The following is a 144,179-nucleotide window of genomic DNA, read 5'->3' on the forward strand; positions in this document are numbered from 1 at the left end:
CCCTCCTCCTGCCCTCCTGTCCTTCACCCTTCTCTCCCAAAGCCTTCTCTCATAAAATCTAGAAAGCTCTCTCTCTCTCTCTCTCTCTCTCTCTCTCTCTCTCTCTCTCTCTCCCTCTCTCCTACCCTCCCTGCTATTCCCTTCCTGTCCCCTTACCCTCCCTTCCCCCCTCCCTTAAAAACCCTCATTCCAGACAGGACCTGCCTTAGGTCCAGAAGGAAAGAAGGCTATACAAAGAGGCCAAGAAGAATCTGACCAGACAGGGCTTGCTAGGACCCTGGCAGGCTTTTACCATTAGCTCACACCCCCTTTCCAGTCATTTCTACGTGGCCATTCATTCTTCATGGAACATAAACATAGAAACAGGAGTTTTCCCTGGATCTGTAGGTCTTTATTTCTGAAGGCTTTTAGGTCAAATAAAGTTCTATTAAATAAATGTTATGATTTTTAAAATGTAAAGATATATACTAGTTCATAAATTAGAAGAAGCAATTTATAAAGATAGACTCTTTCTGAAACTGATCTGAATTTTTATTGCAGTTCCTGGACCTTTTATACAGCTATAGAATTAAGATACTGAATTAGTGATAAGAGGATAAACAGTCCGGTAAGACAGAAAACTCAGAAAGTGATTGCCACATGATTTATGATTGAGGTGGGACTGCAGATCAGTGGTGGAAAATGTCAGTCTTTTTAATGAGTAGTGCTGAGACAATTGAGTATTTATGTGAAATTGAATGAAATTAAAGCTCCTACTATGCACCATAGACAATAATTCTGTGTGACATATAGAATTAAGTGTGAATGGCAAAACAATAAAATACTTTCGAGATAATACCTTTATGATTTTGGAGTGGGATAAGTTTTCTTAAATATAACATAGAAAGCACTGATTGTGAAGGAAGATATTAAGAAATTTGATATTACTAGTCATAAGTATTTATCATAATCAGAAGACACCATGGCAGACAAAAGTCATTCTTAACATTCAAAACTAATACTTGGTGTTAGAAGTTAGCAACGGTTGCTATCTTTTGAAAGAGTGAATTGAATAGGGTGTGGGGAAGGACACTCCCAGGAGGCTGATCATATCTTTCTTAGATCTGATGCTAGTTATACAGGTGTATTCACTTTGTGAAAGTTCAGCAAACTGTGCTAACAATTTGTACATTTTAAAATGTATATGCTCTACTTCAACAAAAAGTCTTTATAAAAGAAAACTACTAAGAAGCTATTTGTAAAACATTTGTCCAGCAAAATAATAGAGACCTCCTACAGCTCAATAAGATAGACATCTCAATAAAAAATCGAGCAAAATATTTTAACACACTTCAGAAAAGAGGAAATCATTTATTTGATTTATTCGAAAAGGTGCTCAACCTTATTAATCTTCAGAGGAATGCTAATTAAAATGATTGATCTCTTGATACCAAAATTGGCTAACATGAAGAATCTGAGAAAACAGTACCTAGTGAGTATGTGGAGCAATGGGAACACTACTGCACTTGGGCTAGGAATAAAAATTGGCACAACCACCTTGGGAAATGGATTGTCGTTACATAGTAGGTATGGAGGTAACATGCCAGGTGACTTAGTGATTTCTCTGTTTCAGAAATGGGTGCTTATGGGCACCAGAAAATGTTCAGAAGAGTATTTATAATAGCCTTGTTAACTATATCCAAACACTTGAAGTAATTCAAATATCTATCAACACAAGAATTTGTACATAAACTGTAGCATATTTATACAGCCATGTACTACATAATAGAATGAACTTTTCTGCAGAAAAATTCATATATGATATACATACATGTGAATATGTATGTATATAAATATAAATGTATACATATTCACATTTTTCATAAAATTTTAGAGGTGTTTCTTAGCTCTCTGAAGTTCATCCCAGATGTCCAGGTACAAGCCCCTCTTCTAAAAGTATCCTCATTTGTCAATCAAAGAAGATGCATAAAATGTATTATGTATATATTTAATGATATCAGCCTGAGCCCATTTAGGTTTGTTAATGCAACAGTGGAATGCAGCCTCCAGGTCTTCCCATTCTTGCATTTGTCTGTATTGTCTTCATATTTGTTTAAATTAGAAAGTAATACATTTTTAACAGCATTGTTGAGGTATAATTTGTATATCATAACATTTCCCTCTGTAAGAATAAAATTCATTGATTTTTGACACCTGTATAGAGTTTTGCATCTGTCATTACTATACAAGTTCAGAACATTCCCATCACCTCCCAAAATTTCCTCAAGCCACATTTGCCATCAATCAAATGTGTATTTTCAAATATAATGTGTTAATTGCTTCATGTATTTCAAATAACTCATCATTAAAAGTAGCATAACACATTGATAAATAGAAACTTGAAAAACATCAACCAAAATCTTTTGTTAATGTATTTTGAGGTTCTGTATACATACTTGATTAAAATCAGCTTATTTGCATCTGTTCTCTATTGGTAGTTTCAAAAAAGGGAACATACTGAACAGTTGATTTCTTCCTTCATATGTTCTTGGTGGGTGAATGTTGTCATGTTGTTCTGCTTGGGTTTTTAGTTTTAAAATTTTTTAATTGGTTTTGGGGAAAATGTTCAGTTATACAAATGGCCCTTTTATATGGCAGTCTGTATAGTACTAATTTATGAGAATAAATCATACAAAATAGAATGAAGAATAGAAGTTAGACTATAAAGTTAAATTAAAACATAAATATCAAATTGTAAATTATTCTTTATTAGGAATAACTAAAAGAAAGAATGTATTGATCAACTCTGATATTAAATGTCTCAGACTTTAGAACAGAATAACAAGTATTTTAAAAGCTTTTCTTGTCTTTGTTCTACCACTTCATATTAAGATGCTGAGAATAATATAGAAGTACATATGGAATATAAATATTATGTGAGCGTATTATACTATTATGTATAATTTGGCTTCCTCAAGTGATGTTTTTAACAAACTTTTATTATACATACTATACACTATTATTATAGAAATTATTATTTCTGCTTAAAGGTGATTGTATGGTTGGGAAATGCAGATATATTATGTGTAAAATTAAATATTTTTCTAAAAAAGTATAAATCAGATGTTCATGAATTTTGGAAATAAAAATACATAATGCCTAGCTAGTTCTTAAGAGGTAGGCTATATCTTCTGTTTGTCAAAGTATTTACTCTGAATTATTGGTGAAGCTAACTTTTATTGAGGTTTCTCTGTTGCTAGGTACTTTATTACCAAGGTTGCCATCAGAACCGGGAATGACATTACTCACTATCAGGATTGAGAAAATTGGTCTGAAAGACGCTGGACAGTGCATCGATCCCTATATTACAGTTAGTGTAAAGGGTAAATAACTGGCAAATTGCATTATGTTTTTTCTCATATGGGACAAAGTTTTTGACAGGAGATGGTCTTGTGACAACTTACTTTAATGCATTCTATAATGAGGCAAAATCCTAGAAGAGATCATAACAGAACATAGTTCTGAAAGACTTACAAAATATATTTCCTACTTGCTTTTGATTTTGTATAGATTTTTGCTCTTCAGATTCCAGCTAACGTGCGGACTAAACATACACATTGTCCTTAACAGCAGCTACAGCCTTCAGGATGTAGATTAACAATAGCACTCCTCACCTTCCATGGGTGTGTAGTTTTCTACACAAAGCCCCATTTCCTGTTTTCCCATCTCTCCTGCTTCAGCCCCTCTTCTTCCTGTGCTACTGAGGTATCTACATAGGTGAGTCCTACAGAGGCAGATGAAAATTAGGGGACAGGGAAGTAGGGTGCATCCATAACATCCATATCCTGAAAGCAATCCCGTGGGATGATGACGTGATTAAGGAATAAATTATACCATTTTACAGAAATAACTATAGTTAGTACAAATGGCTTATTTTAATCTGTAGTTTTGCACCAAAGGAACAGATTGGTGCTGAAATTAAATGGAGAAACTTTTATCAATTGCAGAAATAAAGTCAGATCCATGGGTTCATTAGTGCTAATTAAAAGAAAAATATGACCACAAAGAAAAAGATTTATTTAAAGAACATAATCCACAGCACTAATACTGGTACAATTTTAAATTCCGATGTTACCAGTTATCAAATATATAGTGTACTGGAAAATATTTACATTGTTTGATAGACCATTTGGTAAAACTACATACTCATTCAGAAAGTATACTTAAAACACAAAAATATTTAATGATGTTGTAAATGTTAAGTTACCTTTGCATATGTTAAACTGAAATATTTTTATGTAAATATTTTTTAATTATTAAATGTACTAAATTTTTTTGAGCTTTTTGAGACACATAAATGAATAACACATAAACACTGAGGAGTTATTAAATGAGTCCATGTTTAATTTGATTAAACTGAGATTTTAAAACCCAGAAAATTAAAACTATATATAACGTACCATCTGGTTGTTGTAAATTCAGGGTATGTTGTAAACAGTATAACCAGAATTTAGATAATATATATGAAAAATTATTCATTAACAAAAGGGTTTTTCTTGGCTGTTCTCATCCATTTTGGGTTCTTAACAGGGAAATTATGATAAGGTTAGGTTTAAAGACTTTTCTAAATAAGCCATATACTTGATCAAAGTTAGAAATTGGTGGCAGAGCTCCATTGTGCCAAATTATATACTCCAGTTTTTTTTTTTTTTTTTTGCATAGAAAAATATAGTGGGCTATTCCCTAAGGAAAACATGTTTGTTCTTTTTACCACTTCACTATGAAGATCAAGTTTTGTCCACTTGGCCATGTAAAGGCTTCCTTGTCCCCTTCATGAGGTCTCCTATCCAGTCTATATTCATTTCTCTTCACATACCCCATGAACTTCAACAACTCTCACATACTTGGTCACACCAAATAGGAATCTCTGAGCCTGAGAATCTCCACTCAGCTCTTTCCATGCCTCTTTAGGAACTGTAACCTTTGCAGTTTCTAGATTTTCTGTCTGTATATGTGAATGCTCATAAGCAGAAACTTATTTGTTTCTCCAGATCTGAATGGCATAGATTTAACTCCTGTGCCAGATACTCCTGTGGCTTCAAGAAAAGAAGATACATATGTTCATTTTAATGTGGACATTGAGCTCCAGAAGCATATTGAAAAATTAACCAAAGGTTTGTAATTATCAGTTACTGACTTCTTAAGGACTTCTTAAGGACAGTACTTATCTGGGTTTGTGTTGATAGTGTACTTAACACAAGATCTTATGTCACATAGTTATGAATATTGACTTAAAGAAAGTCAAATCAACAATTTTTTTTAAAAAATATGAGAATTAGCAGTTGCATTATCTAGTTGTGTAATAATGTGGTTAAATATTATTTGACAGGGAAGTTTTTCTCATAATACAGAGTTAAGGAAGCAGGTTCTCTAATAATTACCTTAAGTCCTTTTAGGAACCTAATGATTACTTTCTAACAGTTAAAGAATTATTATTTTTTCTTTCAATAAGATGCATTGGGTAAAAAGGTACTATAACTGGCAGTTAGTTTGTAAGAATATGGAAAGGACAGTCTGGGCATGATGGTTTCAGGAGGGAGAGAAATAAAATATCAAAGGAACTCTTTTAAATTTCTATTCTATCTAATATAGGTGCTTATTGAAACCATTTCTATAGGTACTACTGATACTTAAGTAACTTCTGTTTTTCTTGTGGTATTTAATATTTTATATTCTTTGGTAGTTTATGATTCTACCTGTGTACATAACTTACATTCTTGCTATACAATTTTGTTGTACTTTGTAGAATTAAATGATATGGAGAAATGTCACTCAGACATGGTAGAAGAGCTTGGAGTGACAGCCACAGTGAGTTATCAACAGTTGTGTCATCAGACTGTTTGACACATGTTACTTTGTAAAGTCATAGGCTTCTGGTGACACATAAGAAATATGTGGTCTCTGGCTTATGTGGTTTGTTTTAATTCCTTAGGTGCAGCTATCTTCTTTGAATTCAAACACTACAAGCCTAAAAAAAGGTTTACCAGCACCAAGTGTTTTGCTTTCATGGAGATGGATGAGATTAAACCTGGGACAATTGTAATAGAACTGTAAGTGATATACATATAGGATTCATACTGTTCTAATGGTTACTGGTTCATGTTTCTTCTTAGTCCCTCTTATCGAGAATGTAACATTGGAGTAAATCAATCATCAAAGTATTTTAAACAATCATCTTTCTATTGTGGTTACAGATACAAGAAACCCACTGACTTTAAAAGAAAGAAATTGCAGTTATTGACCAAGAAACCACTTTATCTTCATCTACATCAAACTTTGCACAAGGAATGATTCTGACATGAGTAATGTGGAATTTCTGTGAATTTTACCACTCAATAGAAACCATCATAGCTCTGGGTAGCATATTCATCCTTCAGGAGGCAGGAAGTGAGCCGTACCTATAGGCCAGTGAGTCCATTGCAAAGCTGTACCACAGAACTAAAGTCCAGCACCTCATTGTTATGACTCCTTTGGATACAAGGTTTATTGTAGATTTTGAAACATGTTTTTACTTTTCTATTAATTGTGCAATTAATAATCTTTTTCCTAATTTACCACTGTTCCTACCCTGCTTCCTGGAACAATACTGCTGTGGTAGGTATGCTCATCTTCAAACTTTAAAATACAGCAATAAGAATGTGCTAGAGTTTACACATTTGCTCACTTTTGCTCCAATATGGTCTTTTGATTTGAATTAACTTCAAACTTTTGAATTGAAGTGGGTAGGATAGTACCAGATTGCTTTGAAAGGAAATTGGATCAGTTATGGTCTGTCTTATAGGCTGTTCCTTAGAGCTGGCCTAAATTCACCCTCATCTGATAGTTCTACTTAGAAATAGTGTGCCTTGACCAGATCAATATCTTATATGGGAGTGCCCCCCAGATTGTAGATGTGATTTTTTTCCAGATGACCAGATTGTTTTTCTGAAAGTGAGCATATTTTTAGTCATGTTGATTAGTTGTTCTACATCACTTTGCTATTGTTTCTAGGGTTAACATTAATGATTCTAGGGTTAACATTAAAACCATCTCTCTCAGAATAATTACAAATTTTTGGGTGGGTTTAAATCATGTCATCTAAAAATAATTGAGTCAGATGCTAATGAGATACTGCAGGAACAACTGCTGTTTTTCTGACAACTGATTGTGAAACCTTAAAACATGCATACCTTGTCTTTATAAAGTGATGAGTATGCAAAATCTGGAAAGATATTCTATTTTTTTAATATAGGTAGATACAACTGCCATTTATTTCCTATTTAGATATATTGACATTCATATGAAAATATGCAGGTCATTAGCCTATTATAATTTCACCATTTACATTACTTTAAACTTAATGATGAGACATAAATAAAACTTTCATGTACACAAGGTGGATATTTGATACACAGAACATAAAGATTTGTGAGGAGCTTTTTTGTGGGTTACATGTAGAACCCATGTATTTTAATATTCACTATTTTAAAAGAACAATGCATGAAGGGAATTCAATACTTGGCCTATTTTTAAACTAGTGTAAACCCTAATCATACCATGTGTTTGCTTTTTAAAACGAATAACAGTTTTTTAGCCCTTGCACTTCAAGAGATCTAGTCTTTAATTTTTCAGTTGTCTGTTAGGTCAATTTTGTTTACTAGATGAACGTTAATAAAACTATATGAGCCTGAAAGAATTTTCAACCAAATTTAGTCTTTTCTTTCATCTGGATTGGGTTAATTTCACAAGTGAAAAAATAGTTCCGTCTACAGTAGTTCTAGGAAATGAAGAATTTGCCTTAATAAAATGTTCACTCAACTGAAACTCTGAGTAGTCAAAATTTCCAGACTGTAAACTTCTCAAGAGAAGGGCCTCATCTTCTCCATGTCATGTAAACTTTCCAAGGTGCTTGGCAGCACTCTGTACCCTGTGGAGTACTCAGTACCTTTTTGTTTGATGTTACTGATGTTTGAAGTTGCTCCCTTAAAATCTACTATTAAAATGTAGCAAAACTGATACATTGTTCTTTCTGTTTTTTCATAGACTATAAAACATGAATATCAAAGTGATAATTAAAAAAAAAAAAAACCTTTTTTTTTTGGTTGTAGATGGACACAGTACCTTTATATTTATATGTGGTGCTGAGGATCAAACCCAGTGCCTCACACGCAACCCCATCCCCTCAAAGTGATAATTTATATGAAGAAACATTTAGCATCCTTCACATAAGAATGCTTTTTTTTTTAACCTCTATTTATTTATGCGATGCTGAGGATTAAACCCAGGGCCTTGCCTGCGCTAGGCAAGTACTCTACCTCGAGCCACAATCCCAGCTGCCACCAAAGAATGGGGTTATGTGAAAAAAAGAGGATGCTTTGTATGAATGTCTTTCATCAGCATTAAACAAACTTAAATTGAACATTGTCATCAGCTTAGCTTTAATTCAGACCTGAATGACCAAACCTCCCTCGCCAAAAAAGGTGGTTTTATCTTGAAGCAATTAACACAAAACAATCTGTATCTCACAAATTAGTTGTTTAAATTTACTTTCTAGTGTGGGAGGGGATGAGTCACTGGACAATAATTACAACTATAGCAGTAGTACTTTCAGGTTGAAACACTACTGCTTCACAAATAAAATGATTTTAGTAACTAAACTCAAACACAATTTGCTGGAGAGGACTTCTAAAACTTTTGAGATACAAAAGTATAATTGAATCAAGGGACAGTATTCTCTCACAACCGGTATATGGGCAGCTACCTTGGGCTTTGCTACAGAAGTGGTACAATCAGATGGATGTAAGGAGAGGCAACTATGGGTGGGTTCAAAACTGCTCAGATAAACTACGTAGAACACATTATAGCTTACTAATAGAATAAATACAAAAATGGCTTTAGAGGGAAAACTACTGTTGCTTTGAATAAAAAAATAAATCTGCCTTCCCTTGAAAATCTATCTTCCTAGCTGACATCACCTTTATTTAAATGCTATTTTAAAATTAGAAGTTATAGTAACTTCAGCAATGCCTTGTGTCCTGTAGAGGTTGAAAGATACATTCAAAATTGGTGTTTGTGACTTAAATTTTATTTTACATGTTTAAAAATGGCATAAGCTATTATATGGTTTTCCTCTTACACACAGCTGCTGCTTCTGATATTAAATGGAGGCTATGTAGATTGAATTCTTCCTAACGGACTCAAATTCCTTTTGATTCTGAGTCATCTTCAGTAGTTTAGAGATTTTGTTTCACAGAGATTTTGTTTCACACTGAAGCTTTTGCCCCTATTTTGAGAATACTTAGGGGACATAAAAAGAACAATGATATGTTCTAGGTTTCAACAATCCTATTACTTTCTAGAACTTTAAAGAATGGAAGAATATGGTCTAGCAGTAAACAAAAGTACCAGGCTTTTATAATTTTATTTAAATCTTAAACCTCTAAAAATGCACTGTTAAAATTGCTGTAATTAAAATTACAGCTCTGGAGAGCTAGTTCTTAGAAACATTGTTTTAAAGACAGTAGTTACAGATTCAGGACTTGCTTTAATTGATTTTTAAATAAAATATATTTGAGTATCTGTAAAAAAAAAAGAATTTAATTCAGCCCATAGTTGCTGATTAAAGACATTATAAGCCTTAAAGTTTCATTCATTCTTTCTCAGAGGATTATACTTTTCTAATTTTTTTTATCATATTTCTTGAAAATCAGTGGCAAGGTATGGGAAAGAGAAGAGTGTGTGTGTACATTTTTTAAAAGAAATTTCCTTATTTTTTATAGACACAACATACCACCGTATATTTTACTTTTATAATGCAATAATGGCAAAAGCAGTAGAACTTCAGGTCAAACAACTCTTGCTACTAATGTAAACTCATTCTCAGAAAACCATTCTCACATGGACAGTGGTTAGAAAAAAGTACATGAATGTGCTACAAAAATAGAGCCACAAGACTTCTCACAAGTAAAAGAAATTCCTCTGTATAAGTCCACAGTTGACCAGGGTCCAGCCTCCTTAACAGTGAGCAACAGGAAATATGCTGCCAAGTCACCATCTTCAGTTCTGAGAGTGAGTTTACATGCTTCCCCAATGGCACAAAGTCTCATGACGATCCAATGAATCAACAGACACTTGGGAAATATTAATAAACAATTTTTTATGAACTATTACAACAAAGAACTTCAGCAAGAAGGAAAATGAAGTTTATGATTTTTGAGTAAACATTTTTAGCGTAACAGTCTCTGCGACCAGATATTTAAAGAGAAAAATCAAGCTTATAAAACACCATTTCTCTGTTATCAACTGGAATACACTAAAAATAGGATAATGGAAATACATGTTCTTAAAGCATTTCCACAGGAAATGTCCATAATTATGACATTCTAAATCATTTAGCAATTGTATATGCTACATTAACTAAAACAAAGGTATTCCTTATTGCACATTTTAAAGTTGGAAGGATACTCTAGTTTAAGTGGGGGGTATTTAGGGGGAAAATATTTTGGCTCCAAATGTATACTGCGCCAAGGCAGCTTCATTCTAAAAACATAAACCATTTAAAATAAACTTTTATATTTTGAAGCCAATAATCCTTCAACACAATGAATAGTTCATAGTCCACTTTCTGACTAAGTGTCAGAGGTTAATTTTATGGGCCCTGTTTTAAGGCCTATGAACAGCCCTCACTACTCTGAGAATCGGGTGTAGGTGGAGGTTCATCTTTAAAGCCTGAAGATATTAAGTCTTTTGCAGCAGGTGGTGGCCCATAGTCTTGGGGACCATGAGTTGGAGGTGGTAATGGCGCACCAGGAATGAAGTACTTTCTTGGGTCAAATGAGCCTAAAGGTCTAAATGGTGCAGGTCCTGGAAAAAAATCACGAGGGTCAAAAGGCAAATCCCGTTGTCCAGGTGGAACACCTGGTGCATATTCTCTGCAGCCTATTGGTGGATGCATACCGGGACCTGGAAAATAAAAAGGAAGTTATGTAAATACCCAGAAATTTCTGAACTTGGGTGATTTCAAGTATGTTAATATAGTCTTTAATTTCTCCCAAGCCTAGAACATCAACTGGTGAACATCCTGACTTGCCAGATGAGGCAAACTGAAATGGAACAAGTTTAGGTTATAGCCTGGCCAACCAGCCATGAAGCAACATATTAAGGATTTAAACATGGCTCTACCTAGCACCAGGCTTATCGTTTTTCTTTCCCTACTATATAATTGCAGAATTATTTCTATCTCACAAGAGCTCCATTTATATTTGGAAGTACCATATTACCATGACAAGATGATAGATTATGAAATAAGAACTTTACTACATCAAAGAAATTTTGATAAAAGGAAATGCCACTATTTATTACTGTATCCATTAAAAATTCATGAAATATTTCAGCATGGACTTTACACATGCCATCAGAATCAAGGTGCATGCCCTCCTGGAAAAGGCCTTCCACAGCCACCTAATTAAATCAGCAACATTTATTAGGTCACTGTTAAATCCTCCTCTTTAACACTTCCCTCTGACTTTTCTCAAGGTAAGGAGGGTTTGACTTTTCCTTTTCTATATTCTATAACCTACTGCTTATGCTTCCATTATGGGTGATTACAAACTTTATGCTATAGGATTTTCATATCTGTGACAAAATTTTAAGTTATGGCATGTGTCTCATCCACCTTTCCATCTATTGCAATGCATATCATATCAACATATTTTCAACAAACATCTGCAGAAGTAATATTTCTGGCTTTTCTCTATATAGCCCCTAATCCTTCTCTATGAGATAGCTATTGCCTATCTCAGTATAAGATTATGTAGTATCCCATATGTCCCAGAAAACTGGAGGAAAAGTTAAAATGTACTCAGCTGTATCCTTTCATTGTTAAGACCTGAGATAGCAACAAACTGTTTTAGCAAGCAATAGAAATGAAAGATGAATGTGATTTATAAGTCAATCACTACTGTTCAGATCATCATACCAAATGGTGGAGGAATTGGCCGAGGCCCAAAAGGCCCACCGAGCTGAAATGGAGGTCCATACCAAAAGGGAGGTGGTGGAGGCCGTCCCATCGGGGGTCCCATAGGGGGGCCCATGAAGGGTGCCCCTGAGAAAGGAGGGGGCCCTTTCATAGCCATATTAACCTGCAATTTAAGATTTGAAAGCAGTTAAAAGTTTTAAAATTCCTATGTATTAAGACAAAGTACCAACACCGATAAAAGCTAAAACCCAAAACAGGCACCTGTCCAGAGAACACCATCAGTGCAACAAAACTCTACCCACCCCTCCTGTGTATTCCCACTGACAGCTTACAGAAGTTAGAAGGATTCCACAAGAGGGAGCAGTTTGTTACTGATTATATCTGCACAGGAAAGGGAAAGGCAAGAGGACTGGCAGAAGTTATTAACAGAGGTGATTTCTGACCAGTATGTCATGCTGTATTCACTACAACCTATTTCAAAGGGAGTCCCCCCCCTCCCCATCACTTCCCTTTCATCACAATAGCTCATTACTTCCATATTAAGAATGAACAGAATAAAATGAAAAATCCATTCTCTACCCATGTAATAATAGCTACTATTCAGAGTATCTTCAGTAAGTCTTTCATATATTATTCAACCTCTGAGATCTTTAAGTAGACTGTCTTGTTTTAAATAAAAGGGAATAAAAGCAAATGGATTATCATCATTTGTTAAAGGCCACACTGCATATTAAAGGATCTCAATCCCAGGTTTGCCTCCAAGCCATGCTTTTTCCACCTCTACTCCTCTCTAACAACAGATCTTTGCTCTCTTTTAAATCTTCTACTACAAAGGGGTTTGGGGGTCTTATCTAAGCTGCCCTTAGATTGCTCCAGAGATGTATATTCCTGGAATATGTATACACTGGAACTTGAGAAGTATTTTCCAACACAATGCTATATACACAAATTAGGAAGACAAGGCTTTAATATTTACTTTCATTTACTGTACACCATTTGAGATATTGATTTATCATTTCCTATGAGTAGTGGGTTTGAAACTAAACAATTAAAAATTTATTTTATTATAGAGCTGCAGAAGACCTACCAGATATAATAGCAACACAGTTACAAGAGAATGCACTTATGTGAACAAATGAGACCATTGCTTGGGACTGGCTCAAGAGGTCATTTCAGATTATCATTGTTGCACTGAAATAGTATTTCACTTTCATAAAATCTGATACCAATCTAATTCAAATAACTCAAAATAGGGTTTGCTCAAATGGAGGAATTCTTAAATAGCATTCTTCCAAACAAAAATAAAAATGATGAATTATATAATTTATAATGAATTTACTTTGCCTTAGAACATTCAACACAAAACACCATATAAAGTTAGAGTGATAACTTTTCACATTCTGTAGTTCATTATAGTTGTACACACTTAAGCCACATTTCCAAGTTAAGGAGAAAAGTAAGCTCAATATTGCATGCAGTTTAAAGCAAACAAGATCAGTGTCATGCTCTGAATATCCTTCCCAGAAATGCACAGAATAAAACCCAATTCAGTTCTCAACCTCTAAGTACTTACTCCAACTGGATGCTCAGTCAAAGAAATAATGGTAGAAACTGAGGGGGTCTCAGGTTCTTGGGGAATAGTTTGCTTTTTAAAAAACAAATGGGATAGTACAAATAGAACACAAAGAAGGATAAAGCAAAGAGCAAGTACTGTAGGAAAGTTACATGTTCCTGCACGACCATGTGATTCACAGTAACTACAGAACTTACCTTGCCCTCATCCGTCACCTTAGCTGGAGAAGAACTTCTGGACCTGCTCTTCATGTGAGCTGGAACACGTCCTGGGTCTGTTAGAGATCAAAGAATGGATTCAGACTTATTCTAACATGAAAAGAATAAAAATCCTGCATCCACAATTACAGATTCTTTGAAATTACTTGGTATCTTTACCAGAGGCAACGGGTTTCCCAGATGCCTCAGAAGACCATTAAGTTTGAGGTAAAGGTCCATCCATTGACCCTTGGGAAAGAAAGATCAGAGCCCTTGTATGTATTTTTCAGAAGAAATAAACCACTGGTGGACAGGTCAGGGTTCAACAATAACTAGAAAGCAACATTAAAAATGGGTTGCCCAGGGGTTGCGGTCGTAGCTCAGTTGTAGAGTGTTTGCCTAGCATGTGTGAGGCACTGGGTTTGATTCTCAGCACCACACCATCTACAATTAAAAATATTTTTTAAAAAAATGGGTTGCCCAATACGAAAATCACAATTTATGAAGAGACTTAAGTAAAATAAAGAACTGTCTTGGGTTGATAGAACAGCAAATTAATATGTACTGGTCCTAAACTTTAAGCCATAGACTTGAAGTATGTGTAGGTTGGCTTTTCTTTAGTCTGTATAACCTGACTTCCAATCTTACCAAGACTACAGTCCTATTTAGAATTGGAAATAAGACTCAGTATTTCATATTGGAAATATGTATGCTACATAAAGTTTAAGGCTACTTTTATAATATTTGGGAAATTAACACCATAGAGATTTAATTTAAAGATAAAGGTTTACACTTCACAGTGTAAAATTTAAAAGGAAAAAAAAAAACAATACAGGGACCTCCAGGAAAAAAAAAATGTTTTCTATTGTAGAACAGATTTTACAGAAAACATTCACTAAGATAAAGTAAGAAATTATCTTCTATATATTTTACAGGCCCAAATTCTATGTTTTCATTAGAATATTCAAAAGGGAAAAAAAACCAAAACCTTGAAGCAGTTTACTATAAAGCAACATGTGAATGCTCACCAAATCCATTTCTAGGCATATCTCTTTGATTAAGAGTAGCAGAAGGAGGTCTCCCAGCTGGCTCTGCTGTCAGTGGAGGGGAACATTCTCCACCACTCACGGGGGATGGACCAAAAGAGCCATTATGGCTCAGTGGACCTAAAGACAACAATGCCGTGTTACTACTTTAAGGCAGCCTTCTCCCTGACACCAACCCCCACACCTCCCGCTTTAGCAAATCATTCAGATTATTTCATAACCATTACACACAGAAATAAAAAGTAATTTACATACATTCTGCACCAAGAAATAAAATAGCTCCTTTTACAAAGTGCCCCCTACCTCTCCGAGGAGGATTTTGTAAATTTGGTCTCCCCGGCATTGGTTTTACAATCACAGGTTCATCTTGCCGCATTGCCATCTTTTGGGTCATTTCCAGTAGCCTTGAACATTGAGAAAGAATGGGCTGAATTATGAAACAGCAATCATAGATAATATCTAGCATAACCTTAAAACACTATAAAACATACAGTAAGACACAAAAATCACATACTTCTGTCTCAAATTAGCAGATTCCCTTTTCTCTTCAGCTATAGCTCTTTCTGCAGAACAAGCTTTGAGCTATTAAAGAGAAAATATTCAAATTCAGTTGCGGTAGGCTATGCAAAAAATAAAGAAAAGGGGGAAAAAAATCTTACCCAATTATCATGAGCTTTCTTCTCATGCATAGCAATCTGAAAAAGACAACACATTAAAAAATGTTTTTAGGGACTCATTATAATAATTGTCTGTATTAGATATCAAAGAATCCTGCAACTACAGGACAGTATTAATTACTACCTGGTTTTTAAATGAGCTCTCGGTTTTCTGTAATTCTTCTTCCATCTCTTCAATTCTCCGCCTAAGAATTACAACAATTGAATAAAATTTGAAACATTCTGACCATTTTCCCTTTATTCCATCAGCTATACTTTTAAAGACTTTTATCATAAGAAAAACATTTCTATAGTTATATGAATCCAGTGTGATCAAAACTAATACTACAGACCACGTGCAATGCCACATGCCAGTAATCCCAATGATTGGGAAGCTGAGGCAGGAGGATCTCAAGTTCGAGGTCAGTCTCAGCAATTAAGTGGGAACCTGTGCAACTGAGACCCTATCTCAAAGTAAAAAAAGGTCTAAGGATGTAGCTTAGTAGTAAAGCACCAAAAATAAATAAATCAATAAACAAACAAATAAATAAATAAATAAAATAAAAACCTAATACTAATAACTTCTTTATCATTTAATTGCTAGAGATTCTGAATTGATAAATTATAATTTCCTTAACTGTTCATCAGTGTGTTCTCAAGTAATTCTGCTAGAAATATCTTCCTCCTTAAAACTTTTTTTCTTTTTTTCAAATTATATCCATAGAAGATTTCCAAGGTCTATCAAATGCCACACTTTTGTGGGTCTTGATATAACACACAGCAAACTGATTTCTCAAAGAATTACTACAACATACAAAACCCCCAGAACTGTTTGCATTGACCAAGTTCCCTATGGTCTTGCCCATTGGGTACAAGTAAATTTTTGTTAACATTTTTCATTTGTTAAGTTGAAATTTATTTTTTCTCCTGTGTGAATTGAATGTGTTCATATCCTCTCGTTATTTATACTTCCATGCTATTTTCTTCTATCTACATAATGTAAAAAAAAGATTAAAAAGAAAGCTAACACTAATTCATTAGACATTGACACCCTCCTTTAGAAACTGAACTCACTTGTAATTTTTAACTTCCTGTACAGCAGAAACCACCTTTTCATCTGCAGCTGACAGCTGCTGCTCTTTTTCTAGTCTCTCACATTCTTCTTGACTCCATTTCCTAAAATAAAGCCAGTTATCAAATCAAAAGTTTCTCTTTGTGAATATCACTTCCCACAATTCTATAAAATGCTTAGGCACATAAAATAGGAATTCAAACCTGCAATTTCATAAATCAAACTCTGGCAAATCACTTACATTTTCTAACTTCTCCTCTTAATTCTCTACTTACCAGTCAATAAAATAAATGTGAAAACAACATGTGCCCCAGGGGCAAGTCTCCTGTGTGTAAGATAATAAAAACTCACTTTACTTCAATGTGGAAGATCAAAACTGATCAACCTAACATAATTAAACATATTAGGATAAAGCAGGGGATAATTCTTTTCTCATTTCTGCCATGGGTAGGACACTAAGTATATCTTTGTCATGGAGGAACTCTTTTCTCAATCCAAGACTGGTACCATAATAAAGATATAGTCAGTCAAATAAAAAATCTTCTAGAATATGTCTTTTAGCTATGCAATTAACCACAGAACATTTTTCACACTTTAGATATCTATTTCAAAAGAATTGTAAATTAAGCAAAAAGACAAATCTGAGTTTTGATAATGTCTATCAACCAGAAAAAGAAGCCAAACTGACCCACTATCAGAGTATTATCTACTGACAAGTTTTAACTCTGATCATGAAACTCAAGATGTTCATCTACTGACACAAAGGTAGCCACATTTAATGATTTAAAAAATACTATTTTCTGCTATCCTTGTACTACTTTAGCCATAGTTCAATTCAAAAGATAATTAACTTGAAACTTAATTTTCCATAAATCAGAAGAACTACAGTAAAAAAGGATTACTGATACCAAATAGAAAAAGGGGATTATATATTCTTATATAGCTTCTCATTTAATTCTTCAGCAAGTATCTTATGAGTGGCTATAATATACTAGTTACCTTGTAAGATGCTAAAGAATAAAAGAGCTCACTGTTTCAGGTATAAATGATGCCTAAAGGAATATAATAATTTTCCCCACTGGCTTAAGAAGGAATATGGAGAAAACTGAATCTTGAAGAAAAGAGAGAATTTTGTTTCCAATTATCAAAGAGTTAGTCTGAGAGCACTAAGAACAATCAAAACATCTTTATAAGAATATAAAATTGTGTTTGAAGGGATCCAAGCTAAAAAGTCAGTAAAGATATATGTATGTGGCCAAGATCCATTAGAAAAAAGAATCTCAGAATTACAAGTAAGGCTGGCACTGTAAGGTACTTTTCTCCTATTGAAGATAACACAAAGATATGAGTCTGAACCAAGCCTTCATTAAATTCCTGGGCTTAGAGGAAAAAAGAGGCTACCAATAAAGGGACCCTTAATAAAAGCCCTAGCCTTTGAGTTTAGATTAGAAAGTACTGCACACTTAAGTGATGAACAGGCAAAAAATCCAAAAGGAACAATATTGAAACATTGAAAAGACAACTCATTTTTGAATTATCTTAATTGCTGACTAAGTTTAAAGTGACAATCTTACTCAAGTAACCTCAACACTTTTCTATAAGAAGATAACTTCATCTTAGTCCTCAAATTTCATCTATAATTATCACAACAATGTTGGCCAATCAAAACTGACCAGGCACTCCATAAGACAAAATTCTGTGAGAAAAAATCCCACAGAAAAGGAAACCACCTAATGGGGTTATCTGCACATGTTTTAAAATCACTGTGCTTTATATAGTCAAAAAAGTAAAGTCAAGATTATGAATTTCAGGGCTGGGAATATAGTTTAGGTGGTAGAGTGCTGCCTTGCATGCACAAGGCTCTGGGTTCAAACACCAGCACCACAAAAGAGGAAAAAAAAATTACGAATTTTGTCAAAGGATTAGAAACTATAAAACCAAGAAATAGTTGGGTGTGGTGACCTACCTACAGTCGAAGATACTCAGGAGGCAGAGGCAGAATTATGAGATTAAAGATAGCTTGGAAAGCAGTAAGACCCTAGTCCCTTTATGAGAAAGAGCAAGGAGTCTGGGGAGGTAGCTCAATAGTAGAGCACATGGCTCAAGGTCCTGGGTTTGAGTTGTAGTACTGAAATCGGACTGGGGTTGTGGCTCAGTGGTGAAGCATGGGCCCCACATGTGTGGGGCACTGGGATCAGTCCTCAACACCACATAAAATAAATAAAATATTGTGTCGGGCTGGGGATGTGGCTCAAGCGGTAGCGTGCTCGCCTGGCATACGTGCAGCCCGGGTTCAATCCTCAGCACCCCATGCAAACAAAGATGTTGTGTCTGCCAAAAACTAAAAAATAAATATTAAAATTCTCTTTCTCTCTCTCTTAAAAAAAATCCTATAAAAAATAAAATATTGTGTCCATCTACAACTAAAATAATATTTTAAACCCTGAATTTTTTAAAATCCTAAACTCAATGAATGATTTTAGCAGCAGATTTGGGAAGTAAAATAAATCCTATTGCTTTTAAGACAGGTCAGAAGAAAATATCCAGAAGAAGTAAATCCAGAATGTAGGAGGCAGGGGAAATCAAATTCTAATATGCATTATTATAATCAGAAGAGAGAATGAGGTAAAATCAACATTTAGAAAAAGACTCGAAAATTCAAGAAGTGTTTAATGGTCCCTAGCAACATAACTGCAAGAGGAAAAGTGGGTGGGGTGGGGAAAACTACACCTAGGCACTTCCCAATACAACTGTTAAAAAAACAGAGAAAGGACTACAGAAACTAGGGGAGGGATAAGACCAAACAACAATGATAATGGACTCCTTAAAGAAAAAATTTAAAACAGATGGTAATTAATTGGATATTTTTAAATTGCTAAAACTAAGTAACAGTCAAAATTCGGTAGCCAAAAGAAAGATCCTTTAAAAATGGAAACTGGTTTTAACTCTAATCATGAAGTTCATGTCAACCTAATACAGATTATAAAGGTAGCAATATTTAGTGGATAAAATACTATTCTCTGTTTATCCTTGTACTACCTTTGATACACTAATCAAATCTATCATTAAAGGACAATGTTCAAATAGAATGAAAATAATTTCAAATACGAAACCAACAGTGTAGAATGCAGAACTACAGAAACTTTAAATATGTGTATAAATTGAATGAATGTCTTGTGGAGCTCACAGTATATGAAGTACTAACATACAATGCCACAACAGTTATCTGATTCAGGAGCTACTTAAAGCCCATAAAAAAAATAATAAACCTATTAATCTATGTCAGGTTTTTATTAAATCCAGAATATATACCATGGCCTTTAAATTATGAGAAGATGAATAAAATTATTATTATATAATTATAATTCCATTATAATTTATGATTACATCAAGCTTATACAGGGGATGAGGAAAATAATCAAAAATATTTAAACTGTTAAAAAGATACAAGGAAGAAAAAAAGAACAGGTCATCAAATAGAAAGCAAATTCTTCATAAACCACAGGCACATATTCACATGGACAGACTTATATTTTAGAAAGTCCACTCAAGCGGCTATAGAGAAAACTACTAAGAATTTGAAATAAGTTATATACAAATATAAAAAATGGAGAATGAAGACAGATGATCTAGGTTAGAAACAGAAAAGATGACAGAGGCATGAACTAACATAGTACCTGGGGATGAGTAAAAAGAGTACAAACCACAGATGATGACTGAATAAATTTTGGAGGAGTTGAGAAAAATAGTGCTACAATTTAATTGCATTACAAAGAAAATTAATTGCCATTTAGGTCATTCAGATTACTAATAGGGACAGAGAAAACAAGTGTTCTTTTAAAAAAAAAAGTGATAAAATGAGAAATGTTTCTTTGAAACAGGCCAGGAATTTAGAACTGGCCTGAACAAAAATTTGAGATTCTAAAAAGGTCGCTTGGAGATCACAGAATTTTAGAAAAGTTAATGGAAAGGTTTCAATATTTAATGCATTAATTAGGCAACAGAAGTCAAAATACCTAAAAAATAGTTAGGTCTGTAAAAAGGACTGTCTTTGCTTTACAAGAGATATATATATATGCCGAAGAGTAAATCAGGTGCAAACAAATAAAATCTGACACAACCTATTTTTAGAGAATTCAAGTATTTTTGTGGATTAAAAACTTCAAATGAACTTTTAAAAAATAACTAGCTCCACACTAAGAAGATTAATACATAAATATATACTCCAAACAAGTACTTCTGTAATCATAACTCCTAAGGTCCTTGACACAGTTCCATTTTGTGTGAACATCTGAGATATTCAAGTTCAAAACTTATACGATCAATAAGTAAATATTATTCCTTTTTGAAGTTTTTATTCTACTAAAACGTCATTCCAAATCACTCAGTATTTTTAAAGGTCCAGAGTTAGAGATACAAGTTCAAAACATTAGAATTACATAACTGATCACAATGAAAGGTAATTAAATAAATAGAGGGATCATAGAAAGGGTCTAGAACTTTGAGAGGTATTTCCACATCAGTGACTGTTAATACCATTTTACCACTTCCTGCCTTCATATGAATTTGACAATTGATTACGATGTCCTCACAGCCTTAGTTTATGGTTCCAACTACCTCAGGACTCTTAAGACTGATGATGGAAAGAAAAATGCAACTTATATGAAACAAAACACAAAGGAAAAAAGACAAATCTCTACTTATTACAACTAGAAGAAATTGTAAATAATCTTAAGAAAAGATAAAATTATCTATTAATTCACACAGTGATAATAATAACAAACAATGAAAATCTTACTTTTGTAGTGCCATCTCAGTTTTCTGGTAGAGTTCGTTTAAAATCTCCACTTTCTGCCTTAGAGTTTTGCATTCCTCTTCCAGTCCAATTTTAGAAGACTGTAGTGAATTGCAGTCACCTTCTAATTTCTTTATTTGGTCTGTAAAGGATAAAACATCTTATCTCTATATGTGTACAAGGACTTAAGAACTTGTTTGAGGGAGTAGTGCCAAGAAAAGTAAGAAGCATGAAAGCAAGAAGCCATTCTTTATCTTTCCAATAAAATTTTAAGTCTTTCCAACATGGCAATTTCTTCTCAAAAAGAACCCACCTTCTAGATTACATTTTGTGGACATCGAGGCTCCTAGCTTAAGTTGTAAGAGTTTTAGATCCTCTTCAACTACTGATATTGTAGTTTGTGTCTAAAAATTGCAGAAAAGAGAGGTATTCTTAAAAGTGAGGCACAGGAAGAATTGACAGGCACTATGGGACTCTTACAAAGAACTATACCCGAGAGACATCCATCATCTGCTTAATTTGATCTTTGATCTTCTCATTCTGATCACCTAAAAAACAAAAGACTTTAGCTTTTTCTTTCCTTACTTTTAACTCTATATTCTCCTAACTTCCCCCAAACTAAATAATGATTGTGTTCAAACACCAGAAGAAAAAAAAATCAATTAAATAACTAAACTGATTAGACTAATGACTTTTAAGAGAATTGCAAGCTTAGATTTAAAAAAAAAAAAAAAAGAGAGAGGTGAATTTCAGGCTGGGATTGTGGCTCAGTGGTAGAGTGCTCACCTAGCATGTGTGAGGCACTGAGTTTGATCCTCAGCATAAAAATAAATAAAAGTACTGTGTCTCTCTTAAAAACAAAACAAAAAAAGGTGAATTTCTAGTTTGCACAACTAAAATGTTATCTATGCTATTCTTGTAAGATAAAAGCTTTTCTTCTCTCTCAGATCTATCTTCACTTGGACAAGTAAGTGTCTTATTTAGAAAGATTCAATCCTCTATTTTCTCCCTGAATCTACTACCAGGTGTGGTTTGAAATACTTGCTATGTAAGCAATATCCAACTTGGGAAAAAACATCTGGAAATATTTTCCTCATCAGTAAACACTGTTACACTCCCTCTCTCTAGCTTTCTGATAGTCTCCAGCCTCTGTTCTCACAGCCTTAGTTTATGGTTCCAACTACCTCCGGACTCTTAAGACTGACTGTGGACCTTAAAACCACAGAGCCATAGAGATGATGAGTATCAAAATCAACTATCATCTGCATAAGTTAAGAAATAAATTTCTCTTACTGTACAATGTTCAATACTCTAAGTATTGTATAGGATGTGACTATTGTAGCTGTAGTGTACTTACTAGTTTTCAATGGGATAGAAAAAGTCAGTGTTCTTCACATGCCTATTGCTACATTATACCCCAGCAACCCACCTCTGCCAATGCAATAGACATATCTATAGATCCAGTGATATGTGTCTACAACCCTGAAGCTTAAGAAGAAAATCAGCCAGCTGAAAAGTGGCATCTGTATAAATACTTAATTAAAGACAGGAAAGCAAAAAAAAGGATTCAACCTCCCTGAGACTGATCTTACCTGCTACCTCTCCGTTGGTTAATTCAACTGACTCATCTTCTCTATTTTGATCCTCAGATTCAGATTCACACTGTAACCGATTCAACTGTGTGATATAACTAGTCAAAGCCTAGAAAAGAAGCAAAAGGTTGGAAGACTCTTTTAATTCAGAAGATTTCAGGAGAATTCATGAGATGAAACATGTATTTGGAGTATAAACTTACATTAATAGTATCATCTTTGTGATTAAGAGCTACAAGTAAATCTTTCTGGAACTTCTCAAATGATTTGATTTGTTCACTGAGCTCAGCGTGTGATGCACTCCAGTCTTTGACTTCCTGCTGCAACTGAAAAGTCAAAACACATGAATTCCTATGGTAAGGGAGGGGTTTCTGCACTGGATACATCAGGACTACAAGACTTAGACAAATAAATAGAGAACCATACTCCTCCGTGGCCTGCCTCAATCGAGGGGGTTGAGACCTTGGTTAAGGAAGAGGGCAGAGTGGCCCCAACTCTCACAGCTGCAGTAAGAACATCAGAGCTCTCAGGAAGTTGACCCTGTTTATTGCATTCCCCAGAAAATTGCTGCCAATTCAAATAATTTACCTCCAGCAGGAATGGCTAGGCACATATGACTCTCTCCTAAATTTAGACTCCTTATCATGTAATCTGCCCTTGGCCAGTGAATCAGTAACTACTCAAAAGAGGATCATAAAATACTTAATTTTCTGGTTTAAAAAGTTTCTTTGAGACTATGCAAGTTAATAACTGATTGACATTTTAAGAAAATACACATGTACAAGATAAAAATCAGGATGAATAAAGTTTACTACATTTGAACAACCATTTTAATTGACTTTGCACTGAAAAAATACACATTTTGTATACCTTTCACTGGACAGACTATCAGGAGGTACATCTTCAGGTTTTCTGTCCATTTTCTTTTCTTTCAATGTCTGTTCCTCAATTTCCCTTTGGTTTTCATTTTCATTCTGTTTAAGTTTGTGCAACGGCAGAGAGGACAAGACAGAAAGAAAACCTGTCATCTTAAAAACACCATATCATTCTTCTGTACTGGTATGATGTGAACCAGAAAGTGCTTGAAATAATATTTAACTACAATTTATCAAGAGATCCGCAGTATCAAGAAAAGGATAAAACATTCAAGTGTAGAGATGAAAAATGTTTTAATGGCTTCAAACTAATATACTCTATATAGTGTGGCAATAAGGGTTGTCAATAAAGGTTGCTCCTTGGTAGAACAACAGTTTCTCCTACAGCAATGCCAGATTCAAATTATCTTAAACAGAAAGCAAGACATTTTGACTCCACCTACCTTACATCTAAGTGATCACCAATATGTTAAGCTCAGTAACTCTAAAAATACGTCACCTACCAACAATAAAGACAAACAAATCCTACTGCATTGTTGATCTACTGTTCCTAAATGCACCAAAGTCAATACTACCTGTGTTTGCGTACTGCTGCTGTGCAGCTCACAACACAGCTTCTCTCTTCCAGCTAAAAACAGCTTCTTTAGTGCTTACAACTCCTCTAAAAGCACCCTTTCTCTTTCTGAAACCAGGTTTTCATTATTTAATGAGGATCTCTAAATAAAAAAAGAGGTCATGGAAGAATATTGATTGCGACAGAGGTAAAAAGCAGAAACATCAAGCAGATTTCTTTTAACCCCTTGGGACCAAGAGACCTTGGTTCTACCTTATGATTCATATTTCATTATTAGGGATTAAAAGGCACATATGAAGTTCAATGCAAAATTTTCAACTTTAGAAAAAAAGTTATTTAAACTTAAATATTCAGGAATTTGTATAGTTCGAGTAATATTTTCTCTGTCAATTTTTGCATTGAAATTTTAGAAAAATAAATTGACAAAATGCAATGAAGAAAAGCAAAACTGATTTTTCAAATGATATATTTTATTCTCAAATATCAATTTCCCTATTATTTTATATTTAAAAAATACACGTTTTAGTTTTCAAAATTAAATTCAATAAATTTGTTTTCATAAGAACTTTCATGTAAATGTTTCTTGCTTTTCTGCAATAATTTTGTGAGTATATTTTATATAGCAGTTGATAAGAATATAGCTCCCAAATACCATGAGATATTTAAATTTAGAAAAGAATGTAATATAAATTTGAATTTCTCTAATCAACAAGAGATGTGTCCTTGGAGAGAGTTCTAGAAACAGATTACTTCAGAAGATTTCCATTCATGATTAAAAAGATGGATTAAAGATAGATAAAGATAAACCTTGGAGATGGTAATTGGTAGACTCACAGAACTATAAATGAACATTGAAAAAGTGAATGACAGCAACTGTATACTCAAGTGCCTCAGTATAATATTTCCAAAACTCTCAAAGTGCTTTAGCTATGTATGGTCAATAGAATTTTTAAATTTATATTGTAGTCACATTTCCAGTGCCTGAAAGGCAGTTAAATAAAATGAAAATGCACATTATATCAGTTGAGTTAGGTGTGCCTAACAAGGTCTAAAGTTGATCCCAGGAACTTCCTGATGTTAAGTATTTGTAATTTATTTGTATCTAGGAAAAATAATTTTGACTTTAAAAAAAAGCCACATTAAAAATACCATTATTTCAATTGAGGAGAAAAGAGACTCTAAAGTTCCATACCTGGGCTAACTGTCTATTAAGCCTCTTAATCTCTTCTTGTAGCTGCTCCATGTGTCTCATGTGTGCCTGCCTCAACAGTTCTGTGGCCTGTTGATGTTCTTCATACTGTCGTACAAGTTCTTGCCTCATATCTTCTAACTGTTCTTCGTTTGACATCATTTGTCTGGAAGCATCCATGCTTGATGTCAACATCTTACCATGAATCTTTGATAGGAAAAAACACAAGCAAAAAACTCAATCATAACATATTTTGTGGCAATTAGTCAGCATTGATACTTTAACTGAATATGAAAACAATTCTATTAACAACATAAAGCATCTGAGTTTTAGTTTTATTATTAAACAAAAGCATAAATCACTTTTTTAAAAAAGTATTTTTTAGTTGTAGATGAACATAATACCTTTTTTCATTTATTTTATGTGGTGCTGAGGATCGAACCTAGTGCCTCACCCATGCAAGGCAAGCGCTCTACCACTGAGCCACAACCCCAGCCCATAAATCACTTTTTTAAAAAAAGTATTTTTCTTATTTATAATTCCAAAACAACATGAAGTTAATTTATTACCACCATATATGTTATTTTCCAAAAGGAAACAGCTACTTACAAGATAGTTTAGCTAAAATCTAATTCTAACTGAGAAAAACAAAATACTCAAGATTCTTTATCCACCCCCTCTAACCCCCACCCCATCCACTTTTTTTTCCGCCCATACTAGAGATTGATCCCAGGGCCTCACACATGCTGGGCGAGTGCTCTACCACCAAGCTACATCTCCAGCCCTTCTCTTAATGAAGTTATAACTCCTTTATATCTCTTGATATTTTATAATGGGGAAATAATATAAACAACAACAACAAATATACACACACACACACGCAAAGTTTATAGGGCCAGGGTTGTGCCTCAGTAGTAGAGCGCTTGCCTAGCATGCATGAGGCACTGGGTTCAATCCTGGGAACCACATAAAAATAAACAAATAAAATAAAGGTATTATGTCCATATACAACTAGAAAAATATTTTTAAAAATTAAGTTCACAATATATAAGGAATTTTGTCTATTTAATTTTTATTCATTGGTCATCACCGTATTATAGAAAACTGCTTATTCAAAGAAAAATTATAATAAATTTTATTTGGAAATAAATGCTTTACATTTATGAGTTTCTCACACTCATGACAAGTCAATAGGTTCTATGAATACTTCAATCCCTTAAGATACTAATTAAAATCATTCTGCCTTGAACAGCTACAGCTAAATTAGTTTTCATAAACATTTCACAAGTTTTGCATTACATAAAAAGCTGACAGTTTTATTTGAATACTCCTCTGAACAAGATACATCTATCGTGAACACATAAAATAAATTTGAAATTCAGATAATTTTAAAAGAAGTAGAATTTATTGTTTTCTAATAAAGGCTGCAATTCGTTGGGGTAACAGATCCTCAACTAACAAGAAAAAAGAATTAGTATATAGATAATAAGATACTTTGAATTGTCTTCTTGAATTCATAGCAATTTCCTTTTATGTTCTTACATTTTAATTGAGCAAATCATTTGGACACAGGTATTACCTAGTTATAATATAATTAATCTTCAATTAGTTTAAATAAAATTAACACAGGTATAATTTACAATGAGAACTTAACATGTATTATGTCCATAAGACAACCAAGAATACTATGACCTGACTTATTTTATACTTCACACCAATATTGTTTCACTTAATCAAATACCTTATAATTAATAAAATACATTAAAGTCAAGACTGGACTTCATACTTTCATTCTCTATTAATCAGCATTATTGCTACTGTTTTAAACTGAAGATATTATTATAAGTTTTTCTTTTTTATATTCAAAGAAGCATACTTACAGATTCGCTAACTATAAATGTTTTGTCTTTGGAGAACATTTCTTCTGAAATAGTTAGTTGGTGGACCTCTGATTCTATTATATCATCAAGATGATCAATGTTTGGTAATAGAACTTCTCCATCTTCTCCTAACTCTTTACTAAGTGGCTTAAATTCTTCTTTAAATTTCATGTCCAATGCATCAGAGGTCTGAAGATCAATTTGATCCTGAGATAATTTCATTTCATTAAAATAATGTTTTTCATTTTGCTGACAGAAAGTAAGTGCTTGTTTTGATGACATAGTATTTTCTTTTGCCTTTGATAGTCTAGATAGTTCAGTTTGTTGAGCAAATGCAACGCTCATTGACACAATGACCTAAAGAAATCAATCAAACAAAAAAGGATTAGATTTATAAATACCAGCTGGATTTAAAAAGTGGGTAATTACTCAAAATTATATGAATTAGAAAAAAGCCTGGCCTCATAGTTTTAAAAACAAAAATAAATCCTCTGATAAAGTGATACAGAGATAGGCTATTTTTCAATAAATTTAACATCAAAGTGTTTTACTGCCTGCCTTTTAAAATAAAACAAGCAAAACTTTTCTAACTACAACATCAATAAATGCTCAGTACAAAAATAAAAAAAAATAAAAGTCTTTATATTTATCCTTCCAAGAAAATTCACTTGGCCATGAGTGATAATGTTCTGTGACAATCCTCCATCAGTATCTATAGTTATTATCTAACATTACAATAATTTATCAGGGTAATACAACTACTTTTTCTCTTCATAACTTTTGCCTCATTTTTAGAATGCCAAACTTTTTCACAAGGTAACTATTTACAATGTAACACATATATAAAAACTTGTGGCATTCTGAAAAATTGTAATTACTATTCTATATCAAGAAAAAATGTTCTTTTCAATGAAAAGCACCGCAAAACATTCTATGAAGCAGCAATTATAGTTGATGCTGTTACACAACTGTTTGATGGACTATATATGAAACTTACAAATAAAAACAAAGTACATACCATCAATAAAATCCATGCATTTTTTGACAGTTCAAAGATCAAGAAAATCTATAAACCAAGAAAACCTTGCAGATAAACTATAAACTTACCTTAGCTATTTTTTCTTCTAATCTTTCTTGGTATTGTTTTTCCAAAAATTTAACCATATTTGTTTCTTGTTTCATTCCACATTCCTTAGAAAACTAAATTGAAGGGTGAAATATGACAATTTACACTGATTTTATACCATTAATTTTAAGGATGTAGTCAATATTCCAAAAATATCACTATTTTTGGACACTTTCAAATAAAAATAAATTTCAGTTATCTTTTAACTAAAAACATTTAATCTAATAATCCTACAAAATAATTACACTTACTATAAACTTAAAGATGCAAAGAGAGAAATATATTTACATATCTGTAATTATTAGCATAAATTCTAGGGTGGGTTAAGGATACTTAAATATAATTAATAAGACTTATGTATAAATGTATATTTATTTTAAGTAAAATGTTAACAAGTGGCTATGTTTGATAATGAAATCATGAGCAAATTTTCTTCTTGGTATTTATTAAAAGAACACAATTTTCCACATACAAATTATTTTTATCAATTAAAAAAATAAATCTTCTTTTAGAAATGTAGATATACTGTCAACATGAAAGTATTTGTTTATTTACCAATTATTTGAATTTCATCCAACAGACATTTAATAAGGGATGAGTATGGCTCATATCTCTTTTTAATATCCAGAATGAGAATGGGCAAGAGTCAGTGATTTTAATTTTTACTAGAATTTAGAATTATTTAGTGAAGATGAAGATGCAGTTGGGGGTTTGAAAAAAGTTTTGAATAATACAATGTTGAGGACAGGCAGAGAGTGGTTCAGTGGCAAGCACGGTAAAAAAAGCGTTTTTCTATCATTACTTTTGTTGGAAGATGGCCTGATCCATTACTCCAGCGCTAGCACCTTGGATTTTAGGGAATTCTATACACCATTCTGAAGATACCCTCTGCATCCATAAGGGGAAGAAAAGACTATGTTGGCCATGGTACTGAAGCTGATTTGTTACACAGTTCATAAAGAAATGTTACAAAGAAAAAATTTAAACTGTAACAGGGGAGGAAAATTCTCAAATTTAACTTTCTCTGTGTTTTTCCTATGCTATGAAAAATACTTCTATAGACATTCTGGATCTTTTACATAAGATATTATCCTCATGATTTATTCTTAATCTTAGTCAAATATTTACTACACATAATTACAAAACTGAAGACGTAAAATTGATAGTAAGAAAAAGTATCAGTGTACATAACTGTTTAAAAATGAAGATTAAAAATAACATACCTCTATTGCATGATCAATATTGTTTTTTAGACAACTTCCAGGATGTACTACTGATTTCTGTACATCAGATTCTTTAATTACCACTGAATCAACAGAGAAGCTAAATATAAATAAAAAAGTATAAAAAAAATTAGTGTTGTGTGTTTTATCAAAAGTTTTTACCATGCATAACGTGTACTGAGGCAGCGGGGAGACAAAAATGATAGTTCCCCAGGGTTACAAGTATTGTAACTTAAAACATTTTTGACTAAGTTTTCCATTTAAAAGTAACAATGAATATTATGTCATTTAATGAATTTCAGTATAAATGTATGATAAAAAATTTATTATGTAAAAAAAACATTTTTAATAAGTTTTTTAATAATAACATCTTAGATATGCTTATATAGCAACAGTGTACATAATATAACATACTATATACACTGATACTACACACTACTTATATACCTAAGATATACAATACATATTATTCATATTACATGGATATCTAAATTACACAGACAAAACATATAATAATATAGAATAGATTATATTGGATTAAATATATTAAAAGAGCCAGGTACAGTGGTGTGTGCTTGCAACTCCAGAAATTTGGGAGGTTGAGGCAGGAGGATCAAAAATTCAGGATGAGCCTTAGCAATTTATGAGACTCTCTTTCAAAAAAAAAAGGGTTGGAAATGCAGGAAGATGGCTGAATAAAGTATTTGTGTCCCTGACAGATCTGTGGAGTGAACCAAGAAAAGCAAAAAGGTCACTTTTTTCAACAAGATGGGTGAATGGTCCAGAACTAGGAAGGACTTAACTGGAATTTAATACTGGATACTCAAAACAGATCATGGACTCAAGAGATCTTGTATAATAAAACAAGGGGGAAAGATCCCCAGCTCCAGAGCTGTAAAATAGCTGGAAGTACAAACCAGAATAATCCCTATGTGAATGTAGTAAAGCAATAAAGGAACCCCCATTTCTAAAAAAACAGAGGTGTTTTGCGGTATGGAGAGCTTAAGAGCTCAGAGATACTGCTCAAAAAACAACAAACAAACAACAACAACAACAACAACAAAAAACAGTAAGCTGTGCTGCACAGCATCTGTGTACAGGAGGGAAGCCACCAGCTTTCTTGGCGGCATGCATGGAGGAAAGCAGAAAGAACCCTTGTGAAGCAGTGGCTGGGGGGCCTGCAGCTAGGTGAGTTAATTATTGGCAGATCGAAGTTTGGCCCCAAAAATGTGCAAGGCAAACCCATGCTGTGTGATAGAGAGTGTTCCAAAGTGACCAGGAGAAAATCAAGCATGGAGGGACATTTACACAGGAGAATACTGATCAAGGAAACCCACCTGGCTTTCCCCTCCCCATCCAATCAGCTGCTTGCAGTACTGGCTGGAAGAGAAGTGCCTGACTGTGAATTTGAAAGGACAGGCAAAGGAAGAGATCAAGTTTGGAGACCAAATGACGACCAGGGTTCATGGGGTCTGCAGGCAAAGTAGTGGGCTAAGAACAGATTCCTACATCACATGTGTAGAACCTAAAGGAGATTCCCGAGGTACGGTCTTCCAATGTGGACAGACAATTGCTGAGCCTTGGAGGTGTGATGACTTAAAATCTTCAGACCAATAGGCACACAGTGAAGAGATTGGAACGTAGCTAAGCCTACACGTTGGCTCTAGTAGTTCCGCTTCCAGGACTAACACTCTCACCCAAGCAACCCTAACTACCCTGAGGGTAGAGCTAGCATCAAATTCCAGACAACATACCTAACTGCTCAGAAGAGAAGCTGAGAAACTTGAACTGCAATGGAAAAAAGTGTTCAATTTTTCATCCAGATTCCTTTTTTTTTCCTTCTCTCACATGTCTACCATTTTTGAAACCAAGTATTTTTCATGGATCATTTTATTGAGGACTGGGATATCTGAATAGTACATTACAGTTTTGTTGTTTACTATTTTCTTTGAAAAAATTTATATATTTCCCCTCTCATTTATCTGTTTCCTTGTATTCTCTTTCTCACTTTTCTCTTGCTAAGACCCAACCTCTATTAAGTCCTCCCTTCATTCTTCCTATAACTTTAACTTCTATCTTTTCTGATCCTTCCTCATAAACATCACACCCTACATGACTTTTGTTCTCTCTTTGTCCACCAATGGAAACTGTAAACTTCTTTGCAAACTTACTGTTTATATTCTAGACAATAATTGAACACATCATTTCAGTTTAATGGAACAAAACTGTGGATGCCTTAATAGGAGCTATTGGGCTGTATATTGTTTGTATTGGGTGCAGTTATTATTTGTGTCTTCCTTAAAGGCGAGGTACTAGAAATCTTCAGGGACACTATGAATCTACAGGGTAGACACTGTACTGCTTGAAATCCACACTGCTAGAAGGACAGACATAAGAACAACATGAGAAAACAATGGAACAAAGTGGCCCAAACAAACCAAGATGATCCAATAATTAAACCCATAGACAACACAGTAAAAGAAATGTAGAAAAGGAATTTAGAAAGTACATATTAGACTGACCTGGTACATAAAGAATGATATAGGGAATAAAATCAGAGATAAATTTGAGGAGGTGAAAGATCATTGCAGAGGCAGAGATTCTCAGAAAATGACAACAACAACAACCACCCCAGAAATCCTCAAAATGAAACAATCAATAAACCAATTAAAAATCCAATGGAAATTATTATCAATAGACTAGACCATTTGGAAGATAGAAACTCAGGCAATGAAGACAAAATATATAATTTTGAAAATAAAGTTGACTACACAGGGAAGATTGTAAGAAACCATGAACAGAACTTCCAAGAATGATGAAATAACAAGAAAAGACCAAATTAAGATTTATCGGGATAGGTGAAGGCATAGAGATATAAACCAAAGGAATGCCCAGTTTTTCAATGAAATAATATGAAAAAAATTTCCAAAATCTGAAGAATGAAATGGAAAATCAAATACAAGAGGACCTCAAATGTACAAGATCACAACAGACCCACATCAAGACACATCATAAAAAAAAAGGTCAAATATAGAAAATAAGGATTGAATTTTAAAGGCTATGAGAAAAAAAAAATATCAGATTATATATAGAGGGAAACTAATTAGGATCTCATGTGATTTTTCAACCCAGACCCTCAAAGCCAGGAGGTCCTGGAATAATATATACCTAGTTCTGAAGAAGATGGATGCCAACCAAGAATTTTATATCTAACAAAATAAAACTTCAGATTTAAAGATGAAATAAAAACCTTCCATAATAAACAAAAGTTAAAAGAATTCATAACTAGAAAATCTGTGCTATAAAAAATTATCAAGGGGGATAGTAGAGGATAGGAAAGGTAGCAGAATACAACAGTTACTATTATGGTATTATGTAAAAATGTGGATGTGTAACCGATGTGATTCTGAAATCTTTGTAATGTTTTGAATAAAAAAAAAATAAAATAAAATAAAAAATAAAAAAATAAAAAAATAAAAAAAATAAAACATTATCAACAAAATATTCCGTGAAGATGGAAAAAAAAGTCAAAATCAACAAAGGGAGGAGCCATACAAAAGGAATAATCAATCAAAGGAGAAATTAATTCAAAGTAAAAAGTAGATATAACCTAAAATGACTGGGAACACAAATCATATCTCAAAAATAATGTTAATGGTCTAAACTAATAAACCCAAAAGACATAGATTGGCAGATTGGATTAAAAAAACAAAACCCCAAAATCTGTTGTCTCCAAGAGACTCACCTCATAAGCAAAGACATCCACAGAGTGAAAATGAAAGGTCGGGAAAAAACATATCACTCACATGGACTGAGTAAACAAACAGGGGTTTCTATCCCCATGTCAGATAAAGTGTACTTCAAGCCAAAAGTTAATCAGAAGGGACAAAGAAGACATTTCATACTGCTTAAGGGAATTATACATCAACAAGACATAATACGTTAAATATTTATGCCCCAAACAATGTAGCATCTACATATATCAAACATAATTCAATTTCAAGTATTAAATAGACCATAATACAATAATACTGAGTGACTTTAACAAACCTTTCGCACTACTGGGTAGATCATCAAACAAAAACAAAACAAAAAAACTATAGAACTTAATAATATAATTAATAATTTATACTTAACAGACATATAAAGAGTATTATATCCATCAACGAATACATGTTCTTCTCAGCAGCACACAGACTCTTCTCTAAAATATGCCACAAAGCAACAATTATGAAATAACAAAAGAGATTATACCCTGCATTCTATCAGATCATAATGGAATGAAATTAGAAATCATTGATACAATAAAAAATAAAAACTCCAACACCTAGAGACTAAATAATATGCTATTGACTAACCAATGGATATAAGAAGAAGTCAGGGATGAAATTTTTAAAATACTTACCAGAGATAAATGAGAACTGATACAACTTGTCAAAATCTCTGGGACACTATTAAGCTAAATTCATTAAAAGAATGAAAAGTCAATGAGTAAATGACCTAACATAAGATCTCAAAGCCCTAGAAAAATAAAAACAAATCAACACCAAAAGCAGTAGAAGACAGGAAATAATTAAAATCAGAGCTGAAATAAATGAAATTGAAATAATCGGAACAATTAAAAAATTAACAAACAAAAAGTTGTGTCTTTGAAAAAATAAATAAAATTGATAAACTCAATTGTGCTAATAAAGACAGAAAACTCAAATCACTAAAATTCATAATCACAAAAAATATTACAACAGATACTGTTGAAATACAGTAGAGAATCAGAAGCTATTTTGAAAATTTATACTCCAATAAAAATGAAAAATTTAAAGACATCAACAAATTTCTAGAGACAAATGAGCTACCCAAATGGAATTAGGAGGACATACACAATTTAAACAGATCAATTTCAAGCAATAAAATAGAAGAAGTCATCAAAAGCCAACCATTTAAGTAACGCCCAGGACGAAACAGATTCTTACCCAGTACTACAAGACCTTTGATGAATTAATACCAATAAGCCTCAAACTATTTCATGAAACAGAAAAGGAGGGAACTCTTCCAAACTCATTCTATGAAGCTAGTATCACCTGATATCAAAATCAGACAAAGACACATCAAAGAAAGATAACTTCAGACCAATATCCCTAATGAACATAGATGCAAAACTTCTGTATACAATTCTGGCAACTCACATATAAAAACATTAAAAATATAGTTGTTATGGTTTGGTTGTGAAGTATCCCCCAAAAGTTCACATAAGACAATGCAAGAAGATTCAGAAGAGAAATGACTAACCTAATCAGTGAATTAATCCCCGATAGGAATTAAATGAAGTGGCAGGGTATGGCTGGAGGAGATGGGAATTGGGGGGATGGCTATGGAGTACACATTTTTTTATCTGGAGAGTGGAGTCTCTATATGGGGTATATATTTTGTATCTGGAGAGTGAAGTCTCTGTCTCTGTTTCCTGATCACTATGTGAACTCCTTCCCTCTGTCACACTCTTCTTCCAGATGTTCTGCCTTACCTCAAAGCCCAAAGGATGGAGCTGGCCTTCTATGGACTAAGACGTCTAAACACCATGAGCCCTCAAATAACACCATGAGTCCTTTTCCTCTCTTAAAATTGTTCTGGTCAGATCTTTTAGTAACAGAAATAAAAAAACTGACTAAAACAATAGTGCATCATATTCAAGTGGGATTCAAGGTTGGTTCAATATACAGAAATAAATAAATGTAATTCATCACATCAATAGACTTCAAGAAGAATCATATGATCATTTCAATTGGAGCACAAAAAGCATTTGACAAAATAAAGCACCCTTTAATGTTTAAAACACTAGAAAAACTAGGGATAGTAGAAACAAATCTCAACACTGAAAAAGCTATACATGCTAAACCCAAGACCAAAATCATTCTAAATGGAGAAAAACTGAAGGCATTCCATCTATGAACTGTAGTAAGACAAGAATACCCTTTTTTTTTTTTTTTACCACTTTTATTCGATATAATCCTGGAAACTAGCCAGGGCAAGTAGACAGAAGAAAGAAATTAAAGGGATACGAATAGAAAAAGAACTCAAATTATTACTATTTGCCGACAATATGATTCTATATTTAGAAGACCTAAAAAATCCACCAGAAAACTTCTAGAATTAATGAATGAAATTCAGCAAAATAGCAGGATATAAAATTAACAACCATACATCAAATGCATTCCTATATATCAGTGATAAAGCCACTGAAAAAGAAATTAAGAAAACTACCCCATTCACAACAGCGTCAAAAAATAAAATAGAATATTTGGAATCAATCTAACAAAAGAGGTGAAAGACCTCTACAGTGAAAACTACAGAAAACTAAAGAAAAAAATTGAAGACCTTAGAAGATGGAAATATCTCCCATGTTCTTGGATAGGCAGAATTAACATTGTCAAAATGGCCATACTACCAAAAGCATTATATAGATTTAATGCAATTCCTATTAAAATTCCAATGACATTCTTTGTAAAACTAGAAAAAGCAATCATGAAATTCATTTGGAAAAAAGAGACCCAGAATAGCCAAAGCAATCCTTAGGAAGAAAAGTGAAGCAAGAGGCATCATAATACCAGAAATTAAATTATACTACAGAGCCATAACAGCAACAACAAAAAACAATGGTATGACACTGGCACCAAAACAGACACATAGACCAATGATACAGAATAGAAGACATAGAGACAAACCCATATAAATACAGTTATCTCGTACTAGACAAAGGTGACAAAAATACTCACTGGAGAAAAGATAGCCTATTCAACAAATGGTGCTGGGAAAACTGAAAATCCACATGAAGCAAAATGAAATTAAACCTCTATCTCTAATCTTGCACAAAACTCAATTCAAAGTGGATCAAGGATTTAGGCACTAGAACAGAGACCATGCATTTAACAGAAGAAAAAGTAGGTCCAAACTCTACCATCTCAGCTTAGGAACTGACCTCCTTAACAAGATTTCTAGAGCACAAGAACTATAAGCAAGAATCAATAAAAAGATTCAAACTAAAATGGTTCTTCACATCAAACAATCAATAACATGAAGAGTGCCTACCGAATGGGAGAAAATGTTTACCACATATACACCTCAGAGCATTAATCCCCAGGATATATAAAAAACTCAAGAAACTTAACACCAGGGGCTGGGGTTGTGGCTCAGTGGTAGAGTGCTTGCCTGGCATGTGTGAGGGACCTAGGGTTTGATTCTCAGCACCACATATAAATAAATTTAAAAAATAAAGATTCATCAACAACTAAAAAAAAATTAAAAAACAATAAAAACACCAGAAAAACAAACCAATCAATAAATGGGCTAAGGAACTGAACAGACACTTCACAGAAGACATACAATCGATCAACAAATATGTGAAAATACATTCAACCTCTCTAGCAATTAGAGAAATGCAAATCAAAACTCCAATGAGATTCTATCTCACTCCAGTTAGAATGGCAACTATCAAGAATACGAGCAACAGGCCTAGGGACATAGCTCACTTGGTAGACTGCTTGCCTCACATGACCAAGGCCCTAGTTCAATACTAAGCACCACAAAAAAAGAAAAAGAAAAAATATGCAACAATAAATGTTGGCAAGCATGTGGGGGTAAAGGTACACTCATACATTGCTGGTGGGACTGCAAATTGATGCAACTACTATAGAAAGCAGCATGGAGATTCCTAAGAAAACGTGGAATGGAACCACCATTTGACCCAGTTATCCCACTCCTAGGTTTATACTCAAAGGGCTTTAAATCAGCATAATACAGTGATGCAGCCACATCATGTTTATAGCAGCTAAATTCACAATAGCTAAACTACGGAACCAACCCAGGTGTCCTTCAACAGATGAATGGATAAAGAAAGTGTGATATATATCTTCCCAATGGAGTATTACTCAGCCTTAAAGAAGAATGAAATTAGGCATTTGGTGGCAAATGGATGGACCTGGAGAATATCATGCTAAGCTAAATAAGCCAATCTCAAAGAACCAAAGACTGAATATTTTGTCTGATATGCAGATACTAATTCACAATGGGTTGGGGGGGGTAGGGAAGAATAAACATATTTTGGATTAGACAAAGGGTAATGAGGGGAGGGGAGGGTTATGAGGGAAGAAAGGATAGTAGAATGAATCAGATATTATTATCCCAGGTACATATATGATTACATCACATATTCTACATCATGCACAAGAAAGAATGAGAAGTTATACTTCATTTATGTATGATATGTCAAACTGCATCCTACTGTGTTAGATAACTAGTTAGAAGAAAAAAATTCGTTAGAACTAAAAAAAAAATAATTAGTTATTGAAACTATATATATAGAAATAATAGTTCATTAAATTTGATTTGTCTAACATTACCCAACTGGTATGTGGTAGATCTGAACATGAGTTATTTTAAATAAAAACAGTAGTTCTGAAAAAAAAGAAGAGGGGTGAGGATGTGGCTTGGTGGAAAAGAGCCCCCGAATTCAATCCCTGATACAAAAAAAAATTATATATATATATATATATATATATATATATATATATATATATATATATATATATAAATGTATATAAACAAATATATATATATATATATATATAAATACATGTGTGTGTGCATGTATATATGTATGTATGTATATATATAAAGATATATCTAAGATGTATTACTGAGTTAAAAAAGCTTGTAAATTCTCACTTGCATTAAAAGCCTGTTTTAACATATATGTCTATATAAATAGGAAAATGTCTGAAAGAATACATATCAAAAGTAACAATGATTGCTTATATTGGAAATGAAGTGTGGCAACAGGAAAGAGAAGGTTCTTAACTTACAGTTAGTTTAATTTTAACTTACAATCAGTTTAATTTTAATTTTATCTACCCACATATCTTTTGGTATGTATGTCTGAATTCTGTATCGTTATATAAGCATTCACTACTTTGTAACAATGTTTTCTTAAAATGTCTAATCTTATAACAATAAGGTAAGATTAGTATTTAGAAATCATGTGGATTTAGAATACATCAGTCACTTAAATAGACAAAGATAAGCTTAAATTCCTAGGCTGGGGTTGTGGCTCAGTGGTAAAGTACTTGCCTAGTGTGTATGAGGCACTGGGTTCAATTCTTAGCACTGCATGTAAATAAATAAATAAATAAAATAACAACTAATAAAAATGTTTTTTAAAAAGGCTTAAATTCCTTAATTGAAAACAAACAAAATGAAACAATACTTCCTCTAAATTTATATATATTTGGATACATAAATTACATACATACATTATTTATATACACATATACATGCACACACACAATGATTATAATGTATGCGTACATATAAAACAAATAATTTTAAGAAAAAATGAAGTAGAAAAGTAAGACACAGACTCTTTGGGGATGATTTTAATTTATGTAAGAACATGACATCTAAGTAAAGATCCAAAGGAGATGAGGGTGTGGGCATACAAATACCTGGAGAATAATCATTCTAGGTAGAAGAAAAAGCCAATGAATCCCTAAAGCAGAAGCGTACTGATATGTGATATATTTGAGGATCACAGTGGGGATGTATGAGGTTTTTTTTTAATCTTTTAAAATTGTTTTTAGTTGTCAATGGACCTTTACTTTATTTATTTATATGTGGTGCTGAGAATCAAACCCAGAACCTCACACAAGCCAGGCAAGCGCTTTACCGCTGAGCTCCAACCCCAACCCCATGGGATTATATGGTTTGAGAACAGTAAGTGATAAGAAAGTCAGTAGGAAATGAAAGTCAAAGATGTCATGGTCCTCAGGACTAGTGAGACTGTAAAGAGCAGAAGAGGATTAGAGTAACATGATGTAACTGAAATTATAAAAGCAAAGGTTCTGGCACTTGTGTTGACTATATAGAGAATAGACTGTAAACAGAAGTTGAGTAATCCAGGTGAAACACAAAACAATGGCAGGGACCAGTGGAGCAGTAAGGAGTGGCACAGTTTTGATGTACTCTGAAGGTTAAAAAAAAACCAAGATTTTTTCATAGAATGGCAGAGAGTTATGACAGAAAGGAGTCATGATGGATGAAGATAGCTACAGAAGGAGCAAATTTTAGAAGATCCTGATCCAAGAAAACATACATAGTGGTAATTGAAGATCATTTCTTCTCTCCTCATAGATCAGGGTTCTATTTGGGACATGATGAATTTGAGCATTAGACAATCAAATGGAGTATATTCAAGTCATAGTGGAATGATCATACTTAGACTATTTAAGTATTCACCACATCAACATATCAAAGCCTAGGCATAGAATAAACAAGTAAATGTCTACTACCTGACCTATTTTAATTCAGAAAATAGATTAATAATAACATCTTTATAAAAGTATAAGTAAAATTCCTATAATAAAATGTCTTTGGTTTATACCAACATTTATTTCACACATTTCAAAGATACAGAATTATCTCCTGCTCTTATTTCTTAAAAATGTTACATCCTATCTCTTTGTTAAAGTTATATTTTATTCTTAAAATAACCATTCCAGATGATACTATCATTGTTACTAAGCTACAAATACTGCTGAATGAAGTTTTAAGTAAATAGATACCTTGGGTCCACCGTGGTCTCACTAATGGCTTGAAGCTTCTCCTGTAGAGAATAAATTTCTGCCGTATGATTTTCTTCAGTTTCTTTCAATTGTTTGCTCAAAAAGCATTTGAAGTTTTCTAATTCTTGAATTTGTTCTTCAAGTTGTTTAATTTTTTTGGTATCTTTCAGAGAAGATAACAGGAAGAGAAGACAATACACATTTCAATACAAACTTCTCAGTGAAATAATAATTTTATTTCAATGTATAAAAATATTTATTCTTTGAAAAATGTTTTGAGTGAAACTCAGGTTTTAATTTGACTCATTCTGACTGATGAAATCAAGAAAACAGTGTGATTCAAGATCATTTCTCCTATCCTTATGGTATAGTATCTCTAAATTCAACAATTTTATATCTTTAAAACAATTCAGAAACATGAAACAAAAGAAGTGTTGAAAAGGGACCACAGGAGAGTAGTTAACACCTTTTACTTTCCTCTTTTATTTTTATTTCTTAAAAATGCTGATAATTAATCACTAAACTAACTTTTCTGCCAATTAAATGAGCCATTAGTTAACATGCAATTTGGGAAATAGTGGACAGACTACCTCAAGAAGATATCAATTTAAAAAAAATACAAACTTAAAATATTACTATATTCAAAGAACCCCTGAAGTGAAAAAAGCATGGTATTATCTGATATGCTTGAAATTCTATTTTGTTCACCAAAGCAATTCCAATAATAAAACTCCATTCCTAAAAGCAAAAGTGAAGGCCTAGAGATAGCTTGAACACAAGAAGTCTAGTTAACTGGCCAAATAATCATGAAAGAAAAACATTAACTGTGACTAATTGTTTATGGTTCATTGTATGGTCCCTTAACATTGTTACTTCCTATTATGCCATCTTGGTCTTTTAACTCACTCTCTAGTTTCCCCTGATAACTCATTCTTGTCCTTGACATTCATGCTGATTATAAATCATTACCTCATAATTAAATTTTTCTCCCAGGTTTCAGACTTCTATTTTCAACTAACTCCTATATATTTTTTCAAAGTCAATAAGTATTCTATTCTTAACTCAATATATTTAAAACTGAATTATTATTTTTTTCACAAATTGGTTCCTTTCTATGACTAGAACCATACTCTAATATAAAGAACTCAAAAAATTAAACAATAAGAAAACAAATAACCCAATCAACAAATGGGTCAAAGACCTGAACAGACACTTCTCAGAGGAGGACATACAATCAATCAACAAGTACATGAAAAAATGCTCACCATCTCTAGCAGTCAGAGAAATGCAAATCAAAACCACCCTAAGATACCATCTCACTCCAGTAAGATTGGCAGCCATTATGAAGTCGAACAATAACAAGTGCTGGCGAGGATGTGGGGAAAAGGGTACTCTTATACATTGCTGGTGGGACTGCAAAATGGTGAGGCCAATATGGAAAGCAGTATGGAGATTCCTGGGAAAGCTGGGAATGGAACCACCATTTGACCCAGCTACTGCCCTTCTCGGACTATTCCCTGAAGACCTCAAAAGAGCGTACTACAGGGACACTGCCACATCGATGTTCATAGCAGCACAATTCACAATAGCTAGACTGTGGAACCAACCCCGATGCCCCTGAATAGATGAATGGATAAAAAAAAATGTGGCATTTATACACAATGGAGTACTACGCAGCACTAAGAAATGACAAAATCATGGAATTTGCAGGGAAATGGATGGCACTAGAGCAGATTATGCTAAGTGAAGCTGGCCAATCCCTAAAAAACAAATGCCAAATGTCTTCTTTGATATAATGAGAGCAACCAAGAACAGAGCAGGGAGGAAGAGCAGGAGGAAAAGATTAACATTAAGCAGAGTCATGAAGTGGGAGGGAAAGGGAGAGAAAAGGGAAATTGCTTGGAAATGAAAGGAGACCCTCATGGTTATGCAAAATTACATATAAGAGTTTGTGAGGGGAATGGGAAAAAAATAAGAAGAGAAATGAATTACAGTAGATGGGGTAGAGAGAGAAGATGGGAGGGGAGGGGGGATAGTAGAGGATAGGAAAGGTAGCAGAATACAACAGTTACTATTATGGTATTATGTAAAAATGTGGATGTGTAACCGATGTGATTCTGAAATCTTTGTAATGTTTTGAATAAAAAAATAAAATAAAAAAAAATAGAACCATACTCTAGTTTCTTAAGCTAAAAACTTGGGTATCATTCTTAATTTCTGCTAACATTAACAACAAACTAGAACCTAACTCTAAGTGTTGAACTTAACTTTCTATCATACTCAATTCAATCTGGCTGGTCTTCCCATCAATAATTTCATCCCTTCCAACTGATCCTAATGGTATCAACTTAAAATAAAAATCTTATTATTACTCCCACTATTTAAAATCCTGCTGTAGGTCTTATCACCAATAGCATAAAACATAAACATGTTTCACCAGAGTACATAAAACCTTTCCTGATCAAGCTCCTTCCAATCTCTCCAGTTTTATCTAGCTAACACAACTTGAACTCCCAGTTCTCCCAAATGGATGCAATCTTAGATAGAGCTCAATGCTTAAGACTCCATAGCCTTCCCCAAATTTCCAACCCAGTTACACCTATCCATACCCTCATCCTACTCATCTCCCCAGGAAAGACAAAACTCTTTTTTCTCCCTCCATTCTTTACATTTCAGAAAATTTCAGTGTATTTTATATATGCTTTCCCAATGGATTATAATTTCCTATGGGAAAATGACTCGGTAATTTTAGTTTTCTCTAGCACTTGAATGAATATCCAATGATTATATGAACAAATAAGACTAGGGCTTAGATACACAAGTCACCTTCCCCTGTGAGTTCTAAGGACAGAATTATGAAATGGTGGACTCTAAGTGATGCTTTATGGTAATTATAAGTCAGAAATTATTTACCTGTTTGTGTTTTTACATTCTGTAGTTCTAACTGGTATATTTTCTGAAGTTCCTTGATCTTTTCCTCTTGAGTAGAAATAAGCTCCTCTTTAAGATTGCAAAGAGCTTTATCTTTTTCATTTTCCATATATTCACGAACCTGATCCACGTGAGCTGAATAAACCAGTGAAAGGCATATGCACTGAGCTTCCATCTGTAGCCTTAAATCATTCTGAAAGTGAATATAAATTAAAAAAAAATTTAAAATAATTTACTATAAAATAATTTGCTTTTTGCATATACTAAAACAAGAGGAGAAATAAATTATAGTTTAAAACTTCATAAGAGAACCAATGACATTTTTTCTTCATTCTTCATTCAATTATACTTAGCTACTTCTTTTTTCAAGGAGAGTAGTATCATTACCTCAATTTTAGAGCAAATTCTGATATTTGGTATAGCTTATAATTTGTCCATATTGGAGAGTCTTTATTCTGACTGTCCGGGAATGCTCCCTACAGGAACAAGTTGTCTCTGCAGGAAACAGCCTAGAGCCTCAACATTTTAGGATATTTAAAGGCGAAAACCACATCCAGATTGACTTGGCAACCAGCAAGCAAGCAAGCAAGAAGTAGTAGAAGCTGAATAAAGCCATTAGCAAAACAATGCAATGTCTTAATCAAATTTTCATCTCATTCATTTCTCCTGGGATTTTTTCATAATCATAATGAAAAGAGAAATGGATCAAAGTGACCCTAGTTGAATACAAATTAAAGAATTGCCACTAACATCTAATCAGTTATTCCCCAGAAAGGTACACTGCCCAAGGAAAGTGGGAACCAAAGAGAACAATTTTACATTGTGTAAGAATTGCTATTCTGTATTGCAAGTAGGCTATGCTAGGCAATTAGTAATGTGGTACAGTGATGGGACTTTCCTATGGGAGAAGCTCTTCTTACGTAATATGGAGTCTCAGGGTAAAATGAAGTCTGTTTGGTCATTGCTTATATAGCCTGGCCTATAACATTCCCCACTGGTTTTATGGAACTAATCAAATCATTAATTAATCATCATTGGTTTACAGCTACTGTAGTGAGTATGGAGGACCATCAGTTTTACAGAATGTATTTTTTGTTTTATATATCTTATTAAATAAACAGTTAAAGATGCAGGGTCCAATTAAAAACCCTAAGAGGACTAACAGCAATGGATCGGCTACAGCTGTGTAAGAGTAGTTAGCCAAGGAGACCAGGAGAACAAATTTTCATACCAATTTCTCTCATGTTGCCTTGGCTCTTCCTTATCTTTCTTTTTATTTTCAAATAATATTTTATTTTCATGGCACTGGGAATTGAACCCAGGGGTGCTCTCTACCTGTGAGCTACATTTCCAGCCCCTTTTTTTCAATATTTTCATTTTTATGTGGTACTGAGGATTGAACCCAGTGCTTCACATATGTGAGACAAACGCTCTGCCACTGACCCACAATCCCAATCCCAGCCCTTTTTGAGGCAAGGTCTCAACAAGTTGCCAAGGTTGGTCTTGAACTTAGAACCCTCCTCTGCCTTAGCCTTCCAAATAGCTGGAATTACAGGCATGCACCACCATGCCTGGATTTAAAATACTATTTTAAATATGGAAAAATGCAAGCAATAAACTCAAAACCCAAATTAACAAGTACTATAACATTTTCTCTATTTTTTTCATTCCCTGTACTCCCCATAAACTTCTATGTTCTCATCACTCCTTTCTCACAAGCAACCATAATCATAGTTTGGTACAAATCCAGTCCAATTTTTACATTATCACTTCTCATTACAATACATTTTGCATTCTCAATGCACTGTATATTTTGTTTTTTTATGGACTTACACAAATGATATTAATTTTACAAATTTATTTTCTCATTCAAAATGTCTCTGGTATTATTCCATGTAGGTAACGGGGGATTTAGTGTCCAGTACCACAAACAAACAAAAAATAAACAGCATGTAGGCAACAGGTTAATTCATTTTAACTGTGGTATTATGACTATACCAAAATTTGTCCATTTCCTTTCAGGAGATAAATTGGTTTATTCCTAATTTTTGGATAAATGTGCTAATTTCTTTCTAACTAGTGGTTCTCAAATGTAACATGCATCAGAATCACTTGGAATGCTTATTAAAACAGGTTACTTTAGGAACCTAACCCCATCCCCACAGTTTCTGATTCAGGAGAGGTCAAAGAGCTTTGAATTCTAACCCGTTACCAAGTAATGCTGTGCTTCTGGTCAGGAACCCCACTTTGAGAACTACTTAGAAATATAACTGCTAGGTCACAGATAGTGCATTTTTAACTGTGCTAGATTTGATCAAATTATTTTTATATAACAGTACTAACTTACAATGCTACCAGAAGGTTGAGTACTTATATACTCACATCCTCACCATTCTTTAAATCAGACTAACTTCACCAACCTAAATGGGTATAAAATGTTATTTTATTTTTACACTGAATAGTAAAGTTAAAAGAATACTTTCATGTTTATTAGAAACTTTGATTTCCTATTCAGGCACATGTCTTTCACATCTTTTGCCCATTATTATTTTGTTTTTGGACCTCTTGTTACATTAATTGTTCTTTCTATATTCTTGATAGCTTTTGTTTGCAACTTACATTCATGGCAAATATCTAGTCCCAGTCCTCAAATCTGTTTTACATTATTGTTTTTAAAAGATAGAATAAAAATTTTAAATCTTTTCCGATGCTTTGTCTTTATTAAAAGTTTTCCCTATCTTAAGATTCTATTTTCTTCTTACGTGTACATTTTTAACCAACCTGATTTTTTTCCCTAAAGCGACAATGATCTAGTTCCCTAACTTCTAACCTCTAGTATCAAAAATCAATTGTGCTCAAAAAAATTTTGTTTTTTTTCCTCCCAAACAATTTTGAATACTCTAAGCTTCTTCTGCTATTTTGGTTTATTTTTTGATTTCCTCTGTCTCTGCTCAAATATCATCTCACCAAAGTAGTCTTCCTTGACCTACCCTATGCAAAAAAAGCCCGACACTTAGGGAGATATTATTCTTCTTATCATACTGTAATTTTATTCATAGCACTTAAGACCACCAGAAATATTTGTCTGTATTTTCTAATGTTCATTTAAACCCTAAAAAGTAAACTTTATTCTTCCTTGATCATTTTTATTCACTGTTAAATTATGAATGACTTGAACAGTGCCTGGAATGTAGTAGAGATTCACTAAGTGATTCATTGATTTGTAGGGCCTTCTTGCTAAATTTTTACAAGATACAGATCTGTTCTGGGCTTTTCATTATATTCTACTGATCTACTTAACCATCCTGGCATTAAACCATATTGTTTATAATGATTTTGTAATAAGTTTTGATAACAAATACATACTTTTAAGATTGTCTTGAGTATTCTTGGCTATTTACTCTTCTATATCAATTTTAGAATCAGTATTCCACATTCATTAAGAAACCTTATTGTAATTTTGACTAGAATTATTAATTAGGAGAGAACTGATATTTTTCTTTGTATCTTTCCATTATGGATATGATATGTATTAGCACACAGTCAGGTCTTTGTGTCCTTCAATATTTTATAATTTTCTTAACAAAAACTCAAAACATTTTATTATCTTGGTTTTAAAGTTTTGCCTGATCTGTTCATATTTTTTCTCATTTCCTATTCTTGTCATATTGCAAGAACTGGAGAAGCATTCACTAAGAACTACAAAACCATGTTGCAATAGTAATGTTGACAATGGGTATGTATCCTAGTCCTATACTTGATTCTAATGGAAATGCTTCTAAATTTCACCATCAGAAATATAATCTGTCAACATTTTGATGAAAATCAGCATCATGACTAGAAAATTTCCCTGCTATTCCTGATTTCCTAAAGCTTTTTTTTTTTAACTTATAAATGGGTTGTCAAATTTTTTATGTATTTTTTTCTGATATGCATTAAAATAATCATGGATTTTGTCTTGCTACATAAAAATGTAGAGATTACAGTCACAGATTTTTTTTTTCAAATGTTTAACTATTTGTCCACTCTTGGTATAACTTGCTGATATTTTATTTGGAATTTCTGCAACTACACTTACAAGTTAGATTACTCTACAATTTTATTTTCTTTACAATTCTTATCAGGACTTCATATTAATATTGGCCTTCTAAGGTGAACTAAGTGGTTTTTCTTTCTTCAGTTTTTCTTCTTTCCTTTCTTCTTCCATTCTCTCTTTAATCCTACTTTAGTGGACAATTACACTTTTGTTCTTGGAGAGTTAATAAGAATTACTTGTAAAATGGTCTTAAGTCTAGCATTTTGGTTTGAGATGAGGCAAAAGGGAAAACTTCGGACCACTACTTCAACTCTTTAATGATTACTGACTTTTTCATTTCTATTTAATGGTTATTTGAACTTATTCATTTCTATTTGCATTAGTTCTGGTAGTTTATATTCTTCCAGAACACCATTTAGAGTTTGCTTATATTTTCAAATCTATTGGCAGAGATTATTTGTAGCATTATTTATGACTTTTAAAATTTCTTGTGGTACCTGTACTTATGTCCTTATTTCATTCTTGATTTTGCTTATGTGTTTTTCCCCCCTTGGTCATATTTTTGGAGATCTAATACCTGTAAACAAACTTTTCAAATAATAAACCTCCAAAGTTCTTAAAAATTTCCCCACTTGTTTATTACAAGTTCTCTTATTTTTTGCTCTTTATTTCCTTCCTTCTACTTCCTTTGAAGGAAGATATTCTTGACACTTTTCTATGCTGTTGAATACTTAACTCATTTCAATATCTCATTTATTAAATTGATAATATTTAAACCTAAAAATTATTTTTTACACATCATGTTACATACATTCTACTTTTTTAAAAAAAAATATTCATGTCTCTCCTTGTGCATTTACTCTTCCAGATGAACTATAAACCAATTAAGTCAAATTTCTGTAACTTTTTAAGTTGGATAAATCTAGAGATAACTGACATTCTATAATATAAAAAATTGCCCACTCAGAAATGAGACTTTTCATTTATTCAAATATTTTTCATTAAAGTATTCTAATTTTATTTATATTGGTCTTACATATTTTTGGCTAATTTTGACATTTATTTTACATTAGGTTTTTTGGATTTTTTGCTTAGATTATTTTTCTCAATATCTTAATTACACCTGTGAATTATCTACTTCTATTTATGCCATGTATCTTTTTATCTTTGGAATGGTTAGGGCTTATAGAACAATGCTATATAGCAAGCGACAAAAGCTATTCTGATTTTTATTCTAACATGAAGGCCTATCCTGATTCACAGCTGATTCTTGATAAAGCAGCTTTGTTTATTTCCCCTATTCACCCCTCATTCATCCATTCGTAAAACATTATTAACTGCTGATCGTGTGCAAAACATTATTCTAGGTACTAGGGATATAGTAGCTGTCTATATAGCCTATACAGTAGTGTCTCTTCACTCACAGAACTGATATTATGGTTCCTCTTGAGGTTTCTAAGCTCCAGTAGATGTTTCTAAGCTCAGTATCTCTTCCAATACCAATAATTACCTCCAATTGTAAACACACACACTTGAATTTATGGCTTCTCTCAGCATCAATAACTAGCCAATATCTATAATGTTCCTGCCACTCCTTATTTCTTGCACCCCAATGTTGAAAAGACTCTTTGATAATCTGGAATTATACTCCAAAACTATTCATTTCTTTCTTTTCAGTTAAAAAAAATTATTTTTTTTCTTTTTCTTTTTTGGTACTGGGGATTGAACTCAGGGCACTCGACCACTGAACCACATCTCATCCTTATTTTGTATTTTATTTAGAGAGAGGGTCTCACTGAGTTGCTTACAGCCTCACTGTTGCTGAGGATGGCTTTGAACTCACTAGCCTCCTGCCTCAGCCTCCCTCAGCTGGGATTATAGGTGTTTGCCACTGCAGCTGGCCAGTTAAAAATTCTTAACAGCCACATTTATTTTGGTTTCAGTGAGATATATCTGCTCTAATTACTAAGTTTAATACTGAGAGTAGGAGTATTTTGTTGCCTCTGCAGTATTTCAGACAAGTAAACAGGATCACTATGTAAGTCACCGTTCAATTTCTTCTGTGACCTTCCCTCCACCTGCATACATACCTTACTCCCCACTCTGTATCAATGATGGGGTTTATTTTAGTAATGATAAATGGGAGCAATTTACAGACTTGCTTTTCTTCACTTTGTTTAGTTAATTTCAAGGAGACAGTATCTAAACACCATTGCAAGTATCTTCAATACAGAAACAAAATTCCTATTAAGAAAATTTCACCAATTTGACAAATGTACTTCAAATTCAGGTCTTCTTCGAATAATGCTTTTTAATAAAATTTAAATTATGTCTGACATTTTTTAGGAGTAATCACCACCATTTATAGTTTTAAAAACAATTTGCAATATTTAACATAGCAATAGTAGTTAAGCAATTTGAATTTCTTGGGTCTATTCAAGTTATTAAAAACTTAAAGTATGACCACATTTGATAAGATCATCAACATGAACATGTCATTAGAAATAAAAACAGAAAACTTTCCGATGACTTCCTATTGTACTTAGGGATAAAAATCTAAACTTACAAAGTCTATAAGGGGCTCCCTATGATTGAGTTTCTTCCTTCTTCAAATTCTTCTCAAACTCAACTACATAGGCCTTCAATTCGGTTCCTCAAATTTACTCATAGTACAACTGCTCTAATTTCCATAATGCAGCCTCTTCCCTCTCATTCGAATCTCAGTTCAAGTGTTAATTCCTCCAAGCTCCAGACCACCACCCACCTCCACCCATCATTCTCAATTTCTTTTGTGAGCTTCCCTGTTTTATTTTATCACAATACCATGTTTTATTTCTTCATAGACTGTTAACAATATTTCTGTCTTATTTTCACATTTATTACCTGTCTTTCCTCACTGAAATGTATACTCCTTAACTTCTTCTCTCTTTCAACACTAAACTCTTATATCTGCAAAAGATATTTATTACCTAAGTTTTAGAAGCACATAAGTTTATTTAGCAGGCTACAGTTGTGGCTCAGTGGTAGAGAGCTTGACTAGCATGTGTGAAGCACTGGGTTAAATTCTCAGCACCATATTATAAATTAATAAAATAAAGGTAAAATGTCCATCTACAGCTAAAAGATGTTTTTAATTATAAAAAGTTTATTTAGCATTATCATACTGAAGATACACATCAGACTTTTCTGTTATTTCTAATATGAATAGCTGACATAAAAAGGAAATAACCTATTATTTTATGTGTTTTATTTCTTTAGCTGTACAGAGAATTAATACTATTTTTTTTCCTCCTCAGGTATAAGACTCAAAAAACTCTAGGGCTTAAGTGTTTTTCTTGCAAAAAGGAAAAAGAATTTATAACTATTAAACAACTGCATAAGGTTCTAAAACACTCAAGAGTTTGTTTACAATTGTGGAACCTTGAAAAAGACCAGTATGAAATAAAAACTCTAAAAGTCTTTGAAATTGCAACAAAATACTAAGTTATAAAATCAATAACTTTTGTAAAGTTGAGATTCTAAACAATATTATTTAAATTATTGTCTTTACAAAGAAAATATTGCTTTATTTTCTGAGCAGAATATATAATAGATTAGCTAAAAGAAAAGCAGTTTAAGAAAAAAATAGGAAAATTAAATGATAAATGATAGATCCAAATGAGAATTACATGATTCACTTTCATTTTCTTTTATAAATTTGTTTTAAGAAGGTGAAAACTCTTTTTAGCATGAAATATACATTTTCACTGTGCTATACCATATGTAAATAAGTAAATATACCTGTTCTGATTTAAGTACATAAAGTTCTGTCCCAGGTGAGGACTCATTTGTTACTGATGGTGAAAATAACTGTTCTTGCTTGCTTTCTCTTCTAATAGCCACATTTTCAAAAGAAATTTTCTCTTCCACTACTGTTTTTGATTCTTCTCCAAAATCTTCACCTACATTAGATAATGATCCTTGAGAATCCTTGTTTATAATAGTTACTAATCCATCTTGTAAAGAACTTAAATGAACATCACACATGTTTATATTTTCTGCTCTATGATGGTTAATTAGGAGTTCTAGCTCTTGAAACCTCAATAGAATTTTCTCTTTTTCTTGCTTTAAAGATTTGACTTCTTCACTGAGAAAATTAACCTCACCATGTTTCTGTTTTAATTGTTCAGAGAGATCAGACAGTTTCTCTGACAATTCTAGCTTTTCTCGCTTGGTTACCTCAAGTTTTTCCATAAGTTCTGTTGTATCTTTCTCAACAACTTCACAGATTTCTAATGTCTCTGCAAGAAAAGCTTTGTCAGTATCAAACATGGCACTTTTCACTTTGATTGTAGCTGGATTTATTCTTTGTAAATGAAGCTCTCCATTAAGTGCTTTAAGTTTACTTTTATACTCTAATTCTTGTTTGTTTTTACTGTCTTCTAAATCATCTTTTACCTTGAGAAGGCAAGTATACTCCTCCTGTAACTCTTGATAGTAGCTTCAAAATTTTTTTCATCAAATGAAAATGTACTTCTTTGCTTTTCAATTTCTTCATTTAGCTGAATACACTGTTGCTTGAGGGCCTCATTCTCTTTTGTAAGCATTTCCATTTCTTTTTGCCAGCTGCAATCTTTGGATATGGACTTGCTGGAGTCAATGAAAATCAATTTTTCTTCTTGTTCAGCAGGAACATAAATTTTCAACATGTCCTCAAAAGCTTTTTTCTCATTTTTAAGAATGTTATTTTCTGCTTCAAGTTGTGAAAATTTTTCTTTAAGGTCATCCTCTTTTTCCTTTATTTGTTTCTCCAATAATTCAATTTTAAGTTGTAATTCCTGAACTTCTTGTTCAAGCATACCTTTTTCTTTTTTTTCTTGTCTTAATATTTCAATTTCCTTTTGGAGTTCATGCATCTGAAGGGTCATTTCTTCTGATTTTGAATCCAAGATGGACTTCTGTAAATCTTTTAGTTTTGAAATTTCCAAAACTAACTGATTCTGCTTAGTTATCAAATTATCTTTTTCAAATTGCATTGTTTCCATCTTTTGACTCATTTCATTTTGTAAGCCATCTATCTTCTGTTTATAGTGAATGCCTAAGCTATCTTTAAGTTTTTCAATATTTATATGATGTTCAACTTCTAAATCATCTTTTAGTTTCGAAAGTTCTTCTTCATGACCAAATGAAGCTGTGTTCTCAGCCTCTCTAATTCAGCTTCTTGTGATTCAGCCATTCTGTCTAATGCAGCATTTTTTCCTTTTTCCAACATTTCAAGTTTTATCTTGTAATCTGTAACTTCTGCTTCATGTTTTAACTCTAGTTCTTTCCTAGATTCAGATGCCAGAACAATCTCAGCTTTTAAAGCTTCCACTGTACTAAGGGACTTATGTGCTTCATTCAGTTGACTTTCTTGTTCAGTTATTATCATTCTAGCTCTCTGAATTTGGTCCCTTAAAAAGTTCAATTCTTCAAAAAGGTCATCAAGTTGTCTCTGCAGAGTAGATTTTTTCTCCTGAAATTATTCCTAGTTCTTCTTGGAGTTTTTCCTTTTGCGCATTAGCATCTTGTAATTTCATATTCAGTTCATTTATTGCCACGTTCATTAACTTTATTTGATCTTCATTAATTGTAATATTTAAATGTGATTTTAAAACACTCTCAATTTCTTCCTTATGTTGTGCTTTAAGTTCCTCTATCTGTGACATGTATTGCTTTATTAACTCTTGTTTCATCTGTACTATCTGCTGCCCATACATTTCATCCATCTCTGCTCGGAGTTGTTCTAATCTTTTCTGCATTTCTTGTTCCACCATTTTCTGTACCACATCAGATTCAAACTGGCTATCTGTGTGATGATGTCTTTTCTGAAGGTCTTCAACTGTACCCATTAATTGTTTTATTTCTTCAGAACATCGTCTTTCTTTTTGCTTAGAATTACCCAGCTCTAATTTCATACTTGCAATTTGTTCTTGTAATTCTCTCATTAATTTTTCAGTGGCTGTGACTTGATCCTTTAGCTCAAGATTCTTTTTTTCTTCTTCTATTATTCTTATATTTAATGCCTGGATGATCGCCTCCTTTTCTTGTAATTCTTTTTTATTTGACTTTTCTACTTCATCTTGTTCCTTTAGAAAGAAAAGAAAATGAAAATATAAGAATGACATTTTTAGCTTCTGGCAACTTCTTATGGGTGTCTCCTTTTTATAAAATTCTATAAAAAACAACTGTTGGGCCTGCTGCCCCCTCCCCCCCCCCCCGTTTTTCCCAGTACAAGAAGACCTAGGACTTATTTACCTGACAGTACATATGAGCAAACAATATAACAGTTTTACCCTTCTTGGGAAGAAATTTATCTTACATTGTGCTGTGATTAAATATTTAAATTTAAAAATGCAATCTAATTTGCCTAGCATGTGTGAGGCCTTGGGTTTTATCTCTAGCACCACCAAAAAAGCAAAACAAAACAAAATCCAGTCTGATTAAAATATCTATATAAACTATTACATTTTCATTTTTCTTATTAACTGGTCAATATTCTAAATATAAGTATTTCTGATGGCTAGTTATAGTACTACATACTATCTAGACACTCTCAGAAGACACAAAAATATAAAAACCGGTCCTCCCCTGGATTCTCATAAGAAACAAAAAATAAATAAATACCGGTCCTCCCCTGGATTCTAGTGATTTGAAGGTATTTCATGGACAAGTGCTATAAAATGAGAACAACAACAAGAACTAAAGTGGATTCCTTTAAGTCTTCCTTAACTTCATTCCTGGGGTTTTAAGTGAATCAGAAATTTAGGGATATGCAATGCTTAAGTGACTGAACATCAAGTGACACCTAAGACCACTACTGTATATTTACAGCATACCAACTTGGGCTTAGACCCGCAGTTCAAACAGAAAGATAAAAGACCATCAGATAATTTTCCCCAGTTCCTATCTTTGGAACTGGAGATTAGGCTAAGACAAGACATATTAACGCATATTCATTAAACAGTTAAGAGCTATAGTCCCAAAGCCAAGGAAATAAGTGAAATCCATATAACTGATGAAAATATAGGTAAGGAAGTAAAGTTATGTTAAGGAGACACGAGTCCTTGCCAAACAAGGACTTCTAGGCTCCTTGAATGAATGTACTAAGAAAATGTAGGCATTGATCAATTGAGTATAGGTCTTGGAAGAAGACCAACACACCATCAACCTTTGAGAAGTCTGATCCCTCTCGAAAAACCATACTGAATGCAGAAAACAATGTTGGGAGTTACAGCAAGGAGCATTTAAGAAGTTTAGTCTACAGACATGAACATTACTACTCTGAGATGGATGTAACAGGTTATCTGAACCTCATGCCACTGAACATCTGATTCCTCCAACACCCTTTCATCTAATACTTAATAAACAACTTTTTAAATTATTACCTGGCTTTTAAAATTCATCTGTCCATAGAAAGAATATAAAATCCAATGAGCTTAAAATCTGAAGTTTGTGATAATTATTTCTCATTGTAAATTCACGGTCTTATATTTAGACTTAAACATTAACCTCTTGAACTAATTAACCTCTGATATAGCTCAAGAAAAAAAATATGACTTCTGAGCCTAACAAATAAAGGCCAAATTTTGCACTACATAAACCAGGGTTATCTTGTGCAGCCTCTTGAGTGAGACTATGAGCTGTTGTCTTAGTGTCACATATTCCTTTTCCAATTACATCATATGTTATTATCAAGTGCTGAGCCTTCTTAATTTCTACACTAGAATGCAACATTAGTAAATTAGTGTAATCTATTAATCCTGGTATTTCTATCTGTACAATAAAGATAAATTTCCTCTATCTCCCAGAATGTGTTTGAGGTTAAAATAAAATAATTAAGGTAATTTATTTTTACTGAGCTTTATACAAATATATTCATATACTAGAAAGAAATTTATAAATCATTTGGAACCTATGTAAAATGTAAAATCAGGACTGAGGCTGGGTCTCAGAGGTAGAGTGTTTACCTCACACACATGAGGCACTGGGTTCAATTCTCAGCACCACATAAAAATAAATGAATACATAAAGATATCTTGTCCATCTACAACTAAAAAATTTTTTAAAAAAGTAAAATCAGTTCATGATGGTCAATTTTAGATAAACTGTTAAATAATAACTAGTTTTGAAAAATGTTAACATTGATATAAAAATCTGTTATAATTTTATTTTCTGATTTTTTATAAGATGAAAGGAACACTCCTCATAAAAGAAAATAACTTAATTCAATACTGTCCAACACCTAATATGATAACCATAATTCTCCATTCAACTATTAAACACCACAAATTCACAGTTTTCTTTGTTTAGCTTTTTTCAAATTACATGGTTTTAAATCACTTGTTCTATGTTACAAAACTGAGAGCCCTTTAGTCAAGGAAACCTCTATTTTTAGAACTACACCTGAAAGAGTGGGGAATAATATACTTCCTGTTTGTGACTACTATAACACAGGAGGTTTGGAGGATTAGGATACTGAGCCTTTGACTATCAATATAGTTACTTCAGCTGCTCTGACAGAACTACTTCTCAAAGCGATTAAATTTTTTGAAAACTGAGAAATTAAAATATAATAAGAAGAACAATAAAAGTATTATTGCTAACATTCAAATAAACAGTTTATTTTCATTACTAAAATGAATTACATAAATTTTAGATTATCTGAAATTATACTGCCTAGTGACAATAAGAAATAATAAAATCCTAGATCCGGGCACTTTCAACTTAGGCCTCGATTGTCTTTCTACTCTTACCCTCCAGAAAGACACTTCCAAAGCCTATTGCTTTCTAAGTAAATTACTTTTTGCTCCCTATACATTTTCAACATTTCAGCCTGGGTCTTTATGCCCACTCCACACCCCGCAAAGAATATCCTGCCTATCTCTATTTGTCATGAATTCATAAACAATTCTCTTGATTACCAAATAGGTATTGAATAGCTGTTCCATATATTATGTTCCATATATTATACCAATTTATGGGTAAACAAAATATAAATAACACATTATTCCAATTTATAGATCTATCTCAAATATTACCTCCCTGCTGATGTCTACCCTGAATCTTTTCCTCATAAATCAGACCTCGTCAAAACATTCATAACACTTGTTACCTGCACTTACTTTTTATTTTGTGGTAACTTGTGTACATGCCACACCTCTCCATGGGTTCAGTGAAGAAAGGGGACATCTTAAGGTCCGTCATATATCTTTTGCAAGGGTTACTACAGAATATGTATTCTGTAAACACTTGCATAATCTTTAAATTACCTTAGTTGAAAAGCATGCCCTTCTCATAATTTTAATTTGTACATTTTCTATTTTTCAAAGAGGAGTCTCTGGAGTCAGATAACTGAGCTTTGAAATCTGGCTCTATCAATACATCACTTCTGCACCTGGATTATTTCCTTCATCTTGCACTGTCTTGGTACCATCAATTGTAAATGATAAAGTTACCTTTATCTCATGGGGTTGTAGTGATGATTCAATGCATTAATATGTGTAAGAGGCTTTGAATACTGCCTGTTATAGAGTAAGTACTTAATAAGTGCTAGTTAATGCTTTTGTTATCCAAACAATATTCTTGTCTTGGTAATCTCTCAACTTCCTGTAGAATCTGCTAAGTTTATAAAATATGCTGTATTATATGTATTCTCCATCTTCATTATTCCCAGATTCTGTATTTGCCTACTTGCTCAAATTTATTTGAAACCCACAAATCCATACCAATGGTGCTTTCATAGTCATTTGTAGACACACACAGAGTGATGGCAAGAAATTTGAGTTACTGTAAAATGATGTTCAGCTACATTCAAACACAGTGATCACACTGCCTTGTTTCAGCGCTCACAGAGCAAAAAAGAGGACAGAGATGGCAAGGATCAGAGTGCAGTGTAGTGCAAGGAGCTCAGAATTTCAACTCTGGCACCTGTTAATGGGGCAGCTTCAGGATAATCACATCTAAACTTTAACTTCTCAAAAAAAAAACAAACAAAAAATGGAATCTGCTAGCATGAATTGCTTTTAAGATTAAAGATTACAATCCATGTGATACATTTCCTACCAGGAGCACTTATTGACTAAATAATTCCCCCAAACTGGAATATAACTCAAGTGAATAAAAAGAATCAACCACATTTTTTTCTAATTTAAATTTACAAAATTTCTTTTTCAGAATTTTATAATCATGGCTAAAATAAGAAGAAATACATTTAGTTGGAGGAAAAAGGATAAAGATGCTAGTTATAAAAATAGATTCTCCTGAGACTTTAGTTTAGCATAGGCAGATCACTTTTAAGGAGCAGAGTAATGAGTAGTATCATTTTTAAAACTATTACTATGAAATTCTCAATGTTTTTGAAATATATTATTTTATATACTCAAAGAGTTTGTCTCAATTATGAAATTTTGGGTGCATATGCATAAAAAAAGATAAACACCTTCATTAAAAACTTTAAAGTTAATTACAAAGCTGCTACAAGTAGGTTGACTTCCTTAAGATACACATACCATTTCATATACTTTAATTTTCTCCTGTAAGAAATTAATTTGCATTTTGAAGTCTTCTTTCTTTTTTTGATAATCTTCTAATAGATGGTCTTGTTCTTCAACCTGCTGTTGATGAGTGAGAATCTGTTGTTTGACTTGCAGTAAATGTGCAGCTGTGTTACTGTGAGTGCTGTTTCATAGAGTTTCACTAGCCTGTAACTTGAAAATAGAAAGAAAATATTTAAAAATATTAAATTTTGAAGTGACACTTTATTGTACCCTCAGCCCACAGGGGTTCTCTGGAAACTATGCTCACTTCATAGGCTTACGATCTCAGCCAACATGTTTCCATGCTGTCAACATGCTGATAGGTCATGTGCACTTTGGGTAATGAGCCAAAGAATTTACCTTTCACATTATAAAGCTGAGAAAATAGGAGAAATAAGACAGGCAGACAGGCAGAGAAAAATGTGGACTGAAAGTTCTTCCTGGATTCTTGATGACTTTTCAAACTCTAGTTCCAATTTCTCTCAGAGTTCTGATTCTATTTCTGCCATTAAGTTCTATAAACAAGCCTGTATTCTTACCTTAAATTCCTCCCTTTTGTTTAATGCAATTAGATTATAGTTCCAACTAAAGATAAATGGAATGTATCCAGTTGTCAGTCTAGTTATAATTGAGAACCTAATTAACATAAAACCATACCAGGGTTAAAAAAAGTAGGGTGTAACTGCAGGTTAAATTTCTGCAAAAATACACATGATAAGACTTTGTAGAATTTTTAAATAGAGACAGGGAAGAAGTACAAAGAAAACAATAGCAAGAAACTACCCAAGAAGTATAAATTAAATTCTTGATTAACATAACACTTATTCACTAGTTTTTCCAGTACGAATAAACAAATGGCTTTATAACAGATTTGTTCTAGAAAGTGAAAAAATTTAAAAATTTGTTATAAAAATAGAGTAAGTCTTGTTCTACTTGTAATACTTGTTGGAATTGAATCTGCAATTTTTGACTTTGCTCCGTCAACTCTAAAAATTCTCTCACCGTTTTGTCCCTTTCCCTTCTTGAATGTTGTAAATTGGCGGTGAGCTGTGTGATAATACTATCTCTTTGTTTAACAGCTGCTTCAAATTCTTGTAACTAAAGGAAATCAGTGAAAATAATTACATTCTAGGCTTATATTTTACATAAAATTGATTATCATTGTTACAAGCAACTTTTTAAAAAATATGAGATTCAAAACACATTAGTGGAATTCTTACAATTTGTATGCTATCTCCCACATTTGAAAGCTATGAGCTTTAAGAAATTTGTTTTACTTCAAAATCAATCTGAAAGAAATTAATGTGCACATGCAAAAAAATTTCACTTGTTCTGGCTTTTCTATATCTCTAATTCTAGAAGCGAATGCCTTTATATTGGGGAGCTCCCCCAATCTGTTACCAGGCAACAGCATCAACTTGTTTTTGGAGAGGATGAAACTGAAATCTATTCTGTCATCCTCATTAATATTCCATTTTCATCTTGATTCATAACTGATTACTTAATACAAGAGATGTCACTCTAACTGCAGATAATATTTACAGGGACATGCTGACATTCTTAATGGGTTTAAGTCATCATTTTTAAAAAAATATGATTTATACAACAATTTTCTTTCAGGCTCATAAGAAAAACATCTGTCCTGAAATCACCAAAGTTATTTTACTCTATCTTATTAAGTTAAATAAACAAAGTAACATACATGTTACCCCAAATAGTTGAATTCTAGGTGTAAAATGGGATTCTTAATACTATGTGCAAGAACCCCATTTTTCTCGTGAATGAGATAATCTTAAGTTAACACCTGTAATTCTCATTAAATAAATAAACTATCATTAAAATTTCCTGGAGGGCTGGGGATGTGGCTCAAGTGGTAGTGCACTCGCCTAGCATGCGTGAGGCACTGGGTTCGATTCTCAGCACCACATAAATGTAAAATAAAGATATTGTGTCCACCTAAAAAAAAATTTTTTAAAAAATTTCCTGTTTTTGTTTTTGTGAGTAGCAAACAAAGGCCACAGAAGGTAAATGTACCTGATGCAATCCTTCATTCCCATAGGTGGTCCTCATTTCTTCCAGTTCTCTGTTCAGTTCTTCGGGCTCATGTTCAGGTTTCCCAACTAATTCATTTTCTATCAACTCTAGGTGAGTCTCACTATAGTGTGCGCCTTGTTCAGAATAAGAATCAACGACACCAAATTCTTCTTCCTAAATCAATCCAATATTTTTAATAATTCAGTACTAGCAACATTCCTGAGAGAGGAATTCGAATATTGAATTCCATAGCAAAATCCACTTTAAAACATCACTCTTCACTTTGAAGTTCACTTCTATGGGAATCTGGTTTGCTATTAATGTGATATTACCCCTAAACAGCATATCTGCAAATTTTGTTCCAATTCCATGTTATAATGAAAATGAGGTAACTTTGTTTTGTTAAGCAGTAAAGAAGATGTAGTAACTTTTAGAAATCACATACAGAAAGAATTACATACAGGAGAAAGCTTGGTTAGTAAGTCAAATGATTTTAAATAATAAAAAATATTAGTATCATGAGTAGTTTTATATACTGTACCATTAATAAATTGGTAGGCTTTCCTGTTTTCACCACATTACAGCAATCATTTACCTGTATAAAAACAATTTCCTGATATATTATGATAGACCAAATTTTATTTACCTAACAATAATATTTTTACTAACTGTGTATCTTTTACATCTAGGGAAAATGCCTTAATAGCAAAACAAATATGGTAATTATATTTAACTGAAGTATCTAAGAGACATATCAAATGTCAATCATTCCTCAAACATCTAAGTTCTTACAATGCAAAAGACACTTTCATTTAAGTTAACTGAAGTTCTAAGTGCAGTTCCTATTTAGTCTCCAGAAAGATAACTAAAAGCTTCAAGTTACTAGATCTTCTTTTAAAAAATGCTTCCTTAAAATTAGCTAAATATATTTTTTAAATTAAGCCTTATTTATTTTCAAATAAAACCATTTACTGGTATAAATTTTATTAAAGGCTAGTAAGCAAGCCAAGGGAAATAAAGAGGTAAAGAACACTCCCCTAAAAACTTTCCTCTGGGGATAGTACTACTGCTAGTCATGCCTATCCAGACAGATGTGGGAGCTTTCTTTAACATATTACCACTTGTCTGTAGAACAGATATTTTGTAGTAAGAGAAAGGAGGATGATAGAATATGTATATAGGGTTTAAGGAGTGGGAAATTAATTTCTTATCAATTAATCATTTAATTGCCTTTTTACTACTAAGAGTACAAAAACCAACTTCATTCCTGCCCACATTCCTGCCCATATCATAAGCCTTCACAATTCTATGTTAATAGAACCCAGGAGAATGAAATTGTTAACATTGAAATATGTAGGACAGACTAGTCAGAATGTCTAGAGTTAGGATTAAGTCTGTATGAGCCATGACACATTAAAAAGTAAAAATTCTAGGACTGAAGATGTAGCCCAGTTGTAGAGCATCTGTCTAGCATGTGCAAGGCCCAATACCCACAACTGCCAAATAAAAGGAGCAGAGGGTCCTAACTAAGAGACTTTTAAAAAATCAGTTTGATTGCTCTACTTTTATTCTAAAAATAATCTCTGATAAATAAAGCTAAAGGGAAGGCAAAAAACAACTTTTGTTAACACATTATTGTAATTGGTGAAAAAACACAAGAATGTAGAATACTACTTCTAGATATAAAGTCACTTGTGATAATTTTCAAATTATAATACTTCTAAATTTCAATTAGTTTTTCATGACTCAGAAATGCCACATTCTGATTTTAGTACACACTAAAATTTCTATTTTGAAGTAACAGTGTAATAAAATGAATATTTGTAAATATCATCAAATATCATGTCAAATATCATGTTATCAGTATTACATAAATTATTTATCCAGTATAATAGTTATATCTAATACCTCTATAGCAAATATTCAGTTAGTTCCCCTCTAATTCAGTTTAAACATATTTATAATGCCCCACAATGAGTTGGTTAGGATCTATCTCCAAGTACTTTCTGGCCATCATGTTGCCCATTGTTAGTTCTCCTCTAATTCAGTTTAAACATATTTATAATGCCCCACAAAGAGTTGGTTAGGATCTATCTCCAAGTACTTTCTGGCCATCATGTTGCCCATTGTAGAGTTGTCTTGAAGTGCCTGGACTGTTATGATCTGCTCTGAGTTCGCTGTTTAGCCCTGAGTGCTAGTCACAATGCAGCAGGTTGAAGACAGCCTACTGGAGGATTGTTACAACCTTCATAACTAAGATTCTCAACTTCTTATCTAAGATTTTTTTCATAAGTTTGCAGAAGAGTTCTCAAACTTCACCTCACTCTCCTCCATTTCATTCTTCTCATCCTCATCTTTAGTTAGTTGCAGGCCTTCCCACCAAATTCCCCAAGCTACAGCATACAATACTCATCAATATACAAACTGAAAGCCCTGTTTCTCCACTCCACAAAAGCAGAGTTGCTATCTGATTTTGCTCTCATCAGTGATGAGACCTGAGTCTCCTTCAGGCAACAGACATTTTTGACAGAAAAGTGATCTCACCTCCAGACTGGGAGGTATGATAGTCAAGCAGCTCAGAAAGGCATCAGTAGTTATTGGGAGTCCTCAGAGCTTCTAGGTTTTAGAGAGTTTAAGAGAATGCCTCTGACATTTTTTTCCCTGTAGTTTTCTTTATTTTGTGCCAGCTCAGAAAAAAGCTCAAGGCAAATTTTAACAATGTGTTTGTGAATGACTTTCAAGATTTTTCTCTACTGGAGCATTTTCTTGGGAGATGTTCAGAGGCAGGTCCTCAGAGAACCACACCATGGATAAAGTTGAGATAATTCTGGTTTGCAAGTACAAGGCTAGCCTGAGCAACTTAGCAAGTAAGTTTCAAATAAAAACAGCTGGGAATGTAGCTCAGTGGTAGAGCGCCCCTGGGTTCAATCCCCAGTAACAAACACACACCCACACTCAAACAACAAAAACAAAAACTAATATGTTAATTTAAGAACATAGTTTTTCCAGCTGGGATTGTGGCTCAGCGGTAGAGTGCTTGCCTAGCATGGGCAGGACCTGGGTTCGATTCTCAGCACCACATTAAAAAATAATAATAAAATAAAGGCATCGTGTTGTGTCCATCTACAAAAAAGATTCATATTCATTCTCTCTCTCTCTCTCTCTCTCTCTCTTAAAAAAAGGACATAGTTTTTCTATTAGAAGCCTACAATAAATTCAGACTTATGAAATATACTAAGTTGCTTAAAAATTCAGAGTAAAGAATAATTTTCCACGTACTCTAAACTTGGGAGCAAAGAAATGACAATCATATCTAAAAAGAATAAGATAACAAAGTGATACTTATTGCAAACATATAAAGAAGGTAGGTATTTCTTAAGAGACCAATGCCTATTGTATAGTTTATCACCTAAAGTAAAAATCATCATTGTCAGGCATGGTGATGCACACCGTTAATCCCATCTTCTCAGGAAGCTGAGACAGGAGGATCACAAGTTCAAAGATAGCCTGGGCAACTTAGTGAGAATCTATCTTAAAATAAAACTGAAAAAGGGCTGGGAATGTAGCTTGGTGACAAAGTGCTTTCCTAGCATGTACAAGGCCCTGAGTTCAATGCCCAGTAACACACATGCACACGCACAACACTACAGCAACATTAATTCCAATAAACATTTATAAATATAAATGTGTGTATATATATGTATATATATATATATATATACATATATATATACACACACTAGTATTCAAACATTTGTAAAAAGCATTACTATAAAAATCATACTAATTATAAAATTTTTACTGAGCTAAATGGCTATCTTAAAATGGTCATGGATCCTAGAAATGCAGACTCACGTTCCTAAAAAACAAAATAGGGCTGCTATATAATTAAGGATTAAGCAATTCAAACAGTTAAGACTTTAGCTAACCACTGGATAAAGATACAGCAGTAAAATATAATTTTCAGTTTTTCAATCCATTTATATTATATTATGTTACCTTAAATTATATTAAATATATACAGAAGCATATAAATTTATAAGAAATAAAGTACAAAAAATCAATAATTTCAAAAAAATATCAATTTTATCTATGGCATTTTTAATTGGGATATGTTAGTCTTACCTCCAAAGTGTAATCATCTGCTGTGGTTGAAATCTCACTTTCCGGCTACAACAAAAGTAAAACATGATAACAATTATGACATTTTTCCCCTGCTAAATATCATACTTTACCAAAAAAACAAAAAATCCTGCTTTACTAAGATGTTGCTGTTAGTAACAATGATAGAAAATTCACAAAAATACTATTAAAAAACTAGTAAAAATTATCCAAATCTTTAAAAATTTCATTTCATTATGAATTATAATGACATAATAATGCATATAAAATTTATCACAAGGCATTGTTATAAATACAAAAGTACCAAGAACTTTTACCTATATAGTAGATGTCATCTGTAAGCCAAAAGCATCAAAGACACCATTCCTCTAATTCATGTAACTCTTTTAAATAAAAGTAAATCCTTAACATGCCATCAGAAAAGTTCAAGTTCTTCAAAAGAATCATCAGTTCTTGATGCTAAAAAGTCAATGACTTTGTCAAGCTTCCCTCAGGTGGATGTTAATGACTTTTCACTGCCACTACTTTCTAGTTAGAGGTAGAATGTTTTAAAATCTGGATGAATACTTACATCAACAAAAAAGACCTGCTCATGCTTAAGCATTTCTTCATTGTTTAGAGTTCTCATTATTGTGGATTCAGGCATCACGGCTGAACCAACACCCTGAGAACTATTTGTGAACATCTCCTCACTCTTTGATTGATCAATATTCAAGCCATGAACATCATTTTTACTGCTTGAGGTTTTCTTCTTTTTTGGCTTCTTATGAGGGTTTTGTCCATCCAATCGAGCTCTTCTTTGTCGAAACTGGGCAAGCTACAGGAAAAAAGTATCATTAATATCAATGATAATTTTTCTTTGGGATCAATTTCTTTAAAAGATCAAACTATCACCAAATGAAAATGATGATAATAATATAGATGACTTCACAGTTTCAGAATAACTATTGGATTGAATATTCGGGTTGTAAAGGTTGTAAAACTAGATACTTGTAAATGAACTAATTAAATATTGAGGGGTAAGAAATGAACATGTCAAGTCTAAAGAAGAGGAAATCAGCTGAGTTAGGGAAAAAACTATTCTATAACTAAAATAGGGGAATAGAGGGACTCTCATTCACAGTATAATCTCTGGATTTAAGATTATATGAAAATACACACAAAAACAAGGAGCTCCAAACACACTTGTTCTGGTCTACTACTTTATACAAAAGATATTGTCTATAATTATCTTTTATACAAAAAAGATAATTAGCCTATTAGCTATACAAATGCTCACTGCAACCATATTTATAGTGGGAAAAACCTTACAAGAAACTTAAAATTTTAAACAGCAGTGTTTTCTACCCTTTATCATTTGTCTGTCATCATCAGAATTTGTACCAAATCCTAGTCATTGATACGTTATCATTTACTTAACATATTTTAAACAGTGTATTTTCTTTAAATTTATTTTAAAAGGAGATGTAATCTCTGGCATAAATTGAAAGTTAATATCACTTGTTATTTCTTTTAAGAGATAAGTTGAAAATAAAAGAAATGATAAATCTTTTATTGAAATTTTAGTAAGAGGTTGCTGAAGGCTATGAAAAAAATGAACAAAATAAAAGACTGTTAAAGAGAGACAAGCATCAAACAGATTTTCGTTATCATAAGCAGAAAGAAAACTGAAAAAGATAAAAACTTTCTTACTATACTATCCAAAGTTTTTTAAGACCTAAAATATTTTCTTACCACCTAAAATCAGAAGTACACATTATATACCAAGTAACACTAGAACTAATTATGGTGAACTTATATTAAAAATGCCAATGCAAGCAATTGCTATTAAAGACTTTGTGATCTAATAGCAGGTATAAAGTAGTAATGTAGCATATCTATTTCTTTTCATGAAAGGAAAATTACACTTCATTTTTTAAAAGATAAGGCAAGTCTCAGGCTCATAGCTTTCAATGATTATATCCAGTATGAATTTAAACATTATTATATTCATAGGCATAGGTAAATTCTGGAAAACTACAACCTTAACAACTTTTGCTTACATTTGGAGTTCAGATTACAGGTATTTTTCCTATTGCTCACTTACATTTTATTTATTTATTCTTAAGAATTTTTTTGATGGACACAATACCTTTATTTTATTTATTTTTATGTAGTACTGAGGATCAAACCCACAGCCTTGCATGTGCTAGGAAAAGGATATATTGCTGAGCTATTACTGTATTTTTTTAAATACAGTAAGTTTTCTGATTTTTATATAAAGCAACTACTGACAAAGACTTAAATTTAATTTGAGCTCCTGAACACTCTTAAAAGGAGAAAAAAGAAGACCTCATGTAAGTTCCTTTCTGCCTTAAAAAGAGGAAATATGTGCCTAGAATTACCATAACTCTTAACCAGACCAATTACAAAGACAGCAAATAAATTTCTTATTATCTAAAGTATTAAAGCAATCTTGCTAATGTTACTATCAAAATATGTGGCAAATACATTATTTATAAATAACATTTTATACTTAAATTACCTGCTGTAGATGAAGAAAAGCATATAAACAAGTTCTATTCCCTTAATAAAGACATTTAATTCATAAGTCAGAAATAGCTCATGATTATACTTACAGAGTATAAAAATATATGACATTTAACATTTTTCCCAGTTATTTAGTAACTACCCAGTGTGTCGAGGAACAGGTGCAAGACCAGTTGCCTCTATTTTCACATTATTAAGCTGCTGGAATGTACTTGAACTACTTGGAGCATAGCAGATCATTCTTAAAAATAAACTAACTAGAATATTGGCAAATACTTTATCTATAAATAGAATCAGAAATCCAGGAGCATTATTTAAAAACATCCCTTAGAGAGAATGCAATGCCAAAAAATAAATACTAATAATAACATTTATAATATTTATACTGAATTTCAGAAACTTCTTGAAATATCACGTTTCTGCATCAGAATATATTTAGTCAGCAAAATTTATCAAGGCAAAGATAAAGATTTTGCTTAAAATTCCAAGTGTTAGATTATATCAATAATTTATATCTAATATTTATTCAAATATCAAATATATAACAAAGAAAGAATGACTTAGATCTGGGGATGTGGCTCAGTGGTAGAGTGCTTGCCTAGCAAGCACAGAGGGCCCAGGTTCAACCATCAGCACAAAATGAAAGATAGATAAATAAAGAATGGAAAGTTTGATTTAAACAACAACAACAACAACAACAAAATAACAAAAAAAAAAACCTCCAAAATACTAATATCTGTTACTAAATGCAAAAAGAAGCACACAGATATGGAATAAAAAGTAGAAATAGTTCCATTATAGTATTTAGAATGAATCACTTCTACAAACATAATTAAAGATACTGTTCTAGGCCTATACTACTCATTATGTGAGTCATATTATTTTTTCAGAAAAATTAACCAGAAGGTAAACCCCATGAGGGCAAGGACTTTTTTCCTCCCTACTTCTATATATTAAAAGCCTAGAGCAATATTAAATAAATATATGTTGAATTTTTTATCTATTTTTTAAAAAGATGTTAGAGTCTGTAAACAAGTCTGGATGGGTGCCTGACATTTTGCCAGAGGGAGCGGTTTGTGAAATAATACCAGTGAGCCATTAAGTGTGGAGATTCCTGATTGGTTGACTGCCGTATCTAGTTTATGTTTATTAGATAAGCTGTGTGGAATGTATAAATACCGCTCCTGTCCTACAATAAACTGCTCCCATTCCTGCTGTATCAACGTACACAAGTTGTTTGTCATCCCCCAGCTAGTTTGCTGTAGCCGGACTGCGGCAAAAAGAAAGAGAGAGAGAGAGAAAGAGAGAGAGAGAGAGAATTTTAATATTTATTTTTAGTTATCAGCAGACACAACATCTTTGTTTGTATGTGGTGTTGAGGATTGAACCCGGGCCGCGTGCATGCCAGGCGAGTGTGCTACCACTTGAGCCACATCCCCAGCCCCTATGTTGAATTTTTTAAAAGGATAATTTATCTTTTATTGAAAAGTCACCACACTAAGCAAGATCATATAAAAGGCATACCTAATTCTACTTTATTAAAATGTTCCATGGTTTCAAAATTAAAATGAACAATTTTCAAATTACTTGAATCACTCTTAAGAAGTGAAAGATAAAAGAATGAGACTAAGTGAATTTCTTTGTTCCTTAAAAAAAGGAAATATATGATTGGAATTACTGTAACTATTAAATAGACCAACTACAAAAAATAGCTAATAAATGAATAAGAACATAAAAACAATCCTTCTCACTATAACCTCCCTCCTCCACCAAGAAAACCAAAACAGAACAAAAATTTTCTCATAAAAAATAATATCCATAATAGCTTTCTGGTAAGACTACTGTTTTATAAAAATGTGAAAGGGATAAGATTGTATCATGTATTCAATTATTTATAGCTATTTAGTTTTATTTTAAATTTGAAAAATGGCAAGCTAGCAGATAAGCAAAAAAATCTGAATCAATTAGATAACCATCTGATACTGAAATGATGCACTTTAAATTACTGAGAAAACATTTATTCTAAAACATGCTGAAAATTCAGACTACAGCCATCTGTGTTTGTCATTTGGAAGCCAATTATAAAAGTGTTAACATATGTAGTCACAGAAATAGTTGCAAGATGTACTGGAAAGATATTATGTTCACATATTTATCTTTCAAAAGTAGACCAGATCACAAGTAAATGTCTTATCTTGACCAGAACATGAATAAACAACTGAATATAAATATATTGAGTTCCTTAAATTCAATATTTATAATTTTATAAATGATCATTCTCAATAAAACAATACATTTTCAAAATGTTACATATAAAAACATGCCAAGGTTTTATAATGTTCCTTCAAAAATAAATGACTAATTGAAGTCTGTTTAGGTTTTTGTGTGTACATTGACTATTTACTACATGCCAGGCACTGTGCTAGACATCAGTGAAATACATGGCCCCAAAAGTAGAACTTCACAGTATAATGCCAAACTCTATTATTAAATGGAGTGAGAAATAAGGGTTACAGCAATTTCTTAAGCCTGGCAATCGTTCATATATACATACATGGACAGCAAGAAGAGAGAGAAGAGGTGTATTGTGTTATAGGAAACTGTATTGTCCTGATTTTCTTTAAAAAGGACTTCCGAAAGAGATGTGTTGTAGTTTTATGCCTGGAAAGCATAAAAATTAGATTTATGTCCGGTTGTAAGTATATAGTTCAGTTATTTAACAAATACTTATTGACTGCCTATCATGAGCTATGACAGGGCATGTAGTGATAAATAACACATATGAACTCTCATGAATTGCAATCCAGTAAGAAAGATAATATTAAACAAAAAAGAAATATGTACATTCAAGTTATAAAAAGTGCTTTGAAGAGAAAGTATATGCATTAAAGACAGCATACAATGGAAATTCAAGTTGTGGGACTGTGGAGAGAGGTCAGAAAATATCTTACTGAGACAAAAATGTAGAAGCTGATATATAAAAATCAATTTGTTAGGGGCTGGGGTTGTAGTTCAGCGGTAGAGCGCTCGCCTAGCACATGCGAGGCCCTCAGCACCCATAAAAGTAAATAAACAAAATAAATGTATTGTGTAGAAATAAAAAAAAATATTTTAAAAAATCAATGTTACCTGATCAATATTATAATCAGTGGTAAAACAAAACAGAACTAGAGTATCTGACTCCAAATCCAACCTTTCATTATACTAATTTGCTTTCTATGTATTTTTACGTCCTTTTTCATTGTATTTCACAATCCTAGAACATTAATTTTAAAGCATGAACAAATGAAATTGCCAAACTGACAAGTGTTTTTTGATGAGAGGAAAAACAAACGTGAAAATGCACATACCTCAAAGAGAATGTTACAAAAATATGTAATCTGGTAATCTCTATAGTATTTAAAAATAACTATAAAAAGTGATTTTTATGTTTTTCCTGTAGAAAATGGAAGAAATCCCAAATAATTCTAATTATGATGATTATTTGTTCTTTGCAGGGCTGTCATTAAGCCTTTTTAATATTTCTTTATGGATGATAAACAAGAAGCTATATAAACTATCACAGAAAAACTTTGGTGGCCTAACCATGGAAACAAAAAGATTATAATGAATAACCTAAAAACCAGCTGAAGAAGGGCAAATGAGAGCAAAGATAAAAGCAACATTTTAGGATGCTCTGAATCATATTTTCCAAAATAACAAAAAGGTACAAACCAGGCCTAGGAGAATGCCTGTAGTCCCAGCTATTTGAGAGGATGAGGCAGAAGGACCTCTTGAATGTAAGAGTTTGTGGTCAGCCTCAGAATTAGCAAGACACACCCCCACGTTCAAAAAAACAAAACAAAAAAAACCTGTAAGAAAAAATAGTGCTAAATAAAACTAAGGAAATCAAGAATGGAAAAGACCATAAGACTTTAAATCATTGAGCAACCAAACCTATTTATAGCCTATAATCTCATTCAATTCGATCACCTTCATGTTTAAAAAGAAAACAGATTATTTAGCTTAAGGAATCATCTTAATTTTGTGTACTTCATGGCCTGGGTATACAGACAACCCAAATATTTCTTGAATTTCAAAACAATATAGACTACATATAATATAGTGCTGAGCTGTCATATAGTACTAGCTATGTGACAGTGGACAAGCCACTTTACATCAGGAGAATTCAGTTTCTTCAACTGTATAATGAAGAGATGCATTAGAAGGATCATTTAAAATTTCCTCCAGGTCTTGAGGTTTTTTGAGAAAATTTTTCAATTATTTCCTTTCCTTTCTCCTTTCTTTACCTGCAATTCTAAGGAAACCAGCATTTTACTTATGAAAATTTGTAAACTGTTGCTTGAAAATACAAGTCAACAAAAAGTATATAGCTATTACTAAATAATCCCAACTGAAAAATGGTATAAGATACAGAGAAAGTGGAATGATTCAGTGTTCAGAACGAATAACATCTAAGTACATAAAATTACCAAAACATTATTTTATTCTCATGTTATTAAGTATCATTCAGAACAAATTACTAGAAAGTTCCATAAAGGAGGGGATTTTTAATAAAAATCAATCATTATACACTCCAGGTCTAGAACAGTGACTGCATATAAGCTCTGAATGATTGCTAAATTTTTAAAAACTGATTTTTTGTGAAAGAGGCACCTCTAGGCATTAATTATAGGCATTATTTCTCAGAACTTCAGAACTCCTACATAGTTTCTTTAACCAAAAACAAACAAACAAACAAACAAAAAACCCTAAGATGATATATTCAGGTCCATGGCTACACATGGCTATAATTACTTAATGCAATGTAATGTTATGCAGCTGTCAAAAAATATTTTCAAAAAATTCTAATGTGGGAAAATGTTCTCAGTATAAAGCTGGGTAAAATAAGAGCACAAAACTGCATAAAATGAATCAAGTGGAGTTTTTAAATATATTTCTGCATATAAACAAACTATTAAAAATTAAAACAAATTATTAAAAATAATTACTTGTAGATTATGAGACTACAGGTAATTTTTTTCTTCTTTGAAAGATCTTTACTGCCTTCTACCCCTACATAACTTTAAGGAATATTCACTGATAATATTATCATGGCTCCATATGTTACTATAACTATTTTTTAAGGTGCCTATGTTTTCCATTTACATCTGTTTATTTTATACATATAGATGCATGTAAGTATATATACATGCACAGAGAGATCTCTGTATCTAATATGCACATATAAACATATACAACAAAAAACTTAGGTCATGAAACAATCTTTTTAGTTTCTTCCATGAATCAATACAATGATATTAGCACTAGAATACCAAGACAGAGTGAGAAACAAAATGATAAATGCTAAAGCAGTGGCTACAGTTTCATATTGGAGTCTCATTTCATTTTACTATCACATTGGTTCCTATGTTTATGATGAAAACCAAGAGTGTTTTCTTTTTAGCCTGAAGTCAACTGAATCCTGTACTCCTGGCTCTAGAGCAATCCAAATCAATGTGAGAGTTTCATTTCAGATGCTTGATAGAAAATGTCTAGCAAGACTATCATTTACAATTGCTGCTTGGGATAGTGTACTCAGTCTTTGTATGCTTATGTCTCAGGCTGTCTTCTCCTGCCACTGCCATTCCACCACCAATAATAACTATTTTCTTAAATAATAATAAAACTATATACCTACTAAAAATCACATCCAAAAGAATAATAAAATAACCTGCATGACAGTGAAATGAAGCAGAGGTAGGTGGTATCAGATACCACCTACTGTCACTGTCATGCAGGTTATTTTATTATTTATTAATTTTTAAGTCTAGGTTATAAGTGATTCCTTCTGGTAAGCATATAGTTTTGGCAGGAAATATCAACTCAAAAATACAAGAACTGGGCTGGGGTTGGCTCAGTGGTAGAGCACTTGCCTTGCACATGTGAGGCACTGGGTTTAATCCTCAGCACACCACAGGAAATAAATAAAGATATTATGTTCATCTACAACTAAAAAAAAAATAGAAAAAAAAATAAAGGAACTGCTACCTCTGTTCAGTTCAGTGATCCATGTTAATGGTCAATAGGTATCCAGTGTTCATCAATAGTTCCCAGGGATGTCTGTTTGATGATTTATATAATGAAACCATGTAGATAATATTAACAAATACAAGTTTTGCTTTTTTCTTTTTTTTTATTTTTTAGTTGTAGATAAACACAATTCCCATTTTATTAAGTTATTTTTATAAACCCAGTGCCTCATACCTGCTAGCCAATTGCTGTACTAATGAGCTACAACCCCAGCCTCACCAGGTTGCTTTTGATTTTACTCCCTCTTTCTACCTCATTTTCAAAGACACTCTCTAGTACTCAAGGACTAAGGGAACACAGGATTCATGATTTCTATCCAACTCTAAACCCTTGGCACTTGCAGACAAAATCTAACACAGTAGAAGTATTTGTAACAGTAACAAAACTGGAAATGACCTAAATGCTCACTGATGAGAATGGACACTGAGATAAATTTCTATAAGGGAATACTATCGCAGGAGTGAAAATGCTCTAATGATATTGAACAAACGGAAAATCACTGAAGACTTCACATAATGACACCACTAAGTTCAAAAACAGAAAACTAAGTATAGTTTATGTACACATATGTGGCATAAAAAGCAAGGTGATGATAAATTCAGAACTATAGTTAGCTCAGGTGCTAGGGGTGGAATTAGATAAAGATTTTAATGCATTGGTACATGAATGTTTTTGATCTAAGTGATAGGTGTAGAGGTCTTTTTTTCACTTGTTTTAATATTATATATATATATATATATATATATATATATATATATATATATATATATATATATATATATATTTACCATACATTCTTCTGTAGATGAAATACTGAAGTACTTTTAAAGAAGTATGTAGAACTTCCTTCTGAGGGAAATGGCCAGTACTTACAACTTCTACCATCCATGACATCTGTTTTCACGCTCTTTTGATAAGAGGAGTGAATCAATTAGATTCTTCTCTTGAAAGTAGGGAACAAGGAAGTAGCAGAGCTGTCCAGAAAGGTTATAGAGAAGAGATATCTTGTATGAAGAATTCTAAAATTAGTGCATAATTTGATCCTCATGTAATTAGAGCCACACGACTAAAATGACCTCGAAATTACAGTACACATGATCATCCTACAAGATAAATTGCAGCCCAAGACACTTTTCTCTATATCCAATACAGCCAGTTTTCCTTCTGGCATTAAATAATCCTTACAGAAGCACACCAAGTAAAGTACCTGGCTTATAAGAAATCATAATATATAATCACTCAAGTATTGCAAAATCATGCAAAGTGGCTCTATCAATGGGTTTTAAACTTTTCTGCTCTTTGAAAATCTTTTTAAAATAGTGAGACTTTCTGATTTTGGCATGGGGTGTGTTCTAAACAGTAAAAAGAACTTTTAAAAAGCTTACCAGGAGCTTCAAGTGTACAGCAAAATTTGGGAACCACCGGATAGTGGTTTATTTTATGAGATTTGCTTCCACTGTTTATATATTGGGTTTTTTTTTTTGCCTTTTAAAAAAATTTTAAAAAATGTATTTAATGGGAAACCATTCCACTATATAGCATAGGTTTGAAAATTCATCCTATAATTTTTGTTCATACACAAACTGATGTGTTAATAAATGAAGTTAATATACAAAAATATGGAAATGAGATAAGAAATGGTGGCAAGAATGGCATCAATTTCCCATGGCTTTTCAGATTCTCTGAGGCCCTACTACACTTCTCCGTCCTTCCTCTGAAATCTCTGCATTTTTACAACAACCCTCTCTTACCTCATCTTAACTAATCTTAGTTTTTGTTTTGAAACAAAGAAGTCCTACCAGAATTAGACTGTTTATATTCAGCAATCTTAATCAAATCAATACTTCATTTAAAAGAAATGATAGTTTTATTGCTTCATTTGTACAACAGTAACACATACCTACCACCTGGTGGCAGCATACCTACCTAAAAATAATAAATTATTTGGAAAGAACCCTTTCAGAGGTTAAGATATATCACACTTAAAAAAAAAAGTTTTCTGCTATATTTAGGTTAAAATTCATACTACTTATAAGTGATACATACAGCCCCTCATTATCTGATCCCAGCATATTTCTCTACTCTAGTTTTCTGCTATATAGCTTTAATCTTCTAAATTCCAACATGACAATGATTTTAAGAATGGCTAATAATTCTTTAAGACTTTTTACAGCCTGACAAAATTCTAACGTATTTTATACTAAAAGGCTAAATCTTCACATCAACCCCAGTACCAACATTTACAGATGAGTTACTGAGTTACAGAGAGGTTAAGTATAACTTTATAAAGACATATAGCCACTAAATGACAAAGTCACACTTGATCCCAAACAATCTGGGTTAGCCACTATAGGTTATACTTTTCTCCACAAAATTTTTGAAAAATTCCACTCAGATGTGTCTCATAAGGAACTTCTAATACAAAGTATCCCAAACTGATTTCCCAATCTTGCCTGAAGTCAACAACTGAAACTGTTGTTTTTCTCTTAGTGATAACACCAACCTTCTATCCATGTTCTCTCCTTTACCAACCAATCACATTCTGATTTTATCCTCTCTATATTTCTTGATTATCCCCACGCTTTCACTCCTATTTCACTGTCTCAATTGTAGTTCAACAGCCTCTAAATAGTTTTACCGTCAAGTCTATCCTCGATACAGCTGCAAAATGGATCAATCTGAAACTAAATCTTTTTTAAGTATCAGTTAAAAATAATTTTTAAATGCAAAAATTTAAATGAATGAATGTATATGTAACCATATTACTCATTGTCTTAAAACCCATCAACATATCCCACAACCTTCAGGATAAAAATCTCCTTAACATGAAATTCAAGACCCTCAGGATAGAGCCCAGACCTACCTTCTTTAGCTTCATCTCTTGCCCTATCTTGCTTATACCTTTATACTCCAATAATACCAAGCTCTTGTACAACTTCCCCCAAGGAAGTCAAACTGTTCCACACCTCAGTGCTTTACTCTTCCTGTCTCATTTTCCTGAAGTTTCTACCCACACCTCTCTCCTTTTTCACCAAGTTTTTCTCAAAACTTCAAGGCTTCATTCAGAGTTTATCCATGCAAGAAGCCTTCTCTAACTGCCAAATGGAATCAGATATTCCTCCCTTGTGTTTTTTATAGAGCCAGAATAATATTACACTCCTAAATTTATAAATATCTGTTTTTGTTTCTGCCTACTACTAACTAAATGAAGCTTGTATTTAGCAGATTCCATGTCTTTCACATTCTACAGTCTAGCACAAGATATAACAAGCAATAAGTGCACAAATGTATTTATCAAATGAGTAAATAAATGATTATCTGCACTTCACTTACTGTATTGTGGTTGACTTTCTACTCTATTAGAATGTGAAAATATTAGGCGCAGGCCTGTGGGTTTTTTATCTCTGAATCTACACTGACTTGCATGGAGGTCAAATAAACATTAAATAGATTAATAAGACTGAAAATACCTGAGTAACAAAATGAAAGGAACATTTTAAGATCAAGACAGTGACAATGTACAGAATCAACTTGAGAAAATTAACAGAGTCAAAAAAAAAAAAGCACATTAAAGGAGAGTTAGGCCTGATTTTTTTAGGGTGTGAGATAGGAATAGAATGAAGCAGATTTTGAATTTAAAAAAAATTAGGTTTGGGATTTGGCTATGAGTATAAAAAAATAATCCCATAATGTTCAAAGGATTTTTCAACCAAGATGCATCCCGAAATAGATACTACTGTGCATAGAAAATATGATGGTGTGTGAGACAGAGAAAACTAAAACTTTAAAACAATTTAAGTTCATATCCTAGGAAAAAAATAAGTATAGACTCTTCTTTCATAAAATTAAAATATTGAGGCCTATATAAAATATTATTTCATCCTTTTAATTTACAAAAAAATAAATATCATATACAAAAATAAATCTCAAATTAAACTTTTTCTGTCAAACTTTATTTTAAAAATTGGTATTGGTTGTTTGAAGCAGAAAAATGAAAGTCATTAGAAATACTCAGACATGTAGTTCACTGAAAAGGAATTTATGCAAGTCAAAAGTAAACATTAGTTTGAAAAATATAAAAGATTTCACACCAAAAATATTTATCTATTAGTAGAAAATAGAATTTCTGTGACTTTTAGCTAAAACCCATTATTTCATTTAAAAAATGTCCTCCTAGTGCACAATTGTTAATGCAGTTTTTACAACTTTTCTAATACCTTGATCTTCAGAGCATCTACTAATTTATTCAACTTTCAAGGAATCAACATATACACATGCACTCAATGAAATATCAATGATGCGGGAAGTTAACTGAGATCATTGACCACACCTATGGCAACAACCCCCACATCTCCCTCACACACTTTTCACACATTAAATTTGATTCTTGAACTAGTATTTTATTTATAATTGGTTCCTTTTTCTATCTTCCCTAGGAAAACAACTAGTAAAGAAAGACCGACTTGAATAAAACTGAGACCTCTGAGGAATAAATAAAACCTAATTACTGAGCCCCCACAATGAACAATCCTTAGAAAACAACAAGGAATTTTATAGTATATGCAATATCAAGAAAGAGAAGACCTAGCATTCATGAGCCTCTGGGCTCAATCCCAGGGTTGCTGAGGGGCTAGGGAGTGGCTAGAGAAAAAAACTGTAGATCTTGTTAGTTTTTCAGAAATCTGTAAGTCAGAAAATCTAATCAATCAATACAATTTATAAAGTCAAATTTTTAACCCGAAAGAGGAAAGCAACTGCAAACAACCATTACATTGTTCGTGTAAGATAAAGGAATTTTACATAGAACAAAAGAATATAGATTTAAATAAATAACCTAGGCAAAACTACTCCTGGAACAATGCTAAATTTATGAACAGTCTTAACGTTTAGCACTTTTGAACAGTGTAAAACCCATGAACAAATTAACCAAGCTTTAGGAGGTGTACCTAAATGGGCATTAAATATCCTAAGTTCTATTTTGGTGAAAGCTACCACAAAAAGTAAAAGGGAAGTCAATATGACAATAAAAATCCTTTCTACTAGGTAGAATACATACACATGTCTATTGTGTTCACACAGAAAAATGACACGGCTTTTTGTTATGGAAGACTAAGTCATTTTTCCCCAAAAACTGATATGTATTGGTAATGATCAAGCCAAAAGGCCAACAGGTGCCCATTTGACCAGCTGGTTAAAGAATGGAATGACTCACTGCACCACAAAAAAACTCAAACTTCACCGTCACGCTGTAATCAACTCACCAACAGCTTATTCAAAGGAAGTTCCAGTTTAAATTTTGGTGAGCCAAAAAAGCTTTAAAAAAAAAAAAAAAGAAAACGAGATGGAAGATATCCCACTGGAAATGTGTATTTCTGTCTGCTCCTCTCTTGTACATGATCATACATGCTCTCTTGCTTGATGCATATATATATATATATATATATATATATATATATATATATATATTAATAATAATATGTAAAACAAATTCCTAACAACCAAATTACAAGATAGGTAAAGGACTTGAATAGTCTGAAGATCTACAAATGGCCAAAAAGCATACAAAAAAGACACTCAGTGTCATTAGTCATCAAGAAAACAAGAATTAAAACCACAGTGGGAAATCCCTTTATGCCCACTAGAATGGCTATGATTTTAAAAAAAGAAAACAAATTTGTTGAGATACAGAGAAACTAGAATTATCGTGCATTATCAGTGGGTATGTAAAATGAAATGGTACAGTAAAATGGTAAAGCCACTATGGTAAGCAATTTGGAGATTCTTCAAAATGTTAAATGGAATTACTATAAGACCCAGAGTTCTTAATCCTAAATATATGCCCAAGAGAAATGAAAACAGGTATTCAAATGCTTGTATACAAATGTTCAAAGCAGCACTATTCACAATAGACAATACATAGAAACAATCTAAATGCCGATCAATGGATTAAAGTGTGAACACATTGCTGTATATACACACACTGGAATATTATTCAGTCATAAAAGGGAATGAGGCATGGATACATGCTACACCATGGCTGAACCTCAAAACATTACACTAAGTGAAAACAGCCAAACATGTAAACACCACTGCACGTGGCCCTTTTTATTTATTATTTTGAGACAGGGTCTCACTATGTGGCCTAGGGTCTCACTAAATTGCTGAGACTGGCCTAGAACTTGTGATCTTCCTTCCTCAGTCTCCTGAATCACTGGATTACAGGCATTCATCACCATGCCTGGCTCCCAATTAAATGGATGCTAACCAATTAAATAGAATGCCTAATTTTAATTTTATAAAAATCTTACTAAGAAATAAAAATAATGTCCCTTATCACTAATGTTTCACAATTTACCAGAACTTTTTTTCTATTTGTCATATTAGAAGAATTTAATTCACATTTCAATCATCAGCAGCCTAAATTAAATGTTTAATAGTCATAGTTTAGCTCTTTCTACAAACCTTTTTATTTAACAAAAATAAGAAATGTTTTTGTTTGAAAAATTTTTGTCCCACTCTTGTCATAGTCCAATCCTTTGGATGAATTCTATCTTTTTTGTTTCCTCATTGCTGTGGGTTATCATTCAGTAAGGATGTCTGTGGTGTTCTGTCAATAAAACTGAAAAGTGAAAAGAGAAAGTAAAATAAAAGACACATCCAAGGGACTAGATGAGAACAGGAGTGGGATAAAAATTGTTCTCAAACAAAATTATCTCTTCATTGGATTTTACTGATGCTCTCTGTTTTCCTGCCTTAGAGAAATTTCTTTAACATACATTTCAAGAAGCCTGTCATGTCTATTCTTTCCTCTCAACACCATGATTTCTTTTATTTCAGCAAAGCCCAAAAGTCATGAATTAGTTTTAAATCACAGGAACGCACCAGTCTCTGATGGAGGCATCAAACTGCTATATCCAGAAAAAGCTTAAAAAATTGTACGTTGTAAAACTGTTATCAAGTGTAACTTTGAAAATTAAGTAAGACCTGTCACAAGTATAAAAAACTAGAAAGTTTAAAAGAAATCAGAGAGGGAGAATAGCTTTCTTCACTGTGGAGCAGAATATATGAAAATGCAAGGAACAATTTTATACCATAACTAGCTTGCCTATCAGAGCAGCACAGTAATTGAAAAATCTTATCAATAACCTAATAAGAGAGCTTACACAGAAAATTGTACACAACACTGGCATTACTCTACAAACTAAAAATGCTTGTTAAACAACAACAACAAAAAAAACTCATATAATTCCAAGTTACTGAATGTAGTAAAAATTTTAATTATTCAATAAATAATGACATTTATATAAAATGCTATAGAAGTATAATACTTTGGTTTTGCTGAATTCTAATAAATTTGAAGAACTTTTTAAAAATATAGCAAAAGTGATTTATAGGACTAATTTCATTCTAAATACACAACTGTCCTTTAATTTTGTTCACTAATAATTAACTACTTTATTTATATAATCATAAATAATTTTACTTGGAAAAAATGAAGTCATTTAAAATGGAGTTGAACTAGTTTGGTTGATTCACTATAAGGATAGCCTATTTGGGACCATCTCTGTCAGGAACTTGTAAATGAGGTCAAGCCCAGCTCTGAAAATATTTAATAATGTAGTTAACATCTCCAAGTATTGGGCTTCTTGCAACATCAATACTGAGGAGATAGCTGAGGACCCAACAGCAAACCAAAGAACTACCTAGCATCAGAAAAACTGAATTGCTGCGAAATCCTTTCTACTAAGTTCCATTATCCCTTCATTCTTACAAATCATTCCATTAACCTCAGTTTCTGGGTTCTTTTGTTACAACAAATCTAAAGCAGCAAGTTAGGGAAAAAGGCAAATGAGAAAATACAAAGCTGGACAAGCAAGTTCATAGGAAAAAACAAAAAACTGACAGCAAGGAAAATGGATAAGAATGACAAAAACAAAAAGGCGATCCATAAATGTCCAATAATATAGAATTCTGACTACATAATACAAGTGGTACTGGAGTAAGAATTAGAGTTCCAGGACTACACTAATGTAGGAGACCTAGTTATTTTGCATTTCATATTCTTGTTCTGTATGAGAGTCATACAACATTAACCTGTTTATCATACTGCATGTAATATCCTTTTCTTAAAAATGATACCTGGGGCTGGGATGTAGCTCAGTGGCAAAGCGTCTGCCTTGCATTTGCAAAGTCCTGGGTTCGACCCCCAGTTCCAAAAAAGACAAAAAAAAAAAAAAAGAAAAAAAAAGAACCCCACCAAATAAAAAAAGAAAAAAGAAAAAAAAATGATACCTGAACATTGTGCCTGATCATAAAAGAATAATGTTGTAGAGAATTTATAAAATAAAGTATAAAAAAATTAAAATACCTATAACCCACTACCCAGAGATAACCACAACTGACATCTTGGTGCATGTTTTTTCAGATGTCTTCATATATAAATACTTACACGTACCTTTTTTTTTTTTAACCTGACGTTTTCTGTGGGCATTTTCCCAACTTGAAAAGTGTTTGTAGAATTATTTTAATGGCTACATAAAATAATTCATTCTCCTATTACTGCAGATTTGGGTTAATATAAAATACTTTACAAAGTACACTTCTGTACTGTAGGGGTTGGGGTTGTGGCTCAATGGTGGAGCACTTGTCTAGCAACATGTGCGGCTCTGGTTTCAATCCTCAGCACCACATAAAAATAAATAAATAAAATAAAGGTACTGTGTCCATTTACAACTAAAAAATTTTTTAAATTATACTATACTGTATACATGAGAATTTTAAAATGATCATTTATTAAAAGGTCTTGAAAAAGGAAATTTAGAGAAATCTAGAGAGAAAAAAACAGAAGACCAATTACCAAGAAAAAGATTAAAAAGTTGTATGTTGTAAAACTATTATCAAATGTTAACACTTAAGTCTTATGAATAAATGAGATACTTGGAGAACCAAGTCTCTGAATAAATTTTGGGAAATGATCATTTTAGGTGGTTTCTGATACCAGCAATAAGAAACTTCTAATTAAGAAAATTCTGGATTACTCTTATTAAATTCCAACCTAGCTGATAACACTACACTCATTAAGAACTTATTCTGTCATTCTGCTCATTCATTCAAGAAGCAAATGTCAGGGACTGCCCTGTGCATGAGCTAAGCCCCTCCAAAAGCCTTGAGTAAAGGGGATATTGGACTGGCAACATACGCCACACCATGTGTTATACCAAGCAAGTGGCCTTTACCCCCACTCATCAAGGAAGAGCCTCAGCTCTGGGCTTGAGCAGTACCCAACAGAATTGGGCAACCCCTGCTGAAACACTATCCCCTGCCTTATTGGGGTGGAACATTCTATCAAATGTCTTTTCCCTAATAAACAGATGGGTTCCAAGTGCACTCACTCTCTTGCCCTCTTGCCTTCCAGCGTGGAAGAGGACCCTTGAGGTGGCAGAGCAGGCCCATCCTCCACCTGAGAAACTGGTGTCCATGGGTTGCATGATTCTTAGCTGTTTCCTTACTTTAACGTTGCAGTCAGCTCTTTTGACCAGCTCATCTTGCCAGCATGCACAGCTGGAGAGAAGCAAACACTTATTGAATACCTGCTATTTGAAAAGCACTATGCTAGGTTGCATTTAATTGATATTGAGAGTTTTCCTTATAAAATATTCTAGAAAATGAGTCAGTAGCATTTTAAATGTTTTAACAAAATGTTGTGGGGGGGGAGTAAGATCCAAAATCCAACCTCTCACTGTACTTATTACCCAGGAGCATCTGTCTCTCCTACTTTGGAAAGCAGAGACTGTTGCCATTTCTCTATTTCCACCTCTTGATCTAAGTTTGCTGATTATGTGTCTGTTCAAAGTTAACTATGTTTAGTAGACCTGCTTTATAAATTTTGTTTGGTGTTGGGGACTAAACCTAGGAACTTGTGCTCTACCATTGAGCTATATCCTAGCCCAAGAATAACTATATTTATAATAGTTTTTCAATCCCATTCTAAAAGCACGTGTTTATACAAATGAAATAATGTACATACTTTGTTTAGTTTTGTTCTTGCAGTAGTGGAGATAAAGGGCAGTAGTGCTCTACCTTTGAGCTATAATGTAAGCTCCCCCTTTTTTTTTTCCCTCAGACAGGATCTTGCCTCAGCCTCCTGAGTAGCTGGGATTACAGGTGTATACCACTGCAACATCTAAACTATTTCTGATAATGTTGTTTTCACTCTATTTACCATGTCCCTCTCAGCCTTAATTCTTTTAATGATTGTATAATATTCCATTGCACTTACATGGCTGAGGAATCATGACCTCAGTAAAGTATTTTATACCAGATAGCTAATGTTACAGCAAACATATATTGCCTTAAAGGCCTCAAGGATCTCTTACTGGAAACTGGGTTCATTTCTAGGGGAAAATAAACTACAATAAAAATTAACTTAAAAAGATTTTTACCCCATAGGTAGACTTTTGAAAGATAAAGAAATATATACATAAAGAAATAAAAATTCTACTTTGCCAAATCTACTTAGAGCAAGACATTTAATTATTATGAAATGTGACTGTTCAAACTTAACTATGTTTAGTAGAACTGCTTTGCATACATTTAAGAAAGATACATTTGGCAGAAGGCAGTAAACATTCTTAGGTAACAAATAAGATATCTAACCAGAACTTCCATGCTTTTGAAAAGGTACACAAAATTACTTTCAATTCCTTAGATGCAGAGTGTTTGCTTAGTCCCTTGCTTAGTCCCTTGGGTTGCACAACTGTAAGCAATTTTGGGCTTCTGAAAATGCCAATGTTCCTTCATTTATATATCCTAGAGTAAAAAACAAAATCTACCTGTTTACATACAAGCATTTAAGTCTTAACATTAAAAGGGGAAGATTATAAAAAAGTCAATTATATTTTAGAAATGCAAAGCTGGTTAACCTACACATTCCTTTAACACACTTCTGATGAACATCTACTACTGCATCTCTGCAGTAAGGCCTTTCTTTTATTGATTACTGAAATTATTGACCTGGTTTCCTTTGTTTATGTGGAAGAATGAAGAAAGAAAGGAAGAGAGGAAAAATAGTTAATTGTGTTTCAAGTATGATTGTTATCCATTAGCTCTAAAAAGAATATCACCTATAAAAAGTAACTCATTGTAGGGAGGAAGGGGGCCTTTCAGGCAAGCCTAAAGAGCTGCTCAAATATGTAATTAAAAAAAAATGCTATTCAATTTATAGTTTGTCTACGTTAAATTTTTCATGATGCCCCAAGAAGGATATCTATGCATAATACAATTTTCAAATGTTTGCGTTACAATTTCCATACATATACACACGCACACACACATAAAATCAGAACTTCACTACACACACACACACACACACACACACACACGTAAAACAAATTATTTAAAGCAGGAATTCTAAAGCTTTGTTCTGTGGAATCTTTCCATCTTCAGAACGTCCAATCCACAGGATACAAAACCAACTGCCATGACAAAGACCTCCAAACAGGAACGTACAAAGACACGCTTTTAAAAACGTCCCTAAAGCCAAGTTCACAGCTGGCACTTGTGGCACACTCAGGCCACTGCTGAGGCAGCTGTCACAGGCCAATCTCACACACGTCCTCGAGTGCCAGCGTGCCACCTAAAGAAGACAAGCTGATGATCAGCGCACAAATTCCCCACTGAATAAAAGGAAAGCTCTAAATCCCCGCCCTGGAAAACACAATGCCTGCACCACCCATAAAACTCCCTTTAAAAGTGAAGGGCTGAAGGTTTAAAGGCTATTAATTACCACCTAATTATCAATACGGTTTAAAGAAGAGAGAGAGAGAGGTGTTTTATTGGGGCAGTCGTGAGAAAAGAGCCACACCATTCAGTCACCATCGAAGTCTCATCAGCTAGGTAGCAGCACCGGGCTTTACACGTCCTAGGAAAAGGGACAGGAGGGAGGGGAGGAAACCCAGACCCTGCAGTACCTCCCTGCGAGGGCAGCGCACCCGGCTGCCGCAAACTCGTTCCCCAGGCCTCCTCCCACCCTTTCCCAGCCACCGCCTCCCACCTCTGGCCTGGCGGTCCCCGGCTCTCCTACCTTCGCTTTACCAGCTTCTATCTTTCTCCTTCTTTCTTCGTCCTCCATGGCTTCTGCGGGGTAGGCAGGGAAAGAACACGGAGGGGGTCGGGGGTAGAAAGGAAAAATCGGTTCAGACCGAGGTGGGACGGCTAGCTCCGCGACCCAGGCCGCAGGGCCCAGCCGGGAGCTGCCTCCCCACCCGAACAAAACCAGTCAGACGCTGCAATCACTGGCGAATTGTCCTCGTCCACACGAGTACAGCGGTTGCCACCGCCATCTTCGTCTCCACGTAAACACAGAGTGAGGCCGGAGTCAAGACGCGTCACAGCGCGCAGGCGCCTCGAACTCCGCGTTGCCTGGCAACTCCGCGTTGCCTGGCAGGTGTGCCCGAGGCCCCGCCCCGCCGGCACCGCTGTGGGGGTGGGGATCGCCCTAGCCTGGCGCCAAGTGCAGCCCGCCCGGCGCCGCCCCTTGGAGCCGCGGGCCCCACCGCGCTGCCCCCAGCCGCCTGCGGAGGAGGGGGCCGAGACCCCCGCGCACGCACTCCCGGGTGTGCCCGCGGAGCTCGGGAAGCAGGCTGCGCGCCGCCCCGGCCACTGGAGGGCGCGGGGCGCCAGCTCCGGGCTCGCGGGCGGAGCGGGGCGTGGCGCGGAGATGCGGAGTCTGCCGCACGCCCGCTCCGGAGCTGGTCGCGCAGCCTGGCCGCCGGGCCTTCCTTCCCGCGATCGGAGCTCAGGCCGACAGCCTGCGCCCCTAGTCTGATTATGAAAGGGAAAGTGACGCTTTCACTAGGCACCTCTGAGGCCGAGCTTTTGTTTGGGAAGGAATGCAAAAGGCTTTATTCACTCCCCCACGTCCCGGGCCTCAAGAGATGAGAGTGAGGGCTGGACATGCTTTGAAAGCGCCTCGGATCTTGTGGTTTATTCCCTGCTTCCTCCCCTTTTTGAAATCGTGCGGCAGCCATTGTCGCAGCTACTCAGGGGTAGGGCTGCGGCTGCTTATGTAAGTTTGGCTTTGCGGGAAGCCCCACTCCCTGCTCCTTATGGGGGACTCTGTGCGCTCGCGATTTGGGGAGCAGTTGCATAGGGGAAGCTTTATTGTGGAGGTGTAGTTGGGGGCTACATCTTTTCTTGCACTTACCCACATAAATACTGGCAATGGCTGTCTTCCGGTTTGACTCATCTGAACTTAGCAATTGGAACATCTCTATAGAAAAAAATGAGCCAGTGAACACATGGTCTCTCCTTTCAGGTCCTCAAGAGATCTTGAGGAGGGGGACAGCCAAATACACACTAGCCACAAAAGGAAAACACATGCGCACACACAGGACACACATGGACACTGTATGACCCGTGCACTTTTATTTTCTAAGCCCCAGAAGTTACATCAGTAGGAAGTGACAGAGTAGGAAACTTCTCCCTGGACTGCCCTCTCTCTGGGGGGGGGGGGTGACTGTAGTCCCTGGGGACCCTAAAGAACAGGGAGCAAAATGGTCAAGTAAGAAGCATCCTTAGAAATAATTTTGCCCAGCCTTCACACTGCAGATGAGAAACCCCCCTAGTATTCTAGTTGTCTTAGTGTTTTTTATAGAGGGAATTTTGGTCTTTAGGTTAGAGGTTTGCATCAGTTTTTTTTTTTTTTTTTTTTTTTTTTTTTTTTTTTTTTTTGTGGGACTGTATTACAGCTCAAGTCCTTTGCTCCTGCTATACCAGTTTATTTGGTCATGGTTTAGTAGAGAAAGTGTTTTGGTTTTTAAGATTGGAGTGCAGGAAAAAGTTCTTCGGCTAAGAGTTAAAAAGCTAAATTTCTTTGAGACTGTGGGGATAGAGATAAAATACCAGAATTTCACAAGTTCAATCTTAAAGACAAGTGTGCTCGATATCACACAGGTCTGGTGTGACCCTGATCAGAGTTATTCTGATCTGAAGATTTTGGCGTTTAAGGCATTAAGATAATTGCCTGAGTTGTTCATGGAGTTTTTCATCAGTATGTCTGAAACCATTAAATACAATGACGATGATCATAAAACTCTGTTTCTGAAAACACTAAATGAACAACGCCTGGAAGGAGAATTTTGTGATATTGCTATTGTGGTTGAAGATGTGAAATTCAGAGCACACAGATGTGTTCTTGCCGCCTGCAGCACCTACTTTAAAAAGCTTTTCAAGAAGATTGAGGTAGATAGTTCTTCAGTAATAGAGATAGATTTTCTTCGTTCTGATATATTTGAAGAGGTCCTGAACTACATGTACACAGCAAAGATCTCCGTGAAAAAGGAAGATGTTAACGTAATGATGTCATCAGGTCAGATTCTTGGTATCAGATTTTTGGATAAACTCTGTTCTCAGAAGCGAGATGTATCTAGTCCTGATGAAAATAATGGCCAATCAAAGAGTAAATATTGCCTCAAAATAAATCGCCCCATTGGAGATACTGCTGACGCTCAGGATGATGATGTGGAAGAAATCAGGGATCAGGATGACAGTCCTTCAGATGACACAGTAGAAGGCCCCCCCCCCAAGTCAAGAGGACGGCAAGTCACCTATGACTACACTCAGGGTTCAGGAAGCAATTTTGAAAGAGTTGGGGAGCAAGGAAGTTCGAAAAGTAAATTGCTATGGTCAGGAAGTAGAATCCATGGAGACCCCAGAGTCCAAAGATTTGGGGTCCCAGACCCCTCAAGCCTTAACATTTAATGAAGGAATGAGTGAGGTAAAAGATGAACAGACACCAGGCTGGACTGCTACCAGTGACATGAAGTTTGAGTACTTACTTTATGGTCACCATCGGGAGCAGATTGCCTGTCAAGCATGTGGTAAGACATTTTCTGATGAAGGCAGATTGAGGAAGCATGAGAAACTTCACACCGCAGACTGGCCATTTGTATGTGAAATGTGTACAAAAGGGTTCACCACCCAGGCCCACCTGAAGGAACACCTAAAAATCCACAAAGGGTATAAGCCTTACAGTTGTGAGGTGTGTGGAAAATAATTCATTTGTGCCCCAGACTTAAAGAAGCATGAGAGAGTTCACAGTAATGAAAGACCATTCGCATGTCACATGTGTGACAAAGCCTTCAAACACAAGTCCCACCTTAAGGACCATGAAAGGAGGCACAGAGGTGAAAAGCCCTTTGTGTGTGGCTCCTGCACCAAGGCCTTTGCCAAAGCATCGGATCTGAAGAGACATGAGAACAATATGCACAGCGAGAGAAACCAGGTTACCCCCAGTGCCATCCAGAGCGAGACTGAACAGTTGCAGGCTGCGGCCATGGCTGCAGAAGCCGAGCAGCAGTTGGAGACAATAGCCTGTAGCTAGAGGTGGCAGGACCCGAGTGCTACGCCTGGGAAGCCGAGACTGGGACTACATGGATCGTGATCAGCGAACGCCAGTTATTATGTTTTCATGGAAATGAATGGAGCAGTGTACTTGCTAGACATAAGGCAGTGTATTGGTTAGGTATTTTTAAAACTTTGTCAAGGAAATTACGTTCCTAAGTCTGACCAAACCATTTCAGTGTCCTGTCTAGTGTCTATTGTTGCCAGTAAGCTCCCCTCCCCTTCTTTTTTATGATTTTAATTTGAGAACTCCTGTGTCCAGTTTAGAGGTGAGAGACTTCTGTTCTATTTTTAATCCTCTACACTCGCGTTGTGAGTGCACTGCACAGAGTAATAATCGAGTAAATTGATTTCTTAATTGTCATAGTCACATGTGACTTATGGTCAAAACAGCAGTTTGAATAACTTAATAAACGTTCTTCATACAGACCCAGAAAATGCTGGTGGGTGATTGACCAAGAACACTGCGCAAGTGTGAAACCAAGTTCTGGAAATGCAGAATGGTATTAGATTTATATTTGGTTTGTTCACTTTTTCTGTCACTCTTTTACCTTGTTTTTGTGCACAGGTAATAATTGCTTTGCTGAAGTGTTTCTTCATCCATTTCCATTGCCCCATGTCTACCCCCAAAGCTGTAGTCGTACGTACTGCATCATCCTGTGAACGCACAGGATGCTGGTGCTTAGGGCTGGCTTCACAGGTTCCTCTTTTGGGGGCATTGTCCTCCTGCAACAAAAGGAGTTTGTGGAGTAGACCAGTGGTGAGAGGAGTGAAAGCTCTCAGAGACAAGGTTTTCATATGTGCAACAATTCCAAGACTTATTAGATCAAAATAATTCTTAATTGATTTTGAAATTGGATTTATATTTAGGTTCAAAATTAGGACAAGAAACATTTGTGTGGCTTAATGGAATGTCATCCAGCTTTTAGGCTCTCTGTGGCACATGATTTATTCATAAAAGAGATGCAATATGCTTGCTTAAATTAATAAATTTAAAAATCTTCTAAGTGTAAATAGTAGTGTTGGTCTTATGTATTTCAAGTAAAAGCAGATGGCTGCACCTTTTTTGCACATTGGATTAAAGTAACTTCCATGAGCAACAAACATCAGACTGTTTTTAACCAATATTAAAGATTGTGAGACCAAATGTTTGTTATTGAAGTATATTTCATCACTGGTTACAGTTTAAATAGGAATTGATTGCCTTTTATTAGCTGTAAATCAGAATTATAAATTCTGTTTCACATTTGGTGTACTAAATGTTCTTTTAACCATTTCGTTAGGAATATATTGAAATGCCAACAATAGTTTGAATTATGTTCTGTAAGAAAGTATTAGTCAAATATTTTAGAATATGTACAATTGTTGAAAATGACAACTGTTAAAATTCATGTTTGGTTGCTAGAATTTTTTTTTAAGTACATTAAAGTAATTTCATTTAATAGCTTGTTACATTAACACCTGTAATGACTATTGTGGGAGAAACTTTATTTTTTAAATCGGTGTATATGTTCTGCCCGAGATTGTAGGATTGTAGGATGAAGATGCTACTTTAAAAGAAATTATTTATTGGTAAAAATGTTTAATTTAGTTTAAAATTAATTTAATTTAATTTTTTTTCTTGAAAGTTGTTTATTCTGTACTAAAAGTAGTCCTGTCACTGTGTTTATATGCTGTTAGTAGAAGGGGAACTGACTGCTGTTCCAAGGCTGTTTTAACCAAAGCAAAGGAAAAATAATTTAACATCTTGTTGATAGCTACTTCAACAAACCATATTTTGGGCCTTCATTTTTGTATATAAAAGAAAGTATACTTCTATCATTCCTGTTTTCATTTTTTTCATAGCAATCTTTCACACACCCAGGTTTCTTCCAAAATATACTTTCTATACTATTAATCATGGTTTTATAGAATTGCAAGTTTAACATGGGAATGACACCCATTAAAACCACAGAATCATGGCAGTACCCCCCAAAAGAGAAAGTTTAATTTTCAGATCTTTATTTGTATTGTGCAGGTATTTGTCATTTGGCCTATTTTGCATGAGAAATATATTTCTGTTACAATTTCTACCACTGGTATTGGATTCCTATATGTATTGGGGTGCATGTTTTCTTTGTGTTCTTTTAGTGGCAGCAGAGTCATAAACTGACAGCTGTTCTGCTTGCTGAGACCTGGTTAGTAACTGCCTTTCTTCACATCCGTCTGGCTGTAATAATCTCCTGGATAGTGAAACCATCATGTTAGATTCTTCAAGGGTATCTCTAACGTATTAGGGAGTTAATTCTGAAATGTGCTCACCCTGCATCTGCTACATACATGAGAGGAAGGGAAATTCTAAATGTCAATATTACTCCCTTTTCACTGCTACTTTTTCTGTTTGTATAAAGAGAATGTCCATAAACTTGATGTTAACTTTTGTACTCAACTTGCATTGTACTGGTACTGATGAAGAAAGAGATTTGGGGAAGTTTAACTGAAGGGCAATGTGTTAGCTTTGTGTTACTATAGAAACATCTGAGATGTTCAACTGATGAGAAGTTTTGTTTTGGCGGTTTCAATCCATGATCAGTTGGCCCAGTTGTTTTGGGCCCATGGTGCCATATCAAAAGAACATGTGGTAGAACAAAGCTGCTTATCTCTGGCCAGAAAGCTAGGAAGAGGAAGATGCCCTTCAAGGGCATGCCCCCAAAGACCTGAAGACCTCACACTAGGTCCCATGCAAAGTTCCACCATGACCCAGTAATGTCATGAGCTGAAGTCCAAGCCTCCAACAGATGCACTTTTGGAGAACATTTAAAATCCAAACTGCAGCAGGTATTTTGCCTCTGTTAACTTACTCATTAATTTAAAGTGTTTGGAAATTACGGAAGTGCTATCAAATGAACTTGATACTAACTTCTGTTTTGTTGGAGGAAAAGATTGAAATGAGAGAAAATGATGTAAGTGTATGTAGTTTCCAATTAAATGGATTATACTGTAACTCAAAAAAAAAAGAATATACTATTAAGTGAGCAACAGGGTAAAAGGATGACTATTATTTAAAACCTTAGCAAAAATCAAGGTAAGAGACAGTGGCTTGGATTACAGGATATATTTGAACACAGTTTATTATTGGACTGAATAAGTGTTATGAAAGAAAGAGAAAAGACAAGGATAACTCCAAGATTACTGCTGAGGAACTCCTAAAGCAGGGCCACCACTCACTGGAATAGGAAGAACAGGATTGGGGGAATAAAACAAAAGTTTGGTTTTAGAGAAAACTTTACATTTATGTATACTATTCATTCAAATAGAGTTGTTTAGTAAGTGATTAGAAATGAATATGGAGTTCAAGCGGAAGAAGACCCAAGCTGGAGATATAAATAGGAAGCATATAAGTGGTATTTTAAGCAATGACACTAAATGAGATAACCAAGGTAGTGAGTGGAGATGGAGAAAATGTCTGAGGATTGATCTTAGACCCTGAGACATAAATAAATGAGGAAAATAAGAAAGAACCAATGTTTAACATTAGGTTTGGCTACATGTTGGGCACAATTGACCTTGACAAGAACAGGTTGGTAGAGTGGTGAAGGTCAAACCTGCTTCAAGTCAGGCATGATGGCCACATGGCTGTAATCCCAACAGCTCCAGAGGCTGAGGCAGGAGGATTGTGAGTTTAAAACCAGCCTCAACAACTTAGCAAGGCTCTAAGCAACTCAGGGAGACCCTGTCCCTAAATAAAAAACAAAAAGGGCTGAGCATGTTGCTCAGTGGTTAAGTGCCTCTGAATTCAATCTTCAGTATTTAAAAAAAAAAAAAAAAAAAAAAAAAAAAAAAAAAAACCTTCTTCAAGTGAGTTCAACAGAGTAGAGAAGCTGGAGACCATGAATATGAGGGGGTTTTGTTGCAAAAAAAAGAACTACAGAAATTGTGGGATAGTTAGATGGCATAGAGTCAATAGAGGTTTTTTTGTTTTGTTATTTAAGATAGGAGATATGTCATTTTTATATGCTAATGGTAATGATTCATTTAAGAGTCAATTGCAGGTGAAAAAGGATAATTACTGAAACAATACCCTAGAGCAGAAAGAGGAAAAGGGAACCAATGGAAGGATTTACCATAAATTGGAGTGAGGTGATCACTGTTAGAGGAAAGGAACTTGTACAATATGAGTACTATGCAAGTTTGTTGACTGATATGGCAGAGGGAGAATGCCAACATTTTATTATTAGAGTTGTATCTACTTTATAAGCATTTAAGAATAAAAATTATTATCTAAGAGTGAGGATCTTGTAAATAGTATTGGAAGTAAGGGAAGATAAGGTATGGATTGAGTTAACAAAGACAAGATAATTAGCTATGTAAATGTAGCAAATTTAAAGTAAGACTGGGTAGCATAATTGAGTATTCTGTATTAAGCCAGGTTCAAATGCTAGCATAAATTTTATTTAAGATTAGGGAGGGAGAGAGGTAGGATTGAAGGAGTTAGGGTATATGTAAAAAGTTATTATAATGACAGGCCATAAATCTAAGCTGTATAATAATTAAGGAATTAAGAACATGATAAGATGCATGAAGATATGGTGGTTAATGTATTAAATATTGTGATGAAAAGAATGATTGAGAATTGGAGTCGCCAAGGAAATCAGCTGAAAAAATAAGATATATTGGAGAGTGGAATACTTTTAATTGAGATCATCAAGGAACAAGTGCAAGTGTTAGTAATGACAAAGTCAGCAATGTAACAGTAATGGATGGCTGAGAGGGAATAAAGGACAAGATCAATGGAAGATACAAGATCAAGTAACTGAGAAGTCAGGGTACTGGAAGGGTTGCTACAATACTGAAATCATGAGAATTATGATAGGAAGTGCAGTAAAGAGAGTCATTGAGGCAGGCCTAAAATCTTCAATAAATGAGGGGTTGAGATCTACAATAAGGAGGTGGTACATCTATCTAATGACATGAATTTTAGAGAGGATCATGGTCTAGGACACAGAAAAGGACAAGAGGACTTTTAGTCCCCCACTGGGAAAATGCAGGCCCCTTTCTTGAGGCCCAGTTGGAGGACCTGGAAACCAGTGAGATAGAGTCCAAGGGTGAAGAGGACTGGAGTTGAGCACAGGAGCATCTGAGGAGGAATCAGTGGTCAGTTGTGGTGGGCCACAGTGGGAGGAAGTCAGAAGACAAGAGGATCTTCATAGCAGCAATATAGACTCCGATGGTCCCTAGACCCATATGTACAAGTGGCAGAGAGAGGAGGATCTCAGGCTCTTAGCCAAAAGTAGCCTGGGGATGGCTCTGTGTTTGGAAAGTGCCTGGAAACCTTGGGGTCCCCTCCCCCGATGCCCACTGCAAGCTTCAGCCATGTTGATAGGAGACTTGAGAAGACGCCCCTGTCTGAACTAATTGTACTCCAAAACTTCGGCATGATGACAGGCTAAATTTTTCCCTAATTATCATTATACATTTTCTCTTTGTCTTCCCCATGTGCTGACTCTCTTGGTTATTTTGTTTGTTTTATTTTTGTTTTGGGGAACTTATGCTTCCCTATTTTTAAAAAATTTTCCTTACTCATTTTATTTCGATATATCATCCTATAGCTTATTTTTGAAATCTTACAAATCTAAAAGTATCTTTAATTTACCCTTGTACTTGATTAAATTTGGCTGGATAAAGAATTCAGGGAGGCTGAAAATTATTTCCCCCTACATTTTTGTGACATTGATCTCTTGTCTTGCAACTTCTAAAATTGAGAAAGGTCAAGCCATTATGATCTCTGAATCTGTTTCACCCACACACATACCCTTTCTTTTAGAGCTTTTATAAAATATTCATTCACAAGTATTTATCAAGCAGCTGTGCTGTGTCTGCTTCTGTTTTAGGTACAAATGTCCAATTGATGGAATTTGAAGGAGAGGTATTTTTTGGATTTAAAGTGCTTCGATATTAAATTTTCTTCATTTATTCCTTTTTCCCCACCTATAACAGTTGTAGTCAAGTGTTAGTGGCTCAAATCTTGGTTTGAATCCCATATCTGTTACTTCTTATCCATGTAATAATGAAAAAAAATTATTTGTAAAATTTAATTGCTAGTATATCTATTTCACAAGGATATTATGAGGATTAACTGAAATAATGTAAACAAAACTCACAGTACTCAGTGCTATACAAACATAAAATTAATGTTATCTCCCATACCTTTCTTGGTTCCTCTTTCCTAGTTTGACCCAGAGGAAGGAGTATTGAATGAGCCCTGCCACAGCAAACTATCTCCCACCATTCTTTACTATTTTCATGTCTCTGCAAGAGAAACTCTACAGAGTATATACCTTAGAGAAAGATCATGGGTTGGGCCAGGGAATTGTGGAGGTTGCTAAACTTCACTTGGAATCTTTCTGAATAGAATAGAAGACATCCGTTTTTCTGAATAGAGAGGATGCTGCTTGAGCAATACTGTGTCCTTGACAAATGGGAATCTTCATAAAAAACACTTGTGTCATAGACATAGATAATATGAGTCTCTGACTCAGACTTACTTTGGACTGGCCAGTGGCCATGGGGAAGAGGGACTGCTTCTCTGTTTCCTCTGTCTGGAGCTACTCTTGCTCCTTCTCCTCCTCTTCCTCTCTCTCCTCCTCCCCCCCACCCCGCCTTCCTCTTCCTCCTCCTACAGTGTTCAGTCTGCCCCTGGGGGCTATGCAAGGTGTGATGTTGTGGGAGATTGAACACAGAAACAGACATCAGAATCTGGTCATCTTCTGGTACTGTTCTTTAATGTCTATTAAAGAACTTTGCAAAAAAAAAAAAAAAAAAATATATATATATATATATATATATATATATATATATATATATATATATATATATTCATTGACTAATTTTAGAAGTTGTATTTATTTAGGTGGTAATGACTTATAATTAAACCTACCCTTTTTTAATTATAGAGTCCTATAAGTTACAGCAGATGCATGCAATCATAAAATACCTCCACAATTAAGATAAAATCTCTTTAGCCAGGCATGATGGTGCACACCTGTAATCCCAGTGGCTTGGGAGGCTAAAGCAGGAGGATTGTGAGTTCAAAGACAGTCTCAGCAACAGTGATGCTCTAAGCAACTCAGGGAAATCTTGTCTCTAAATAAAATACAAAATAGGGCTGGGGATATGGCTCAGTGCTTGAGTTCCCTTGAGTTCAATCCCTGGTACCAAAAAAATTCATCATCATCATCATCATCATAATCTCTTCATACCCCTTTGCAGTCAACATAACCTTAGCTCCTAGAAGCCATTCGTCTAATGATTTATATTTTAAGCAGTTAGCATTGTTCCACAACTTTCTAGAACAATGTTTTATTTATCTGGAAAGAGAAAAAGATTGTATGGTAGATTTTTGCCTAGGAAAAGAGTTGCCAGAATTAAAACAATACATACTTATACTACAAGTCATTCATCATTTTTATGGAATTCAGTTTAACTGGGAATCCTGTGCTTTGTCTGGCCACCCTCCCTTGGATGGATATTATCAGTGTGGGAACTGTCATAATTGTGGTTAAGTATGAAATTGACAGAGAGGAAATGAAGAGAAGGATTATGCAAGAAGAGGCCATGGATCATCTGTAGTGTCATTTCACCATTAAGACACTTTGATTTCCAGGTGTGTTCTCGCTATTAGATTGTGCACACCTTGAGTTCAGCATTTGCCCACATGCCTCCAGGATCAAGCACATTGCCTGGTAATTCTCAGCTCCCTTAACCTTTTGTTAAATGAGTGACTTAATGCTGTCTATAGAGTTGAATTAGATGGGCTGCCATCTAATAGACAAAAAGCATCTATAGTTCATAAAATACTTTACATGTGAAAATTATGTGTATGTGTGTGTCTGTATTTTTCTATTTATATCCTCTACCAACAATTCAGAGCCTAATCACATTTAGTTTCTGCACCTGTGGAATATATTATTGTTGTTTTCTGTATGGTTGCTAATATCAACCAGTAGAAAGGGTGTTACTTACCTTTGTAGAAGGTGAATCTGTTGTTGTTCCTGCTATTGGCTATATGTTCCACGTTTAAAAATGTAATTAATGATGGCTGATTTCTCTATTTGGCTGTGGAAGAAGGATATCACTTAAATTTAGTAAAATAAAAAATTGTATTTAACTTGCAAGGGTAATTCTCAGGATTTCTTTCCTGTTTAAAAAAAAAGCAAAAGACAAAACAAACAAGCAAACAAAAAACTTTTTTGTGTCAAGAGTCATAATAAGGAAACATGTTAGTCAAATTTTGTGGTTAGAACTGAAAAAAATGCTTTATTTGCTCATAAATAAATACATATTCATATTTTCAAATTACATATGCATTTTAATCTCTTCTTTTCCCAGTTTAAAAATTCTAATTTTTTATGCTGGGGACTTCTCAGTTTGTATTTATCACATTTTGAGCATACTGGCCCCAAATCTTGGTGATCTCAATTTCCTATGTACCAGGCCAGTCTCCTGTATCTTTCCTGTATTTATCTACTCCATCATTCTGTCAGTCATTGGGTCAATTAGTCAGTCTGTCGGTCAGTCACTGGACCCTTTGTGAGCCCCCTCCTCTTTTCCAGGAACTGCATTAGTCTCTGGGGACACTGACCTAAGGAAGGCACAGCCCTTGTTAGGGAGCTCATGATCCACGGAAGAGAACAAACCAACCCTACTCCTCTTTTAGTATCCAAATATAGAACTTTTCAAGGAGAAAATTCATGTGTACTCATTGACACATTTGAACATACTGGTCCAAGATCTCAGTGATTTCAGTTTCCTACCTACCAGGAAAATTGACACATTCCTAGTAGATTCAAAATGCCAAACACCTCCAGTTGACATCATACTTTCCTTTTGCCAATGGCACTGCCAAAAATGCCAGGAGAGTTTTAATTCCTGACTACCTCCTGAAATGCTGGGAGGATAAAATTATATAATGTATTTGAAATTCTTTAAAACCTAGAAAGTGCCGTTCCAAGAAGAATAATTTCAGCAGCAATAGTTATAAGAGACTAGAATTCATTCAGGGTTGACTATGAATTCCTTTACCTTTGGTGACTTGGCTGGGTTGAAAAATGTTGCCCCTACTTCAGAGGTGCAAAACAGGAGGGGTGACTGAGAGACACATGGTACACAGTTTACCAGTGGCTATAATTCATAATAATAATTTCAATTTTTCTCACCTTCATAATTTAATCAGACGGGGCATTTAAAATCCTATAACTCAGCATCTGGTACATAGCAGGTATACTATGAATTTCCTTGAAACTGGTATCCACTAGTAGTTTTGGATTTTACTCTATCACCTAACCCTCTCTTCAATCAATAGGCATCTTTCTGGGAACATCATGAAATAGAACAGAAAGGGTGTTTGGCCTCCTAATAAATCATATTGAAACTGATATGTCATGGTTGGCAGTGAAGTATGTATAAGTAATTTGTACCACTCATAGCTCATAACACTATCTAATTGGTGTTTGCTAATAATTTTCTTTTTAAAATTAGGGTAGATTCAAGATGACTGTCATAATAAATGTCCCTCTCACTCTTCAATGTTCAAATGTGATCTCCGGGTAGACAGCAAAGGGTGAGGACTTGGCCAGGCAAATATAGGCTGAGTGGGTCTTCATTTTCCCACTTAGCCTCATTTTCAGGTTTGGGTTTCTATTTTAGGATCTGAAAGCAAGAGGGTATTGGTACAAAAAGGCAGTGGTGTTCTATGCCAAGGTGCTCTGGCACGATATGTCCTGGGCTATACGCCGCCGCCCCCCCCCCAGTCAGGGGAATGAAGGAAGAGACCTGGAGTAGGGACTGGGCAAAGATTCTGGTGCAGAGGATAATCCTGAGGCGTGGAGAGTTCCCAGCCCAGAGTGCATTGACCAAAGGAGACACCTCAGAACATCAGATAGATGGTCCCTGCAAGTGGGTGTATGGGCCTGTGGAAACCTCCACAGCAACATCACAGAGTGAGCTACTCACGCATGGCTGGAGCCCAGCAAGCAGTCTCCAGCCCCACCTGGGGAAAGATTGGCACAGGCAGAGGTGGTCAGGGAGGCAGTGCCCCAGGCAATGGGTGGGATGTGGGTCATTGGGGACCTAGAATACCAGAGGGGAAACTGAGGCAGATCTGTAAAAAGGGAACCAAATAACAGAGAAAGACTCAGAGATTGAGTCCATCTACGTAGGTGCTGGATCACCGTACAAAACTTTTCTCTTGAATCTTTGGCAACAAAGGCAACTTCAGGCTTATTAAGAGATGACAAGATGTCTCCTTCTAGCTACTGGCTGGGAGGGGCTGGGACTAGGATGTGGTCATTCTCCTGAGTCCTCTGGCCTTCTCTTCCCGGACTGATGTCCTCTAGTTGGGGATACCGCTGTCTTCAACTCTACCCCTCTTCTCCTGGCTTCCTATTGCATCCCGCCGCCCCCCCCACACACACACACACAGAATTGAGTTGGAAGTGATTCCTTTGGGATCTTGAAGGTATCACTCATTTGCCTTCCAGTTTCCAACAGTGATACTGAACTGACCAAAGATTTTCAGATTCCTCCTCTCAGGGCAGAGTGGTGTTCTGCCTCAGCTGTACCTGGTGCCCTTTCTTCTCTGGAAGCTTTTGAGAACTCTTCTTGTCCCCAAAGTTGTGAAATCTTACAATGATGTACCTTGAGTAGGTATAGTTTTATCTAGGCAATCAATGAACCCTTAGATCTCAAAGCACATGCCCTTAGATTCTGGAAAACATCCTTAAATAATTTTACTGATGATTTCCTTACCCATTTTCTATGCTTTCCTTTCTGGAACTCCTATCATTTAAATGTGGAATCTCTTAAGTTAGTATGCCGGCATACTTTTCTCCCATATTTTTCACTTCCTTGGTTTTGTATTTAGTTATTGCGTTATTTCCTAAAAGATCTCAGCTTTCTCTTCCAACCCTTCTAATGTGTACCATTTTCTTTACACATTGTCAATTCCCTACATGGACTTCATCTCCCTGGGTCTCCTTTCTCCATTTTGGTCTCCATCTTCCATGCTAATGGTTTTCCCAGATGTCTGCTAATGTTTAAGGCTGGAAAGTTACTTGAGCACGCAGGTGGAGTTTGTCTATGTAAGTGTTGCCATAGGAGAGCTGGCATAGTCAAGTGTTGGGAAACCCTATCATCAGTCCCTTTAGTCCCTTCTTCTTGGGTCAGATTAACTAGACCCCCAGAGTAGATCTTTTGATGCCCTATGTGGTTAACAAAATAAAAAGGCCCATGCACTCATCCTTAAAACCTATGAATATGTTACTTAGATGTCAAAGGACACTTTGAAGATGTCTTCAAATTAAGGTTCTTGAGAGTTCTTGAGAGTATCTTGGATCCTCCAGTGGGTCCACCGTAATTAGAAATTGTGATAAGAAAGAAGCAAGAGGCTCAGACTCCAAGGAGGAGACGCAATCACAAAGCAGAGGTTGGAGTGAGGAGGGCTTGAGCCAAGGAATGTGGGCAGCTTGACAAGTTGAGAAAAGCAAGGCACAAGATTCGCCTTAGGCCTCCAGAAGGGACACAGCCCTGCCAACACATTGATTTTAGTCCTTGGAACTGATATCAGATTTCTCACTTCTGGAACCATAAGATAATAAAGCTGTGTTGTTTTAATTCACTAATTGGTGGCAATTATGGCAGCAGTAATAAGCTGGTCTGGCCTGTGGCCAGGCACTGGCAGTGGGGCAGATCTTGCTTTCTGTGAGCAGATATGCACGTCGCCTCCTGCTGTTCACTGTGGTGTTCTGCCTCAGCTCTACCTGGCGCCCTGCAGGGCTGAGCCGCTGTTGCATGCTCCCCCTTGGGTGGGCAATGAAATCTCCCAGAAAGGTAAAGTGAGGCAGAGGTTCCAGGGATCAAACTTCTTCCCACTCTGCGTTCCAAAAGTACCTGGAGCTGCCAATTCCTGAGCTATTTGCAGGTCTGACAGTGGAAATTGGGACAACTGTCAGCTTCCCCCTCCACTGACTCAGAATGGGCTTTCTAGTCCCTTGTCACCTGCTGTTAGCTACTGTGGATCTCTTCACTCCCAGTCTCCCTGTCTTCATCAGATTATGTCTTAGAAACAATCAAAACTCCTATAGTTTTAGTGGAGGGTTCAGGAAATAAAACCAGCCAGTGTGCTCAGCCCCCCTGAGGTCTTCATGCTTTCCCCACCTGAGATCTCCCTGGGTGGGGGAGGGTATGGGTGTTTACCCCTCCTGCCCCTGTGCGGTACTCTGTCTCTGGTTACTTAAGACTGTCTCACTGGGAAAGTTCTCCCCTTTCCTTCCCCTTTGTTTATGTCACATGTGCTCAGGGCTGATTCAGCAGTGTGCCCCAGGTGGGTTTTGGTAGTTGTTAAGATGCTGAAGTTCCTCCCTACTGATTGTGCATGGCCACTGTTCCCCATGTCCCCAAGTCACCCTCCCTGTCCTGGACCCCCACAGATTCTTCCCTGACTGAACCAGGGGAGAATCTGCTGGCTAGGGTTGCCAAAACAAACGCCACAGCCTGGGTGGCACCAACAGCAGACATTTCCTTCTCTGTTCTAGAGGCTGGAGTCCAAGTCAAGGTGCCAGCAGGGAGGTTTCCTCTGAGATCTCTCTCTGGTTGGCTTGCAGATGGCTGCCCTGTTGTTGCCTCTTCACAGGTCACCCACTGCAAAGGAGCCCCTGGTGTCACTTTTATGTCCTGGTCTTCTGTTCTTAGAAGGGCCCAAGTCAGATTAGACTAGGACCCATCTGAAGGCCTTCATTCTTAATTTATTTTATTTTTTGGTCCCAGGGATTGAACCCAAGAGCCCTTAACCACTGAGCCACGTCCCCAGCCCTTTTTTGAGTTTTATTTAGAGACAGGATCTCACTGAGTTGCTTAAGGCCTCACTAAGTTGCTGAGGCTAGCTTTGAACTTGAGATCCACCTGCCTCAGCCTCCCACCCCTGAGGAGGCATGCACCATCATGCCCAGCTTCGAAGGCGCACATTTTAATGTAACTTATTTTTTTTTTTTGTACCAGGGATATTGAACTCAGGGGTGCTTAGCTACTGAGCCATATCCCCAGCCCTTTTTTTAAAAATTTTGAGACAGGGTCTCTGTTTCTACCTACTTGAAGGCCCTGTCTCTAAATACAGTCACATCCTAAGGTATAGGAGCTGCTAGGCACAATTTATTCATAACACAGACCCTCCTGCCAAGCAATAGCCCTCTGATTACTCCTGTTCTTGCCATGTCTGTGGCTGCACATCTGGAACACCAGCACCAAACAATTTTTTACTGAAAGCCTAGGCTACAAAACCAGTTCTTCCAAGATAGCCCCAGCCCCAGAACCCTAGCTTTGGAGCAAGATGGTAAACCATGGAGCCATTTGTGTTTGATATCATGTTTATGTTTCCCACTACTCAGAGTATTTCACAATAAAAATGAAAATGATATATACCATACACATGTATTGTACATGACTCTGATATTAAAATCCCTGTGTATTCCCTTGCAGACTTTGGCCTACTGCCATTCACACTTCAAGTTTCACTTATAAAAAATAGTAAGAAATCTTTAGACAATGACCCTTCATATTCTAATTAAATGAACCTTTAAAAAATTATCCACAGAGGGTAGAAACCCTTCATGAGAACATGAGACAGTGGATGAAAGCAGAGGCTTTGGAGTCCATCAGACCTACATTTCAATTCTGCTTCTACCACTTATTAGTTGTGTGACCTTGAACAAATTGCTGAGTCTCTTAGTTTCCTCATTTGTAATAATTTCTGGCTCATGAGGCTGCTGGGAGAAACAAGTGAGAGGATGTATCGGTAGTGTCCACACATGGTGTGGACAGAGGGCAAATTTCTCTGCTTCCCCTCCCCCTCAGATCTGCAGAAGAAGAACCCCCACCCCACCCCCTGAGCCAACCAGAACCCTCCCCTCCCTTTCCCGTCATCCCCTCTAAAGTGGCTCCCAAACTCTGATCTCACTCAGTGCTTAGTAAAATCCTTCATCCCCTTTCACCCGGTGAAGAGGGTTTGTACAAATCCTGTGCTAATAGATTCCTTTGGCCAATTCACTTGGCAGGTTTTACATCTGAAAGACTGTGACAGTTTCCCTCAGCCCTTCTCCAGCGTCCTCTAAGATCTAAAACCCTCTGGGAGATTAACTTCTGGCTCTCCCAGCCTGACCAGCAGCCTGGATGCAGGGCTGCTCTCCAGCACTTTCCCCAGAGAAGGTAAAGGTGAACTTGCTGATAGAGATTTGGAAAGGGAATTTAGAGGGGAAGCAGAAAGAAAATAAACATTTACAGAGCACCTTTTTAATCTGTGAGGCTCTCGACATATGTCACCTCCAGCTATTCCTCCCAACCACCCAGAGCCATCCACAGTATTCCTCACCATTTTACAGATGAGGAGACTGAGCTTCAGAGAGAATAATTAAGCAACTGCAAAGCTATCATGAATGGAGAGTGAAGTTCAAGGCCTCTGGTCTGGTTCACTAACCAAATTAATTAATTAATTAATTAATTAATTAATCAATCTGAATCTAAGTCAGATGCTCCCACCCCCCACTGGGTCCCTCAGCCCTCCTTACAACCAACCTCTTCTGGCCACTCTCTGCCCACTTCTATGTTATGCACCTATTGCCTTCCTCTTCATGTTAGTCTGGCCAAGTCTTCTGTCCTCAATTCCATCAGGAAGAGTGCCTCATTCTTCTTTTCACCAAACACACAGTAGAACCTAGAATGTGTCTTAAACAGATGAGAGGTTAAGTGAATGAGTGCATACAGAAGTACACATAAAGATGATTGAAAAAATTTAAATGTTAGTAAATGAATGATTGAATGAAAAAATGGAACAGATATAAGAACTAGCACTTGCAAGCAAAGCAAATGTTGCACATACGCAAAAATGAATGCATACAGGCTAGGGCATGGATTGCATGAATGGATTAATAAGAGAATGCATGAACATGTGGATGAGTGATAATGTAAATTAATATTTGTTAATGAGTATATATACAAATGAGTGAATATTGAATAGGCAAACGAGTATGAGAATGGATGAAAGAATTAATACATGAACAAATAAACATAAGGACGAATGAATGAGTACGGGAATGGACTGCAAGTGCATGCATGCAGGAGCAAATGCATAAGTGAGTGAATGAGCCAAAAGTGGGTGAGTGAGTGCCTTTGCTGTTTCTGCTGGATTGTGCTACCTTCTGAGTATGCTGTGACCGGGAAGCCTAAGATGCCAGGAGTCATCATTTATGTTGGAGGCAAAGTTCTGGGGGTAGGATTAAGGGCTAGGGATATTAGAGCCCAACTATACATAGAGAATGTCTTGGTTTGTCCTCCTGTCTGACATGTGCCAGACCCCAGGTGGTCCTCAGGCCCACGCTTCCCAGCACATGGGAACTCTGGGGAGCATCAAGTCACTGTCAGTCCCTTTCTGCCCACTGTCCCCTTTTTCCTACAGTCCGTACTCCTACCCAGCACCCCACCCCACCCCCAGCCAAGAGCACAAGCAGGCAGCCACAGACAAGGAAATTAATTCTGAGCATCCAAGAACAGCCTCCTGTAATAAAGAGGCTGCTGCAATATCTTTGCAACAAGCAGCAACCCACATGTTCGATTACAACAGGTTGAGCCATTCCACACTCCCCAGTGCCAGGGCTCAGGGAAAAGGGGAGGAAAAAAAAATGCAACAACACCTAAACACCAAGCAAGAATGCACACTTCCTGACACGACCCACACACAAGGTCCTGGCTCAGTCTGGACTGATGGGGCTTTAGCGTTTCTTGCGGGGGAGTGCATGGCCATAACTACTATGCTTCTCTGCTTACCCGTTCCTGAGGAATGCTTTTTTTTATTTTTATTTTTTGGCTTCTTCTTTTTCCACTTCAGGCTGAGCCACATCAGGTTTTGAATGACTGACATCTTCCGTCTCTGCATTGGGAGCCAATTCCTTCAGGATTGTGACAAACCGGTATTTTGGGTCCCCCTGGCAACCACAGTATCCTATCTCCTGAGGATTGTGTGTCTCCAGGACAGAGGAGAACTGGCTTCTGAGTGAGAATCTACACCTTTCTCTTTCTTTCTGTGCTGCTACCTGGGTCTTGTTTCAGACAGTTTGGTTGGGAGGAAAGGCTGTCCTGGATGTGAGGAGGAGATTCGAGAAATGTCCCTAGTGCTGGGAGGAGAGGGCACAGCAAAAAGAATCTTAGCAAGGAGGACCTCCCACTTTCAGTTTCCACTCCTGCCTTTGCTTGTCTTATGATGCAACTGTCCGTAACACCTGCCATGGAGGACCCGGTGCCCACTTGGATTCAGACACTTGTCAGTCATTGAATTAATCATCTTAGCTTTGCAGGAAAGAATGGGGCGGAGTTGTGGTTGCTCAGGGGTGGGGTGAGCCTGAGGGGAGGCAGAGGGTTGTTAGCAGGTGCAGGCTGTGCATCTCAGAGTTGGAGGCAGTGCCGAGGCTGGTGTAGCAGTTTTCTTCTTTGCCCCTAGCTTCCTTTTTTCCATGCTTGAGAAATTATGTATTGCTTGAAAATTATCTTTTTTCCAAAAAGGACATTGAACACAGTGTTAGGAAGGCCTATGTAGCCACCACCCCAACAACTTCCCATTCCACTTTCTGGTTTGTTTGGGGGTAGGGAAAGAGGGGTAGAGGCAGCAGGAGAAAGACCTTGGCCTTGGTGACTAACCTCAAACAATAGCCACTGGAGAAGACAGTGATGTGCAAATTACTGATTTTTATTGGACACTTTGGGGAATATAGTTGTTTGTCAGGAAATGAAAGAGAATGTTTGTGCTTATAAAATTATATGGAAAATCAATGCAGTGTTAAGTATATTTTTCAGTTGTTTGAGTCAAGGACTGTTCTCCAGCCAATTCTAGCAAACTCTAAGGGAGATGAGACATCCCAAAACACAGCCAAGGGACTGAGCAGAAAGGTCAAGCTGCGGTTTATTGCTGTACTCTTGCACTTGGGGAAAGGCCCAAGTGGCTGTAGAAAGTTGTACATGTGGCTGTCAGCCCTCCGTCGTCAGCAGTGACCCTCAGAACCATGCTACACAGAATGTTCTGAAGTTTAGACTAATTCCTGGTTTTTCTTTTCTTGTGTTCCAACTTAAGGACTGAGCACAGAGGCCCTGAGCAGATGGGGAGACTGTGGGGAAATTGAGAGTTCATAAAAGCATTTTTCAGGCTAGAAGACAAGAGTTGTCTAGAACGTGAGCAAGAATGGGAGGCTCAGGGGTTCATGAGCCATTTACTGTCAGTAGAAGTGGGGTGCTCTGTGTTCCTAAATGTTATCTGTGGGTCTGTCTAGCTCTGAGCCTAGGACAAGGATATGAAAGGAGGCATAGAAACAGCTGGGCTCCTCCCTCTTCCAGAGGATTGACATTGCACTGTGGATGAGGGCCTTTGATGTGAAGGAATGAGAGAAGAGGAAGATAACACGCAAACTAGACTGATCCTAGGAGGTCAAAGACTGATAGTTGAGAAGCTACCAGTAAAACTCCCACCTGGACCATCAGTTCTTTACCAGATAATATTTTTAAGATGCCAGATTGGGAGCAGACATTCTACTCTGCCATTCCTTCTCTGTGTGACCCATGCAAAATCACTGTCCTCTCAGCTCATTGTTCTTCGCCCCAGATAGTTGTTATAAGGAGCTTCTTAAGATGCCCTCCTCCTCTAAATTCTGTGGTTGTGTGAGAAGAGATCCCTCTGATTCATGGAGACAATAGTTCAGTGGAAGAGGATGGCTCTTGACTGAAGGGGATACCAGTTTTTTCCCTTGCTGGCTGCGGGGCTTAGGCAGGCCACATAACTTTGTTGTGCTTCCTTTTGAAAGTGGGAAAGTGGGTTCTGTTTGTTTGTTTGATTGGTAGGTTCTTTCCCCCCTCAACAGAATTGTGGTGACGGTTAATGCAATCATGTGTGCCAAACTGGAACCCAGAGCTCTCCCTCACTGCAGGGGCTGTGGATCCATGCTAGCTATTGACCATACAAAAGGGGGTGAAGAAAAAAACACCTTTTAACAAAGTGTCCTACTGCTGGTACTTATGGGAACAGTTGTGAAACGTAATAATAAATTCCAATGTCTTCTTCTTACAGACCAAAATGATCCTTTTGTAATGGCATGATAGATATAATTCAGGCTCTGCTTTAAATAGATATCCATGACAAAGCAAAATAAAGCACTGAATTCGAATTCTGTCTTTCCCATTGTGAGTCAGTTTCATCAGCTTGTGAGGTTGAATAAAGACCAAGGACTGTGGAAGAATTTGATGTTTGTAATATGTACAAGGGACACAGCACTTGATGCACTGGGTAAACAGTATCCGTTATGATGTTAACATTTATTATTTGAAATTCATAATTTTAAAAAATAAAGATCAAGGAAACAGCAAAACCTCAATTTGATTTTCACATTGCTCCATACTTGGGTACCACTTTTTCCACAAGAAAGATTTTCTCTGCCTGTCTTCTTTCATTTACTCATTGTTTTCTCAAGTGATGGGTGGAGATAATTAAAAATATCATCTAGATTTTCCTCAAGTATTAGAAGTTTCTAGAGGCTTTCAACTGTGTTGCAAACACACCCCGGCTCTTACTGCTTGCTCTAGTAACAATCTTTTCAGAGAGCTCTGACATTTGGGGGTGAGCCCTCTTTGGCTGATGTGACTCAGCTGGCTGTGATTGTGATGAATGGTAATTACAGACCCAAAGTCATCTGGCCAAATATTTGATACTTTGAACAGAGAACCACAAATCCTTTAAAAATACAAAACATGATTGGTCTCATTTTCATTTCTATTGGTGTAGACATGAATACAATAAAATGCCTTCAGAGCCTCCAACTCCTGGATCCTCAGCCTTATATTAAAACCTTAGCAATAGAATTTGCTTGTTAGTTTGGTCCTTTGAATTGCATTTCCTTTAAATGATGATGATTTTTCCTCCAATGCCAAAAAAAAGGAAGAAGTGACAGGTCAATTTAAATATTATCTAATTAGAGAACAAAATATACTGTGATCTTAATAATCTTAGTTATGAGCAGACAAAAGAAGAGCATATATAAACCAATAAAAATAAAATACCAATCTTAAGGGTAGACAGCAATGAAATTTGAATTATAGTTGTCTTTGCATAGTGGAAATATAATTCTCTTTCTTCTATCAATTTCCCCTACTTTTTCAATATTTACTGATGTACATATATTACTTTTAAGTAAAAAAAAAATAGTTTTTATATTTTTAGAAGAATTGTTATATTAAGTAATGGTGCTTTTTTTAGAACAGCCAGTTCTTTTATATCAAGTCAAATAGTAACTGACTGCACTTTAACTTTGTAGTAGCAAATATCTCCCGTTCATTGTACCTGATTTTTAAGCAGGTATTAATGCACATTTAATAAGGTCTTGGGGTATGCCCACCTTAGTGGTAGAGCACTTGCCTAGCATGTACAAGGCCCTGGGATCAATTCACAGCACTGCCAAGAAGAAAAAAGCAATACAAAACAAAACAAAAAAAGCTTTATTTTAAGTTTTCTGCCTCAATGGCGTATTGACAGTAATCAGGCAGGCTCCCGTTGGATTGTCTAACTTTACGACTGTAGTGTGTTAGACTTTGTTGGTGGTGTTTCCAACACAGGCCACCTACATGTTTTCTTTTCTGATTTTTTAATAACACCATTGGAAATTTTTATTATAAAGGCAATGCATGTTCATTATAGAAAATGTTGCAGAGAAGAAAATTGATAAACATAATACTATATTTCCTCCACCTAGAAGTAATCCCTGTTGAGTGCATGTGAATTTCCTGTTTTTGTATATATATGTGAACTGGATACATTTTAAGCAACTGAGATTATATAGTATATGTGTGTATGCATGAACATGTATGTCTGTATGTCATGAGCATTCTTAATGCCATTACAATTATTTATAAATTTTTGTGCTTGTATAGTAATGCACAAACCATAACTTATTCAACTACTTCTTTTTTCTGAGTATTTAGGTTCCTCTCAACCCAATTTTTAAAATGCAAGCAATGCTATAATAATCATATTCATGTTCCCATCTTTGATTATTTTCTTAGCACAAAGTGCTAGAATTGGAATTAATGGGTCACAGAATATCAACATTTAAAAAACTTTTTATAGTCAAAGAAATGCAAAGTTGGACAATAATGAGAAGCAAACTTCTCATTCAATATGCATCAAACTGCAAAAAGGAAAACCGCTTCCCACATGCTTATAAACATTGGAAATTATCTTTCTTTTTCACCTTTGACATATTGATATACAAAAACTAGTCCTTTAATATTGTTTTAATTTATATTCCTTTGATTACTAGAGAGACAAAATTCTTTTTCATGTTTATTAGCTGTTTGTGTGAATTTTCTATTCATGACCTTTATCTATTTTTTTCTAAGTTTTTTTTCAATTCATGAAAGATCCATCTCTATTAAAGATAGCAGACCTTTGTCACTTCTATTTGCCTTTTATTTTTTAATGAATTTTTGGTATGCAGAAATTTATTTTATGTAGTTGATTGCTGATACCTCCTATCACCATGTCTTCCCATTGTGATCCTTAGAAGTACTTCCTCATTCAGACATCAGATACTCATAGCTAGCATTTTTGAGGGTTTTTTATTATTATTAACATAAAAATACAGGGTGAGCTGCAGCAAGTGATGAGGCCTGTGAATTTTATCAGGAGGTGCTTTCCACCTCTTGCATCATTAGGACACATGGAGCATTGCCTTTCCAGAGTGCCCTAAGGTCCCAGAGATGCGAGCACAGGAGGAAAGAGCAAGCCAAGATCTGCTAAAAAGCCAGCAAGAGAGATTTTGAGTATAGGCATGGGTGTTTCAACTGTCATGTAGCAAGTGTGATTTTAAATGTTAGTAACTGGGAAGTCGTTTGGCAGCAGGGCTGCCATAAAAAGGCAGTCTGAGAGAGTAGGTCTGTGGGTCTTCCTCCAACAAGGCCCCTGCACTGGAGAAATATGAGTGTGGTCTCAGGTGGCAGACAGGAAACTAAATGATTCTGAATTAGATCTTTGCTTTGGGTCACATCTGACCAACTCCATTTTCCTCTGTCATTTTGAGGCAATGGTTCTTAGCTTGGAGCGCTGTACACCAGTGAATTCTGCACAGAGGAAGAGATCAAGGTCCCCAAGCAGCAGCGTGGCAGTGGTAGAAAGAACATCGGCTGAGGAATTCCACGGACCAGAGTCTGACTCTTTGTTCTGTCAATGCCTAGCCATGTGATGCTGAGCCTTGGTTTTTTTGTCTATAAAATGGGGCTAATAACAGTCAACTTGCATACTTCTTGTAAACAGTAGCATGCATCACACCTATCATACCCTCCATACAGATCTGCAGTGTCTTTTGGGTCCTAGATTCTAAAAGCAGAGGGTTGTATATTTGCTGGTCCACTCAATAGGATTTCTTGTGCCATCAAACAACAGAGACTTAATTTCTCTAAATCAAAGCTCCTGATTTGCTTTCTTTCAATTGATGAACTTATAAAAAGCACTAACTGTGGTATGAAGGTAGAACTTTAATTCACTAGACATGTAATCATTTGCCTTTGTTAGGAAAAAAAAACTGAAATTATGGGAACCAGAAGTGTTCTAGAAAATTAGGCATGGCTTCAGATACAGTATTAAATGGCCTTTACATTGTAAACTCTTCAAACCTTCCTAGAAGGTGGCCCTGTTTTTCATTGATCTGCATATTGTCTAAGTATAGTATGCACATGTGATAATACTGATTCAATATGTCACTATAAAGAGTTACTTTATTGTGGCAGGCATGAATTATTAATGCTTCTTTAAACTAATGTTTAAAAACCTTTGTGGCTTTCAGTATGAGAGAGAATTAAATATGATTTTTTTAAAAAAAGCAATACTGCAAAGCAATACTGCAGTTCTTTATTGAGCAGCTATTAGGCACTAGCACTGTGCCAGTTCCAGTCCTGGAGGAAGAAAACAAAGGGTGTGGGGATGGAGCAGGGAGGGAGGAGAATGGAGCCAAACACATCAGCTTTGCTATTAGGAGTTCAGCTGAACTGGGGAAAAGATATGAATGTGAACATTTCAATAGTGATGTCAGATTTAAATAAAAATTCAATCCACCCGACCTCCTGTTAAGTGCTTTAAAGAATAGTGTTATAATCCTAACTATTTATGAATTTGATTTATATGACATACACAAAAGGCAGTAAATACAATTTAAAAATCAGAAGTGAAAGACCTTTTGAGTCACTGCCTAGGGCTTTAGAGCTATGAAAGTCCAGGATCCTGCAGGGTGTCAGAGAGGGAGGAGAGCTTAGGGACCAGTTCTCCTCCCTCCAAATCCTGGGAAGAGCACTTTCAAGGCCCCCACACCTCCTTCAAGCAGGTGAAAAGTCTGATGAAGAGTTAAAACTGAATTCAAATCACTTACTTCATGTGTAACCTGAGAGAAGCTTCCGAGTATCTCTCTGAGCCTCAGTTTTCTCATCTGTAAAAAGGGGCGATAATTTCCCTGATGGCCCATGGTGTTAAGAGTAACAAAGGAGAGGGCTCTGAGGGCCCCTGAGAACCAAGAGGAGAGCCACACATTCACACCCTCTCAGACAACCTTGAGGCAACAGAGTACCTGGGGTGCATTGAACCCTCTAGTTTAGAAGTGTCCCTACCTCCCACCAAGTCACTCAGATGCTTCAGGTTTCTTCCTGTTCACCTGTGTTTCTAAGCAGCAAAGGAGATGAGTTCCTGTACTCTGGACAGGTCTCTACCTGATGAAGCAGACCAGAGCCATATAATGATCCAACCACATCAAGGGGAAAATGTTGAAGGAGAAATATGGTATTTTTTAGAACACTAAAATCATGTGCCGTATTGTCTGTCACGCCCTTGGCAGCTTGAGAAGCCCTTTGTTTTGAGAAGAGAATAATGTGTTATATATAGATTTACTCATGACATTATGCTGGGCATGGCAAATTTAAAGGTGCCATCTATTCAGACAGCACTTACACATTTAGGATTATAACTGGAAAGACTTTGTGTGGCCACAGCACCTAAGGAAGCCTTCATTCACCTCCTTGTATGTGCCCATTTAGGAGCTGAGAGTAGAAAGTGAACCCACCACAGAGATCAGCACAATAAGAAAAAGAGAGGAAAAGAAGAAGTATAGATTTTCTGTCCTTGAAGGTTATAAGCAGATTGAGAGAGCACTTACTTTTACAAACAGTAGAAAGGGGATAAAAACAAAAAAAAAATTTTTTTTTTTGAGATATCTTTGGCAATGCAGACCTGGTCCAATCAGCCTCACTCAGAAATATCTATTTCTTCTGATGAAGAGTTGCAAATTCTGCTTCCTCCATCCCACCTAATCCTCATCAGGAAATCTAGCAGTATAGAAATGCTTCCATATGCAGGAAACTGGTTTCCCCATTTTTGCTGAGGGGGAATAAAGAAAAATGTAGTTGAGTAGCCAGCTTGCGTAGACAAGTAAATACTTTGCTGCAGCAACATATATTGAGTAACAGCAGCCCTCAGAGCTTGCCATAAATAACTTTCCAAGCCTGCGGGTCTCAGCTCACTGTTTGTTGAGGTTTTGCCACAACATGGCCTATTAGCAGAAATTTAATTATAATTTACATAGGTTATGGAAATAATCTAAGATCATCAAAATAGGACCCAAACATTCTGAATTTGGAAATACTTAAAGAGGGAGTGCATGTATGGTAGACAGAATCTGTTATCTTAGAATCCAGTTTCTGCTCTGTCCTTAACTAGTTCGGTGAATTTAGATGGGCCACTACATCTGTCTGGGCCTCAATATTATTAATGAGATACTGAGAAAATAAAAATATCTACATCACAGAATTACGTGGGATAGCGTAAGCAAAATTACATTGTTGCTGGGCACAGTGGCATATGCCTGTCATCCCAGCATCTGGGAGCGGGGTTGCTAAGGCAGGAGGATTGCAAGTTCAAAGCCAGCCTCAGCAAAATCGAAGTGCTAAGCAACTCAGTGAGACCCTGTCTCTAAACAGAATACAAAATAGGGCTGGGGATGTGGCTCAGTGGTTGAGTGTCCCTGAGTTCAATCCCCAGTACAAAAAACAAAAAGGATGTTGTCACCTGTTTAACACCAAACACACTGTCAGCGATGCTATTGGTACAAAAATGGAAATACCACAGGTACGATGCAAAGAGCACTGACTTTGGAGCAAACTGTTTGAGACTGGCTTCTGACTCCATTTCCTTGTGACAAACTCAGATTTTTCTGGCCCTTGGCTTCCGTCTTGTCATCTGTAGTAAGGATCATCCATGACGTCTATTTTCACATCACAGACAGTTTACATGGGAGAATCTGGTAACCTGCAAACCACTCCAAAGGAACCACCTCTATATTTGCTTTCCCAAGTATCCTTTGTATTAGCTTAGTGGTTGGCACATTGGAAATATGCCACAAATTTTGTGTAATGAAAAAAAAATGAGAAAAGAAGAACAATTCTCAAGTTTTACATTTTCTTAGAGCCAGAACAGGGCCAGGTAATATGTTGTTTCAAATTTTTGTCCAGTTCAGAGTTAGACAAGTCATTACTTGTTTTGTCATATCTCTGAAGGAACATCTGGCTGTTTCTGACATTCCTCTTCCACTCTGATTTGGAAATATAATCAAAGATGAGAGGGAATATTTTTCCACACCAGCTTCATGATTTGCCTAAATACACATGGCCACTAAGTAGGAGGGTCAAGAATGGAATTCATGTCAGGCTGACACAAAGCTCTCTTCTTTTTCCCCTACATGAATGTATTTAACCTGAAGTTCAGCTGTTATCTTGAAAAAGACCACTTTTAGACTAGGCTCAGAGCCTACTGCCTTTTCTTGTGAGGGGAGTGCCCTTGGGAGGCAGAAGGGATGCTGCTCCTGAGTTTCCAAGCTCCCCTGCTTACTCCAGATGGGGAAGAATTATAATCATGCATTATTCTGCCAGGCTATAGGTAAGAACACATCTTTGGGCCAAACTTTGGGAAATGATTTCAAGGAAAATTCAAATGCCTGTCTTAAACATCTGGATTGTACTTACAATAATTTCCTAATCAAAGATGTCATTGGTGAAAAAAAATGACCAAGCCCTGTCTCTGCACCTTCAATATTGATAAGGACTGGAGAACCCTTCCAGGCAGATGCATTTCTCCTTTGATATTTGCAAAGACATTTTAAAAGGGAATAATCAGATCACCACACCTCCTCTAGTTTGACACTAAAGTGTTTGGCAAATGGACCCTGTCTTTTCCCTCTTACCCTCAGCCTCAGACATCTCTGCTGAGATGACAAGCAAAGCCAAAACATTTCTTCTCTTAAGATTGTCCTGCCAGCTTTCCTAAGAAAGCCTGACTATTTGAGAGCTGTCTGCACTGGCCTTTGGCATTTTTTTTAAACAAGAGAAAAGAAGAGAATTCATTTCTTGTCCCACATGAATTTGCACTTTAAAATGTGATGCATGCAATAGTAATATAATTTCATTTCATCTAATTAATGGCTATCATGGGTAAAGTACAGCATTATGCTTAGAATTCTGTGCACAGAGTAATTGCTCCAGAAATATGTACGCAATGTTACTGAAACATGTAGTAATGGGAGTTTTGACAATACTGTGCTTTTAAAGTCTTTTAAGAATACCATGGGCCTGTCTACAAAAGAGCAGTGTGAAGTGAGAATTTTAAAATGCTAATATGGGTATAAAATGAAGTTGAACATTAACCCCTGTCTGTGATGGCCAATATTAGCTTAATCCTTATCTTACTGTTCTGCCTTGACTGGATTTGTTCATTTGCCTCAAATTTATATCTTAAGAATGAGCTGGGCATTAGGCATACAGTGGTCAGCAAGACAGGCACCTGCCCTCCTGAAGTTTCCAGAACCACAGGAAAGACAAATATTGAATATGCAACTAATGGTAATGCTGAGTGTTATTTAAAAAGAAAAGAGGCAAGTTTAACAGGTTGAAAATGCTCTTTTTTAGGTCTGTTACAAATATCATCTTCTGGGCATGTGCTCCTTCTCTGCATGAAATATCCTGCCCAACTTCTCTGAGCAGGGAATCTTTGAAACAAACATATCATCTCACATATTCCCTGATCCCAGAAGTAAAATGAGGGGCTTTTCTGCACTGTGATCCCAAGATGTAGCTCAAGCCCTTTGTTAAGAGACTGTTGAGTGCCATTCCAGGACTCTGTTCCTGAGGTCAGATTCCTTAAGACTGTATCAGGGCTCTTCTGCTTACTAACTGGCCATAAGGAATTAAATTACCTTCTGGCCTCAGTTTCCCCATCTATAAAATGGAGATTTATAATAGCAGACAACTCTTAGGACTATTAAGCTGATTAAATGGATTCATCATATAAAAACCCATTTAAAACCGTTATTCCTAGTATGCAACAAATTCTTAATTAAGATTGGTTCTTGCGACAGTAGCACTAAATAGTTCTTTGCTGGAATTACATGCTTAATACATCTGTCTTCTTCACTAGGTCATAAATTACTAGACTTCAAACTCTTGATTTATCCATTCCTCCAGTTCTAGCACTTGGCATACGGCTTGCCATACAGTAGGTGCTCAAACATTGTTTGATAAATACATGCAAGAGTGGTGAATCCTTGGCTGCTCACAGTGGTGCATGCCTATAATCCCAGCAGCTTGGGAGGCTGAGGCAGGTGGATTACAACTTCAAAGCCAGCCTCAGCAAAAGTGAGGCACTAAGCAACTCAGTGAGATCCTATCTCTAAATAATATACAAAATAGGGCCGGGGATGTGGCTCAGTGGTAGAGAGCCCCTGAGTTCAATCCATGGTAACTCCCCCAACTAAAAAATTATATGTATATCATAAATATGATATACATACTGTGAGCCCAGATCAAGAAAACTAGGTCAAAGTATTTTAGAAACTTGGTTCACGTCCCCTATATGATTTTGTTCTATTTGCTGGTGAATAACAAGTTAAAAAAGAAAAAAAAAAAGTGTGTGTATCATTGCAACCATCATTTGATGTGCTCCTTGGTTCTTTTATTTAAATGAATGTTCTCTTCAGGTTCCTTGGACGCCAGGGAAAATAACTGACATTTCTTTAGATTCGGCCATCACATTCTTTGAATGAGAAAACAATATCGTGTCTCTCTTTTTTTAATTATGCCAAGCCGAGTGTTTGAGACTCATACAACAATGCAATTTTATTTCATCAAGTGCCTTTCATCTCAAGCTGCATCCCTGGCATTCAAGTTAAATAATAAATAATACAACCCAAGGTGTTTAGAAGGGGGAAGGGAAATTAAAGGGCCCAAAACAAAGGAGGAAAGCTCTGAGAACAGAGAACCTATAATCAGATTTCAGAGAACCTCCAACTCCTTGTCCAGCTGTGATTGTTTGGTGATGTTTCAGACAGAATAACTGGAATGGGGATGTGGTTTAGCAAACGGCTTAAACAATGGCTTTGATTTCATGGTGATGACACAGTTGCACTGTATTTGTCGTGCTGTTTTGGAGCTCTTTACATACCATGCAGGGCTTTCCATTTAGATGGACGTGTCTCAACAGGCAAAATGCTGTCCCCCTCTGCGTCGTCAGAGGAGAATCGAATTGGCAGTGGGGAGCTCTGATGGGCACTGTGAGTCTATCCATGTCCCAGAGTACAAGAGTGAGAGGCCTGAAATTGCAATAACGAGAACGAGCATTTGTCGATACTCCCTGCATGCCAGGCATTATCGTAAGGGCTTCACATATTCTATTTCAGGGGATTGGCAAACTCCAGCCCATGGGCCAAATCCACCTGGGGCTCATTTTTGTGCAGCCTGAGAACCAACAATCTCCATATTTTTGAAAGATTAAGAACAAGATTTTAAGAAGGACAATAAATACAAGAAGAATATGTGATCTTCTGAGACTTGCAAAAGCCTGACACCATTACTTTCCCTTGTTTTACAGAAGTCTGTGGACCCCTGCCCTCACTCATTAATATTAATTCGAGCTAATAGTATTGTCCTGTGTAATAATGTGAGCATTTATTACCCCCATTCTATTATTTGGATGGGATAAGCACTCACCTGATATTATACAGCTCATTAGTGTGACTACTCCCCAGGGATCTCCAACTCAAATACTTAGAGAACTTAAGCAATGTAAATCAGTAATGTAGACTTAGGAGGGACTGTGACAATGGAGAGGGCACATGTCCCTTGAAAAGGACACCTGTGTTTCTGTATAAATAGTGCAGCAATCAACATGGGAGTGTAGATGTCTCTTTGACGTACTGATTTCCTTTTCTTTGCATGTGCAAGAAATTGTAAATGGTTGAGGTGATAGATAAGCCAGTGACCCAGATCCGATCAGTATGCATTGTGTACCTGTGTTGAAATATCACACCATATCCCATAAATACATACTGTTTTGTGTCAGTGAAGAAATGGGAGCAGCATCCGTGCAGTTCAGGCCTATGGTAGCCCTGCAATAATGGGTAACCCAGATTTTCTGATCTTTCAAGAAAAGCCAAAAAATCAGATTTTTATGTAAGACCTCCTAATTTTTGAATGTTGGCAATGAATTGAAAGTTTTTTAAGTACTCTGAATTAAGCCAAAACAATCTGGCAGGCTGAATGTAACCTAAGAGCCATAGTTTGGAAATGCTGCCTATTATTATGAGTTCACTTGGCCCAACTCCTTACCTTCACAGTGAGAAAATTGAGGATGAGAAAGGAAGAGCGGCTTGTCAAGGATCCCAGAGCTTAGTAAGAGGAAAATCCAAGTCTTTCAAACTTATATTTGAACTCTGTCTACTGAGTACTTCTCTGATGTTTAATTGGTAAAATGAATGTTGATACATAGGGGAAAATATCGTATGTACTTTTCTAGACCACTAAGTACTGCTAGAAGATGACAGAAGGTCAGACAGACTGGAAGATACACTTTAAGATGATCTGGGGACTTTCACCTCCCCCTATTTTTATGGCTTTGAAAACAGTCCGAGAATGTTGCTATAATGTCCAAAGTCACGCAGCTATGTAGGGGGGAGAGGTTGGTCTTCAGCTTCAGACCCCAGTCTTATTCTAATGTTTTCCCTTGCTCATGATGAACTCTGAATATTTCAAGTACATCTTCAAGATCTCTTTTACTATGCTTAGCTGAGCTAAGCTGAGAGTCACATATAGCCGCATGTCTGGTGAGTTAATAGATGGTCACCCCTTCACTCAAGTTGAAAGTTGGCTTGAGTTAACTTGCTTTCTAGGTGGTGAATTCTGAGAGAGCTGGTTCAGAGGGCAATGAGGGAGAAATGTATACATGAGGATAGAAGTTATATTTTCACAGGTCAGTAAGGCTACAGACAGCAGCTAACAGGGTTGCTTTCACATTGAAACCTCCGAGAGCCAGGGCACAAGCGGGGCTGCTGGGGTCCAGGTAACCCTGAGTGGGAAAGAGGCTTCTGCTTATGCTGGCAAGAAACACAGCACAGCTCCCACAGAGGCTAGAGGGAGAGAACTCAGTGTCTTTCTACACTTGGAGGGTCTTGCATGCTACAGAACACGTAGAGTTAAAACCCTAGGAGCAACAGGTCCAGAGAAGGTAGTAGAAGCAGTGGTACTAGCGAGGGTTTACCTTGACTGACTTCAAAGTGGCTACAATTGGTGAGAGTCTTGCCCTCAAAGCAGTAGAGGAAACTGCTTGTAAACCTGTGAGACATGCAAGGGCTCCTGAAAACAGCAGGTGGTGAAAGAAGAAGAATCTGAGTCGGAAATGATGATATGCCTCCGTAATCCCAGATTCTGGAAGGCACAAGTTCAAAGCCAGCCTTAGCAGTTTAGCAAGGCCCTAAATAAACAAGACCCTATCTCAAAAAAATTAAAATTAAAATTAAAAATGGCTGAGGATGCAGCTCAGTGATTGAGTACCCCTGGTTCAATCCCAGGTACCAAATTAAAAAAGAAAATAAAGGCAGGGGGTGGGGAGTGTCTGATGTTCTAGTCATGCACATAGAAAGAAAGACAGCAAGATAAGTATATCAGATGGTTTCATTTGTACACTTGGAAAACTAGACCAATAAAAACATGGCCCCCGAGAGAGACCATGGTCTGAGGCCTTGCTATTCAAGTGTGGTCCCTGGACCAGTACCAGCTCAGTACCGTGGCAGTGGCTGAGTAACTCTTACAGTGCTAGCCTTGAAGATGATCGTGAATTTCTGTTATACCCAGGGGCTAGATGCACTCTGGCTCCTGCTTCTTCTCTAACACTTACTCAAATTGAAAGAGAAATGATAGAAGGCACAAAACCACAAATGAAGAAAGAACTTGAAAAAGTGAAATGTTAGACTTGAAAAAGTGAAATGTTAAGATATTAGTAGGGAATGCATAGAACGTGGATGCTTGAGGCACTTCCTGCAGCAGAGGTCCAGGTAGAGTTAACAAGGGAAAGGTTGGTTGATTGACTGTGTTAAGATTCCCTCTTCCATCACGATGTCCTGGATGGCTGTCCCTCAACACACAAGGAGATCACTGTCTATAGTGAATGAGCCTGAAAACTCTGGACTTAACAGGAAACAACTCAGTTGTGTGTAGATATAATGTTCTGAGAAAAGGAACAGAAAGAGTAAATGAAATCTGTATGAATGGTAAGATTACCTCCTCATCTCTTCCACTACTGGGCTCTCAGAAACCTTAGCAGCTAAACCTGTCCTTCCTAGAAAGAGGCTGGAATATTTCATTCTGGCAAAATCAAGTGGCCACTGAGAACAGACTTACAGAAACTGTTAGGAAATCATCAATAAAATGACCCAGGCAGGTCATTCTACAGGGAAGCCTACCAGTCAACAAGTATTGTTCATATACCTTAAAATTTCCAATCAGTTTTATAGTTGGTTATATATGGATATACATAAACCATCAATATCTGAGCAAAGTAATATGGAAAAAAGAAACACAGAAATAATTATAAAATACCTGCAAAGAACATGGAGACTATGAGAGAGACAGAAGAACATTTCATACAATATATCACTAGTATACTTAGAGATGTTACATATCTGAAACAAGGCTACTGTAAAAAGAGACACATTCAGATCACCAAAACAGTCTCCTGAAAAGTAAAGATAAAACAGCAGAAATAAAAATGTCAACAGAAAGGTTAGTAAGCAAAATTGAGAAACTATCCCCAAAATAAAACAAAAAGATAAAAACATGGGGGATAGAGAAGACAACTAAGAGGTTTCATATTTGAATACGAGGAATTTTGAGAACAGAGAAAAAAAGAAATCATCAAGGAAACAATTTAAAGAAATCTCTCAGAGTTTCTAAAGAACATAGCAACAGCCCTGCACAATGTTATTTAATTGGAAGTAGAAATGAGGACCAGAAATAATTGTCTTAAGCAGAACCAAAAAACTGAAATATAAGGTATGTAAAACCCCCCAGCAATTGTTCTTTAATTTCTGAACTTTGGGAAAAGAAGAAGATCTTTAAAACTTCCAGAAAGGAGCAGAAAAATATGAGAGTCACAGGAACAGGACAAAGGGACAAAATGACATTAGACTTCCTAACAGCAACATTGGAAGCAAAAGGACAATGGAACCATCAGTGTCATTAGAATGACAGAGAATTTATTTCCAAAATAGTAGATCCAGCCAATTACATTCTCAAAAACTTCACCTTAAAGACACTTGTTCTACAAGTAACTAAAAAAATTAGACAATAAGATAACAAATAACCCAATCAACAAATGGGCCAAGGACCTGAACAGACATTTCTCAGAGGAGGACATACAATCAATCAACAAGTACATGAAACAATGCTCACCATCTCTAGCAGTCAGAGAAATGCAAATCAAAACCACCCTAAGATACCATCTCACTCCAGTAGGATTGGCAGCCATTAGGAAGTCAAACAACAACAAGTGCTGGCAAGGATGTGGGGAAAAGGGTTCACTTGTACATTGCTGGTGGGACTACAAATTGGTGCGGCCAATTTGGAAAGCAGTATGGAGATTTCTTGGAAAGCTCGGAATGGAACCACCATTTGACCCAGCTATTCCCCTACTCGGTCTATTCCCTAAAGACCTAAAAAGAGCACACTATAGGGACACTGCTACATCCATGTTCATAGCAGCACAATTCACAATAGCGAGACTGTGGAACCAACCTAGATGCCCTTCAATAGACGAATGGATAAAAAAAAAAGTGGCATTTATACACAATGGAGTATTACTCTGCATTAAAAAATGACAAAATCATATAATTTGGAGGGAAATGGATGGCATTAGAGCAGATTATGCTAAGTGAAGCTAGCCAATCCCTTAAAAACAAATGCCAAATGTCTTCTTTCATATAAGGAGAGTAACTAAGAACAGAGTAGGGACGAAGAGCATGAGAAGAAGATTAACATTAAACAGGGATGAGAGGTGGGAGGGAAAGGGAGAGAGAAGGGAAATTGCATGGAAATGGAAGGAGACCCTCAGGGGTATACAAAATTACATACAAGAGGAACTGAGGGGAAAGGGGGAAAAATATAAGGGGGAGAAATGAATTACAGTAGAGGGGGTAGAGACAGAAGCAGGGAGGGGAGGGGGGAGGGGGGATAGTAGAGGATAGGAAAGGCAGCAGAATACAACAGACACTAGTATGGCAATATGTAAATCAATGGATGTGCAACTGATGTGATTCTGCAATCTGTATACGGGGTAAAAATGGGAGTTCATATCCCACTTGAATCGAAGTGTGAAATATGTGAAATCAAGAACTATATAATGTTTTGAACAACCTACAATAAAAATTAATTTAAAAAAAGAAAAAAAAGACACTTGTTCTCTGAAGAGTAAACAAAGAAAGAGAGGAGTGGGCAGAATCCTACAAACAAAAGACATAAACACAAGAGAGAGAGACAATGGAATTCTTAGGAAGATGTTGAAAGGTAGTCCCCCAGGAGTTCTGCCACAGGCTTAGAATGCAACTTGTCCATATTTGAATGGTGTAGACAAAGGGAAATGAAATTCCTGTGAGACAGGAAAGGAAAATAAGCAAGGAAAGGAAAGAAAGGAAACTGACAGATTATTGGATGGATTGGAATGTATTGAGAAATTTATAACTTGGTAGAGTTTAGGGATAAAAGAACAATCAGTATGTAAACTGCCAAACAACCATAAAACAAAACAACACAAAATCGCCAGTTATTAACTGGAGAGAAAACAAAATTTAGTACAAGAAATTACATCATAGTATACTACATGGCTCAGTTGAAAAAAACTTTTTATGCAATCATGACAATGGAAATATTAAGATTTAACCAAAATTATGATGTAAGTACATTGAAAGGACAGAGAAAAGGGAAATGGCTACATAGAGGAATGCAATTAAATTATTATCTACAATTATAGGAAATATATTAGTATAATCCCTAAAAATTAAAAATAGAGAAACTACCATAGAAGTATATTATTAAGAAACATGGAAATAAAAATCAGGAGAAATGACTCAACTAGTTGGAATTTGGGGAGAGGGAATATTAGGTGGAGTTGACTGGCGAAATTATAGGGCAGAGGACTGTTTGGCATTAAAATCCTTGTAGAATATTTGACTTTCAAAATTATGTTCATGAACCACTTTGGTAAAAATAAAAATTAAGTTGAAAATGAAATGAGGCATTTAAATGGGCTTCCAAGTCCTGTGCTAAAGAAAGGGGCCTGAGAACAAACAGGCACTCTACCGTAGGTCATATCCTCCTGTAAAATCATAAGGAAGTGACAATCACCTAGAGATTGGTATTAAGACCAGGAGGGAACACTGACCAGAAATATAAGAACCCTGACTTCTATTATTGGTTCCATCATCTGTGATCCTTCAACCCTCGATTTTCTTATCTGTAAAGCAATAGTCCTATCCTGTCTATCTCACAGAGCTGTTGTGATGATCATGGAAGATAGTAAATGCTTTGTCAATTGTAAAGCACTCAACAGATGTAAATAATGTTATCATTATTCTACCCACGCATAAGAATGGTAGATAGTTTACTATATTGTAATTTTTACCATCTGGTTTATTTTTTATTTTAGCAATTTTTTTCTTAAACCTAAAATAAAATTGACTCATTATGGATATTTGGCAAATACTAAAAACAAGAAAGAAATTAAAACTAAAAATTATCTTTAATTTCATTATTAAGATATTTTTATTGCTAACCTCACCTCACATACCTTTGCTATATATCTATGATAAGTTCCTACTAATATAGATAAGGTGGCTACTTTCCCGATTCATGAAGTATTTTTGTGCACCTTGATCTATGATGACTGTATAAAGATCCATCATTCTATTGCGTGCCATAATACATTTGATCATATGCTAATTGGTTGATATTTAGATTGTTTCCAATTTGCTTCTATTGCTACAAACACAGATGAAACCCCTTTATATAATTCTTTGAGATCCATGATTATTTTCTTTGGTTAACTCAATTAAATGTAGAAAGATACACACAATGGAAGTATTTGATAAAAACTGCTAAATTCTCTTCAAGAAAGGTTGTATTAATATATACACATATGAGGAATATAAGAAAAATAACTGTTTTCTGGGTGTGTTGTATTCTCTCTTGTTTTCTCATTTGATAAGCAAAAAAGAAACAAAAACTCAGTATTGTATCTTGCATTTCTTGGAGTTATTAGCATATGAAATACTTACATTGAGATTTGTACTTTTTTTGGTAAATTAGGTTTTTGTCCTTCGCCCACTTTTCTTTTGAGATATGTTTTTCTTATACTGTAACCTCATTATATATTAAGGATGATAGCAACTTTTTCATTTACGCATCGAATACTTCATAAACATTTTGTTGTTCTTTTGATTTTTGTTTTAGATTTTTAAATTTACAAACATTTAAAATTTTGACATAGTCAAATCTATTGATGTTTTTCTTTATGATTGCTTCCTTTCTATGTCACACACTAAAAGGGTTTCTTCACCTCCAAAATCATAAAAATTGTCACCTATGACTCATAGAATTTTCATATTTGGGTTTTTTTTAATTAAGTGTAAAAAAAATTTTAAAGAGATACTATGAAAGGACAGGGATCTAATTTTCCCTTCCTGCCTCATGCATGGTTTGTCAATTGCTTCAGTACAGAATTGAAATGTACACCTTTTGCCAACTGATTTGAAACTTCCCATGCATTGTTTTGTTTAAGAATCAACAGACTTGCCAGGTGCAGTGGTACACACCTATAATCCCAGTGACTCATGAGGCTAAGGCCAGAAGGTTACAAGTTTCAGGACAGCCTCAGCAACTTAGTGAGACTCTGTCTCAAAACAAAACAAAACAAACAATTAGCAACAACAACAACAAACATATATATATATTTGACTGGAGATATAGCCTGTGGTAAATAACTGGAGATGTAGCCTGTGGTAAACTATCCCTCTATTCAATCCTTAGCCCCAAAAGAAAATCAAAAATAAAAACAATCAACAGACATGAGAGTGATAATCTAATTTGCATACTTAACATTTTTAAGCAGCTACTATGTGTTTTGTCTTAAGTTGTTTACCTGAGATTTTTTGATAATATAAATCTTATCATAATCACTGTAAACCCTATGATTAAATTCACAGTTATCTTATAGCACATCCAAATAATGATATAGTATGTAACTATAAACAAAGAGTGTGAATATATGTATGTATATCCACAAAAATGGTTTTATATATATATATATATATATATATATATATATATATATATATATATATATATCCATTTCCAACATACATTGTACATGATAAAAGTACTGTGCCTAACTGAACAGTGTGTACTTCTGTAGTCTTATAAACTGATAAGACATGAAAATGTTGTATTACAATTTGATTTGGGGGTAGTAGAATTAATTGAACAGGACTACTGTAAGGATTAAATGCATGAATATTTGTAAAGCATTTGTCTGACACATGCTTCATATAACTTCGTTAGAATCACCCCACAGAGGGTTTGAAAGTTTAGCAGAGGCCCTTGTTGTAGCTTTTAGTTTGCTCTTGTTTCATTCTTGATCATCTCAGCCCTGGTCCTCTGGACCAATATGCAGTTCTAATAAATGCTGCACACTCCCAAGCCTAGGAAAGGAATTTATTTAGCTTTGCAAAAGACCAACACCTGCTACCTGATCTGCCATGTCTGAAAAAGGTGCATCCACAGGTATGGCAAGGAAGCCTGTTAGGCAAATAATGATAAGAGCAAGGATGGAAATTGGTGGGAATGGAGGCCTCAGTTGAGATGCATCCTCTTTGAAGAGTTTCACACGACATGGCCCATGCCAGAGAAAAGTGTTAGGAGAACTTCTGAGGAGACCATTCATTACCAGCAGCCCACAGAAGGAAAACAGAATTCAAGCAATATCATGTGGTACTTCTGCATTGTGAAAGCAGGGGCTAACCTACTCAGAGAGGATGCTTCACCACAGAATTTTGCCAGCTCATCACCTTTGACCAGAACAGATGCTGCTATTTTCTGATCAGTGTTTGCCCATGCTATCTGGGAGCAAATGTCAGTGGAGGGACAAATCTGACATCAGAGCCATTACGTGCTCATTGGAATCTCAGCGCTACTGCCTGGACCACATGCCCTGCAGGGCAGATAATATATGGTTGGCATGGAGATGGAGTGAGTTCAGGGAAAACACCCAGCTTCACAAGTACCTATGCATGTGGGCTCACAGGCTCTCCACTGCATAGGAACAATGGGAGCTGCATTCGTTTTTCGTTTCACAAATATTTATTGAACACCTACTTTATGTCAGGCACTGTTCTGGGTTCTGGGGGTCACAACAGTGACCAAGATATACTTGGTACCTCCATTCATGGAATTTACATCTTATATGGCAGTTGGGAAGAAGATAAAAAAACAAATAAATGCATAAACAAGTAATTGCAGCCTATGAAACATGCAATGAAGGAAATAGCGCTCAATAATGTAATGGCCTACTCCAGACAAGACTAAACAGACCATTCATGAAAAGCTCACCTCACTCAGCTCATCATTAATTCATCTGTCCATCCAACACAAGGAGCAATCCATGATGGAACTAGCTTTGGCACCTACTAAATATGTAACCTTCAATAATTTGCTGAACTTCTCTAAGTCTCAGTTTCTTCACTCATGGAATAGGTACAATAATTAGCTACCACCTTTAATTGTATGCTGTGATTTAAATGACATAATGCCCTTTGCTTGGTCTTCCGTGCAGTGCTCAATATATGATAGTTATTGTTATTAGTATTTGTTTCTTCTTTCAGTAAAAGAATATTTACTAAAAACCTATAAAACAGACACTTTGCTGCACATTAGGAGTGAGGGGTAGGGTGAAGGAGAAGATGCAACTATTTCTCTAACAGAGAATTTTTATGGTGAATCTAATCAGTGGAGTTCCCAGAAGACAGAAAGATAGCTCAGAGGTTAGACAAACCTCACAGAGAGACAGCTTACAGGTTAGACTGAATCAGCCTGCCCAAGAAAAAAATCACCACTTTTCCTCCTGGTTTTTAAAAATGGTGTTGCTCTGGGAAAGGCTAGTGGCCTGGGAGTTCTAGAGAGCTGAGTTTCAATTCCCATCCTGCTGAGCCAGAGCCACAGGCCTCAGTTTGCTCACCTCTCTCCCCATTTATCACTGGAGTTCATGAGTAACAGACATGCTGTGGAGGATCCAGGGCCACACGAAAGTCTCTCCTAGAATTGTCTCCTGTTCTTTGCATAGTTGTAGCCCCTGTTCAGCCCCTTGGATCGTCCTGGGTCCCCCTACTCCCTTGCAAACTAGAATTCACAGGATCCCTGTCAGGGTGAGTGAAGGACTGAGGGAGTCAAGAGATGCCGAAGCCCTGTGGGAAGGTGAATGGGCTCTGCTTGTATACATTGCTATGATTACTTGGGTTGGGGAGCCTATCCACATGGCAAACCATTCGATGAGATGAAAAATCACGATGCAGAGGAAACCTTACCAGGGAGCTATTTACAGCAACCTTTCCAAAGACTAAGTACATCCTCTGGCGGTACTTTTCTCACCCTCTCATTGTGAAAGTTTGATGGCGCTTATCAGTGGGTGTCTAAATCCTCTGTAACAAGCTTGTGTATTTGATGTAGTATCAGACAGCAGGCAGGAAGCATTGCCCCTTGCCCCTCTGTGTCTCCTTGCTTGAAATACTTCCTTCCTGAAACAATTTTGTTGTAACTGCTGGACTCTGAAGAGAAGTGGTGTTTTTTTTTGCAAATAAATATGTTTCCTAGTTAAAATTTGCCCTTTAAAGGCTCACATTTTCTTGGCCCCACTCTATGTTTTCTTTTCTTTGTAACATATTACAGAATCAATAAGGGCAACGCAAACATCTTTAATATATACAGTTTCAATAGCTCTAATAACATTTCTGCCTTCAAAACGCCCTTTCCCCTTCTCTAGCCCAGATGATCATTTCCCATGATTTGTTAAATACCTTTGTATTTAACTCAAAAAAACCTTCAAAGGCAGTTACTCTCCAGGGGGAGTGGGAATGGTACACTGAAAGGGGATCAAGTGGAAGGTGAAGGTCAGAGCTCTGTCTTTATTTTTAATGACAGTTCTTCATTTTTATTACAAAAGTCATGAATGTGAATCATGAAAAAGTTAAAAATAGGAGAGAGAGAGAGAGAGAGAGAAGAAAATTCATATTACAATCCCATCGCCTAGAGGCAACCATTATTAATATTTGGCATTTTGGATTTTGCTTTTTCAGATCTTTCTACAAGAGGATTTTTATGTAATTAAAAATTTTGGATTCTATATTTTAAATTTTACATGATAACATTGGTATTTTCTATGGCATGAAAAACTAGGCAAAGACATACTTTGTAGTGGCTGTATAACATTCCAACAAAGGCTGTTCCCCAATTTACTTAATCTTAGGCTATTTCAATTCCGTTATCATTCTCATAAATTATATACTAATAGATCTAATCTCTTACTTTTTTGGGTAATACATAGAGCTATCTGGCTGTTTGGCAGGTCTCAGGCTGAATTTTACAATTATTTCCTGTGGGACAGAGTAGCCATACAGAAGATTCTCAAGTCAGCTATAGGGTGAGATTACAACATAGTAACAATCAACTTTAGTCTCTCTTCTAAAACTTTGACTTCCTCCTGAATTCTCTTGATAATGTAATAAGTAGTGAGTGCCACCCTCCACCAAGACACCAAAGCTTGAGAAATGCATGTTACTTTGGACTTTCCTTGCCTACTCCTATCTAATCAGCTACCAAAATCTGCCCACTACCACCTCTATTATCCATTTTCATGGCAACTACCTTGGTTTACCTAACTGACTTAACTGGTTCCTGTCTCTGGTCTTCCCAAGCTACCATCATTAATCCATTTCTCCACACTGCTGCCAAATCATCTATTTCTCATCTTTTTCAAATATGCTCAAGATCACATCTCTTCTTGACATAAAGTCTTCAACAGCTCTCTACCCCACTCCAACCCCAGTAACTGAGCTTTCAAAGTGTTTGGATCCTTGGCCTCCTCCAGGCTCTTCAATAGTCAACCCTACCTACTACTTTTAACTCTACCCACACACTTCCTTACATGCCTGACTCTGCTGCTATGCCAGTCTTATGCTTTTGTCCATATTATTTGCATACTCTTTCTTACCTCTACTGAGAAACAATCTCTCTCCTTTCATGGTCTAGCTAACTTCCTTGCCTTTGAATCTCAGTTTCAATGCCGCCTCCTATAGGAAGTCTTTCCTTACCACCAAAGGTTAGGCTAAGCACACTGCTGTGCTTACACTCTACCTATTCCTTAGGCAGGAACCCAGCATACTCATGTCTGTCTTTGAAGGCAAGGATTGCTGTTGTAGCTTTTCCCACCTGTACCTCTTAAAACTTTAGTTCCACATTTCCTAAAAACAAGGATAGTCCCCCTACATGGCCATCAAAGCCTGGAAGTTATCATAGATATATACTATTGTCTCATCTACAGACCTTATTTAAATTTTGCCAATTTTCCCATTAATGATCCAATGTAGGATCATGAGTTTCATTTATTGTCACACAATTAAACTGTTAACCCTTGAACTGCTCTGGAATGGTCTTTCAAAATTTGCATATTCTTAAGTAGCATTCATTAATTATTTTGTGGAATAGTCCTCTTCAGTCCTGATATGTCTTGATGATTAGATGCCACAGAAGTGACATTATGTCCTTCTCAGTGCATCATAATATCTATTTGTCACATTCCTGATGGTCCTGATTTTAATCTCTTCATTAGGGTGGAATCTGCCAGATTTCTCTGCTCTGAAGCTACTATTTTCCCCTTTGAATTGGACAGTATCTTGTGAGGAGGTAGTTCAATACTGTGTAAATATTTTGTTTCTCATCATGCTCTCACCCACTACATTAGCCTGTGGGTGTTAGTTTTCTCATAAGTCAAAGGAAGTGCATAGCCTAAAAGTTGTTTCCAAAATTTTCTCTTAAGGATTTCTTTATTATATTCCCTGCCAGGGACCTCACATTTTTTAAGATTTTGCCCACTGAACAAATGGCACTTCTCTGTGTCTCTTTTTCTCTTGATATATTCATGAGACAAGTCCAGGACACTGTGAATGCAGAAGGCAGGATTCATTTTCCTCACTCCTAAAATGTCCAGAACTCATCACATACCTACCACGGAGTAGGTAGTCAACAAATATTTGTTGAAGAACTGAATCTGACTGCTAATCAGAGATGGTCCCCAGCTTTGATGTATATACTAAGGACACGGAGTTGGTAAATACTGTCCAAAGGCAGAGACTTGACATTTTAGTTTCAGAGGCTTTGTTACTGGTGTTAACTTATTGTAAAGATTTAACAGGGTTTGAGGAAACCTCTTACACATTCCTATCCCCATCTCCGCCTTTCTATTTCAATTAGGAGATAATAAAGGGTTATACAATACCTCAAGTTTGTAATCTGTGACCAGCTAGATGTAGGTGCTTATTAATTGAACATCTCCTATATGTCCAGTGTTTTCTTTTTATAATTTTATCTTTTAATCCTCAGCATACTAGTGGGATAAGTATAATCTGATTTACAGTTCAGAAAATGAAGGCTGGGTGATGTAAAATGGCTTGCACTGAGTCCTACAGTGAGCATACAGTAAGCTTGGGCTGGGAATTCTTCTGGACTCCCTCTAAAACCTTTGTAAGTTGCCACTACACCAAGTTGCCTATTTCATCATATAAAAATGTCCTTCCCTTGGTGATGTGCTGGTGATCATCATACAGACATGCATTTGGACCAAGAAATCACTTGGACCACAATCACTGCTATTTTTTTTTCAATGATTGTTATCACACTTCTGTAGTTATTACCGTGGTTTGGGGGGAAGTTGTCCCAGGAAAAAGGGCCTTTCTTGGGCATCTTACATGCCTGAAGAAGGAACTCAAGTTCTCAGCTCTTAATAACAACTGACAATGCTGCAGTAGCAACTGAGAGTCCATCCCTGGAAAAGTGTTGGGGGTGTGGATTAACATCCAGAGGGTAGGCAAGGAAGAGGCTAAGGGCCCCAAACAGACTTGGGGAACCGAGGAGACCAGACAACACTACCAAGAGACAAGGAAAAAGAGAAGGAAGTAAAAGAGAGGGAAAAGAACCAAAGTCAAGAGGAGAAGAAACAGAGAAAAGGCTGGACAAGGGAGGAGAAAGTTTTAGAAGGGGGGCTAGGAAGAAAGAAAGGAAGGTAAAAGAGGACACAAAGAAAGATACCGAGCTGAGAGAGCTCGGAGAATTCGAGAAAGAAAATGAGATTAAAAGGAGTGAAGAGAAATGGAGAAAGTGGAGAGCACGGAAAGGAGAGGGAAATATATTGGAGACAACAGAGAGACTGGGGTGAGTGGAGAGGCAGGCGAGTGGACTGGTGAAAGATGCTCATAGCCTGCGTGACGCCCCCCGGCGCTGTGGTGCAGCCCTGCTCCAAATGCCTGTGCGCGGTGGCTCGCCGGGCCTCCTAGGATTGGCTCCCGCCTCCCATTCATGTAACCTGCATGTGCGTGTGCGTGTGCGTGTGTGTGTGTGTGTGTGTGTGTGTGTCGCTCGCCCTCTCTGTGTGTAAGAGAGCGAGGGTGGGGAACGGAGGCAGGCAGGCGAGCAGGCAGGGAGGGGAAGAAGAGGAGGGAAGCTATTAAACACACACACACACACACTCACACACACACACACACACACACACACACACGCACACACCCGCCCCAACCCCCCAGAAGCCTCGGGATTGCAGCTGTTTCATGTGGGGCAGCAGTGCTGGCAGGGACGCCGGCCGGGAGCGGCCGGGAGCGGGAGCCGGGCGTGTGCGCGCGGCTGGAGGCTCGCTGGGGCTTCGCTCCCCGCGGGAGCTATTGTTGGTCTCGCTGGAGCTGAGCGCAGAGCCGGGACCTGTCCTTCCTGGGCGCCCCGCTCCGGCTCGCGGAGCTGAGGAGCCGCGCCGCCGAGAGGTAGAGGAGCCACCAGTGCGGCGCCTTGCCTCCCTGCCGCCCTCCTCCCCGCTTCCCCGGCGGTGGCAGCCTGCAGCCACGGTAAGGCGGCGTGATCTGCTCTACGGAAAAGCGCCTTAGGGACCGCGGCGGCGCCTCGCCAGCTCTGTGGCCCCTCTGCGCTCGCAGGACCGGGTAGCTCCGTGGCTGCCGAGGGCTCCTGGAGACGCTTGCTCGCTATCCTGGCCCTCACCGAGGGTGGGAGGAGGGAGGGAGGCTGGGACGCGGGTTGCGGGCAAGGCAAGACAGTGTGGAGCCCGGAGCCGCCGCCGCCGGCGCCGCCGCAGCCCTCGGAGCCTGCGGCGGACTGGAGCCTGAGAAGAAGGGGTGGGAAACAGCAGAGATGTGGGCGCAGGCCTGGGACTTTGGACGCGGGTGGAAAGGAGGCGGCGCGCCCTAGGTTTGTCTGCCGCACCCGGTTCTCCTTCCCCGCCAAACCACGGCCCAGTCGCCCGCAGCCCCTCTGCAGACCCGCCAGCCTCAGACTCCCGGCGGGCCCTGGAGGAGCCCGCGAGGCGGCGCCGGGCTCCAGGACTGCAGCCTACCCTGCGGGGCGAGCGCTGGCTGCAGCGGCCCCTTGTGCGCTGCAGTTGGAGTCGAGAGCCTAGAGACGCGACCCTAGCCCTGCACCTTCTGCAACCCACGCGTCGCCTATCCTTGCCTTGTCTCGCCGGCAGCCGGGCAGTGCTGTTCACGTTCGCCTAGGAGCAAGTTGAGGCTATAGCCGCCGGGTGGACCTCTGTGGGGCTCCCGGGTGTGAGTGTGTGAAACTGCTCGCACCTCCAGTTTCGGGAAAGGTGCTGTGTGTTGAAATGTGATCACCAGGCTCCTTAGTCATTTTCCTTGCTATATAAAACTGCAATCTTTACACTGGAGGAGCAGACGGGAAGGTGGTGGCACGGTGTGTGTGTGTGTGTGTGTGTGTATGCGTGTATACATACATTTTGAGTATGTCAATTGACATACTCAAAAGTATGTCTTTTGAGTATGTCAATTGATTACCCAAATCAGTCAACAGATATTTATTCAAGAAGAGACCTGATAACTCCCTAGTCCATCAGAGTTGTTTAAAGAAGGGTTTCTGCCTTAGGTGGAGTTTGGACTAATGAGATAATAATAATTACCATTTATTGAGTGTCGATTCCATGCCAGGCAACACTGCTGGCACTTTAAATACACAGTTGCACTTAATCCTCACAACAACCCCAACAAGGAAGGTTATAAAACTCTGGGGTTGTTTACAAAGGAAGGGACCCAGAGGGTTTGAATGTCTTGCCTAAAGTCAGAGTAACTCAATCTCTCTGCAAGTAGAGGAGCCAAATTTGACTGTTTCCAAGAATCCACATTTCCCCCTCCCTTTCCCTCTCTTGATGTGCAGTTAGTGGGTTTCCACCCAAAGTAAGGTTCATCCAATTATCAGATTAATAAATACATGTTATTCAAGCAAAAACTTTGTGCCTACTCATTAGCCAAGCTCTGTTGATCAGGGAGTCTCATCTTGGGTGGCAAATTGGACAAGATTATCTTCAAGTTCCCTTCAAACTTAAAGTTTTCCACTCTAAACAAATAAATAAATATATAAATATTTAAAAAATCAGTCTTTAATTGTTCTGACAAAGCAGAAAACACTGCCCTGCCACCTCCATGTCCTTCTTCTTTAACTATTGTAGCAGGAATCAGTTTTCCTTTTTTCTGCCTTCCTAACAGATTAATCCTTGTCCACAAATGTTTCAAGTGAGAAGAAATAACCATGTAAAATATGGGCAACTACTACTCATTTCAGCCGATTCTCCTTCCTGGAGAAGAATATGGGACCAATAGATTTCAGGTCACTTAAACAGTTGGATCTCATATTATGTGCTTGGTGGATTGGTTTGCCTTTAGGAAATTGCTAGCAACTCAGAATAAGAAATGGCAGGATAAATCATTTGGGAATCATTTGGCTTTGAGGTTTGGGGCTGTCTTCATGCCCCTGCCTGCAAAAAGCCATTCAGGGAAGTGATAGTGGTGACTGTTGATGACTAAATCCTGTTCCCTCCTGATGGAGGATGGGTGCCGGGCTTGCTGGATGTATGGGTCTGTGAGGCTCACCCCTCCTTATGACCCTGCCTGCTTCCCTCCACATCCCATCCTACTCGGGCTCTGTGCCCTTGCCACCTGCCCCTTCAGCTTTGAAAGCCTTTTCTTTGTCCACTTGGCCAAATTCTACTTATTCTTAAAGGCTCAGTCCCAGAGTACCTTGTCATCAGACAGCTCCCTTCCTGCCTATCCCAGGCCCAGTCTATCGGCCTCTTCTTGGGTTCCCAGCATGCCTTATCATTCCCCGACCTAGGCCCTAACACACTGTGGCCCTAAATGTTTTTCAGTGTCTGTCTTCTATCACAGAGCCAGGTACTCAACATTTGTTTATTGAATACAGTGGAATAAGTTCTGCAGTCAGCCTGAGTGTGTTCTACTTAAAGTTGGGTTGTATTTAGGGCTGTAATATACTATTTAGTGCCACAATCTAGGTAGGAATGAAAAGAAACCTTGTTGCTATAGCGTGGTTTATAGGTGCATTTACACCCCTCTCCCCTCCTGTTGCCCTCAACAGCTCTGTAAGTGAAGAGGACAACCACTATTACTACTTTCATGATTTGGATGGATGAGAAAACAAAAGCTCAGGGAGGTCTTTTGAGCAGAGTTATGCAGTTTGTAAGTAGAAGTGATGGCCTGGGGTCCTGCTCTTCCTGAGGACCATGAGAGGTGGGGCTGGATGAATATCACTGATTTTTGCAATGCAGCTGACCTGGCTCTCAACCAGATAAGATACCCTGATCCCTGCTTCTCTGTTGCATCTGAAAATTCACGTGTCAATTGGACCTCTGCATGTGGAATCCTAGTTGAAACTGTGGGTGGGGTTGTGCTAGGTTAAAGGACATATGTGGTTGGGGAGTTACAACCATGGGAGAGAGAGAAAAGCAGATCATAGGCAGCAATTTAGGACCATCTTCCAGATTGTTCCCCTCCTGTCTGCACTGGACTCCTTACAATTTTTTCTTGCACAAGTTGGGGAAAGTGTAAATAAACACACAGATGTATATTCATTAATTTAAAAAAATAGTCTCTCTGAACCCTCATTTTTCTTACACAGAAATGATAATAATAATAATACCTTCTGTGCAAGGTAGTCACACAGATTTAATGAGAAACCTCATAAAAATAGGTTTTGCATGATAGCAGAGAGTTGGCATTTTAAATGCTAGACTGTTTTCCTTCTAACTCTTTACTATGTGAATTCTATTTGATAGTATCTGATTGCTTTCATGTTCCCAAAGGAGAGGAGAAAAAAACATCAGAAAAACCTCCCCAAGTTTGGACCACTCAGCAGCTGCCTCTCCCTAAAGATTCTAAGACAAAAAGACCATCTTTAGTAGAAGCTCTGTGACCCCCAGACCTGTGGTAGCTACCACTGGTCTGGAAAGGAATTGTTCAGATGCCAAAAAATTGAGGATAGCAGGTTAACTCAGGAAATAGTGTGTAGAGGTGACAGATTGGCTCATCTGTGGGGTCCCACAGTAGCCATTGTAGCACATGGTCACCCAGACCTTGTTAGAATCCCAGTGCTGCTACTAACTGGCTTTCTGACTGTTTTCATTTTATTCAGTTTTCTGCACTTTAGTCTCACCAAAATGGTGATGTCCATAATACTATACCACAGGACAATTTGGGGAATAAAATAAAATTATGTATAAAAATTAGTTAGTACTCTGCCTGATAAGATGTTGTAGGCTACCATGAAGTTAATGTCCCCAGCCATGGCTAGCTGGAATGGCATTTGCCTTCTTAGCTCCTGCTTTTCCCTGAATCTCAGCCCTTTGACTATCCCTCCCTCATGTCTCAAGTCAAAGTCTGCAACTCCTTTCTTTGGGACAGATGTCTGTCAACTGAACTGGAAAGTCCTTGCTGAGACGTTAATATACTTGACTAGGCTCTGAAGCCACTTGGTGCAGTGCTCAGGAAAAATCCATTTAAAGAAGGAACGAAAGGCAGAGGCTCCTTCATCACTGGCGATGCTTCCGGCTCCACCAACTAGTACCTACAGAGCCAGAGACAACTTTCCCTTGAGTCTGCCTGCTTTGGTTTCAGTGACTTACGTATTCAAACTGCTCTCTCTTCCCTCCTTTAAGAGAATAAATAACCCTAAGGAGTGTGAATCAGCAAAGAAAGTGGGCTTGGGAGACCCAGCAGCCCCTATCCCCGAGGCTTAGAGTAGAGACCCGTGCCTGTACCAGGCTGGGAAGCACACCAAAGGAGGGAGGCAGATGCCTTGACTTGGCCAGCATGAGCCATTGTGTCCCCAGCCATTCCCTTACATTCTTCCCAATTAGGGCTGCAATTTGGTGGCCATTTCCTTGCCTCTGGATAGAAGGGACCCCGGCAACAGAGTGAACCACTGGTTGCTTTGGGACCCAGGAAGGCGAAAGTGACAAGGCCATTCAGGTCTGTGGATCACAGGGCTTCTCTTGTCTCAACTTTTAGGGAAGGTTGACTCCTGAATGGCTGAATTCTTTGGTAGTTTTGTGTGACTTTTTCATCTCCCATTTTGGGGGGCTTGCATAATGAAGTAATCAGCAAGCCAATCTATAGATGCTCCCCAAAAAAGAACTGTATATAAAACATGCTGCTAGAACACAAAAGGCAAAGAGCTAGGAGGGGGAAAGTCACAAAGGAAGCAATGCCTAATCACCATGCAGTTGGGAGAATATTGACATTCATACAGTTGTAGGGGTTAGGTTGCTCAAGCAAAGCTTACAAAGATTAGAGATTTCATCTGAGCTTAAAAAATGTGTTTGTCATGGAGAAGTAGAGATGAAAGGAAAGAACTTAGGTAAGGAAAGTTCTGAACAAAGATGGAGTCAGGGAAATATTTGCAGGTGGATCTGGTTTCTACTGCACACCTGCCTAATGTTAGACATTTGGTGCAGCCATAATATTCATGCCAACTATAAATGCAGAATTATCACCTGCATTTTACAGATGAGAAAACTAAGGCTGAGCAACTCTAGATCTTCAGCTGCTTGAGAGCAGGGAGACACTTTTCTTACTAATCTTTGTGTCCTGAGTAAAGAGCCCCGGAACGAGTTTTTAATAAAAAATCAGTGAAATTAAGGGACCCGGGGATTCTGATTCAAGATTCCCCAAGGCCTGTGTTGCTTGTCCCTGTTCTAAAGTGAGTATTAAATGGCCACAAAAGAGGAGTGAGTGGTAAATGTCCAGAGAGGCATAAAAGAGAATTCTGGATAAAACCCAAGAGGCTGGACCTGATGCAGTAGCCACTGGTTGTTAAAGTAAGACCCTGAGCTCAGGAGCCATCTGATGGCCTCATAGAACTTGCATAAGTTTGTCAAAGTGGAGCTGGTTAGACTTAGTGGGTCATGTTTCATCTTCCTGCTGCATTTTCTCGGTGCACCATACACGCCAGGTCCTGTCGCGCTATGTGTTTTTGGCTTGCAAGATCTTGTTTAAAGTGTCCTTCTTCTAGATTGTAAACTCTGTACAGTCAAGAATGGAGTCTGTGTGGTTCACCTGTGCATCCCATACCTGCCCTGGAGCATGGTAGATGCTTCATTATTATTTTGATGTGTTCATTTTAGAAAATGTGGTCAGCACCTACAAGGCTCCTTTCAAGAAATATCTTGCTGAAAACAGGTCAGAATTCATTGAGTTCTGGATTGGATGGTGAAGGCTGATGTGAGGCGATGACAATTGTTGCAGCCATTCAGAGGGGAACCCATTGCTTCATCCTTTATGCTGTAACTCTTGGTTCCTGTTAGAGTACGTTCCACATGACGGATTGGTTCGTGTCGCAGCTTCCCAGGGTTGCCATTACGAAGAATTACAAATCCGAGGGGCTTCCAGGTGCTATTCAGAGGTATCTTTGACTTTCCCTGAGTTGCACAGCAACTAGACAGCAGAGATCAGGACACCTAATTCCCGGGGAGTCTTTGCCCCTTCTATGCCATAGGGAAGAGGGAAGGGAAAGGTGAGTTCCAGACAGACCACTTTGGGCAGCTTTGCAATCCAGGGGATACACGGAAACATAGGGGCACATTTCTTTCCTTAGACTCTCCTTCATTAGAGGGACTTTTACCAGGAAGCAATCAGCCAACTTGGCTGCTGACATAGCCTATCACTTGACCACCCTGAGGCTGTTAACAAATGCCAAGAGGCTGTTTCCTAATTAACCAATGAAGTGATTGTTCCTCTGCCTTTCTTGTCTGCCTCCAAGCTTCACAGTGTGCTCTGTGCTCCCACCTCCCACATTCACCTTCTCTGGCCCCGCAGAGCATCCCAGTGAGCAACCCTCATAGGAAAAGTGTTATCATGGTTGGTGAGATGTGGGATTCAAGGCTTTGCCTTAAGAGACCATGTTTCATGTCCATATCCATCCTGCAGTGTTCCCAGGGCTAAGCCGTAGTGGTTGTTGGCTGTCTTTGACCTCAGAACTGATTTTTTTTTGAGCCTAATCTGCTGAATTTCTGTGTGTTGGTTATAAGTAAATATTTTCTGAAATATCCACTGTGTAAAAAGTGGAAAACTGATTTTGTTTCTTGGATCCCAACCCTGTATTGATTTTCTTTTCAAATAAAAATAAGAAGTCATTTGGTTATGGGCAAACACCAATTTTCTATATCTTTTGGTTCAAGGGAACAATAGGAGTGATTATAGCTGTCCCATGGAAATAATAAATGCATGTCCACAGTCCATCATCTGAGGTCCTTGGGGTCAGATGTGTTTGAGAGTTGGTATGTTTTTAGATTTTTGGAAGGAAATAAGTTGCATCTACTGTATATTATGTAATACCCCTGGTGGAGTCTGGGGCTGTGCTCCATAATCAAACCTATTAATTTTTCTGCAGCAAAATGTATGACTGTTCACATTAAGTGGAAAAATAAAGACAATAAATAGCTTCACATCACTTCGGGTCAGGTTTTGCCATCAGATGAGTTATTAAAAAAAGAACCCAAATAACCTTTTAGTTTTAGAATTTTTTGAGTGTCAGAATTGATAAGGGCCTGTGGCTCTCTATGATTAATACTGGCTTCTTTACTCTATCAACCTGTACAGAGATGATGATTGCCTGTGTGCTGCTGTATAAATCAATTTTCAGTAATTCACAAAGACAGGAAGACCTCAAGTATATGGTGGGAGCTTGACTCCACATGGCATCTCACAGGTAGCACAGACAAGGCACTAAGCAGGGACCCGAAAACCACTGGGTGAATAAATCCATCAGCAGCTCACGCGGGCACAAGGTCGTGGGATCCCAGCACCTGACCTATGGTTAAAAGCAGCATGGAAAATAAAAATAACCATAAAACAATAGCATTACTTCACACTGGTGGAATGCTTACCACTGCCAGGTGCATTTCCAAATGCCCTATATGTTTTAGTTTATTGAACTCTCACGACTACATTATCAGGTGACATCTATTTTTATAAATGACTTCCCTAAGGACACACAGCTAGTAAGTGGAAGAGCCAGGCTTGGTACCCTAGGCTTTTGACTCCTGAGTCTGCACCTGTAACACTGCATTGCTGTCCATGTCCACTCAGGCTGGGCTCAAGCAATAAAAATGGAGATTGACAAAAGAAAACCAACCTAATGATAATGTGCATCCTGGAGGGCTTACTGTGTACCAGGCACTGGACTAAGCACTTTGTCTTGCCCTGTTTAAGTCGATTTAAGCCTCTCAGAGGTCATACAAAGTAGTTTCAACTCCCATTTTCCAAGAGGGGAAACTGAGGCTCAGAATGGTGACAGAAGTAGCAGGACCAGGATTCAAAGTCAGTACTCAGAGAGTCCTGGAGATTTCCTAAAGAACAGATGCATATGTACTTCAGAGACAAAGACATTCTAAGACCAGTTAGGGACCAGACAGTAATGCTGGTGACATGTTGGCACATTGAGGGCAAGTGGGCAGACTGAATTGGTCTGTTTCCTGGATATATGATATCAGTCAAATTTCAGTGCTTCTTTGGGCACCAACTTCCTATCTGTAAGACAAGGACAGTCATAACTGCCCTGGCTGTCACGGGGGTGGTACTTGGAATTCAATGATCCAAGGAATTTTAAAGGACATTTTCGCTTTTTGTACAGAGGTTATCAGGAAGGGAACTATTCCCAAGGGCTGTAAAGAGCAAATGGAATCTTCTGGAAGAAGGGTGGAAGGGGAAAGGGACTCCAGTTGTTTCCCAGTGAATGCATAGTGACATGTGTCTAAGTACATTTCCCCTGGGTGGGGAGGTGATGCTCGTGGCTCTGTGTGGTCTTTGATGGCAAGAAAGTCTCCTGGACCTGTCTCTCACCTTCCTTCCCATGCCCACCAGCCATGAAGCCTTCATATGTTTTCTGTCTGTAACCTCTCAGGGCTGGATTTCCCATCCATCTTGTTTCCATTGTTCCAGGTTATATGTCTTCTTCCCCAGGCCAAGGCTAAATAATAGCTCTTTTCCTATTTCCTCTTCTCTGCAGTCTCTCCTCCTCAAATCCAAACCTACACAACTGTTTTTTTAATGAAACCTCACCTGTATTCCTCCTTCTCAAAGCCATTCAATCACAGCAGGGGTCAGGTATAAATATTTTAGGCTTTGCAGCCTAAGAGGTGACACTAGGCATGCTATGAGAGTGTGGGTTGAGCATCCTTAATACAAAAATCTGAAATCCAAAATGCTCCCAAACTCAACTTTTTGAGTGTCAACCTGACAACACCAAGTCTGATTATTCAACCGCTACAAGCTGTTGCATGTAAAAAAAATATTTAAAATATGTAAAATTACCTTCAGGGTTTGTGTGGGTGTATGTGAAATATAAATGAGTTTTATGTTTAGATTTGGGTGCCATTCCCAAGATATCTCATTATGTATAAGCATAAAAAAATCTTCACTCCAAAACACTTCTAGCTTCAGGTATCTTGTATTAGGGATACTCAGCCTGTACTTATATAATAAGATAATAAAAAAGAAAACATTTTCACAAATCTTTTATTGGCAAAATTCAAAATATAAGCATCATTGAGTGCTTTTTTTTGTTTTGCTTTAAAAAATTGTTTTTAACTGATACATAAACATAAACATTGTACATACTGATGAGATACCATGAGATGTTTCAATATGTACATACATTGTGTAATGTTTAAGTCAGGTTAAACATACTGCCTCAAGCATCTATTATTTCTTTATGGTGAAGATATTTAAAATCCTTTCTTCTGGCTTTTTGAGATATCAAGTATGTGATTGTTATCTATTGTCACTGTACTGTGCAAAATCTTACCCCTTTCTAACTATAACTTGTACCCACAGACCAGTCTTTCCCCTGCCCACCCCCCCCACCCCCCCAGCCCCTGGTACTTTGCACCCTTCTTCAGTACTTTGTTGTGATATAGGCTGCTGAGGAGAAGAGTGGGACTTTTTTTTGAGGGGTGGGGGGGAGTTATTTTGCTTAATTGGGGTGAAGATTTGGGTTTGCTTAATTGGAGTTTGTTTTTCCTACTATGGAATAGGTCATGAATATTTATCTGTAAAAGCCATTCCTGGTTGAGCCTTACAAAAACGGATTTGGCCCCAGATCCCTGAACTACAACAATGCTTTTCTGCACTGGTGGCATGCTAGAATGGCCTGAGGTGCTACTAAGAAATGCAGATGCTGGGGCCTAAGCCTGCACCCATTAAATACACAACTGTGGGCAGGAGGGCAGGACACTGGGAGATTTTTAAAACGCTCAATGCTTCTGATGTGCAACTATGACTAAGAACTGCTGGCCTATGGTACAGAGCACATGGGAGGCCTTCCTTGACCTGGCACTGCCTATCTCTGACCTCTTTTCCTATCTCTCCTCTCTGCTCTGTTCCAGCAACATCACGTGGTAATTTCTCACTTCTGGGTCTTGCTCACCTGTCCCCTCTGTGTGGGAATACCCACATCTAACTCTGTACCCTGTAAGCTTTGAGCTCAGGTCTTCTCCCCTGAGTCTCTTGTATTTTGCATTTTAGCACATAACACAGGTCATCACAGTATGGCCTGTTTTCCTTCTAGAACTCTCTGTAGTGTAAGCCTCCTGAGGGCAGTGGCCACACTTCATTCTTTTCTGGATGTCCTATGTCCAGCTAATATAGGGTTAACACATCATCCACCAGAGCTGGGGATGGAAGGACCAAACTAAGTGGCCTTGGCAGGGCTGCCTACTTACATGCTGGAAGAGCCCAGCAAGCAGGGGCAGGGGTAAGAGGCCACAGGCGTGTGGTTGGCTTCCAATTTCCTGGTAATCACAAGTTTATTTTCTGGGAATCTCATGTTTTCTGTAACTTAGACCTTCTCACATTGTGACTTGGCCCTTGTTTTAAGGAAACAAAGTGGTTTTTCCCTGATTTGATTCTTTCTTTTCTTGGTCTGTGAAGAATTCTGCTATTGAGAAACTTAGCCCATGTGTGGTTAGAAGAGTAGAAATTGTGGCTGTGACCACACTAGCATGTGGTTCCTCCTGCACTCTTCCTGTTGTTTTTATGCAGTCCCCACTGACTCTGTTTATACATTCTCCCTGAGCTGGGGTCCTCCCTCAGGTTTCACACAGTCCCTGCAGGGTTGGTTCTGTCCTTGGTGGAGGTGAGGGGAGCTTGTCTCCTCCCATATAGAAACTCTAAAATGTTTCAAGGCTCCTTGTGAAGGACTCATGCAACCTTGCACACTCAAAACATCTGCTGTGGTCTTGTGCTAATTTTGTTTTTGGTTTGTTCATTTTTAAATGTATACCAGAGAAAAAAGACTAGATCCCCAAGGCCCCAGGTCATAAGAGGGCATTATAGGGTTCAACAGGGACAGGGAGGGAAGTTCGTTATAGAGGTCAAGCTGTTTCCTTGGTGCTATAAATGTATAAATACATGCTTTGGGGTTTTTTGTTTTGTTGTTTTGTTTTGGTGGTTGTGTCTCCCATTTTATCCCACACAGCGCTGTGGAGTAGGTAGAACTATACTTACTTTCAATTTTTCAGAAGCAGAAACCATGCCAGATAGATTACATGCCTCTCCCAAGTTCACACACAGTTGAAAGGCGGACCAGCCAAGTTTGGGAGTATGTGAGTCTATAAACTTTTATGGATGTTGAGTTTGCAGGAAGAAAGTGCACAACTCTTAAGTGTGTAGCTCAGTGAGTGTTTTATAAAGTGGATGCAGCAATGTAGCCAGAGCTTTAGGCTTGAACAGAACATTTCCACTTCCCAAGCTCATCCTCATCACTGTGCCCAGTCTCTGCCCTTCCCCCACTTCCTACAAAGTTAACTGTAGTCTTGACTTCTAATGCTGCAGATTAGTTTGGCCTGTTTTATACTAATATAAATGGAGCCATAGGGCATACACTCTTTTTGTATGCTTCTTTTTTTCAACATTATATTTGTGAGATGTATCCATGCTTTTCTGTATAGTCATTCATTTATTTTGATTTTTGTGTAGTATTGCCTCTGTGAGAATACATAATTTATTTATTTTTCTACTGTGGTTGGGCACTGGGTTACAAATGAAAATTCTCATAGGCACTGGTTTACAAATGAATATTCTCATGCATGTCTTTGGTACTGATTTGGTTTCAGGATTGGAGTTTGGGGACATACACACAAACACCCACATTCTGATTTCATAGATACTGCAAGGTATAAACCCAAAGTGATTACGCCAACTTTCCAGAAGTGTGTGAGAATTCTGATTACTTTGCCTACTCTGATGTCATATATTCATTCTCTAACAACTTCCTTTTTCATTTTAGCCATCATTTTGGTTGTATAGTTGGGTCTTACTGTGGTTTGATTTGTGTCTAACTACTATCTAATGACATGAAGTACCTCTCATGTGTTTATTGGCCATTGGGATGCCTCTGTGGGGTACCTATTCAAATCATTTTTTTTCTTTTGCAAATGAATCATATTATATGCTTTTGTTTGCATTTACTTGCAGAAATTTTTTAAATATTTTGGCACAAGTCCTCTGTCAGATATTGTCAATATTTTCTCCTAGTAGATGACTTGTCTTTTTACTCGCATGGAATCTTATGATGAATAGAAGCTTCTAATTTTTATGAAGTTTAGTTTAACCTTTTTTCCCCTAAATTTATGGCTAACATAATTTATGTTTTATTTAAAAACAAAACAACAACAACAAAATAACTTCATCTACTCCAAGATCATAAAGACGTTCTCAATGTTTTCTTGTAAAATCTTCATTGTTTTACCACTTACATTTAGATCTGTAGTCCATCTGGAATTGAGCTTTGGATATAGTGTGAAATAGAGGTCAAGGTTCACTGCTTTTCATATGGACAACCAGTTGTCCTGTCCACTCAGTGTCTCTGAAAAGGCCACCTCTCTCCCCTGCCCTACAGTATCATCTCAGTTATGTATTAGGTGACTTCACAGCTGAGTCTGTTTCTGGACTCCTATAGTTAAATGTTTTGGCTGGTGCTTTCTGATTCCAGAGCATATTTTCTTTTCATTACTCTAGAATGGAAAGAATATGAGGAAGTGATTTGGAACAAGCTAAGTGTGAAAATGTATGATCTGTGGTCTTTGCAGTGGAGTCATTCTGTGCTATCCACTGGAAACACTGCAGGTGCTCAAAGTCCCAAAGGGCATAGCTGCATGGTCATCTGGAGGGAGGAAGGACAAGGAGAGCCTGAATCCCCAGACAAAGAAGGAGGTGTCAGAAATTTCTGGCAATGAGTGGAAACCTTTAAACAGTTTTTGGGAGGTAATCCCAAAGGATAGGGGGAAATATATTTTTCTATAGCTATAAAGTAAAGCAAATTGTTAGACAAGGAGTAATTTCTTGAATAAGTGGAGTTTGTAACAGTTTGATTTTAATGAGAGTACCTAATTTGTACTTAGGGATTATTAGCTCTTCAAAATCTTGTTCTAACTGGGTTATTAATTACATTTTTGATTATAGGAGTTAATCCATATATGCTCTATTCTTAATAGGGGATTACATTTTTTTTTAGATGAGGCACAAATAAATAGAGTGTTTAGTAATGTAGCTTCTTACAATTTGCTGTGATTGAAAAAGCTCCTATTTGCCTGATCTGAAATATTTGTTCTAAATGAATATTATTGACCATCTGGTGGAAGTTTCCCAAAATGTTGACAATGAACTTGGATTAGTGGTTCTCAGTTTTGGCTACACATTTGAATCATGAAGGGAACTTTGAAAACACTGATGCCTGGGTTACAGCCCTAGAGATTCTGGTTAGATTTGTCCTGGGAGCAACCTGCCATTAGGATTCCTAAAAGCTCCTCCAGTGATTCCAATGTGCAGCCCAGGTGAAGACCACCGGTCAGGACAAAGACAGTTCACTCTAGTGGGACTCGCCTGTCAGTCACTCTCATGCCACTTTGGGCCATAACCCTTTCTTATGCAGCCCACATCATTGCTCAAGGACAGTGGGGGTGGAATGTGCAGTGATTTTTCATGAAGGGTTCCTCCTGAGAACGAGTTC

At 36.4% G+C, this 144,179-nt stretch overlaps 1 protein-coding gene and 2 pseudogenes across 1 annotated transcript; 1 reads left to right on the forward strand and 2 right to left on the reverse strand.

Annotated features, from left to right (window-relative positions):
• Window positions 1-10,544: 10,544 nt before the first annotated feature.
• Window positions 10,545-23,572, reverse strand: LOC143410582 (transport and Golgi organization protein 1 homolog; annotated as a pseudogene).
• A 184-nt stretch (window positions 23,573-23,756) lies between these two features.
• Window positions 23,757-84,815, reverse strand: LOC143410583 (A-kinase anchor protein 9-like). The gene is given in 19 exon segments (XM_077110640.1): window positions 23,757-23,900; window positions 24,377-24,517; window positions 25,568-25,771; window positions 27,445-27,801; window positions 28,552-28,644; window positions 29,794-29,893; window positions 40,401-40,578; window positions 43,314-43,524; window positions 51,148-51,845; window positions 51,848-52,534; window positions 52,537-52,864; window positions 52,866-53,474; window positions 57,897-58,094; window positions 58,866-59,021; window positions 59,958-60,131; window positions 60,499-60,552; window positions 64,083-64,127; window positions 64,651-64,896; window positions 84,763-84,815. Coding segments are annotated over 19 exon segments (4,671 nt in total). The 5' UTR covers window positions 84,811-84,815.
• Window positions 84,816-86,613: 1,798 nt separating this feature from the next.
• Window positions 86,614-88,062, forward strand: LOC143410890 (zinc finger and BTB domain-containing protein 14 pseudogene; annotated as a pseudogene).
• Window positions 88,063-144,179: the final 56,117 nt, after the last annotated feature.

The sequence above is a fragment of the Callospermophilus lateralis genome, chromosome 11 (assembly GCF_048772815.1).
Source record: "Callospermophilus lateralis isolate mCalLat2 chromosome 11, mCalLat2.hap1, whole genome shotgun sequence".
In the NCBI taxonomy this organism is placed as follows: domain Eukaryota; kingdom Metazoa; phylum Chordata; class Mammalia; order Rodentia; family Sciuridae; genus Callospermophilus; species Callospermophilus lateralis.